The following is a 144,179-nucleotide window of genomic DNA, read 5'->3' as shown; positions in this document are numbered from 1 at the left end:
GGCTGATTATAGAAGAAAGCAACTTGCAATTTGTTTAAAATCTGATTTAAGGACAAGTATGCATGTTTGGGAAATAAAGCAGAATATTTACTTTCTAGCAACTGTTTGTGTAAATAAGGCAGACTATTTACTTTCTAGCAACTGTTTGTGAAAATCAATATTGAAACTGTCCTTGATTTCATAGAATGTCCCTAACTTTGCTTCATGTTGCCTAATGTTTTTAGTCTGTGCCTCATAAAAATATGTTTGATGGCAAGTCATTGAGGACTGGAGACACTAAATAAAAGGAATGGGGACTGGTTGCGGATAAAAGCAACTTATTGTATTGTGTTTGCTCATTTTAAAGTCTGGACTTACAGGACTAATCTATATTTGTATGAAAGAAGTCAGACTACTTATCAGAATGCTTACCATTTGTGTGAAACAAAATTGAACATGCCCTTGATTTCACAAACTGTGTTAGACTTTACCTCTCATTTTTGGTCTATGTCTCATAAAAATGTGCTTTCTTATTACATCTTAGAGAAATGCAGTCAGCCAATAGGGGAGGGGGCTGGCAGTGGATGAAGCCAACATATGATCTTGCAGTTTGCTCAGTTAAAAAAAAATGGCTTTATAGTACTAATGTGCATTTGTAGCAAATAAGTTGGATATTTATTGTCCAGCTAATGTTTATTCAAAACAAAGTTGACCTTGCCCTGATTTCACAAAATGTCATTTATTTTGTCACATATTTTTAGTCTGCGCCTCATAAGATTTGTATTATTAAAAAAAAAAATATTGACCATTGCAATCCAGTAATGATAGACATTTGAGTTTATAGACTTAATGTCCTTTATAAAATGCATGCCATTGAGATTCTATCAACTTAATATATTAAGAGCAATATTTAAAATATTTTCCTGATTTTGGGCTTATTTCCATATTATTGTTTAGCTTTGTTCCTGATTCTTGTGCTAATTGGTTGAAAGTATTTTTTAATCACATCAAGATGCGGAGTATATCATAAAGTGGCTATAACTTCTGAGTGGGATTACGGGCTATTTGTGGATGAACGTAATTTACCCTATGGTCGTTTATTCAGTTAATAATTTGGTTTTGCAGGTCTAATATACATCTGTATGAATTAAGATAGAAAGATATGGCTACCTTTTTATGTGAAAAACTTTCCCTGATTTTGTAGAATGCCTCTGATTTGCATAATACTTTTGCTCTATTTCTCTTAGAAATGTTGGTTTCTTGGAAATCACTGAAGATCATTGTCACTAAACAATGACAGATTTTTGAAGTTCAGACTTTGCATCCTTCAGAAAATGCACATTGATGCAAAACTTGTTTTTATAGCAACTTTCTAAGTATTTAAGATAAATCTGTTTCTCAATATGGGTCTTTGTTCGTCATTATTTATTTATGTTTTTGATTTGTTTCCAATTCTTGCACTAAGAAGTTGAGAGGTATGTGTTATCATAATCAGATAAGATGCACACAGCAATGTGCTGGGTGGGATGAGGTTCTTCTGTCTGTGGATGAAAGTAACTACTAACTTATTTGCTCAGTTTAAATAGTTTGATTTTGTAGTACTAGTGTGGATTTGTGTAAAATTACTGCGTTTAAGCTAATGAGTGCTTGTAGGACAGAAACTTAAAATATAGTATTGTGTCTATAAATATTTATTTATTTTTACTGTAATCAGATACATGAGGTAGAAATAGTCAAAATGGGGTAAAAATGCTGAGCATGGTAGCTATCTGTGGATAAGAATGCCTTACTCTGGGTGTCATTATCATGTTAAACAGTAAATAGTCTGAACTAGTCTGTATGTGTGTAAAGCAAGCATAAAGCAAGTTGCAATTCTTTACTGTGGACATTTATTTATCAGAACTGAGCAGTTAATGGAGGGGTACACTATCAAGTGGCTGTAATTGATTAATTGATTAATACTGACAGTAGTGCACTGTAATAACAGTTGTTTGCATGGTTTCAAATCAGAAAGGTGAATTCAAAAGAAAATGAAGAACATGAGCAATGTGTGTGTGTGTGTGTGTGTGTGTGTGTGTGTGTGTGTGTGTGTGTGTGTGTGTGTGTGTGTGTGTGTGTGTGCGTGTGTGTGTGTGTGTGTGTGTGTGTGTGTGTGTATGTGTGTGGTGGGGGATAGGGGTTATGGTTTGAAAACTGCCCAGTGACTAAGGTACAATTAATCTGTTCCTTAGCTTTATAGTTTTGTAAATACGTATATGTCATTTGTGACTATTAATATGATTTATATAGAAATGCAACAAAAGAAGAAAGTGCAAGCCCAGCTATCTGGAATTTTGTAAGTGGTTGTGTGGCATTTGTGAATATTAATATGATTCATATGCCTGCATTATAAATGTATTAGCATTGTATATCATATTGTATAGACTAGTGCTGAATAGATATTTTTATACACTACTGTAACTGTTTAACAGGGGAGACTGAAACATAGGATATTAACTTCAGAAGAATGGTTGAGGTTAAGTTACTTTATAGCTGGGTAATAAACAAAAGATGTTATCTCTCAGTTTCAGTGCAGTAACAGACACAATCCCTGGGATTCAATAAAGCCTACAAACCATGAAGGCAGAGTGGCATTGCTCGAACATGGAGTTTGCAGGTTGTGCGATCCAGTAAACAAGGTTGGGGGCATGCACAAGCATCCCATTACTATTCCAGCATGGACGTAATGGAAAAATGCAAATCACCTCATTTGCTGGTGAAAACCATGCAAATGAGGTAAATTTGTGATCCAGGAAGCAGACAGGCATCCGAGTTGGAGCCGTGTCCACAGCAGAAATGTAAGCTGTTAGTAACTGCATACATTACTGCAAAAATAAAAATGGTGCCATGACAACTTATAGTAAAGCATGTATTATGTTTATTAGGCATGCCAATGGCCAAAGCTATGACCATTGGCATGCCAAAGTGTTGAGAAATTGTAAAAATCAGAATTTTTTTGGCAGATTTTTGCAGTTTAAGCAGAGCGCAGCAGTGCACAAATGTGATCATGCAGAAAATAAGAAAAAGCAGTAAAAAGACAATTAAATGGTGAAACATTAATTTTGCTATTATACTGGGCAGCATGCAGACTCATAACAATGACAGATAACAGTGGTTGCTAAGGACATAGGCTCTGGTATAGCGGTGTAAATAGGGTATAAGCCAGTAGGGGTATGTAAATGAGCACATTTTATTGAATAGCAAAATGGGAGACCATGTCCATGGGTACCTAACCATGTAGGAGCTATAATGCGGTGGTGTAAGCAGAAGAAGCAGCTGAAATGAAACGGGGATGTGTCAAGCGCATTGAAGCTCCGCAGCTTCTATTTGCACTCAGCTAAGCACAGCTAAGCAAGGGGGTGTGTCTGAGGCTGCTTAGCTGTGTTAGCTGGTTCAAGAAATGCTGAGCGTGTTCATGTCCAGTGGAAGGACCTTTTTGCTCAGCAATGTTTACACTAGCCGAAACAGTTTGTGTGGCATGTCGCAGGGCTTAAAAGGGGTGGAAATGTGAAAAAAAAGGGGAAATAACAGAATAAAGGCAATCAACTACAAATACGTAATAAGGCTTCTGTCACTCACAGTGGCCCATTTAAACCCTTTAATAATAGGGTCTTTATTAGATCAGCAAATGCTTAAACAAGCGAACACTGATTGATCGACCTTATTTTAGCAAACGTTAAAAATATTGAAGCAACAGAAACTCAAATTTTTTCCTAGGGAAAGAATTCAGTTGTCCATTTCTGTTGCTTCAGTATTTTCAGTGCTGTGGTGGAAAGTTACAGGTCAGATTCAGGTAAGTGTACGATTGTGTGGATGTGAGTGTTAGGGTGGGTTAGGTGAGTTAGGGTTAGGGCTCGGGTTAGGTATGTGTGCGATTGTGTGGACATGAGGGATAGGGTGGATTTAGGTGAGTTAGGGTTAGGGAGAGGGTGAGGTGAGTGTGCGATAGTGACGGACCTTAGGGTTAGGGTTTGGGTTAAGGTAAGTGGATAGTTAGTGGTGTGTGCATAGTTTAGTGTAGGGTTAGGTGTCAGATTTTAGGTGTATGTGTGTGGATTTCTGTTTGTTTGGTGTGCTTGTGTTGTGTGTATGTGTTTTGGATCAGCGATTTTTTTCCCTAGGATAGAAATTGCTGATCTGATAGTTCGAGATTGTAAGCTTTTGCTTACATAAGGTTGATCAATCAGCGTTCACTTTTTTAAGCATTCGCTGATCTAATATAGACCCTAATAATATAACTGGCAGGTGGAATGTATCATAGTCAGCCAATCACACAGACAGCATCTGCAGCACGCCACTATAAACTATGAAAACACCCTTCAGTCTGTTTTTTCCCAAAAACTATGGACCATTGGAGTATGTACTTGGGAATTTTAAGTGACAAAATAATAGGGGTTGCTGCTGCTTTGCTACATTTCTATGTGCTGCAGACTGAGGGCGGTGATGACGATGATGCTGATGACCAGCCCAGATTGAGGAGGAGGAGAATGTTCAGACCCAGGGTAACCTTTCAGAGGCTACATGAGCTGGAGATACTAGAGCACTACAGGGTAGACAAGGACATACTACAGCAACTCACCAAGCTCTGCTGGCCTCACCTCAGACACAGAGCCAACAGAGGGGAACCCATCCCAGTCGAAACCAAGGTATGCATAACCTTATGAATACTAGATACAGGTACTTTCCAAACACCTACTGGGGACATCATGGGGGTCTCACAGGCATCTGCATCCAGGGTACTCCACCAGTTCCTGGATGTCATGCTAAGACATGCCAGAGAGCACATTTATTTCCCCAGCACCTCTTAGGAGAGGACCAGCAATATTCATTTTATCCACTGTGTAGCACACTACCCAGAGGTACTGGGTGCCATAGACTTCACTCATGTCCACATCAAGGCACCACCCAGTGAAGACAGTAGACTGTACATCAACCACAAGGGCTATCACTCCATCAACTGCCAGGTCGTGTGCAATGCTCAGGGTATTATCATAAATATGTGTGCTGGCAGCCCTGGCAGTTATCATGACTCCCACATCTGGCATGCCTCACAGCTGTACCAGGCATTTGCCAGGAGAGGCATCCTATATGGCCATCTTGTGGGAGATGCTGGCTATGCACTGGAAACGTGGATGATGACACCCATCAGAAATGCACACAGACCCATTGTAGAACATCCTAATGAGGCACATGCACAAACTAGGAACATTTTAAAGTGTGTGTTTTGGCTGCTCAAGTCATGGTTCTGCTGCCTTGACATATCTGGTGGAGCACTGCAGTACTCACCAGCCACATGTACACACATGGTCATAGTATGTGCCACGCTACACAATATGATCCTGTGGAAACAGCTGCAGCAGGAACACCACAGGGAAGGGGTACATAGCCCACCACCATTGCAAGGTCCCTACAGCACAGGGAGACTTAGAGTAGGAACCCCATGAGCTTGCCCCTGTAGGAAGATGTAGGCATGCCTAGTATGTCTTGCCCTTGGTAAAGAGGCAATGCATAGCACATACACTGACATCCTAGGGACCAGGGATTGACACCTCTCTCTGACTCACACACACAGTAAAATGGATGCCACACACATCACACTACCTGTACCTTACCCTGTATAGGCTGTGTACTGAGTGCATCTGATAGAGTTAGCCCTCAAGCACCGTCCTCACAACTGGCGCAGGCACAAGGTAAGTCACTCTTCTTAACAATAAATGAATGGAGTAGTACATTTTGGTAGCATATCTAAGGTATCACTGCATGTATGCAAGGGAATGGGATGGCCTACTGGGATAGCAGCAGACAACTGACAGCTATGTGGGACAACAGGAAATGTCCACCCAATACTGGTTTCCCAAGAATATGCAGTAGTCCCCTAGGTGACAAAACTCACTGCAGTGTATGTGGGGGATTAACAAACTGAGGGAGTCATAGGTCACATGCATGGATGTCAATGTTGAGGTCCCATACTCACCCCTCAGCCTCTCCCAACATGTCAGCCATAGAAAACCATAAAGAAATGTCTGGAAAAGGCTCATAAATAGGGACAATGATGAAATATTCCTCTTACAGACTTACACAGTGATATCACAGCAGGTCTTGCAGTTGCATTAAGTCTCCGAAGGGTAAGAAGTCTGAAACTCAAATGTCTGCCATTACATTCTAACCTTTGGTCTTTTGCGATATGCCAGTATTCTCCAAGACAGGCGCAACACTATGCTAAATGGAACTAAAATGTAAAGCCAACATCTGCACAGTCTGTGCAAAGGTGTACAGTTGACAGATATGCCCCCCAACACACCCATGTTCCCATAGAAATGCAGTAATGTTTATGTTCATAGGGTAATAGCAGCAGAGCACACATTCCCAGGGCTGTCCCAATCAACTTGATAACTTGTCGCATGTCCACAATATTCAGGGGTCAATGAGCTATGTATATGCGTGGTTAATACTGTCAGGAAGTTGGCAGCACTTACTTCTTAGCTGTTGTGACTTAGTGGCCTAGGTACAGTACTGTGGTTCCAAAAAAACTGCTGTGAGGCAGTTAACCAGTTCTCAGTCACAAAATCAAATCCAAAAAGAAAATGAAAACTGGAAACACTCTAAAACAACTAATGTTTAATCCAGGTTCAGGTTTGCAAGTAAACACTTTCACCTTCAAGGCTTCTTCGGGTGAAATAAATACTATACATTAAACAACATAACTTAAATACATTTTAAAAAGTCACATGACTCTAATTACACTTTCTGATGCAGCATATTTAAATAAGGCTTTAAAGTAAAATTGTCATTAAAACCAGGTGATACAAATGCTCTAATTCTTAAAATCCATCTCATCTCTTCATTTTCAGTTAAAAGTTTTATATTCCCACCCCGCAATGGTCTATAAATTACTTTTAAAATCATAAACTTAAAACTGTGTTGATCACCTTTCTCTATAATGTGTTTACTAAGAGTATTTGTAACTACTCTATGTCTAATATCACTGAGATGACAGGCTATATGCTCTTTAAATTTCCTGTTTGTCATGCCCACATAAAAAGCATCACAGATTTCACACTTAACTAAGTATATTAAATTGCTTGTGTTGCAATTCCCATATGCATGTAAAACAAACTCTCTACTTGTCATGGGATGTGCAATGGATTTCTATGTGAACATATGCTTGCAGTAAGCACGATTCCCACATTTAAATGTACCTTGTTTCATATTTCCTACCTGAAAAAAATCCTTGGGTTGCTCCTTATAACATAACATCTGTTTCAAAGTGTTCTTCCTTTTGTACCCAAAAGTTGGTGGATCCCCTACTATTTCCTTTAATGCTGGGACGTCCTTTAAAATTGACCTTATTGTGTCTGCTCATGGGTGGGTTACAGAACCCCTGATTAAGTTTCTAGAGAAAAATTTAAGACCTGTATTAGAGAAAAGAGAAACTATTTTAAAAGACACTAACACCTTTTTAAAGCAGTTGTACGAATGGTCAAGTGGACAACTTCTTATTAGTTCCCATATGGTGACAATAGACGATTCATTGTTTACATCAATACCTCAAATATATGGTGTTGAATGTGTCAGAATATTTTTGGAGAGGTTTTCAGACTATGATACTGAGAAGATCAGATTATTGTGTGACCTATTAAAAATGGTTTTAACATCAAATATTTTTATTTTTGACACTCGTCTGTATTATCAAGAAAGAGGAGTAGCAATGGGAATAGCAGTTGTGAATACCTACGCGAATACTGTCATGTACATGTGGGAAGAGACATATGTGTCGTCTTTGACCAATCCTTTTAAGAAGTGTATTAATTTTTATAAAAGATTTGTCGATGATCTTTTTGTTGTGTGGGAAGGTAATTGAGATGAATTTGAACAGTTTATATGTTAATGGAACTATTACTTTTCTAAGATTCAGACGTGATGTATCTAAGGAACAGATTACGTTCCTTATTGTAAAATTAAAGAAGGATGAGCAGGGTACAGTATATACAGAATTATACAGAAAGATGGCTAAGTGTAACCGTTACTTGCATCGTAATAGCATGCATCCTCCATTTATGTTTGGAAATATAATAAAAAAAATCAGATGCAACGAGTAGTTAGACTAACTACTGTACATGATAGGATGTCCGAACAATTAGATGTTGTGGTCTCTGACTTTTTAAATAGGGGTTACCCAGAGTCTGAAGTCTGTGTTGTTAATAGGAGGGTCAACAGCAAAGACTAAGCAGAGGGCTTCAGCCCTATTTTGGTAGTGTGAGTCAGGACAGAGCTAGAGCAGGACCGCAAGTAAATACAATGAGGTGTATGCTTACCTATAACAGGAATACTGAAGCAGTAAAAAATATTATTAGACAACATTGGTCAATTTTAAGGGACATCCCAGCATTAAAGGAAATAGTAGGGGATCCTCCAGCTTCCGGGTACAAAAGGAAGAACACTTTGAAACAGATGTTATGTTATAAGGAGCAACCCAAGGAATTCTTTAAGGTAGGAAATGTGAAACAAGGTACATTTAAATGTGGGAATTGTGATTACTGCAAGCATATGTACACTGAGAAATCCATTGCACATCCCATGACAGGTAGAGAGTTTGTTTTACATGCATATGGGAATTGCAACACAAGCAATTTAATATACTTAGTTAAGTGTGAAATCTGTGATGCTTTTTATGTGGGCATGACAAACAGGAAATTTAAAGAGTGTATAGCCTGTCATATCAGTGATATTAGACATAGAGTAGTTACAAATGCTCTTAGTAAACACATTATAGAGAAAGGTGATCAACATAGTTTTAAGTTTATGATTTTTAAAGTAATTTATAGACCATTGCGGGATGGGAATATAAAACTTTTAACTGAAAATGAAGAGATGAGATGGATTTTAAAAATGAGAGCGTTTGTATCACCTGGTCTTAATGACAATTTTACTTTTAAGTCTTATATAAATATGCTGCATCAAAAGGTGTAATTAAAGTCATATGACTTTTTAAAATGTATTTAAGTTATGTTGTTTAATTGATAGCATTTATTTCGCCTGAAGAAGCCTTGAAGGTGAAAGTGTTTACTTGTGAACTTGAACCTGGATTAAACATTTGTTGTTTTAGAGTGTTTCCAGTTTTCTTTTTCTTTTTGGATACAGTACTGTGGTTGACAGGGTCCAGGTTCCAAGACGTTCTGTGTCAACTATTTTGTATGTCAGCTACAACTACAGTAGGAGTTGTACACACTGTCCAGAAGTCAATATCCATTACTGCAGGAAAGTTGGACAAGTCAGAGATAGGGGGCCACACATATGGACGGTACACAGCTCAGAGTAATCTACACAGTGCCTACCATACCTCTCAACTGCAGAGATTTTTGCAGAATGTTCAGATTTCTGCATCGCATTTTTCATCTGTTTTTTATTGAAATTGTGGTTTTCTGGCAAATCATTGGCAAATCATTAAAGACTAAAGTCAGAAAACATTGACATATTTTAGTTTCAGACTTCATACCCCTTAGAAAAAAGCATGATAATGCAAAACCTGTTATTGTATCAACTTTCTACGTTTGTAAGGGCAAGATTTAAAAATTGGCCCTGTTTTGGCGATTTTGACCCCCAATTATTTATGCCTTTGTCCAGATTTCTGTCTTGAAGAGGTTGAGAGATATGGTGCCTATTAGGACAGCAGGTACCTGAACGTCAGTGTACTGCCAGGATATAAATGGCTGCCACCTTACTGTATCAGAACTGACAACAAGTCAATGGCCACCATCCATACCCCTGGAATGACAGGCTGTCACAGAAGGACCACAAGTATGCCTCATATATCTGTTCTCCTTGTCCTAACATTGCATGTGACTACCAAATTATTTGCAAAACAAGAAAGGTTCATGTAAAAACGTCAATGGCAGACAGTGAAGAAGCAAAAGTCAAACCCATAAGAAAAAGGAAGCAAATACCAAACCAGTCTCCCAACTGTCTATGTTTGGCAATGCATTATTAACACCCTGTCCCCATGTGTGGGCCTGTGTCTGACTGTCATATATGCGCATGTCCAGATGTAAGTCTGTGACAGTTTGACAGCTAGGGCCAGCATGTAGCCTCATAATAACATAGCAACACAAACCACCTGAGGACCACAGCAGATGCAGTGGTAGAATGATGGACAACCTGCTAAATAGGTACACTCAGAGGTGTGAAGTCCATAACCCTGTGTGTGATGTTACAGCATCTGCCCTGCTCACACCAGAAATACAAATATATAACAGCAGCCACTTTGGGCAAAGCCAGTGACTGAAAATGTGTCCTATGCAGGTATGTCCCTAGCCTTAAGCAGCATTCTACCATCACCCAGAATGATGGCCCAGGGCAGATAGCCTAGTATGAACCTATGAACCTATGAACAAAGAGACACATATAAGGGGAAGAGGAACCACTGGCCAGACAAATGGAGAATGTGCACACCAGAACAAATTGTGCAGTAACACAGGTGCCCTGCAGTGTATGGAGTGAGTAAACATCACCCACAACTACACAGCACACACCAACTTAAGTGGAGGTCCTCAACAAAACAAAAACCAAAACAAAGGACACCTCAGAGGCAAAAACACAAGAGAACTCCAAAAACTTACACACCACAGACCATGCATATTCCACACACCTGTGTCACACAACCACTAAGGCCTTACCATAAACCCAAAATATTACTCATAAGATACTCCATTATGAGACACACAGATGTGGCTCTCACCAGGCTGGATAAGGAGAAGGTCATGCTTACTCATTTGTCAGGTGCCAGAATCTGCCATATCACACATGCACTAAAGTCACACCACGACAGGTACTGTTATGACTCTGTCCTAGTCCATGGCGGTCTGAACGACATCAGATGTACCTCCCTGGACTATAGGAAGACAGACCTGATTCAACTTGCTGAAAATGTGTCCTATGCAGGTATGTCCCTAGCCTTAAGCAGCATTCTACCATCACCCAGAATGATGGCTCAATACAAACAGAAAATGATTGTAAGTAACAATTGCCTTACTTACTGCTGTCAACCCAGGGAGATCCCTGCCTGGCAGCCTGTGAGCGTATGATCGACAGATCACTGTGTTTTGCTAGAGATGGCATCTGGCTCACATAGCCTTCAGGCCTCTGGAAAAGACCCTTGCCTCCACCATAGTGCCTTTCTAGGGAAAATCATGGGAGTCCATGCTTCCAACATACAACAGTCAACAAATGCAAATTAAAGGTCATGCTGCTAACCACTAGGAGCCTAAACAGGAAAATGCACTCATTGCAAGCATTCGTAACCCTGGAAGATGGTGACATTTGTGCGCTCACAGAAAACTGGGCCACAGCTGCATTGAGCAACCCATTCTTACCTGATCACTCACCCTGTCACACAGCCAGACCCCAAAATGTGGGCAGCAAAGCCAAAGGAGGTGGAGTATAAAGATATATTAGACAGACATACACCTCCAGGCTGGTCAAACAGTCTGACACACACGAGATACTCCAAGTGCAGTTATCTGTTGACAAGGCCTCTATGCAAATTATAGGTAGCTACAGGCCAACATATCTGACTCAGGATACCCACCCCACATATCTGGCCCTCTACAAATCTATCAAGATTCAACCCTTTACCCTGATCCTGGCTGACTTATATTACCCACCCATTGATTGGAAAACCAACCATGCCAGAACAGACATGCACAGAAATTTCTCCATCTTATCAATGCTAAATCCTTAAGACAGATACTTGATACCCCCACAGGATGTGATACATATGTCAGACTTGGCAGTACCCAACATGATTAACCAATGCAGCACCCCTATGGTATAATCCTCCCTGTCAAGATCCTACAAAAAAGTGGTCACGTTCGATATCACCATCTCTCTTGACCCCCCCCCCCTAGCCATGATAAAATGAAAATGTCTCCCAAGCTGATGACAACCACCGGAGGGATGGTAAAAAGAGATGAACAGCCCCCTACCCCACTGGAGGAACAGGCACCAACATCCAAATGTACACAAAAGTACTATACCAGCATATATATAGAGATGCATGGAATCATGAATACCTGCCAGGACAACATCATCATCTGCAAGGGAGAGTAAACTTATCTGGAAACATCTGCAATAAAGGAACTATATAACAAAAGGATAATATTGCTGTCCAGGACTTAGAAGGAGCAGGTGCACAATTGGAAGTAATCACCCCATAGCCTGAACAAACAAATAAGAGCAGCAGTGAAACCCTCTAAAGGAAACTCTGGGTCCAAATTGCTCACATCTAAGACAGACAATCATAAGTCCTTCGTCACACATCATCTGCAATAAAGGGACAGTATAACAAAAGGATAATATTGCTGTCCAGGACTTAGAAGGAGCAGGTGCACAATTGGAAGTCATCACCCCATAGCCTGAACAAGCAAGAGCACCAGTGAAACCCTCTAAAGGCAACTCTGGGTCCAAATTGCTCACATCTGAGACAGATAATCATAAGTCCTTCATCACATATGTCTGCATTCCCAAAGGAAACTCCCAGATCTGTGCAGAACTGGTGGTCAAGGACACCGCATACACAAATGCTGTAGATATAGCCAATCTACTGACTGACAGATTCAGCTGAAATGTCTCCCCTCTGCCCTCCCATCAGTAAAGCAGGGCATCCCAAGTACCTGATGACCCAACCCTTCTCATTAGGAAACAGGGCATCATTGCCCTCTCAAAGCTAAGAAGACAGCCTCCATGGGACCTGAATACATCACAGGCTGCAACCTACATGAACTCAGGCATGAACTGGCAGCACCATTAAGCACAATACTCAACTAAAGCATAAGTACTGCCTTTGTCACAGCCGAGTGGCAGACAGCCACTGTCATCCCTTTACACAAAGGTGGAGTGTTCACCAGTCCAGGAAATTAAAGCCCCATCAGCCTAACTAACCTGATCTGCAAGGCCATGCAATGGATTATCATGGACCTCATAACAGGGACATTGACAAACAACAAATAATGCAATGGATTATCATGGACCTCCTAACAGGGACATTGACAAACAACAAATACCCTAACCCACACTGTCTGCCTTTCTCAAAGGAAGGTTTGTCGGTGAAATCTGGTTGACTTTCCTGAGACAGCCAACAAAGGCATGGATAAGGGAAAGATGGTGCACACTGGTCACTTTAACTTGGTCAAAGCCTTACACACTATTCCCCTCCTGGCCATAGTACATGAACTCTGTCAATTAGGCATCAATCCATATGTTACCAGAAGTGTAGCAAACTGGTTCATTGATAGAACCCACATAATCATAACAGGGATAGCCAACTCAGGCAATACACCTGTAATGAGTGGCATACCCCAGGGATAGGTCCTGGGGCCACTGGTATATGGGATATACTTCCCGCAAGTGCAGTCCAAAAACACTGGCCTATGGCTGACTAAGTTGGCAGATGACTGCAAGCTGGAAACTGTCCTCAATACCCAAAGTGATGTGGACGTCCTACAACAGGGTCTCACCAAAACAAATGACTGCTGCCAGAAACTTGGCCTCCAGCTGAATGGCTGCAGATGCATCATCATCCCCTTTAGGGAGGCTGATGTCTCCACTTATTATCACATTAACAGCAATGTCCTACATACACAATCAGTAGTGAGGCATGTGGTCGCCCAGGTTGATAGCAACCTGAATTCTGAGCACCATGAAGCTTCTGTTGTACAGAGAGCTTCATAAATGGGCCAACTCAAAAGTAAGGATATCTCACCCAGGGACAAAGAGGTCATAAGATCCATGTATTCTAACCTTATAAGGACAATTATTTTGTACAACGCCCCCTTCGGCATGTACCTCACAAAACACATAGAGCAGCTGGAGAGACCACAGAGGTTCCTTACCAGGAGAATCCAGGACCTCAAACACATATCCTGCACAGATAGACTGAAAGCACTGTCCCTCTACTCAGTTTCATACAGACTCCTCAAAGGTGACCTCTGTCTGGCATACAATGCAATCCAGACCCTGCCTTGATAGGAGTGTTGCACATCTGGAAGTCAAGTTCCACTTGATCAACCTGTAGGCACAACATCAATCTGGTCTGTGATATCAATAGGGCTTGCTGGTGTGACAGATATATGTCCCACAGACTCCCCCATCTGTGGAATACACTCCCCATCCACATCAAGCTGAGTATGGCGATACCCCTTGTGGTGTGCCCCCTGTATAAGTTCCAGGGAAACAGAAAATGCAGTCCTGTATTTCCACCTGTGTCCCTGCTGGACAGGGGCTCTGGGTGCTGACATGTCTTAACATGGGCTACACTCTCATCTGTGAGGTTATAAGGGCTTCAGGGCCAATAGCCTAGTAACCTCATATAAACCTATCAACCTATCAACAATCTCTGTCAGTGGTTCACCACATTACTCTATACTGCTCTGCCACTGACATACTTGAAAATCACAGTGCTATGTGGAATATACCACATATATAATGGACATCTCTGCTCAGTAGAATGCACTCTGAACTCCCACCAGGATATGACTTTTCAGTTAAGAAGAATACCACAGAAACAGGAGATCCCAGCCAGTATATCACTGAGGTGCTGGACTGTTTACACAACTTCATCAGACAATTGGCTGGAGCCACACCTCTCAACTGGCTGGATTGGGCGAGAATGTCTATGGTTTGTCTCATAATTTTGGTCTGTGCATCATACAGCTTGTATTTGTCAGGTAAATCACTGTGATGATCTGAGGATTTCTGTCAGTAAGTAATGACACAATACATTTCAGTGTTAGATGTCATATATGTCAAAAAATGTCTGCTAAAACAAACCCTGTTACTCTAGCAACTTTTTACATTTATAAGAGCAATATTTACAGTATCTCCTTATGTTTGGGCCATTGTCCCCACATTTTGGCAGGCTATCTCCAGAATTCTTGCACTAACAGATTGAGAGGTATGGCTATAGCACACAACACCCCAGACCAGAGTACAACTATCTCTGGAATGGAGTCCTACTCTTACTATAGAAGGTCATAATGGGCATGCTCCTACACTTAAAAAATTACAGCCCATGTCTAAACCCACATCGGACTATATAACTGCATTGTGCTTATATGTCTTTGCATACAGACAGCTTATGTATACCTTAACTGTCTCTACCCACACCCATAAAACAGAATTACCCTCAACTAGCTGTAGGTGATCCATAGGTGATATATCTGCATCTGTTGCATGTGATATGCAGACAAATATATGGGCATCATATAACAATATTTCAAGCATACACACACATAGGCATGGGGAAGAGAGAGACAGAGTGATATATATATATATATATATATATATATATATATATATATATATATATATATATATATATATATAGGGAGAGAGAGACACACACACATAGAGAATGAGTCATAGACAGGGATACCCTGAGAGGTATAGAGTGATGTCCTGCTGTGGACAATTGCATACCAGTTGCAACCAGTCACATGTGCCATCATGAAGGTGAGCTCCATTGTATAATAGTACTGAGGTAGGGGTTGTAATATCACATCACCCACCTTTGTGTGTGTGTGTGTGTGTGTGTGTGTGTGTGTGTGTGTGTGTGTGTGTGTGTGTGTGTGTGTGTGTGTGTGTGTGTGTGTGTGTGTGTGTGTGTGTGTGTGTGTGTGTGTGTGTGCATTTATAGAATAAAGTATTGTGAGGTCTTTCCCACTCAGTACACTTCTCATTGCCCTACTTTACAAGATCTGCTGTCATTCAGCTTAGAGGTATGTTTGGACACATGTCACCCCTACAATCTCTGTGGCATGCGGGATAACTATAGAAAAAAATAAACTCCACAAAAACAAACTTGTAACTCTCAGAACAATACCACGACCAACCTGGAAACGAACCTTTTATTGACAGAATAGTTGAAGCACTTTTCGGCTTACAATAGTTAGCCTTCTTCAGAACAATCACACAACAGGTTCCACATACTTTTTATGATAAAAAAGGTGCAAAAAACTAAACAATTAATGCCTCATTAAACAATTAAGTTTAAAAGTATTTTGCATTTAAAGTGCACATACATAGATTCTTCAGGTAAACTCAAAAGACATCCACTTCTACACTATAAAAAATTAATTCTTTAAATTTAAAAACTACTTAATAATAATATCTATAAATTTAAACATAACATAACTTTACATATATAATTGAAAATAATAATAAACTACACTATGTGCTAAAAACCTATCTCACCAGACTTTTTAATTTCAAAAGGACACTAATTGAGAGGGCATCATTGAGCCCAGGGAACCTACCTGCATCTAATTTAATTTGCCATTTCAATTCTAGTTCTAATAATTTTAGAGAGTGTGGACCACCCCTAAAATTACATTCTAACTTATCAATAACCATGAATTTAAATGAATGGTCAGTATAAGAGATGATGTGTTTCGCTAGTGCGTCAGCCTTCTTGTGGGAAATAGCATACATGTGTTCATAAATTCTATCTCTGAGTCTCCGCTCAGTTTTTCCCACATAGAAGGCAGGACAACAATTGCACTTAGCTAGATAGACAATGTCTCTAGAATTACAGTTGTATCTGTTATGTAGTTTAAATTTGACTTCATCTAACATGAAGTAGTTGTTTACAAAGATGTGCTTACACATATTGCATGCCTCACATTTAACCATCCCAATCGACTTCCTCAATGAATTGGCCTGAAATTTTAGAATATCTTTTAAGTTACGGCCACGTTTATAGGTGACATTGGGTGTGTGTCCTATTTTTTCCATTAGATTCAAATTATTTTTAAACAAGTTCCAATTCTTTTTTAAAATATTGATACATGAGAAACTTGATTTTACATATGTTGTAGAAAAATTATTAGTTCTATTAAGGTTATTATTCATATATTGTGAAACGTTAGTCTCATCACTAATCAAGTTGATGTTGGTCACGTTGTCCGTACTTGGGACTTTAATAGCCAATAAAGGTTTAAAAATGTTATTTTCTCTCTTTGTTTTAACCTCGGCTATTATCTCTTCTAAGAGCTCCAACGGGTACTCCCTTTTAATGAATGCCTCTTTTAAAAATAAACATTGTTCATCGAATTCAGAATCAAGAGTAACTATCCAGGCCGCTCTTACTAATTGCCCTTTTATGACCACCTTCTTTTGATAAAAAGGATGGCAACTTGAGAAGTGGAGAAGTGTGTTCGAATATGTAACTTTACGATGAATTTTAGCTAAATAACTGTTCATTTCAACATTTTTGGATAAACATATATCCAAGTATGAAATAGAGTGAGTATCAAAAGAATACGTGAATTTCAAAAATTCAGTTGAAGTATTGAAAGAGTCGACCAAGAGTGAGGCTATGTTGTCATTACCCTTCATTAAGATAAAAATATCGTCAAGGTATCTAGTATAAAAAACTACTGTATCCATATACAACTTTAATTTGAAAACAAAATCAGATTCCTTATGTAAGCCAGATAAAGGTGGTGGCATCGTAGTATTCGATATCGATGACTACAACTGTAGGATGAGAGCTTTGTTGGATAATGAATCTTATTCATTGAGCTCTAGATCTGAGGTGAATAAAGCTTACAACTTAGTGAAAACATGTCTTAATGATTTATTTATAGAAGGGCGTATGGATCAGAACCTTCTGAATTATTTGACCACTTCTTTTCCTATCTACCCGAGTTTCTTTGGGATTCCTAAAATCCATAAAGATTTCGTTAATCCCCCTATGAGACCATTGGTAGACGGAAGCAGATATACGTTTGTGCCAAAGTTATTGATTCTTTTTTACAAAAGGTAGTAGCAAGTGAAAAACAAATCTGTAAAGACTCTTGGTCTTTTCTGAAACAGATTAATACTCTTGAATTTGACGTAAATTATAACTTTCTAACTATTGACGTCAAAGATTTGTACACTTGTATCCCACACACCATAGCTACAGAATGGGTAACACTTATGATGTATAAGCATAATGTTCCAAAAAACTGACATCTCTTTGGTTTCTGAACTTTTAGATCTAGTTCTTTCATATATTTTTTTTATTTTTGATACATCATTTTTTGTCCAGAAAATAGGTATTGCTATGGGTTCTCCTTGTGGGCAAGTGTGGCAAATTTATTGATGGCCTTTTTGGGAATCTGATTTTGTTTTCAAATTAAAGTTGTATCTGGATACAGTAGTTTTTTATACTAGATACCTTGACGATATTTTTATCTTAATGAAGGGTAATGACAACATAGCCTCACTCCTGTTCGACTCTTTCAATACTTCAACTGAATTTTTGAAATTCACGTATTCTTTTGATACTCACTCTATTTCATACTTGGATATATGCTTATCCAAAAATGTTGAAATGAACAGTTATTTAGCTAAAATTCATCATAAAGTTACATATTCAAACACACTTCTTCACTTCTCAAGTTGCCATCCTTTTTATCAAAAGAAGGCGGTCATAAAAGGGCAATTAGTAAGAGCGGCCCGGATAGTTACTCTCGATTCTGAATTTGATGAAGAATGTTTATTTTTGAAAGAGGCATTCATTAAAAGAGAGTACCCGTTGGAGCTCTTAAGAGATAATAGCCGAGGTTAAAACAAAGAGAGAAAATAACATTTTTAAACCTTTATTGGCTATTAAAGTCCCTAGTACAGACAACGTGACCAACATCAACTTGATTAGTGATGAGACTAACGTTTCACAATATATGAATAATAACCTTGATAGAACTAATATTTTTTCTACAACATATGTAAAAACAAGTTTCTCATGTATCAATATTTTAAAAAAGAATTGGAACTTGTTTAAAAATAATTTGAATCTAATGGAAAAAATAGGACACACACCCAAGGTCACCTTTAAACGTGGCCGTAACTTAAAAGATATTCTAAAATTTCAGGCCAATTCATTGAGGAAGTTGACTGGGATGGTTAAATGTGAGGCATGCAATATGTGTAAGCACATCTTTGTAAACAACTACTTCATGTTAGATGAAGTCAAATTTAAACTACATAACAGATACAACTGTAATTCTAGAGACATTGTCTATCTAGCTAAGTGCAATTGTTGTCCTGCCTTCTATGTGGGAAAAACTGAGCGGAGACTCAGAGATAGAATTTATGAACACGTGTATGCTATTTCCCACAAGAAGGCTGACAACACACTAGCGAAACACATCATCTCTTATACTGACCATTCATTTAAATTCATGGTTATTGATAAGTTAGAATGTAATTTTAGGGGTGGTCCACACTCTAAAATTATTAGAACTAGAATTGAAATGGCAAATTAAATTAGATGCAGGTAGGTTCCCTGGGCTCAATGATGCCCTCTCAATTGGTGTCCTTTTGAAATTAAAAAGTCTGGTGAGATAGGTTTTTAGCACATAGTGTAGTTTATTATTATTTTCAATTATATATGTAAAGTTATGTTATGTTTAAATTTATAGATATTATTATTAAGTAGTTTTTAAATTTAAAGAATTAATTTTTTATAGTGTAGAAGTGGATGTCTTTTGAGTTTACCTGAAGAATCTATGTATGTGCACTTTAAATGCAAAATACTTTTAAACTTAATTGTTTAATGAGGCATTAATTGTTTAGTTTTTTGTGCCTTTTTTATCATAAAAAGTATGTGGAACCTGTTGTGTGATTGTTCTGAAGAAGGCTAACTATTGTAAGCCGAAAAGCGCTTCAACTATTCTGTCAATAAAAGGTTCGTTTCCAGGTTGGTCGTGGTATTGTTCTGAGAGTTACATGTGGGATAACTATGCAATAATATAGTACAAATAACTAGATAGGTAGGGGTTCTAGCCTCAGTCCTTGCAAGTGTATGCATGCTTGTAGGTGTACGTATCTTGAAGCCTTTCCTATCCAGTACATTTCCCATTGCCCTACTTTAGAAGACCTGCTGATGTCATTCACCTTAGATGTACCTTTGGACACTGCTCAGGCATATAAGCTCAGTGGAATGTGCAATAACTGCGTAACACTATAGTACAAATAACTAGATAGGTAGGGGTACTAATCTCAGTCCTGGCAAATATGTGTATTTGTGTTTGGAGGTGAAAATATTTTGAAGCCTTTCCCACTCAGTACACTTCCCATTGTCCTACTTTAGAAGACCTGCTGAAGTCATTCACCTTAGATGTACCTTTCGACACTGCTCTGCCCTATAAGCTTTGTGGCACATCCAATAACTGTGCAACACTGTCGTACAAGTCATTAGATATGTAGGGTTTCTAATCTCAATACTAACAACTGTAATACTGCGTGTGTGGGGGTGAGAACCATATCCTATATGGGTGTGTGTTGGTTGTACCATTTTGAGGCCTGTTCCACCCAATACACTTCCCATTGCCCTACTTTAGAAGACCTCCTGATGTCATTCACCCTAGATGTACCTTTGGACACTCTTCAGCCCTTTAAGCTCTATGACATATGCAATTACTGCATAACACTGTACTACAAATAACTAGAGAGGTAGGGATTCTAATCTCAATACTGAATACTGTGATACTGCATGTGTTGGTTATACCATTTTGAGGCCTGTTCCACCAAGTGCACTTCCCATTGCCTTACTTTACAAGGGCTGCTGAAGTAATTTGCCTTAGATGTACCTTTGGACACTTATCGGCCCATAAGCATTGTGGTATGTGTGATAAATAGGTAACACTATAGTACATACATGTAGATAGGTAGGTGTTTGAATCTCAGTGCAGCCTACTGTGCTAGCTTGTGTGTGAAGCATTTTCCCTCTGGCAGTTGTGTGTGTTGGTTATACCATTTTAAGGCCTGTTGACCCCCTCCCCATGGCATTTCTTTAAAGAGCCAGTTGATGGCATCTGCATTACAAGCACAGTCACACATTTTCTAACACAAAGGCACTGTGATGCATGCAATAGTCATATCAGTCTGCACTGTACATAACTACAGAGGTAGGTCATATAGTAGGAAAAGTATCAACACTGTGTGCATGTGTGTTTCAGTGCATGTCCCCATGCAGCTATGTGTCTGTGTTTCAGATGGCTATACCATGTTAAGGACCTGTGAACCCACCACTGGCAATCCTAGCAGCCCTTGCAATTTCCACCCACTTGAATTGTAATGGCAGACACTGCAACACTATAGTAGCTCTGTGGTGTTTGTGTTATGTAAACAGCAGTATTGTTTGTACAACTTGCCAGGTTCAGGTTCTGCTATCAGCAAGGGCAGGTCATGAGTGTGTGTGTGTGCATGCGTGTGTGTGTGTGTGTGTGTGTGTGTGTGTGTGTGTGTGTGTGTGTGTGTGTGTGTGTGTGTGTGCGTGTGTGCGTGTGTGCGTGTGTGCGTGTGTGTGTGTGTGTGTGTGTGTGTATGTACATGCCCTTGTAGCAGTCTACCTGTGTAATGGCCACCAGAATACCTCTCAACACTGCACAGAAAGACATCTGGTTTAATCCATTTGGAAAAATGGGGCAAACATTAAACACTGAGCACAACCCTCACATATTGCTGTGACATACATGGAAAGTAGATACCAGAACAGGTTGTGCATGTGAACACACTTTCCAAAGTGTATGTGTCATTACATGACAATAGCTGTCATCAATCAGCAATTTTAGTTTGCCATGCTTTTCCCACAGTTCACCAGAAAACCACACTTTATGACAGATGGAAAGAAAGTATGTGTCAGACATCAGGCTATTCTGCAGACATATGCAGAGGTCACAGGTGTGGCCACCATCTGTAGCACCCTGCAGGTTGCAGTCCATGTTTGGCAAGATGTGACCTGTGAAAACAACTGAAACAATAAAGAGCTCCCAAAACTGTAGGACAACAAAAATGTCATATTGTCTATTACTGATTGCATAGAGCAGTTATTGCTAAGCAGAAGCACCTCAATGCTATGACAGATAGTGTAAGCTAAGGTAATGTCACACATTGAAGGTGTCATAGTAGCAAACTAGTTGAAGTAATGTGTGTTGCACTTGCTGTGGCCATGGTATGTCTTACTAACTATCAAATTACTACAGGTTGTGTCCCACACTCTACATTTGATAATGTCATAAAGCCATTCATTGTCACTTATGTGCATGCAATATGTATACATGTGAAGGCCCTGTGACTACCTGGTGCCCCCAATAAACCACAAGTATATAGACATGAATGCTAACTGGCTCCACCAACATATACAGCCTAAGGCTGTGTGAACTGTAAGCATTTTGCACTCTGTCATTGAACCGCAAACTGCTGTTAACATACTGTGATGAGCCATACAGTGGGTATGGAATGCTCTCAAGGTCCAAGCCTCAAGCTGTAGGCAAACAACAGTGTCAGCATGCCATAAAGCAAGTACATGTCCCCACTATGTCCCACATCAGCACCAACCCCATAAGCACACAGACTGCAATGACAGGCCTGGATACCCAGAATGGCAACATAGTAGCATTCAGGCACAAAGTGTTGGCAGTCATCAGGAATTGCTTGTATGTGGTTCACCACATAGGTAAAGGGACCACATCCAGCCAAAAGATGGACATTACCTCTAAATCGTCCTCAGTCAGTAAAACAATACATTAGCAGCATGACCAGTCTGCTATGCACCTATGCAGACATCTGCTGAATCTGTAAAGTCTATGTTAACTCCTACACAGGTCAGCCATGTCCCTCAACACACACACACATGTGGCATTGGTACAGGATAATATCTGCATTTATAAACATGTACTGTACAAACTGTGATACTACCCAAATCACTGACATTCACAGTAGGTGTGCACTTGTGTGCATTACAAAACACCACCCACAAATGCAGTCTCACCTGACATATGCATCCAGGTATGCAAAGACTGCCACTATGTATGCTACAGTAGCCCTTGCTTTGATGTCCAATGTTGTTGACGGTCCCCACCAGTTCTGCCCATGGGGAAGTTCACATGTGCTGCTGGCTTCTCCCCAGCAGTACCCTGTGATGTAGTCTCAGGGATTCTAAGATCGCTGCAGTCTCAGCCTCTGTGTATGGCGGGTGACATCTACGATAAATCCCACCTGGAAGACATGAACAGTGGAGCACATCACAGGACCACATACACTGCCTACCATCATGTACAGTCCATACATATCCACATTTGCTAGCACTATCCACTGCTAACACCCACATTATACCCCTGCTATCTGTTAGAGTAGTATGTGTATGAGTATTGTGAACATACTACCATTGCAGCATGTGCTGCCCCCCCATTTCCTGATGTGTCATGTTCCCCCCACTGAGAACTATTAATGTGCATAATCCTCCATTCATCAGTTACATCACACAGCATATGCAGCAGCTGGGGACATCATGGAGGTTCCCCACCAGGGAATACCAGGCCATCAAACATCTGCCATGCACCTATAGGCTATAAGGCCAACCCTTTACCCAGTGTCATACATAGTCTTCAGGGGTGACCTCATTGTAGCGTGTGAGGAAATCATGGTTTCCACATTGCTGGGACTGCTGGCTACATGACTGCAGGTCATGTTCCACTGTATCACACACACACACACACACACACACACACACACACACACACACACACACACACACAACCTGGTAAGTGACCTGGACTGGGCTTGTTGGCAGCTCACATGTTGGCACCATGCCCACATCAGGCAGGGTAGCTACCAACACCTTTGCTGGTATAACCTGGTGAAATGGATGGTTAACAACACATGCACCCTTGGGATGCAACCTGTGTCCCTGTTGGATGGGGACATCAGCTGCTGCCTTGCATACACATGGGCTAACTTGTGGCCTAGGCATATGGTTGCTCATGGCTCATAGCCTAGTAACCTAAGATCATAGCAGGACTACCAGAAATTTTGTGACTGCTGTGACAGACTGTGTTGTTATTCCACACACATCACTGTCATTGACTGTTGGGTGCCCTCTATGGGCAACATTACAATACCAGGTCATCCAGCCTACATCTGGCAAATAGGTGAGTGGTACTACAGGTGCATGTGGACATTCCAGGAACATCTGAGGTACACAATAAAAGAGAGTGGTGCATATGTTGTGTAGGGTGACCTACTCACAGGTGTCTGACATCTGCAGTACCAGACGTCATTATTTTCTGACTGCAGTCCTTCATGATTTTCCATTAATTTGCCAGAAAAACAAACTTTTATGGAAAACATGGGAAAAATTGTGAGGCAAATGTCAGGACATTTCAGAGGTATGCTGGAGACATAGCCATCAGGGATGGCTGTAGGTGCTGGGCAGAAGAATAACCTGCAACATGACAGTCCCAGAAGTGTTGTTGAGAGCTACTGTTTAAATTTCTATTTCCCATGACTGCATCCCCCCATCTGCATTACATTACATACTTAATTGTTTGACATACCTGATATAGTGCTGTACCCCTTTTTTAGAATAAATCCACAAAAAGTGTTGTGAACAGTCTCAGTTTGTCTTCTTGATGAAAATATCAGACCTGTTTAGCATAGGCATCAGCTTGCCTTTTGTAGGTAATGCTCATAAAGAGGTGATGGCCTGTGCACCCGTCTGTTGCTCCCATTTGCTAATTGCAACTAGAACAGCTGGGTTGCCTTCTTATTGGCCAATGTCATGGTAACACAGTGCTATAATTAAGGCCTTTGTGTGGCCCTTGCCCCTTTTCCTGGCCTGTGAGGAGGACATTATTGAGGTGTGAGAGCTACAGCATCACAGAGGGTAGGTGGAAATAGTGTCCACTGTTTGGAGTGATGTGTTGTGTCCACAGTTGTCCATGCTATGTCTGCATACCTGTCAACCTGTTAGCACAGGAAATGTGGACACAGCAAAATGTGTGGACAAAGGTTCACAGATAGGGAGGGATTAGAAATATTGGTGTCATAACCTTAGAAAATTGCTAGAGTAACAATGTTTGTTTTGACATTCAGTTTCTGAAGGATTTGAAGTCTGACACTCAGATGTATATTACTATTCAGTGACCTTCATCCTGCTATCATCCCAGTGATTTAGCAGAATACCAAAGCTGTTATGAGGAACAGGCCATAAATATGAGCCATAACTCTGGACATTCTGTGGAAATCTGTACAATCACGTGACACTTGCAGCATTTATTGTTCTGTGTACTTGTTCTCTGTATGTGTCAGATGCCCCAGTACACTGTGAGTTTGGCTACCATATGTCAGAGTACTGTGTAACTGGCTATCAGGATGTGTTCATATAACTCATTTGCTGTACTCAAGAGGTCAGTTGGCCTACTGGTATGTTGCCCTGACAGCAGTTCAAATGGTTCTGTGTTCATAATTTGGCAGTGATGTTTTTCACCCTAAAGGTATATCCCTGTATTGCCTGATAACTTTATAAATGCATCAGCATACGAAAAACTTTACATATTTTCACAGAATGTCCTGAGTTTGTGCTCATATATTTAGTCGGTTTCTCAGAATATTAATTTATTTCTGGCAGATAACTGGGATAATCTGAGATCTGATGGCACAAAATAATGACAGAGGTTTGAGTTACAGACTTTGAATACTTCAAAAAATGTATGTTACAACAAACCATGTCACTCTAGCACTTTCTGAAATGTATAACTGCACTGTGTAAAACATGTGCCTATTGTTGGGCCTCTGTCCCCCATTTTGTCGGTGTTCATCCAGTTTCTTGCACTAAGAGGATGACAGGTATGTGCATGAATAGATTCCCAGAGATGATTTAGTGTCGTGGTACATTGCTCTGACTTTAGTGTAGAAGGTTCTGGATTCAAGAGTTTGCAGTGATATATGTTTTCCCTACTGCTAAATGACTATAATGCATGATATGTTTGAAAAAGCATCACAGATTCCCACAGCTCATATGGCATAGTGGTATGTTGCTCTGACCCTAGTGCACAGTGTCCTGGGTTTCAGACTTGGTAGTACTGATTTTTCTCTAATATTACATGACTGTATTGCATGATATGTTTGAAAAAGCATTACAAATTCCCATAGCACATATGGTGTAGTAATAGATTCCTCTGACTGTAGGGCATGGGGTCATGGCTTTGAGGCATGCTAGGGCTGGTTATTTTGTTGCTGGGCAGAACAGAGGCTGAATGAGTTAAAGTGGTGAAAGCAGTTTTAAGTGGGTTGCTAAGCAGTGCCAAAAGGCACTTAGTCCAGCTTGGCTCTGCTTAGCACTGCTTATTCCCACTTAAATCCATGCTATTTTAAAAAAGAAAATAGGGTGATAGGAAAGTGGTGAAATGGGGGTAAGCAGAGGGGAAAAACAATGTGAAAGGCATCTAGAGATGTGCAGGACATGTGTAGGAAAGGACCATAGCACTCCATTTCTTCTGCAGCAACATATGTAAATGATGTGGACAATTTGGAATTTAGTGCCTCACACCACATAGGGAGGGGTGTGGGTGACATACATTGCTTGAGTAATTCAGGGGTAAATTGACTGATGTCAGTGTACTTGGGGTGAAATGGAGAGCTATGTATGGGACAAGTTTTTTGGGGGGGCAGATGCCCCCCTTTTCTTCCTTTTTTTTAAGATGAGAGTGAGATCTTGAGGAAAGGTTGTAGGTACATTTGAAGAGGTAAGATGGGTAGGAGAGGTTGCTTTTGCGGACAGACAAGACAGGCAAGACAGCAGACAGGGGCGATGTCTGACACATGAGGGGATTAAACACCTTGGATGGGGAGGGTGGTTAGGAATCCAAGGCCCATGAGCCCCCAGATGGAAACAGTGGGACTGTGGTCCTCACCCATTGGCAGTCACCACTGCCCCTTCATGGCCCTGAAGGTGGCTGTGCTGAGGGCTGGACAACAGGGGCAGCCTGCCTCTTGAGGTGCACCAGTCTACCCTTGATCTGGCACAGGCATCCATCCAAGTCTGTCTGGATGATCCTGCGCACCATACCTCAGAACTTCTTGTGGGTAACAGGTTCCTCTCCACTTCTGTGCCCAGAGGGTGAGGCGGTTCCACCCAAGAGTGGTGCAGAACCAGTGGATGAGGCAGTTCCGAGTTAAGTCCCAGATGTGCTGAGGCCAGTTGCCATGGCTAGATGAGGTGGGACTGGTGTATCCACAGGGATCTGCCTTCCCAAACATGTTATGGTATTGAGGTTTTGTCAAAATGCTTTGATTAGTCATGAAAAAAACATTTCAAGATTAGTTATTACAGCATGTGTGGGTATCCCAATTAACCCAGAACAATAAAAGTGAAACAATTGCATAGCAAACAGAACACATGCATAAATAGAATAACAGTCAGCATTGTAACAGCATGCCAGTTACATTTGCGGCAACGAGTCACCAACAATGGTATTTGAACAAGGTGTGTTAACATGCACCCAATTAAATAATCAAACACAAGTTGCAACATTAGGTTTTGAGGACAACGTACCCGTAGTATATGAATAATAATTATTAATGCAGATAAGGTGTGGGGGTAGAGAAAAAAGACCATTAACAGCTGTATTGGCTTCTATTTTTCAACACAGTACTGCTCAGTACTCTACAGGTCTGCCTTCACTGTATATCTATCTATGGCCCATAGCTTCTGTAGCACATATATAACTGTTAAGCAGGAATGGTATGGGGCAAACTGTGACAACTCTGGGTATATGATTAAAGGGACTAGTACATGTCAGGGTTACATATATGAGGAAGAAGGTGTACCCTACACTGATGCTGTGTGAGTATGCTACCTGCATACTTCACCTGGATTCATATCTGTGTCCAAGGTTATTGGCAGCAGTGACCACTAGCCATGAAAGCATGACACTTGAGAGACATGTACCGGGAAGAGTCCATGGTGTATGCACCTCTCCTGCTGTCATTTGCAGGCAGGGGGTTGTACAGTGGAACAGTTGTACACAGTTTGATAGTATGACCTTCATACAGCTGCTACAAACATTTTTTTACCTGTAAGACCTATGGAGAACATATCTGTTAACACTACCTGACTGCTTCTACAAATATTTAAGATTACGTGAGTGTGAATATTCATACATCTTAGTACTACTCCCTGGATTCAAACCGTGGTCTGGGTGTGCAAAAATGAAAGGCAGAGCTATTTCTCATCACACTGTACTATTTGGGGAACTGCTGTCTTTTGCTTGACTGAATTCTGCCTAATATTCTCTTGAGTAGACAGTCTGACCTTGTTATCTAAGTGTAGTGTCACCAAAGACTGAGGTGAAAGTTGAACATACATGGCTGAGATCCATGCATGACAGATAGTTGGTGTACTGTGTATTAATCCTTTGAAATAAGCTTTGGAATGCAAAGGTTAACACAAGACAATGCTGCAGGGGACACACAATAATACATTACACATTACTATTCAAGATTCAGATCTTAGTGCAGGACATATTTATACCTTGTTTTACAGCTCCACAATCTACAGTTTTGCATAACAGCTGGTTATCAGAACAACCTCAGTCAATGCATGCTGTCAAAGCCATATTTGCTGTGAAGCACCTGTACACATTCTAGTTCTTCAACAACATACCAGATCAAACACACCAGTTTGTGGTATAAATCTTTATTTGAGTAACATGATACAGTGCTTTATTACAGTTCAGATTCTACATTCAGTAGTACTGCATATCCTGTATATCAATAACTGGTCTGACAAACTTTATTTATTCAGTACACTCAGAACACACTACACCTACTGACAGTAAACAATGTACTCCTTCTTATTTATTGCACTATATACTGCAAGATAGATCTGTACTCACTACACTCTCAGTGGAGCCTCACCAGTCTGTCCGCATGGGCTTCCACATTGCCAGCTTTCACTTCTGCTGCTGTAGGGGAAGAAAACAACCATTATGCATACCTGTCTATCACATACTCAGGCTAGAATTTGGTACAGCTATAGGAGAAATACTTACAAACTACTGGGGCATTGCTGTCTTGGGTATCTTGGATCCATTGGGCCAAGAGCTCCCCCTTCCTCCAGTTTAGGTAGGCATAGTTATGTCATACCTGCTCGTCAGTTTGAGGGATTCCAGTGGCACTGGTGAGGATACATGGTCCCAGGCTTCACATTTGTATTGGGAGCCCTGGTACTGGCCCTGCAGCAGTCTGTCATCATTGCACAAGGAGCCCAGCCATCACCCTGGACTCCAGAATGCCTCAGCACTGCATCCAAAATCCCACTCCCTCTCCAACTACAGATAAAGCTCCTGCAGTGATCAAACTACAACAGCTTATGGCTGTATTCCCATCTTTGTGATTTAAATAAGGCTATATTCCCGCCCTTTGCCATCATTGGACTATTTTGAAAATGCTGAGCTCAGTGGTGCACAAACCTGCTAAGTTGAGTTGAGCAGTGCTTAAAGGGGCAAATGCTGAGCAATGCTCAGCGTTGCACAAAATCACTTAGCTGGGCTGAATGCCACATACAATTATACTTCTTAGCACTGTTCAAACCAGCTAAGCACTGCTAAGCATTGCTCAGTTTTCATTTAAAAAAATATTTACAGATTGGACATTAATTATTCATTAGTGACATATTATTAGGTGTATATACTTTACTTTACATGACATACCCATATGTGTTATGATTACATTACCTTGGGATGTGACAGCACTGTATGGGACACGTATTTACATGGGGAATTTCACATCATATATCCACTGCAATTTTTGACCAGCTACACTACCCTGGTTAACAAATATCAATTACTACATCATTTAAAAAAATAATTTTAACAATGCTTTCCCATGTAAAAATTAAGGGCCAGTGTTGGTACTTGTATTGCATGCAAGGCTGGAACTCTAACCACTATGCTAACTCACCATTGAAGATTGCAGCTGTACATTGGTATTTAGCTCCTACAAGATGTTTTATTCAATGCTGAGCAAAGCACTGTGACACTCAAACCTGCTCAGCTACACCTAAACTTCACTTATAATGGGAAAAAAAATAATACAACCACTATAATTAGATATATTATTACTACTAATAATTAATATTTGGTAATGCACAACCTGTCATTCTATCAACTTTCTAAGTCTGTCTGAGCAATATTTTAGTAATTTCCCCTATTTTAGGACCTTTGTCCCATGTTTATTTCATGGCGTTATCCAGATTTCTTTCTGGAAGAAGTTGAGGAGTGTGTGTCCAAGGACACAATTTTACTGTAAAGTGCCATACAGCACTTTGAAAATGCAGGGGATGTGTTAGTTTCTATCATACACTCCCTGCATTGCATTCCATTTAGAGATCCTGCTTTCAGTGCCCACAGACACGGACAGTATTGTAAAGTGCCATACGGCACTTTGACAATGCAGGGGGTGTGTTACAGTTTCTTTCACACACCACCTGTATTGCATTCCATTGTATTCATTTGCTTTTAGTGCCCACAGACACTGAAAGCATTTTAAAAGTGTTATATGGCACTTTGGCAGTGCAGGGGACATGTTACAGATCTACGAGCACTACTGCAAAATGCCCCCTGCACTCATTCAGCGTTCGTGTCCGCAGAGTTGTCTCAGTACCACGCCTTCATTAATATGAAAGGTGCACTGCTGAGAGGAGGATGCGGACGTGAACAATGTTCCCCTCCATGTAGGAATACCACTATTCCTACACAGAGTTTATTGAATTCTGGAAATGTCTTGAATGAGAAGTTTTTTGTATTGTCTTTACATGTGGAGGAATGTAAATGATTTTACGACTTCCACCATTTGCCAAAAGATCTAAGAAGGGTCCTTGTCTATGTGTTTTCACAGGGAGATGCAAAATGCTGGTAGTTTCTAGCAACTGGGTTTTTCACCTGGGGCAGTCAGATGACAAGAAGTGATGTCATGCTGCAAGTATACCAGCAGCAATATTTGAGATATTAATTTAAGAACTTTCTGAGAGAGAGTCAGAGCATTTTGTATTTTGTCTTTGACCTGATATCAGCTGGAAAACACACTCACCACATCTGTCTTACCTTGTTATAAGTAAGTAAGTCTAGAGTACAGTAATTTCTCTTAGATACAGTTAGGAATGTAATGAAGTATAGCTTAGATGTTTTCTTTATTTATTTGCGACTGTCCTACAATGTTGTTTTAAATATTTATTGCGGTTTTGAACTCTGAAATTGCTGTGATTATTCACTGAGTATTTTCATGTTCTTTTATTATTTATTATTAAATATATTTAAACCTATCAATTGTGGCTGGTCTGTCTAGAGATATTTAAGCTCTTAGAGTACTTGCATAACTATTTGGTGTCACTGTGCAGCCCACTCCTACTACCCTTTGAATTTATAGCATTACACAGTAAGATTAGACTGCCTTTTCTAAGGACCTTATAGTAGCTGATAAGTAGTGGCTGGTGGCAGTTAAAGCTACCTTATAGTCTGGGCGGAAAGGAGCATAGCTAGTAAACCTGTGCCAGCCTTTCCCAGTGTGTGTGTGTGTGTGTGTGTGTGTGTGTGTGTGTGTGTGTGTGTGTGTGTGTGTGTGTGTGTGTGTGTGTGTGTGTGTGTGCATAAATCAAATCTCAAAAAGTATGTGTGTCAGTTACTTGGGCAGGGACACAAAGCACTAGTTGGACAGAGAGGGTGCTGGAGGTCTTGGTTTGGCCACTCAGCTGTGATCTCAACTGTATAGCTGTGCCACTGGGGAGTCTTACTGGGGATCTGGAGAAAGAGGGAGAAACCAGCCCTAGGCTGACTGTGTATTCTCTGTGTGCTCTTAAGAGAAATTAGACTTTATTGTGTGTGTACTTGTCATCCTCCCAGTGTGTATGTCCCCCACGCTTGTCATTGGTGAGGACTGAGACTCCTTGATTATTGGGCCAATGGTGGGACGTCACAATAGTTGCAAAATTAATGGCTTGAGCTCAGCAGAATATTCACTTGAAGAAGACTTCCACTATTTACAATTATTTTAAAAGAGAACTCTTGCATTGAAAAGCTTATCTTACATTGCCAAAATATCACTTTCTTTTTTAAACTTTTTCCTCATCATTGTTGGTGACACTCCATTTTGGCTTATGAAGTTAGATTCACTGTTTCTATTTAACTTTTTTGACTGGCAGCTGTAGTACAGGAAAACAAAAGTGTATGAATCAGGTGGGAGAACAAACGTCACACCTTACATTGCAGAGTAAAATACAAAAATATCCTTCAAGTTTAGTGAAAACAGTAGGAGTGGCAAAGTATGTTTTATGAGATGTTCACTTGATCACTTTCAGACACCAGTGGTCACTTCTTTTCAGATTAAACTTAATATTCTAAATATACAATTTTTCTACTGAAGTCTATGAAAGCACAGCCAGTTACTACATAATTTTCCATAGTATCACACCAACTAGAGAAATACCTTGAAAGACTCCATGCACACCTATGAGTTACTGCACCATAATCAATTATAGTACTTTGGGGGATCTATCAGAAAAACTCAAGCTGTAGTCCATGGACCAGTCTACTTCTCATCTGAGCATACTAGCCCTAATGAAACTATTAGAGATTTACTGACAGTGCTAGGCCAAATTACAGTGTTCAGACTGAGACAAATAAGGTAGCACAGAGTTGGACAGTCATTGAACATTTGCATGTGCAACATCAGCATATTACAAGATCAAAATACATTCCAAGTTGTGACTGACCTGAAAACTCTGCACCCCCTCCATGTACTTAACTACTGCATCACTAAAAATACTCGAATAACACATATTACTCATTCCACCAAGGAATCTGTGCATTGTGCTAAGCGCTTAACAAAAAAAAATACTCAAAACACTGTTAGGTGCTACTGCAAATTATGTACATGCATTAAACCACCTCTGCTACCTGCAGGCAAGAGTCGTTCTTTAAAATAGTCCACTTACTCCAACATTGCATGCAGTGTCAGTTGCACACAACAATTCTCAAAAATATAAAGAAAAGTGACAGCATTTCATCTTGTATCAACATTTTGAAAAAAAAAACAAACAAATATTAAGTTACTCCTATAATATATTGTTCTCTTACAGTCAAAGTAGGGCATATTTTAAATCATGTCCTCTCAGAAACCTTTGTTTGTCAGATCTAATATCACTAGTTGACATATAGATGGAGCCCATATGATTGTTCTTCCCTAGGAAATACTAACACAAAGCCTTCCATGCTCCCACTGGGTTTTTGCATTGTTGTTGTCTGGGTCAATACTGACAATAGCTAGCTACATCTTGCGAAAAGATACACTGTAGACTGTTCGGTATTATAAGAATATGGGATCATACCATTGACATCTAACAAAAATGCATTTTGTCCCTGTTTCTTTTTTCATAGTTTTTCTAATATTGTCCACTGATACTAAAATTGTCCTGCTAGACATAATATTCTTTCATGACAGTTGTTAATCAGGTAAGGAATTATATGTTGCTGGCCACATCTGAGCCCTCTACATCTAAAGAAATGGCACCTTATCATATGACAAATCTAACATATAGAGCTTAATGCCACAACTCATAACCTTTCATGAAAGTTTTTCCTGATATAAATGCCACTGATTGGCTGGAGAAGTTAATCATTTCAAACAAGGTCCTGCATCTGTATTGTACAACCAAGGACATATTAATATAGTTCACTTTACAGCAGATAATGACATACGGTTATTGATGCTTGTGAACTGCATAATTACTAGCACTGTAGCTGATTCCTCATTAAGTAAACAGACAGTTGATTTAATTAATAAGTGATTTTTAGCATATGAAATTATAAGCACAAATTTTCCTATTAGTTTTAGTCGTCTGTCTCTTAATGTATAATTGATACATAGTTTTAACTCTCTCTACCACGTTTCTCAAGTGTACCTTATTAAAAGGAACATAACTCATTTTATGTCTTAAAAAGCCCATGTTCTTTAGAGTTATACAGTGGAACAGTCTGTCACACATTCAGCATCAATAAATGTTTAACTTATTGCCATAGTGAATAATGCTGAAGCATTTCAATTCCTCAAAAGAACTTTCTGTAAATATAAACCAACATGTTTTAACATCATGGTTCCTGGTTGAAACTGATCAGCATAAGTGTTCAACATTTTCACTATTTGTTCCATGTTACAGGAGGTAGAGTTCCACATTTTGCCCATTTGTTTCACTTTTTAGGAGGTAGTGTTCCACTTTTTGGATAAGGATGGTTGAGAGTTATGCTCACTGCATATATTACTGTTAATCTTCATCTTTTCTAAGTTTGTATGTCTTTTATGTGTGAAATGGTATCAGACTATAGTAAGAGTAAATAAGTTAGTGTTATACACCCACACCTGCACACACACACACACACACACACACACACACACACACACACACACACATACACACACACACACACACACACACACACACACACACACACACACACACACACACACACGCACACACATACACACACACACCACACACATATAGTTCATTTATTTATTTACTTTGCTTTTTTTACGTGTGTTAACCAGATAAGTGGGAAGATCAAATAGCCCTTTCTAGTTATGACCAGATTACAAGGTAGAAACTGTTTATCATATACTTATAACAAACAAAAGTATGTTGTGGTTCAAAAAAGAAAAAAAGAAAGAAAAGAAAAATCAGTAGCTGAAAAATATTATTAGGCAGAAGCTGCAATAGTGTATCTGAATGAGCACCAGACCTTGGAGAGTTAAGATATATGATTACTAAGTTTAACAGAGACAATATGTAGAGTCAGTCAGGAGACATTTATAAACAATAATAAGTAGTTCCATTACAGGCATAGCTGAGACAAACTAGAGATTGTAGTAAGAGAGATAAAGAAGTTAGGCACAAGAAAAGTAGTGAGCAAAGAGAAGAGAAGGGTTCTGGGAATAACATTTGCAATGGAAAGAATAATTTAGTGAGTAAAAAGTGACCTTTGAAATAATTGAAAACTTGGGAGGTTAGTGATTTCAGGAATAGCTGGCTTGCATCTCTTTACAGTAGGAATGAACTTTGACAATGAACGCACTTTAGATGAAACTGCAAAAGGGGATCACTGGAATATTATAGTGCTTGGGAATACCTCTCAATCTCTTAGTACAAAAAATCTGGACAAAGCCTGACAGAATAGGGTCTATAAAAACAAAATAAAACACTGTATCAGTATAGAGTCAGTAGCTTTATTGAATCCAAAGCCAATAGTAAGCACTTTCGTCTCTTCCCGTAGAGACTTCTTCAGACTATGGCTTTGTAAATACAAAACATACATTTATACTTAAATGGCTCATTAGCCAATTAACATTTTAAGAACACAGTATCAGAAAAACATTTCACTATATTACATAAATATATCTAAAACTATCTAAAACTAACTAAGTTAATGTTTTAGCCCCTTCCTTTTTAAATACATAATAAATTATTTCCTATTATTTAGTCCAGGAGGGAAACAAGCATTTAGTTTAACTTGCCAACAGTATTCCAACCATCCCAGTTCTTCCTCAACATTTACTATGTTAACATTAGGGTATAGAGCTTCTAAAACCATACATTTAAAATTTATTTTACATTTTTTCTCAACATAATGTTTACTCATGGCATTTTTGCAAGAGTGATAGCATAATTATGTTCATATATTCTTCTGTATAGTTCTCTCTTTGTTCTCCCCACATAAAATTAGTGACATTCTAAACAAATTAATAAATAAACTACAACTTTTAATTTGCATGTAAACCTCCCTGGAACCTATACTAATGTTTTGCCCACTAGTAGATCATTGCTGTCAGTATATAAATATTGACAATAATTACGATTGTAACAATTTACCATCCCTTTTCTTACCTCAACTTCTTTAACTTTATTCAATTTACCTTGGAAATAATCTTTAAAGTTTTTAGCCCTTTTTTGTACAAACTTGGGTTAATTTCCTATTTTCTCAATAATTTCTCTATTTCCTTTCAAAAATTCCCCAATTTCTCCTTACAGTATTTTTTTATTGCATTTGCATCTGTACTATTTTGTACTGCTAGTGCTGTCATGTAGCTTTTAAATCTATTATCCCCTTCGTTATTAACAGTACTTACTAATTTTTTTCTTTTTCTCATTTCTTCAACTTGAACTTCTTGAACAACCTTTCTACTTCTACTTGCGGGTATCCTCTTATTTCCGTTCTTTTGCAGAAGTTAGAAGCTTCGTATTCAAACACCTCATCTTCTTTTGTTAAATTGCTTATCCTTTTAAGTTGTCCCTTTATTATGTTAATCTTAGTTTTTTTGGGATGTAAACTAGAATAATGTAAATACATATTATTTTGAAAATCCTTCTTATATATCTTAGAAATAAGTATATCCTCATCTTTATATATTGGCAAGTCTAGAAAATTAATTTTATCTAAATTATAACTATGACTAAATTTTATATATGAACAGACATTAATATAATTTAAAAATGTTATTAACTCATTCATAGTACCATCCCATATTAAAAGGACATCATCAATAAACCTTAACATCTTAACTATATTTGCAATATATTCACTTTCTAATATATTAGCAGTTTCCCAACCCTGCATACATTAACATAACTTGGGGCTAAAGCTAAACCCATTGTAATACCATTTGTTTGTACAAATGTTTGATCATAAAAATCTAAATAATTATGACTCAAAACTAAATCAGTAATTTCCATTAATAATCCAACTGTATTTGGGGAGAACTCCTTGGATTTTAATAACTCCACTCTGACTGTTTCCATCCCTTCTTTGTTGGGAATCATAGTATATAAAGAATTGATAACCAGAGTGACCAATATATATGACTTAGACACCCAAATTCCTTCCAATTTTTTCATAAAATCATAACTGTCCTTAACATATGTAGTACATTTTGATACTATTCTCTGTAAATGTTTATCAACAAACACTGACATTCTTTCTGTTTTGCTATTTCTACTGACCACTATTGGTCTTAGTGGTGGTGAATCTACATTTTTGTGGATCTTTGGAATTCCAAAGATCCTACTTATTTTTGGATTAGTGTTGGATAGATTTCTTTTCATCTTTTCATCTATTCTTCCTGTATAGAACCATTCTTCTATACAGGAATCAATCAGTGAATATCCCTTCTTTACTTCTACCATGAAGAAATTCTTTATGGATGTTTAGCCCCTCCAGTTAATTATTTTAATGTGCAAGGAAGTGCTATATGTGAAGAAATGAGGAGTACCACCCTCAATATCCAGGAATTCTTTCATGTTTTAGAGAAAGATTTTTTGACACTAGAAAGACTCCAATGGGATAATCTATTTTTCGAGAACAGTGTAAAAGTAAACAAGTCCCAAAGGGACTAAGAATTAAAAATTTGCCAGCTGGTAAAGATTTACCAAAAGACTTCATGGAGAAATTGCTCGAGATAAATCAGAAGGCGGGGCTTCAGTATATGGAACTGCTCCATGAAGTGAATAATGTTAAAATTGGAGAACTAACTGCCAAGGTAAAAGATAATTATGCTGTTTTAAAAGATAATACCTATTTTGAGAATTTTAACAGCAAAATGGGCATTATTCAACAAAATCTTCATAAACTTAATGAAGAATTGTGTCAAAGAAAAACAAAAAGGTTTTTCAGAGATCGTAATGAATATGCTGGGGGGTGTGGCAGCAGCCTATGGATTAAGGCTGCAAAGCACTTTAATGAGCAATGAAATGACAGGAGATTCTTTGGTGATGGAAGAGAATGTATTGAGAAGGTCTGAAAGACTAAACAGTTAAACCAATGGACAAGCAACTAGGGCTGAAAGCCTAAAGCCGAATATGACAACTACGAATGACAAGATGGAATGTAAACAGGGGCAAGGAATGAAAACATTCGAGCAAGTGCTGAGACCAAAAAATAAAGATTTATTTATTTATTTTATTTTTTATTTTACATTTGTTTACCGGGCTAGTCTAACTGGATATATTTCCATTTTCAGTAGAGGCCCGGGCAGAAAAGCTCCGGCAGTTATACAACTTAGAAAATCATCCACAGGGATTAAAATAAAAATAAAAATACAACAAGTAATAATGTTTAAAATTAAAAAGTATGCCTTGTAGGAAGTAGTAATAATATAGAGTAGGAATTACTCTTTAGGCAAGATGCCAATAAAAATAAATCTACCACCATGGAATCTCAGCCAAAGGGAAACATGATGACTGAAAACAGACAAGTAGTGGATGTATATCAAAGAACTGATAACCAAGAGAGATCATGGGCCCAGGTAACAGCAGATGGGAATAAAGAGAATTATTCTGACTGAATAAGGTCTAAATTAGAACATCGAAGTTTCAAAACTTCGAATGTTCTAAAATTGAGCCCTATTCAGTGAAAGCTGAAAATATTGAAGCAACAGAAAACCACATTTTTTCCTAGGGAAAGAATTTGGTTGTCTATTCCTGTTGCTTCGGTATTTTTAGCACTGTGATGGAAAGTTACGGGTTGGGTTCAGGTAAGTGTGCAATTGAGTGCATGTTAGGTTAGTTAGGGTTAGGGTGCAGGTTAGGTGTGTGTGCAATTGTGTGGACATGAGGGTTAGGGCAGGTTAGGTGAGTTAGGATTAGGGCTTGGATCAGGTAAGTGTGCAATTGTGTGGATGTGAGGGTTAGGGCGGGGTAGGTGAGTTAGGGTTAGGGCGCAGGTGAGGTGAGTATGTGATAGTGACAGACCTTAGGGTTAGGGTTTGGGTTAAGGTAAGTGGATAGTTAGTGGTGTGTATATAGTTTAGTGTAGGGTTAGATGTAAGATTTTAGGTTTATGTCTGTGGATTGCTGTTTGTTTGGTGTGCTTGTGTTGTGTGTATGTGTTTTGGAACAGCAAATTTTTTCCTAGGAAAAAATTTGCTGTTCTGTATGTTCAATGTTTTCAGCTTTCTCTGAATAGGGGTCGATATTAGAACATTCGAAGTTTTGAAACTTCGATGTTCTAATATAGACCCACAGAATAGGTGGCAAAGGCCCAAAAATAAGGACAGATTTTAAATAATGCACTTATAAACTTAGAACATTATTAGAATAACAGGATTTGGCTTAACATGCATTTTTCTGATGTATATGAAGTCTGAAATACAAATGTATATCATTAGTTAGTGACTTCAATCCTCAGATCATCCACACAATTTACAAGAAAAATCACAAATTTTATGAGGAACAGTCCAAAAATATGAGGCAAAAATCTGGACATTCTGCGAAAATCTGGACAGTTGAGAGTTATGATTAAGGTGTTAATGACTGGAATGAATTGCCAGTTTTGAGGCTAGAGCTGAATATTCAAGTTGAAGACATTTGCAGAGAGCTGTGACTAAAAGAAAGGTTGCCATTTAAGTAACAGGAAGTATGACAGTTGAGGCCAGGAGCTGGTAGTGAAAGATGCATAAATTAAAACCATGTGAAAACCTGCATATTTTGTTTTTGTTTGTTAAGGAAATAAGCAAATGATGCAATGGAAAGAGAGCTAAGGGAACCCTACAATTAATCACAAGCATGAACAGAGATATAACTCTGATTTACCTGGTTTATTCATACCAGTGAATAAGTATTAAAAGGATCTTAGCATTTCTATTGCCTAAATGTAATTTAAAGGTAGGGAAAGTGGTGTAGAGGAGGGAGGAACTTACATGCCACTTTTATGTGACAGTTAAGTAGTCTGCAGAGAAGATGAATGAATGAATGAATTAATGAATCTACTACTGAAATTCTCATTGCTAGAGAAAGAGGTGAAGTATTAAAGAAATTAAATGAGAAAAAGACCTAAGTGTGTACTGGAGTTTTGAAATATTACTTATTAAATAAATAATACCCTTTGCTTGGTTAAAAGACTGAAACTAATACTTCAAGCTCTCAATTGTAATTCCAAGAGCCATAAGTATGAATCCAGGAGTTATAAAATAATAATAATAATAATTCTTTAATACATAATAATAATACTAATAATAATAACAATACTAATACTACTACTACTAATAATAATGGAGGACAGTGAAGGTTGACAATTATTGTTCCCTTCTAGCACTGTTTTGTGTAGTCTGCTCCCCACAATATGGGGAATTGTACCATCTATATCTCTGCTTCTTATATATACTAACTTCAATACTAACATACTTTGGAGAGAAGGTAATGCTCCAAGACTCAGTCATCTCATACTTAGTATATAAAAGTCCCTAATTTTGCATATTCTGTATTGCTGCTCTGGATGTCAGACTTGTCACAGAATATAAAACTGCTACTGATGATGCCACTAACAGCTCCAGTGAGAAGGTACTTCAGTATAAAAGTGAAAAAGAAGAATGAAATAGAAAAGTGTGTAGTGGGTTATTGAAGGATAGATGGGGAGAAATGTATGTAATGTTTAAGGACAGTGTGGAAGACTGAAGACCATGGTGAACTTAGATGCAAACCAATCTATAATTTATTATGAGTAGTAATTCAATTCTGTGGGGTGGCCACAGTGGTGCAGGGGTTAGCATTGTTGCCTCACCACAAGAGGTTCTCTGGTTCGATCCTCAGCTGGGTTGCCTTCTGTGTGGAGTCTGCATGTCCTCTCTGTGGTCTTGTGGATTTCTTCCTGGTGCTCTGGTTTCCTCCCACATCCCAAAGACATGTTGTAGGTGGAATGGACACTCTAAATTGGCCCTAGGTGTGAGTGTTTGTGTGTGTGCCTTCTGTCAAAGGTTGGGTGCTGGGCTGGCAACTTGACACTGTAAAACTCCTCTGTCAATCATGAGCAGAGAGATGATCTGCTGTGGTGACCCTTGTCTGGGAAAAGCCTGAAGAATAATTCAGATCTGTTCCTGTTTTTGAGCCTTTGTTCTCCCTTTATTTTGGGCTTTATCCAGACTTCTCTGACTGAAAGGTCCAAAGGTATGCAAACCTCTTTACTGCTGCAGCTGTCAGTTGTAGATCTTACTCACTCTCTCTCTCACACACACACACACACACACACACACACACACACACACACACACACACACACACACACACACACACACAAGCACACAGTCCCTTCTGCTTTCATGCATGCAATCACTCACACAAGGAGGCAAAAATATAAACACATACACATGTACACTATTTCTGTTTAATTTATTTTTTTACACTGGCTAAACAGCAAAAGTGCTGCTTTGTGAATGTGATACTAGCTTGATCAATCGCTCTCACTCACTCTCATACATGCATACATTTTCACACACAGAATTTTTTTATTTTAATTTTCTTTCTTTTTTATTTTACATTTGCTAAACAGCAAAGGTGCTGCTTAGCAAGTATAAAATAATGGTAGCTGTTAGTTTTTTTCAGTCCGAGCTCCACCGCAGCTGGATATGTTGCTGTGAAGAGGTGGACTCATTTTTTCAGAGGGCTTTTGTTCTCCAATCAGGGTAGGATCTACAGGTTGTCCATTCTCCAACGAGCAGTAAAACTGGAACATTTAGAAATTATTTTGGCATGAACTTAAGGAGGAGCTACACATGTGAGTACTGCAGTCAAATGTTGTTAGATAACACACGTTAAGTTCAACTTGGTTGACTACACTTAAACATTCCCTGCATTCATTGTTAAATCTTCCTGACAGAAGCTCATTCAAATTAAGATCCTGCATAGGAGAATCCTCCACTTGCTTAGCTGACTGCCTAAGTCACTGGTCAGTTGTGCCCTATGTGGCTATCAGAACTTACGGTTGCAGAAATGTATTGACAGTATCCTGTGCAAGCCTAAGTGTTGCTTACTTTTCAATTTTGATAGAAGGTGAGAATCAAAACTACATTCTGCAAAACAGCAGACTTTTGCAAGTAATGCAGACCTCATATGTTAGTCTTCCATCTAGTGGCCTATAATTTCATTGGCACTGATAGTCTTCTTCCATATTAGATTTTCTTCCCTGCAGATATAAAGTGACTTAAAGTGATGTTTTCAGTCTAGTTTGCATTTATCCCTTTCTTCCAATTATTCCACATTCTGCTTTCTGTATTTTATTTATCATAATAGATTTATTGGTGATCATTGGTGTCTCTATATTAGCTCGCCGAAAGATATTTTAAGCGAACACCTATTCATTGACACATAATCAGCGAATATCACTTCTGCAATTCACAGAATTTTCCCAGGGCAATGAAGCAATTTCCCCACAGAACAACGGAGCCCATAACTAACTAAATCAAACCCACCCCCAGTGGGGGGCTTCACCACCACATTCCCCAATGTGGGAGGCTGCTCCCCCCGCACCACCCCTAAGTATATATACCAACTCCAAGATCACACTGCAATATGGAAAATGGTAAAGTTGTGTAGTTGGCCAACTACTTCATTTGTGTAGTTGGCCAACTACTTCATTGCCCTGGGAAAATACCTTGCATCACAGAAGCGATGTTCACTGATTATGTGCCGATGAATAGGTGTTTACAGAAAATATCTTTTGGAAGACTAATATAGACCCACATCAGCAGTCTATCTGTCAGTTATCAAATATAATACTATTAGGTTGAATATATTAAAAGAAAAGAGAACCCAGTGTTTCCATTATTATTTGCAGTCACTTATCCAAATGCAGCTTGTATTTATGGAGATATTCTAGTCATGTAACAAAACCTGCATTTAGTTGTTATCCTAAATGTGACGACCCTTAAGAAAAATGCATTGTAACACATCATGATATACTTTCCCTGGATTCCCAAATACATCCTTGCCCAGAATGAATAATCTTTTATAATCACAAAAGGACTGTTAAAATGTTTGTCCACTCCTACAACCCAACCAGAAAGCCATATCAGTACTCACTCTGTTTTCCACACTTTGTATACCAAAGGAAAAGCCTCAGAAGGTATTCCACTTTGGTTTTTGTCTTTTTAATAGAGCAAGTACATTCTCGCAGTGTCATGGTTTATATCTAAAGTATTGTTTTACAGGTAATAGGACATCAGCACTGAGGGAAATTTAGGGCTATGACTATCTATATTTAGCTCTAAGAACCAAACATAGAAGGGCAATAGAATCGCTTTAGTATAAGAAAAACAGGGACCCTCTTTGAATGTACATTGAAGGGCTACAGTTCTCATTGTTTCCCCCTTTATTGCAGATACATGCCTCCTCATGCACATGTGCAGAGATGCATACACACAAACACACATACATACTGCTGTCACACTATGCATAAATGTCAGCTAGAGAAAACAAGATTTTTCAAATGTAAACAAAGTACCTTAGTCATTTAGGCACTTATCAAAAGTTTCAGAAAATACTGTAGCAGATATGGAAGCTATACAGAATGTCATACCCATTAATTTTTCAGAAATTTGCATTAAACTATAGAGGTGTGGATGGTTTGCCATTCCACCAACAACGTCCCTCCCAGAACAAAATATTCTAAAATATTAATAAAATGAATAAAGCTAAAACCACTGTTGTAAAGCTATGGAACTAAAATTTTATTAGACAATATAAAAGGTTAGCACATTCTGTTCTATTGTTACAGGACTTCATCAAAATGATGATTTCTTAATAATAAAATGAAACATTTGTATTGTTTAACAAACTTCCATGGTTTTATAACAGGCTTTAGCTTAATTTTTCTGTTCAGTTTTCCTGTAATAATCCTTTTGGCTATGTTTTGTCATACTTATGTTTTCTCTTCTAGGCTGTCACACCTAGTAACAATGATGATATCACATGTTGCAACTGGGCAAAAAAAAAACTCTCCATATCCAGTTGTCCTCTGTTATGTACTCCACATAAAAGAGTGAGCTATTAGCTGTCAATATACCGTTTACATATACAGTCCCCGAATCTGCACAGTACCAGCATCTATTGCATATGCTATTCTCATCAGTTCTTGACCCACTCAGATGATAAACTGTTAGATCACATGATATTTCTTGTGATGTTTAAATTGTTATTATATGTCCGACAGTTTCAGTATCTGCTGCTGTTGTTGAACACATCAACTTAGCTTACAACATAGGCATTTATTTCTGTGAGGTGATATACATATAAATGTTGGACCACATTTGTTCAGTCTTTTAATAATATTCCTCAAAATCTTGCTTTACAGTGATCAATCACTTACTCAGAAACCCTGGAGATCCCAAGTGAAATAAGGTATGTGGACCAGAAATGTTCCACATCAATCCACACAGTTATGTATTGAAGTTGATTCAGTTCATTGGTAAATATTAATAAGGCAGAGATAATAGATATATGAGTGTGACTTAATCCACATCATAATTTGTGACTACTAGGGATGGCATAAACAGAAAAGACACCATATACATAGACTGATATTGTACCTTTATGAGATCATAAAATACCTCCATCTGCACAATGATGACATATCTTGTTTATCAAGGAATACCAAAAATACTAGGTGATCTATACTATGATACAACTGGTTTGCTGGAATATTTTGATCCCCATCTATTCAACTCTTTGACTTACCGCATGTGATGATATAGGCTAGTGCCAACATAGCTAGCTGGAGTTCTGTAAAGAATGATATGTACTTTGAATATCAAACTGATTTATACAAGATGCTTGTGTTACAAATGCATTAGAACTATATGGTATTTGAATACCAAACTGATTTATACAGATGTTTATGTTACAAATGTATTAGGTCTGTATGTTATTTGAAAATCAAAATGTGAAGTTGCTGGTGTTAAAAAAATGTATCAACATTGGGTCCTGCTGGACAAAGAAGGAATATACATGTTAGACTGTATGTATATATGTTAGCAAAGGACACTGGAAGAGAAGGGGTTAAATAGTTAGCTTACTTCTTACTTTAAGAAAGATATTGTTAATTTGACCACCTGTTTGGCCATGGAAGTGCTTTTCTCACAGCTCTGAATAGGACCGGAGCTGGCATATCTGGAAGAAACCTTTGTTCATTAACTCAGTAAAAAGAGATGAAGCCCCAGGCATTGACATAAACATTAGCAAAACTTTAGATATGCACCATATCATATCTATGTTAACATCCTGTCTCAATCTTCAAAGGGGAATAGTGTGGGAACCTAGAGCCAGGTGACCATATGAGGTCATTCTGCCAGCCATCTTAGAAATTGTAGATATTACAAAGAGAAATCTCTCAGTATTGAGTATTCTGCCTTGGGCCTGACAACCAGAAGGGCCAATCATCACATCATCTCCCTTGCTCTATTAAGTAAGTAGGGAATAATAATTCCCCTAAAATTAGTCAGGAAAATATAGTGAAGCTTTTTTCTTTATTTGTCTGAGGCTGTCCATCAGTATTATTTTCAATATTTCCTTTGATTTGAACTCTGTGGTTTAGTGTAAATATATATTAAGTATTTTTATGTTAATTTATTATTTATTATTAAATATATTTAAAACTTTTATTGTAGCTGGTCCTTTTAGAAAGTAATTAATCATTGACAGTGGTTATATTTATTTGGTGACACTGTGTGGGACACTACTGAAGGCCTAGCTGTCTTGGTCAACTACTACCATTTGTATTAGTATTAATATTACACAGTATAATTGGACATCCTTTGTTAAGGGCCTTAGAGTAGTTGATTGCTGAGTGTCTGGTGGCAGTGATAACTACCTTACACTCTGGGCCCAAAAAGGCAAGGCACAAAAGATAAATCTGTACCAACCTTTCTCAGGTATGTGTGTGTGTGTGTGTGTGTGTGTGTGTGTGTGTGTGTGTGTGTGTGTGTGTGTGTGTGTGTGTGTGTGTGTGTGTGTGTGTGAGAAAAATCAAATCTCACAGTGTGTGTGTGTGTGTGTGTGTGTGTGTGTGTGTGTGTGTGTGTGTGTGTGCGCGCGCGTGCATCAGCTACTTCCAACAGGGACACAAAGCGCTGGTTTCACAGAAAGGGTGCTGGAGGACTTGGCTTGGACAATGTGCTGAGGACTTAACTCTGTAGCTGTGCTAGTGGGGGGCCTTACTGGGGCCCTGGAGGGAGACAGATATTAAGAAATCCCGACCTTGGGCTGACCGTGTTCCCTGTGTGCTATTAAGTGAAATTGCACTTGGTGCAGAGAGCTGCATCTGGAAATAATGACTGTATCCATTTGTATTCTAATCGAATGTTCCTCTTCAGTGCAAGTGTTGAGGATTCTGGCTCCTTGATTACTTTCTCAATGTTGGGATGTCACACCTAAACCCATATATTCTACTCTTTGAACTGATAGATTAACCAAATGAAAATAATTTTAGAGTAGGCTATTGTACCGTTTCCTTGCAGTAGTCTGTCATGACAAACTGCATAACAGGCTGCCATTGTATAGTTGCCATTGCATCTATCCCAAAACCAAAAGGTAGTATTGTTATATGGCTTGAGAAATGTTCAGCAATACTTAAGCAGATAAACTGAGTAGCACTTAGACATATTAGTCTTGGCAACATAGTAGGTTTTTTAATATTTCCTTTGGAAGTTCCTAAATAAGCAACAACCTAACCATTAAAAAAAACACAGCAGATATAAAAATCTTAAGTCAAAAAGAAAATTACAGGAAAATATAACTGAGACACAATGTAAAGACTCAGCTCTTGGCAAAAAAAGAATAACTTTCATACCCAAAAGTTCTAACATAAATCAACACATTATGGCAGATACACAGGCCATGATACTAAGGATGGTCTTCTTTACTTCACATACTATCTCAGCTCAAGACTTAATAAGGAAAGTATTATGTGATCTGCCTTTCTTGACTTGTTGAAATTTTAAGGCTGTTGACCACATTATAATTGTAACTCAATGGAACAATTGTGGATTGTCTAAAGAGATCATGGCTTAGTCTACAAGTTACCAAGGTGGTCAGGCACAATGAATTTAGTGGAAAAGTACCTAATGCACTAAACTCCTTCTACATTCTAAAAAATGTTCATTTTCCACTCAGAATTGTCAGTTCTATTTCATTTGTTATGACCTTTGACTGAGAAATTAAATTTGTTTAATGTATAAATAAGATAATATTCAAAAGGAATCAGATAACCAGTATGCTCCACATGGCAAAACCAATTTTACATTCATTCATTCAAACATTGCTCTGGTTCAGTTCTATTTTTTATGAGGATTGCTTTGTGTGTCCAGGGTTTTCACTAACCTAAGCTCTTCACAACTGACAAAGCTGAAACAATCATATAACCGATTGCTAAATTAGTAATGAACTTTCCAAGCACGTCCATTCATAGCACTGTCCCACTGCCTTGCAATAACTTAAGACTACTGAGTACCTTGCATGGCTTTAACTGAAACTGATCCGTTTTGCTTGGTGTAAATCAGACAGATGTCTTGCCACATAGTATCCTTATCAATTGGCATACCCTTGCTCATAAGGGCTGAATCATAACATCTTATTCAAGTACCTGGAAAACAAATATATATGTATACATAGTTATTCCATTTTCTCCAGTATTGCATCTACAGCTAACTTACAGTTACATTTAGGTGAATCCCTAAAATGGAAAAAAATCAAATTAGCGATTATGTGTTTTTTTTTTCAATTAAAATGGGAGTATAACTGCATGTCTAATTACCAGCCAAATCTTCCTCAGCCTCTCACCCTCTCTTACTGTCACATATTCCTTTTTCACTCTGTCTATCATTTCTTTATAATGGCTATGGTTGTTTCAGATTTGTAACCAAGTATTATATTTTTACAGCTGCCTCTTTCATCTAATAACAGATTGCTATACATAAACTGATGACTTGAGTATCTGACTGTCATGTAACTGACTAATAACTCTCTTAAATGGCATGACTATTAACTACATGGAATATATTCTATGATCAATATCAAACTTGCTTGCATTTTCAGTTATGTACTGTGATATGTTTCTATTACACCGCAATGCAACGCACCTTCTGAAACTCTTACTTTCTTAATTTTTTAGTCATTCAACACTTTTTGTTTACATGTCAGGATCTGTTAGTACTGCTATTGAATGGACTGAAATTATATTGAATTACACACTCTTTTAATATCCAGTGCTTATTTGATTGAGATTCACTCAGCCAGATATTCCCAGTTAACAAATAAAGAAAGAAGAAATTAGAACCCTTCTTACATATTTTTTTCATGCTATATATGACAGTACTTGCTCATATCTCGTAGCCTTGCCAGTAGCATAAAAGGATAAAGGACTGCCATTCAGGTGTCCCAGATTGGATTAATAGGTTCACAGGTTCATAGATTAGTACTAAGCTAACTGCCCTTGCGAGCCATTTTAAGCCTAGCCAATTATCCCTTGTCAGACTCAAACCCTGCACCTTGTGTTTGTAAGGCAAACACCTTAACCCTTAGGCCACCCTCCCAACCCTAAAACAATTTCCCCTTACTAAGTCTGACTTTCAACTAGGTACAGGGCAATCCCAGTCCTCAGTCAGACAAGCCTAAACCGAGAAAACCATATGAACACCCTGACATAATAGTGTGGATGCTTGGCATAACAGGCAGGATTGTTGGGTGTGCCAGTCATGGAGGGAGGGGTAGGTCCTAATGAAGCTGTGCAGCTTCCTCACTTATACAGTCTCTGCCAGGAGGACTTAGAGGAGCTGCTACAGGATGACATGGGCTCACAGGTCTGCACTAGGGGGCATGACACATACTAATAGAGGGCATAGGCAATCCCTACAGTAATGTAGTTGACTGTGTTACTACTCAGAAGGAGGGATTAGGCCAGTTGTAAAAACTGCTTTCATTGCGGATGCTGGTGAGAGCAAAAAACACCCAATGTCTGTCTGGATGAAGGCTCCTCCAGGTAGCTCTTACTCTACTGGAGCTGAAGAAAGATTCCCCATTACAAAGGGTAAAAACTGGCTTAAGTCCTCCATAGGGGGTTTGATACTTAGCCCTGCAGAGGGTCAAAGAGAACATAGAAAAAGTATTTACGTGCATCTCATCTTTCTCACTCATTTTGTCTTTCTTTTTAAAATGCCATTTTCAAAGTCAACATTTCTCCCCATTTTGATCTTCCCATCTTCCTCTTTTTCTGTCATTCTGAACTCCTTCTTCAGCCACTTGTCCCTTCCAGCATTCCCTCAACAATTATAAATCCTTAACATATTTCTTTTCTCTTAACCATTCCACACCAATAATGTTCTTTTTTCATTTCATTTGACTGACTACTTCCCTCTGATCTCTGTTCTGTAGTCTGGACTTCCATGACTCTATGTTTTTGAGATGCATGCAACATTATTTGTTATTTCTAATGTTTTTTGAGATGTATACAAAGTAATGTGTCATTTCTGAATAGATACTTTATTTCTTATTTATACTGCATTCCTGCCCACAAAGTTAATTTTAGGTCACAGAGTATCTTTGTTATTATTCGTGCATAACCACTGCTGCCCACTTGCAAAAATGGGAGAGTATAAACTCATTAAATGTTAATTTAGATTTCTATAAGTGGAAAATTACAGTGGTGCAGCCCTCAGCAGCACTACAAGCCAAGTCTTTGGTCTGTAGTTCATTCAACGGCTGTGGCGTTTTCTGTATATTGTCTGCATGTCTTCACTAAATGGGTTCTCTCTGAATTTCCAGGTTTCTTTATCCCAAGGACATCCCAGGTAAGTTGGCAATCCCCTAAATTGTCTATACACCTATACATTGTGAGAAAATATATGTGTGTGTGTGTGTGTGTGTGTGTGTGGGCTGGATTCACAAAGGTTACTACTTAGTGTTGTGTTACCTTTATGTCCGAACAGAAAGCACAAGCATTGTTGTAGGGCTGTTTTTGAATTCAGAAAAAAGTACACAAAGTGTATACATTGTGGTAACCTTTATGAATTCTCCATATGTGTCTCTGTGTGCCTTTCAATGAAATGCCTTGAAAAACAGGACTTTGCTTCACATATTATGTGCAGGAGCTCCAAATTAGCCATGAATTATATAAATCAGGGTACTGAGACTGTATAGACAATATGGTGAAGACATTTCCATGTAATCTGTTCTTTTATACTGGCTCCTTGACGATTATTTAGCAAGTAAGATACTTTAATATTAAAATATATTTAATATCCTGAAGTTATTTTGACCATGAAATGACAACAGAGTGTGTTGATCTTGCATCTAGAAGTAGGGGTTTAACATGCTGTTACACATAAACAGTAATCAAAGCCGTCTTTAAATATGCTTTCTCTGACACTAGTCCCTGCATGATGATTTCCTTGATGTGCACTGACATTCAGCATGGAAAACTTGCTTTAATGTGCTATCTTGAAAAACAGCATATTTCAGTAAAAGAGATTTAAATGCTTATGTCACTCCATTATGATTATTTTTATTCCTAGGCTTGCATTACACAGATAATCTTTAGTGCACTGGACTACAGTATCCATCTTGTCAGTAAAAATCACATGTAAAATATGGCGTCTCTCTGATTCCACTATGTAGGAAACAAAAGAAGCATTAACACTCCACAAATATTTTGAGTCACACCTTCACAGAATGGCAGATGTCTTCGTTAAACTACTACATTGTTTTGTTCAATCTTCCTTCCCGGAAACAACTTTACTACTGTACTGATTTCTTTTTTTATTTTCCCTCTGCTGACTGCAGTGTTACAAACCCCTTATTACTAATCCACTGATTTTCCCTACAGGCAGAATAAGAAAACATATTGCACTGCATCACAGAATACACATCAAATAAAGAACTTATGAGCATAGCCGTGGATATTTAATTCCATAGTAAGCTACTGTAGTCTCTGACCATGACTTTCATATGACACCTTAAATCCCAGGATGGTCATTTTTATAGAATAAAAGATTTTCTTTTCTTTTGTCTATCTAACAGTCTTCCTGTCTCACTTACTGAAATTGCATTCATTTATTCCCAAACCTTCTGTTTCTAAAAGTGTCTATTTGAATTTTGCTATTCAGACTTCTTCCAGAACATAGCTCAACTACATATTATTGACATTTTTTATTACTGGCATTGATTACAGTCAAAAGAATATACTTCCTTCTGAAAGTTCATTCTGTAATATCAGATTGAGATTTTTTTCCTAGAGAGTTTTGAGTCAGATCAGATCAGTGTTTCCACACTCTTCCTCCAAACAGTGCCCGATCTTGAGACTCATATGGGTTCCTGTTGAAAAGCTCCATGAAATCCCTTATTCTCATTTTCTGGCCACTAAATATGCTCTTATCTCAGCTAATCGTACTTAGCTTGTGGTGATCTGAATGGTGAAGAGGCCACATTGATTTCAAGTCCCTAAAAGACCAATGTTCTGACTGGGATTTCGACCATCTCATCAGCAAGGGGCACCTTAACTTCTTGACAAATCTCTAGAAACTGTATTATACCTTCCTGTATCCCCTGAGTACCATTACCAAAATGACATTTTGAGTGTGTTTTGCATATTTAGTTGAAGTAGTGTGCATTTTCCAATTTACAGCTGGGTAGCTGCCACCCTAAAAGAAAAAGAATAATGTTAGGACTGGAGAAAGATTCTTTCTTTAAGTATTTCTTGTGGACTGTGGATGTCATAGAGGGGGCATTCTAGCATTGGCTAGGATATGTTAAAATAGCTTATTGAGTGCAACTAGGATGTGCAGGAGTTTTAGATCACTGTCTTGTCATAAAATTTTGAAGTGATGAGATTTCATGCAAAAATGGATGCTCAGACGTGAGCAGAAATAGCAGTCACCAATCAGAACCTGCTTGGAAGCAACACAGATCCCTTTTTCAGTATGGGTATTTAACTCATTGGTAGGACAGAATGCATAAATAAAATAATTAAAGATTCCCCAGGCTAGGACTGAAATAGGTCCAATGTTATCAGTGCTCTACACTGTTTAACAAATTCAAAATAAAATAAAAGTAAAATAAAGATTTATTTGTTACTGAAATTAAACATGCCTGAATTTATAAGAAAATGTTATATTGCATTTACTGTAGTTGTTTGAGATTTTTTATTTGGTATTTTATTCAGTTTATTTGTCTTTGTCAGTAAGAATTCCAAATAACTTACTAAGAAATTAGGCATGATGTGTTTCTTTTCTGAAGAAAGTTAAAAAAACAGCAAAGAAAACATCACTTCTAAGGCTGAACAATTCAGCTTAAATAGAATGTCTAACAACAGTGCAGTAAGAACATTTTAGTAAACCATATTACCATCAATTCAGAGAATGGAGATGAATGTGGCTATTTTGTACTGTATAATTTTTATATTAATTTGAAATGTTGATGTGCTTGATGATTTGATTCAAAGCAGTGGATAATTGTTTCTGTAAAAGTTACAGCTCTATATTTATGTACTCAGAAAGCTAGACTGGAAATAGAGAGCACGGGGGGACTTCTACATTGAGGAAACACACCGTCTCAGTTCAGTAAGACACACCTAATCAATGCATGCATCTCTGTCTGTAAGGGATGGGAGTGTCTCAGATAAAGTCATAATAGGATTACAAAAAGGACAGATGACCCTCTGGCCAGGAGATGAACCAGACAGCAGTTAGCTTATGTCATAAACATATTTGACTTGTTATGAGTTAGTCTGATTTACTAGACAATGGCTTAAATATCATGACTGATGGTTTGCATACTTTCTTATGTGGAATGTTTTGAAAGTGTCATAAAGTAGTTAGCCATAACATAAGAATTTAAACAAGTATATAATAGATGAATTCTTCCTGAGACTTTAAAATTCCCAAGACTTTAAAAGCACATAGGTACATATTAACTCAATGTTAATACTGACTTCCACATACAAAAAATACATCTTAAAATGAAACTATGCTAAATGTTTTTTTTTCATAGCTCAAAAAATGCACCTGGAATTTTTTTTCACAAAGTGGATATGTAATGGTATGAGGTATGTGGCTTGCAAACAGCCCATGACTAAATATTTGACATTTCTTCTAGATATACTTTTAACTGTGTAAAAACAATCTAAGGTACATGTTGCAGTTACATGAATAAAATGTAGTTATAGTTGGAATAGTTCAAAAGTAGTTGCTAGGCATGCAGTCAAGAAGACCATTATTGAGACTGACCAAAATTCTGAATTACCCCAAAATACCTTCTCGTTAAGTGATTAGCTCCAGTTCACACAATAGGCAAATGAAGGCTGAGGGAATCAAACCCTGTATCACAGGAAATAGACTGTTAAAAGCTCATAGCCTTAATAAACTTCCAGACAAAAAGGCACACATCAAAGCCTTCAAAACCATCCCTTTAATAAGGGTTATTGTAAATAATTCAGAGATCTAAATGTGATCTTTATGTTGTGAGATGGAGAGCAAATTGGCACCATGAAGAATCTCCTGTAGTTAGAAAAGTGATAGTCAATTCAGAAAGTTAAAATGTGACTAGACATATACCTCGTGGCTCCATTTTGAGAGCCCTTTTGTTTAGCATCTGTTTCTCTTATCATCAAGCTACAAACCTGGACATTTAGCTAATTATGTTTACTAATGACTATAAACTGGATGGTATAACTCACTTATCTTCTGTTACTGCTACACAAAGAAAAGGACTACACCATATTAATAACTTTTGTGAAGATGATGGTTTCAATATAAATGCAAAATAGTGCAGTATTGTCAGATTTGGCAAACAATTTTTTTTAGGTACCTAGAGTAGAAATGCCCTTTCAGATTGATACAGTCATCAGAGATATTGCTATCTCAATAGGCAACTCTTTATCCATTGACCTCCATATTAAAACTGTGGTGATGAAATCATTTTGTCTGATCCAAATAAGGCACAAAGGTATTTAATTTTGGTTTTAAGTAATTATCATTCCTCCATACTCAGTCTTCATCAGACAAATTATAAAGTACAGTTCTCCCTTTGCCATGTATCTGTTTAAGCAAATCACACAACTAGAAAGACCCCAAATGTTCATGAAGAAAAAAACATTGCTGGTCTAATGAACATAACTTAAGACAGGCTCAGACCTCGATCCCTATATACTACCTCTTACAAATAAATAAATAAATGTTCAGGTTATGATGTAATAAACAGGCTAAGCAAAGAGATACAAATAGTATTAGTGCAGCAGACATATCCTGCGGCCTGCTGCCTAGAGTGTCTGGCCTACATCTGGAAGGCTATCCTTTTTTGACCCTATTTCTTCCCTCTCTGTAAAACAGACAAAATATATTGAGCCCATATTCCCCATTACAGCAGAAAGCATGTATAGTTAGTACTTTTAATGCCTAATTTTTGAATGACTCAACAAAAACAGAATGTGAAATGGAGGTTATCTCTCTGTAATCCTTTCGACCCACTAGTGAAATAGCCCAGAGTGACACCTCCGCAGATCCCTACATTTATACTAGCACTGTTCAACAAAGATAGTGATGCCTGTGTCATAATTTACTACACAGGCAAGTTCATGCCCAGCATCTACTTTGTAGAGGGAACCTTCATAATTCCCTAGCAGGTGTAAATAGATTTTGTACCTCCTGTTGCACAAACAGAGAGCTATGCTGAGGCCATATACAGTCACCAGGTCAAGCCATGACTGAAATTATAGCTGGTGTACATCACCACACATTGCAGAGATCACATCATGCACACTGATAGCAAAATAGTGTGATGCTCATCTGTAGCAGCATGATATGAATAGTCATTTGCAAAGGGAAGGGTAACAGCTGTGTGGCCAGGCACATCCCTAGTGAAATACTTTCCTGACCACAGCCACCATATGCTGGTGTCACTGTCCAAAGCCACTATACCCCACACTTCTTGTGAAATAATGATGACTGTACCTTTACCCTGCCCACCCCTCCTGATAATGAGAGTAAAGTAATGACTGATGCATAGTTTGTGAGTGTAACTGCAAACATCACTTTTGTCACAGCCCAAAACTGTGGACCAGATGCCACCTATTTGCTAATGGCACAATGTCTTTCACCCTCATCTGCAACACATGAAGACCTGGTGCTGCCTCGACCTCTGATGTGTACTTATCTATCTTCTCTTCTACTGATGGCATAAGTATTTCAGCCAGTCCTATGCGCCCCCCCCCCCCCCATGCTGTAACAATTTAAAAAGCAATAGGTTGTGTATTTATTTTATTTTATTTAAGTTTGTTTACTGGGATAGTGCACTAATCACAACAGATAATTTGCAGACACAGCAAGGGCAAAGAAATTCTCAAAAAAAATGCAAGCACTAATAATTACAGAAGGTACAAAGTCCAGCAGACAGTTGAAAAAATGAGCAAAAATTACTAAAAAGAGAAAAACAAATGTGTCTTTATTTTAACAGTAAGTATGGAGGGCAAGCATCAGGTAAGAGGAGAGTGTAGAATTACATGTAATGCAGGTGAGGCAGGAGTTAGGCAATGTGTCAAGTGGAAGAGCACTTACAGACACATTTTTACTAAAAGTGTCTTTTGTGTTGTGCTCTGAGAAATGAAGAGATTTCTTTTAGGTGACAGAGAGGTATTGCATGAGTTTGGTTGCAAGAATGGAGAAGACGTGTTAGGTACAGAAAAGTTTGGTTTGGGGGTCTGGTATTAGGGAGTCATTTGGTAGAAATTGCAGAGGTTGTAGGGGAGTAGTTTTGCTATATAATTTTGCAGCAAGAGGCAGAATGGTACCTGGTTTGAGTAGTTTGAAAAGAACAGACCTTAAGGAGTAGCTTAATTCTATAGGTGACTAGGAGCCATCTGGCTTTGGAGTGGTTTGTGTAATGCTGTTCCTGTTGGGGGGGATGAAAGTGGAGTAGCAGATTTTGTTTCCAATGGATTGCATAGTGACTGAGTTTTTTTTTTTTTTGAAGCTGTGGTTATGATAATGAGCCTCTGTTTGTGTTGAGCTATGGACTGAGCTGCCTATTGCAGCACTTGCTGGACTGGGGGAAAGGGAGATAATTTCCAAGACCAGAATAAATGAGTGTCAATGTTTTTCCTGTTATTTTCAGTGAGGTTATGTGAGTTCAGTGACTGATCCAGGCATAAACCTAGGTATTTAAAGGATGTGGTTGTTTCTATTGAGCTACTATTAAGATTTGTGATGTTGACATTTCTAAGAGTTTTTTTTTTTATTTTTTTTGAGGTTCTAAATATCATACACTTTGTTTCTGAGGGCTTTAGGTGTGGCCGCGGTGGTGCAGTGGTTAAAGTTGTCGCCTCACAGCAAGAGGTTCTGCAGTTTGATTCACAACTGGAGCACCTTCTGTGAGGAGTCTGCATACCCTCCCTATAGTCAAGTGAGTTTTAAAGACATGCAGGTAGGTGTGTGTGTGTGTGCCTTCTGTGAAGGTTGGGCACTGGGCTGGCAACTCAACATCATAAAAACTTCACTGCCAATCAATATGTAGACCAGTGATCCACTGTGGTGACCCCTAACTGGGAAAAATCAAAAGACATTGCTTTTAGGAGTAGCTTATGGTTGTTTTGCCAAGAATCAATGGAGAGGTGGCCAGATTGGAGCTGGGTTTGAAAAGATGAATGTAAGAGACTGGACTGAAGATTAACCCGTCTCATCAGCATTATGATAGGAAGGTTAGTGAGGCTGGAGGGTAGTTTGTTAATAAATATTGAAGACGACAGTGGATTGATTATGGAGCACTGAGACACTCCTTTGTTAAGGGGTGCTGGACATGATAAGGATGAACCAGTTTTGACTCTGAAATACCTGTTTGTTAAATAATCCTGGAACCTAGTGACAGTGTTGGAACTAACTCCAATATCTAGGAGAGAGTGAAGGAGGAGGAGGTAGTCAACAAGATCATGATGTACATGCCAGATATCTCACTTCATCTCCCTGGAGCATACTGCATGCACCATCAGATATATCCAGACAGCAGAGGTGGGACTTCAGCACTCAGAACCCAAGTTTGATGATATCGTACACCATCTCTGCCACTGCCTAGACATGCTGAACCTCATTTGCATGCCATTATGCAGACATTTGCACACACTGCATCTCTCTCATTTCACTCTATTTTTCTGGCTATGATGCACTTTGTATATATCTGAATTATTCCCTCTCTGCATGTCACCACTCATCAAGTTATTTCACCAAATGGAGTGTGCAGTTAGTTTCTGAATGCATCTCTACATCCGAGAACTACAATATTTAAATTGTGTAGCTCTTAGTCTGCTAGTATGAATTCAAAGCATAAATAAATACTAAGAAATCCAAAAACTATCATATTGGGCTAGGCTTACTTAAGCCCTTGGGCCAGTAGCCTAGTACCTACCTACCTACCTACCTTTTCCTGTAAAAAATCTTCAGTTAAGTCTTGTAAGTATTCATGACTTACAGGTGTTATACTGCTAAATATGCTTTCATGCACATCAAAATATAACTATGCAACTGTTTTTTTTTTGTATTCAATTGCTAAAAAAAGATAAGTTTTCCAATTCAGTAGTAAGAAGGATTGCAAGAAAACAACACATCTGCTTAGGATCAGGACCTAAATTATTATTTTATATTATGCATTTCTAAGCTAAATTGCAAATTATTAAATATGATTTTGATTACGTGTTTTGAACACTGTTATGCAAAGTACAATATTTTCATGAATGTTTATGCATGAAGATCTGACATCAATTGTCTTGCATTGCAAAGATTTAAACAATTCATGAAGCCATTAATTAAGTAACATGTAAGGTAATGTTTAAGTATTCAGAGCAGAGTTTCTTAGTCAGATGGATAGTTTTTGTGTGGAGATAAAATGTTAATAGGGAATTCAATAAAGCCTACACAGACTTATTTTCCTGTAGGCATAGTGGCACAGAGCTTACATGGAATTAAGCAGCCGTACAATTAAGTAAACAGAGATGAGGGGTGTGTACAAGCATGCCAACACAGAAGTGTCCGAGGCATGCAAATCACTTCATAAGCAGTTGAATTGCATGCAAATTATGATGTTAGTGCAATCCAGCAAGCGGATAGGCAGCCCTGCAGACCCCGTGTTGGTGTCTGAAGTGTATGTGTAAAAATTATGCAAAACTATGCCCTGCATGTCCCAAATATAATGGAAATTAATGACAAATAAATAAATTTTTTTAATACCCAGGTGTTGTTTGTGCAGCATGTTGCAGTATGCAAAGATGCCGTTATGCAAAAAAAAATAAATAAATAAAAAAATGAAGAAAATTAAATATGAGATAATGCATTATAGGTCCTTGCATGGAGTATGAACAATGGTAGACTGCTGTGGTTGCTAAGGAAGCAGGGCCTGGAATAGTGCAGTTTCTGGGTTTTGTGCACTGATCTCTATGCAACTGAGCTGGGTTTACTGACTAGCAAAAATGTGTATCCGTGCCCGCAGTTCCCATCCATGTTGGCCCAGAACCACGTTGGTATCCACAGAAGAGGTAGCTGATATCAAAAGGGGGTGTGTTTCCATCCCTTTAAGCTCATTGGAGCTCAGTGGTGCCTATTTCTGCTGCGAGCCGCTGAGCTGATCAGGGGAGGTGTCCTGCCTGCTAAGCTTTGTTTACCTTCAGGGTGAGTGTTTCAGTGAGTTAGAGCATGTTTGCGCAGTGCACTGCTGTGCTGAGCATGACTGTCCATGGGGTTGTGTCCATTGATTGCTGAGCATTGTTTATACCTGAGGCATGGGTTTGCATGCTGCACCGCAGTGCTTAGCAGGGATGGCTGTTAAAAAAAAACATTGTCTGGGAAAGCCAATCACATATAAATTACTGATGACACCTGTACTACTTAAACTGGGCCATTAAAATGGTTAATTATGTACTTGACAGGTGGAATGCATCATAGGTAGCCAATCACATAGGCTGCACCTACAGCAGAACAGTATAAAAGTTGCATACACTCTGCAATCTGATTTCACCACCAGACTCTGTACCAGTGGAGTAAAAACATGGGATTTTTAACTAAAGCAATGCTAGAGGCTGCTGCAGCTTTACTACATCTGTATGTGCTAGATGCTGACATCAGCGATGCTGCTGCTGATAATAGGCCTAGACTGAGAAGAAGAAGAGTGTTCAGGCTCAGGGTAACCTTCCAGGAGCTACATTAGCTGGAGATTGTAGAGTGCTACAGGGTGGACAGGGACATATTACAAGAACTCACCGAGTTCTGCTGCCCTCAACTCAGACCCAGAGCCAATAGAGGGGAACCCATCCCAGTGGAAATAAAGGTATGTGTAGCCCTTAGCATACTAGCTACAGGTACTTTCCAAAGACCAACTGGGGATATGATGGGGGGGTTTCACAGGCATCAGCATCCATGGTACTCCACTAGTTCCTGGATGCCATGCTAACACATGCCAGTGAGCACATTTATTTACCCCGCACCCATGAGAAGAGGCCTAGCAGTATGCAACTCTTCTACCATGTAGCACACTACCCTGAGGTACTGGGTGCCATAGACTGAACTTATGTACATATCAAAACACAACACGGTGAGGAGGATAGTCTACATCAACCGCAAGGGGTATCACTCCATCAACTGCCAGGTGGTGTGCAATGCCCAAGGCATTCTCACGAATGTGTGTGCTGGCAGCCCTGGCAGTTATCACAACTCCCATATCTGGCATGCATCACAGCTGTACCAGATGTATGCTAGGGGGGACATCCCATATGGCCATCTACTGGGGGATGCAAGCTACACACTGTAACCGTGGATGATGACACCCATCAAAAATGCACACACACCTACCGAAGAACACCATAATGAGGCACACGCACAAACTAGGAACATCATAGATGTGTTTAGGCTGCTCAAGTCATGGTTCCGGTACCTTGATATATCAGTGAAGCCCTGAAGTACTCTCCAGCCACATGTGCACAGATGTTCACAGTGTGTGCCATGCTACACAATATGATCCTGTGGAAACAGCTGCAGCTGGATCAGCAAAGGGGAAGGAAACACAGCCCCCCACCAGTGCCTAGTTCCCCACAGTGACACCCACAGTGGGATTTAGAGAAGGAACCCCATGAGGTTCTCCCTATAGGCAGATGTAAGCATGCCCAGTATGCCCTGGCCTTGACCAAGAGACCATGCATAGCACACGTACTGACAACCTAGGGCCCTAGTCACTGACACTTCACTCCAACTCACATACACATATTAAAATTGATGCCAGGCAATCCACACAACTTGTACTAACCATGTATTGTCTGTGTGCTGAGTGCATCAGACAGAGTCAGCCCTGAAACACAGGTCTCTCAATTGCTGTATTTGCAAGGTAAGTCATGCTCCTATACAACACATGTAAAGTGTACTAGACTATGGTAGCATATGTATGGACCTGCTGGATGTATGCAAGGGAAGAGAGTGGTCTACTGTGCAACTTGCAGAGATCTAACAGCCATTTGGGACAACAAGTACTCTGTCCTATACTGAGTCACCCATAATATTCATTAGGCCACATGGCTGGAAACCCCACTGCATTATGCAAGGGAAATTCCAAACAGTGGGGTCTTAGGACAGACGCATGACTGTCAATGCTAGAGTCCCCTATCCCCAACACATCAGTGTTCCCATACAACTGTAGTAACAGTATGTTTGCAAGGATATATCAGCAGACCACACATTTCCAGGCTGTGAGATACAACCTGGCCAGATGTTGTATTTCTCACAAAACACAGGGGTGAGTGTATGTCTGTATGTTGTTGATAGTATGAGGAATTAAACCTCTCTTTCTGGCAGCTGGTGTGGCTCACTGGGCTAAGGACTTTAGCATGGATGATGGTGTTGATGGTTCAAAGTTGGCAGCATCTGCAACTTTTGCATGGGAGTTACTTGTATGATAGGAGTCCCACAGACTTTCATAACACCGCAATCTGTTACTGCAAGAAAGCTGGACAAAGCCAGAGAAAATGGGGGGACAGAGGACCAAACCTGCAAGCAGACATTATACATGCTCTGAGTAACCCAGAAGGTGGCTAGTATAAAAGCAGGTTGCAGCAGGTCAAATTAGCTGCAGGATGTAAAGGCCATAACTTAACTGTGTCAGTGCTTACAACAATTCAGTGGACTGCATTTTATACTATATTACCAGAAAACCAAAACTGTATGAGGAACAGAGCAGACATATAATGAGGGAATGCTGGGCATTCTTCAAAAACATGTACAGTGAGAGGTATATAGATTGTCACCCTGTGTTGGGTGTTACATCATGTACCACAGTCATATCATACTTCTCAACCTCTTAGAGCAGGAAATCTAGACAGAGTAATGAATACTAGTGGGACAAAGGCCCAAATATAAGCACAAGTATTAACAATAACAAATTAAGAAATCCGCATTGACAAGAAGTTGTACTACACTCTAATCCAACAAAAACATAAAAATAATCCTCAGAAATTGTGGCATGCCATTAAGCAACTCTTATCCCCAGGCCAAACCACCACTCCCTCCCCTTCAATCCCAGATAACAACACAACAATGGCAGCCCAATTCAATTCACATTTCATCAACTCCATCAAAAACTTATTAAATAACAGCAACAACTCTACTCTAACAATACCCACTACTTCCAACCTCCATCTTCTCATTCCAACCCATCTAGACTAGCTACATAAAAAAGCTCATTCTTAAACTTAAACAGACTACCCTTGCTGCCAATCACCTCCCAAATGAATTTCTAAAACCTGGAGCTGAATCCATTTCGTACCCATCCTGCTCATCAATTTCTCCATCATTGAACAATACTTACCAGTACTATGGAAAGTCTCCCTCATCATTCCCCTGCATAAAGGCGGTCCTTCCACAGAAACAACCAACTACAGGCCCATTGCCGTACTCTCTCCCCTTAGCAAAATATTGGAGAAATGTATTCATTCCCAACTTCTGACCTACCTACTACAAAAAAAAAACTGCTCTCCAAATCTCAGCATGGCTTTAGACCTAAACACAGTACTACCACTGCTCTCTTAAGCTTCACAGATACCATCCACAGCCACAAAAACAGCAATTACCTGGTCTCTTCCATATTCTTAGACATTTCTAAAGCTTTCGACACTGTTTCCCACCATATACTACTGCAAGAACTAGCCTACATGCACATTTCTCTTTCAGCACTTACTTGTTTCCACAGCTACCTGTCTAACTGACAGCAAGCTGTCAAGTGGGCTGAGGACTTATCACCTCCACTACCTATTGCTATTGGCGTCCCTCAAGGCTAAATACTTGGCCCCTTACTCTTCTCCATCTTTACAAATAAAGTCAACACCACTACCCCATATGCTACCGTAGTACAATATGCAGATGACTCCAGAGTCATTTGCACAGCCCCCTCCTACCCAGAACTACAACTCAAAACCCAACAAGCCTTTTCAGATATAGAACTATATCTCAAGGAGAACCAGCTCATATTAAACTGCAACAAAATAAAGCTTATGATGCTTACACATAATAGATCCACAGAACCCAACTCCCCTCTCGATATCCTCTCTTCCAACACTACCAAAATCGAACCAGTAGATAACACTAAGCTTCTAGGGGTCACAATAGACAGCTCATTAAGATACGACAAACACATTGCCCATACTGTCAAGAAGGTACACATTAAACTCGGCTGCCTATATAGGTCCAGAACATTCCTCACCCCTCACACCAAACTGGCCCTAGCTAGAATCCACCTTCTGTCCACACTTCTGTACACCTCTTCCATCTTTACTAACTTTAGAAAATCAGAACTCTCCAAACTAGAGACTTGCTACCAGAAAATTGCTCATTTTGATGCCAACCTCCTCAATAGAGCCCACCACTGCAATGCACTAAAACAACTGCACTGGGTAGAACTACATCTTCTATCACATAGCCAAATGACAATTGCCCATAATATCATTCATCAACCAGAAGCCTGTCCAGCACTAAAACACCTAGTCCAGCCCTACTCCATCACTCACACACTTCGCTCATCCAATAAACTACTTCTAAAAAGTCACAAATCTAATAACTCTTTTGGTGAATTTCTATTTGCTAATCACATTGTTATCTGGAACTGTATTCTCAAAACATATTCACCACCCCCACCAATATTAGATTTAAGCAGCTACTCAAAGAACACCTCTTCAATAACTGGCTCTGCATCCGTATTACCCCGGGATAATCTCCTTCTTTCTTCATTCACTACCTCCTCTACTATCAGTTCCTACAGTAGTGCTTATACAGTCACTCAAATATTTTTACCTTTTCTCTTCTTACTTGTTTTAGTTGCCAATTTAATGAAGGAATGTACCTGCTGTTATCTGTAATGTGTGTGTTATATTTAATAGCAATGTTTAGCTTTACACTACCAATGTTCTGCTATCTCCCTGCTGTTATTTTAATAATGTGTGTGCAATATTTGTTATTAATGTATTAGTTTTTTTTACTGCCAATCTTCTACTATTTTTGTAAAACTAATTACTACTTATGTTACTATCTCTGGAGCTTTTCTCCCCGGGCATCTGCTGAAAATGGGCTACTAGCCCAGTCGGACTATCCTGGAAAACAAATGTAAAATAAAAATAAATAAATAAACTATTGCCCAGACAAATGTAGAAGGTTGATAGAATAACAGGTCGTGCAGTAGCATGAATCTCCTGATGTGTATGGAGTTAGACACTCAAATGTCTGTTATCATTTCCTTTCGTCAATCGTGAATGATCTGCCACTAATGTTCAAGGAAGTCAGAATGCAATGTAAAATGTACCAAAAATATGATGCAAAACTCTGGACAGTCTATTACAGTCTGTTCAGTCGATATGTATGAGTCATATATTATGTTCAGCAAACAGCCGGGGAATGCATTGGACAAAATATCAGGGAGGCACTGGACTGTGGAAACGGGTGCACCAAACAATGGTCTGCAGCACACAAAATCCTGGACTGAGTACATGTAGGTCTAGCCTGGCGTCACCCTGTAAGTACTGACAGTTACATAGAGCATGCTCCTTCACTGACCTAACTTGAGCCCATGTCTGTTGACTCTTCCGCCCAAAGAAAAGCTATGTGGAAATATGTCTGTGCATACAGACAGCTATGTATGTCTCCCCCTATCCCCTCACACATGCTTACCCTATCTATCAGTATGTGGCACACAAATATATGTTAACAATACATATAAATATATAGCTAAATAATGTGTAGACTGATATAGACTTTCCACATATATCTACGTAACACATTTACATAACATACACACACAGCAACAGTTAGGGTGACATCCCTGCTTTTCAACTGTGTGTGTGTGTGTGTGTGTGTGTGTGTGTGTGTGTGTGTGTGTGTGTGTGTGTGTGTGTGTGTGTGTGTGTGTATAAATTCAGAGATGAAGATGACAAAAAGGAATGGCCCCAGCACTGAGCCCTGGGGAATCTGTTTGTGACTGGCCTTTTTATGGAGGTAGAGCCACCAATCCAGACTGCTTGTGTCTTATATGAGAGACAGTTGGCTATCCAGCAGGTGACATATGGGTTTATACCTAATTTCATGAGTTTGTTTGCAATGTCTGAGTGCAGTATTCTGTTAAATGCATTGGCCAGGTTGATTTATGCAGTATGTGCCCTTTTACCCATGTCCATTGCTTTGGTGATCTTTTTGAAGAAGTCCACAAGGTTGACTTGGCTTACCCTGCCACTGACAAAATCAAACTAGGTTAAAGTCAATGCCTGAAGGTTTCCTATAACCTATTTATCATGTCCATGATTGTTCTTTCTATGGTCTTACGGGTCCCCTTCAGATGATCAAACTTTTAAAAGTTTGAATTTCATATGGCTGAGATCATATGATTGAACTTTTAAAAGTTCAAACGGTCTGAATGAAGATCTCCGTACAGCACAGAACAGGAAGATTTTCCTTTTCTGCAATGTAGTGCGATCTCAGAATTCGTATATTTAAGTAGCAGTGGGTGTAGATGGGGGGCTTGTCCCCCTGCTAGAAATGTTTAGGGGTTTTTTTGGTTGTTTTTTTTTTTTATTTTTTTACCATGTTCAAACTTTTGAATGTTCAGTGTTGTGGTCTCGGCAATATGCAATTTGAACATTTAAAAGTTTGATCATGTGAAGTAGATCCAGTCTTACATATGAGACTAGTCAGACTTATAGGCCAGTAGTTTCTTGGGTCCATGAAAGGCACACCTTTGCACACAGGGAAACCATTGCAGTCCTCTATTCGCTTAGTATGAAGCCAGTTTAGAGGCTACAATGGAAATAGTGCTTTTAGTCCCCAATAGGTCATGTTTCATGCTTTTAAGGATGCATCTTGAAATAATTTAAGTTCCTATTAATGCATTCTTTTTCAGAGTGTAATGAGGCCTTGTTCCTTAGTGATAGTTGGGAGAGCAATGATTGGTGGCATTTCTTGACAGGTGTTTGGGGACAAAGCAGGATAAGATTGGAAATGAATTTATTGGCCATTAGATTTGCAATACCATTCAGCTCAGTACAGGTGTCTTCATTTGCAATGAGTTTGGCACATTGCTGTGTATTGTCTTTGATATTTCAGACATAGCTGAAGAATGCCATGTGGTTGTTTTAGTCTAGGAGGATACATTTACCTTAAAGTTGGCTTTGGTAGACATAATTATTTCTTTGGGCTGTTTATTTAGTCTGATGAGGGAGTTCTTACCTTGCTAGGTATTGCATGCATTGCCTATTGTTGACCATGATTTCCTTTCATTTGTTATACAACCTGTTGATGCTTAGATTCCACCAGGGTGGAGTGTTTTTTTAGTTTGTCCTGCGCTTACTTCTGGTAACTTCTACTAGTCTGACCCCACATTTCTAAACAACCCTTCTAACACTTAATCCTATAAACTGCATTGCCCTACCTGAACCTAAACCTTAAACCTAAAACTCCTGCCCAGTTTCCAACTCAACTGCTCAATCCCTTACTTTAAACTTGCACTCCCACTCCCTATCCTTAAATTTACCGACTGCTCCTTTAACATAAAACCCCCACCCTACTTCCTCAAACCTAAATTTCCAGATTAATCTCTAATCCTAAAACTCCTTTTCCACTCTCTAAACTTAAAACTTCAACTCCCCATAAACCTAAATTGGCAATCACTCCCTAACCATAAAACTCCCTTCCTGTTCCCCTAAGCCAAAAACTCTAAGCCCCTGTCTTCAAACCTAAATTCTCTGATCACACCATAAACCTAAAACTCCCTTCCCACTTCCTAACTCTAATCTTAAAACTATCTTCCTTCTCCCTGAAGTTAAAATTCCCGTTGCTCCCTAATTCTAAACCCCACTCTCTTTCCTTTGTCCTAAAATCCCCATCATTCTTCCTCCCTGCAGCTGCTTGCTCAAACTCATATTGGAATTCCAAAATGAGCAGTAGACTAGCCAAGCTACAAGGCACTCAAGTTCCTGGTTCCCAGACAGTGATTTTTGAGTGCTTGGAACTCAAGTACCTGAGTAAACTCACTTAACTGTATGCTGCACTCTGCTATACCTGTTATTTCTTTCTTCTTATTTTGATTATGACTGGCAAAGGCGGAATATTGTTTTAAGCATTTTTGTTTCCATTATGAATGAATGAATGAATTAGTTAAATAATTATATTTATTTATTAAACTGCTTATCTTTTGTTATGTGGAGTTTCCTTGATTCATATGTGAGAATACATATTTTACTAAATAGCTAAGGCAAAAAAGGAGGTTTTACATGGTTAACTTAAACTTTTTTCTCATATTTAAAGTTACTGAAACGCAAAGCTACATGAAGTTGCAATCTATCTGGAAACAAACAAAAATGTGAAACCTCATGAGTTTGATTGCATGTCAGTGCTTTACAAACATGTGTACTATTGTCCAGGTTACCCCGGCTTAACAAGATTCAGAAGAGGAATGAGCTTGGCGGCTACTCCAAGAGATGAAAGACGTGTACACATTAGCAGTAAACCAACTTTACATTAGTTTAGCTGACAGAATGATTTCTGCCTTTCATTAATAGGGTTTCAACCAAAATATTGCTGCCTGTTTTATTACCATTTTATTATGTATTCACATTTAAACAGTGTTTTACTTTTGAATGCTTTATCTTTAAATTACATCTTAGAGCAGTACGTCTAACTTCTGTTTTGCATTGCTTTTGCTACGGGAGTGCTGCTCTATTATTTATTTATTTTTTTGTATATTTCATTCTTTTCTTTTCCCATATTACAATGCTTCTTTCCCTTTTACTTAAGCAAAAGGAGAAGAAAGAAACATCAAGTCCTGCAGTTTAGTACAGAAGATTAAGCTGATATCTATAGTCCAGGGTTGGATTCATTCAGTCTCCATGCATTCATTGTGTGACTCTCTGTAAGTCACTTAACTAGACAATCCTAATTGGCTACAAATGATAATTGGTTTGTACTTACTAGGTTTATGTTTTATGAAATTAATAAAAAATAGCAAATGAATAAATGTCTGTTAAAAAGTTGTGGCAGTGCAGCAATATGTCACAAGACTATTATTTATGTTTAAAAATAAAATATACAGGCTTTTACCTGAAATTATTCTCAATGTATGAATGTCTTGCAATTAACTGCTATACCATTAATAAAGCTATATTTAAAGAAATGGTGGAATAACTGGAATAACAAAACATTCATCACAATAGATAAGAGTGCTTACTTTTTATGAAAACAGGCAATATCCACAGTTACACACACACGCGCACACACACACACACACACACACGTGCACAGACACCCAGAGATAAACTATACAACAACATATTATACACACATATACAAATTTCATTTTGAAAGTATCATAATAGCATCCAGGGTAGACATTATATGTTAATAATAGACCTTCCAGGCATGGGAATTCCATCCGTCGGTGTATTCATGCCTCAAAACACCCTGCTCTGTTCCTTTATTTCACTATAATGTCCAGAAACATCGTTGCTTACCTAAATGCTATATGCGCACACATTAATTTCTGAAAAATGCATATTTTGAGGATTTGAATTGAATTTCTAGCTTATATGCATTGAGGCATTTAACTGTTGCAATACATTCACATGCTGTTTAATAGAATATGTGTGATAAGTTATCCGGTCGCTAATTTGAGAGAAACTAGACCCACTGGGGACTCTGTGCTATTGTATTATTTTGTCTAAAATGTTATGACATTATCTGATTGGTTTCTGTTTTATAGCACTGTTTGTTATTGTACGGAACTTGTTTTTGTATAGACAATTCTTATCTCTTCAGCTTGTCCCTATTTTCACTATTACTCATACCGGCCCTCTCTTGTTACCTAACCTTATTTCTTCTATAGCTAACACGTTTCCCTAAACTGCAGTGTCTATACCCTATCTATTTAATTCTTCTTTTCAGTAAGTATGGTCTTTTCACCTAACCCTCCCCTCATTTCACCTTTCCTGCATTCCTAGATCTTAATTCTTTATAAGAACAAACATCAAGCTCAGCACCAGACTGGCAAGGAAGCATCTTTTCAGAGGCACAGAAGATACTGCAAAATGTAGCTCTATGTGGTTCAGATAGCTCCCACATATAACTAATGTACATTTATACCTACCCATTTATTTGCATCATATCAATGCACAGCTCCCTTACACATCACTGAGACCCTTTCCATTAATTTTTCTTCTTTCCCGTAATTAATTTATACTAAACAGGTTTCTCATGTTGCAGGTGAATGAACTATTCTTTGGCACTTCCATCTTTACTCCACTTATAATAGTAAGCAGTCTAGTAACGTTTCTGACCTTTGCAGTTCGCTTACATTTGTCAGTCGTGGAAACTTTAAATACTTATATTAAAACTTTTAGTCCAACTAAGTTGTTTCAGCGATTCTGACCTCTAACTTTCCATATTTTATTTAACCTATCTCATACAAGCTGTTTTTTAATTGTTTCAGCAAAAGCAAACATTCAGCTATGCTGCACTACTTACTGATTGCTTTCTTGCAGTAAGTCGGTCAGCTGCCCCCAGTTCCCACCCACCCCCACTACTCCTAAACTTATAACACTTAACTCCTCTCACTCTTCCAAAACTGATCAATCACTTTAGGACAATTATCTTTTGGCCCCACTTTATCAATTCCTTTCTCCCTGTTTGTATACTGCATTTTTAAGTCCCTCTCTCCACTCTCTCTCTCTCTGTCTCTTACCACCACTCAAATCTTATTGCAAACTATCCTGCCTTACTAATACCTCACCATACATAGTTCAACTCTTTATCTGATATCTTACATTTTCCCTACCTAGTGTCCCCACCCTATCTATATCTTTCTATTTGACATCACTGTGTGAAACATCCCTGCCCTCCATATATTATTAATTGAACTCTTCCTATATCATCTATTACCTTATATTATACTCTAATGCCTTTGTTTCCCTCTAACTCTCAACTAAATATCTAACTAGAGCCACTTCTTACTTTCTAACTTAATGTCTCTCACAAGTATAAATATACTGCTTCTTTCTCATTTAGCCCTACTTTTTCTCCTATTATCAAATTACACAGCACTCAACTCTATTTCTCATCTTTCTAAATCTACATCTGTCACATCCTTCAAATCTATTCCATTGCAGAGCTACTCTAATATATCCCCCACCTTTATTCAAATAAGTCCACTACTTTTCCCAAAGCTAAACATTCTTCCACTACAATGCACTAACCTATAGGGCAAGAATCTCCTCAGCAGACCAAAAAGAGACCAATTTCCATACATTTACTACTCCATATTTTCAAACTTACACTTATGTGGTGATATCTATCCTAATCCAGGACCCACTACCTCCCTATTCAACCCCCTAGCTCCTATAAATCCTTAAATATTGTTACACTAAGCTTTCAAAGCATCCAAAACAAAATTACTTATGTTCATGCCTGGGTATCCCATATTCAGCCAGATGTCATAGCTGCTACCAAGATCTGACTCAAACCCACTATAAATGACTCTGAATTTCTCCCTCCAGGCTTCAATGTCCTAAGATTAAATAGTCTTCACAAAAAAGGAGGTGGTATAGCAGTTCTCTTCCCTAACACCTACAAAATAACTTCATACTCACTATTCCACATTTTTTTAACACCAAAATTATAATTTATTTTCTAAAAATAAACAATTTCAAAAGAATGTGTATCACAGTTGTATACATTACCCCCAGCAATAACATACATACATATTCTGGAAAAGATCCTTTCCTGGATTTCTAATACAATCAACAATGAGATCATCATTCTGGGAGATGTCAATATTAACTGGCTAAATTTCTGCCTTAAATTCCCTTCCTCTAACATTAGCCTATTTCAGTTCACCCAACTTATTACAACTCCAACAAGGTTTAATAAGAGTAATAAGGAAGGTTCCATACTAGACTGGATACTGGTCAATCCAAGCAAAATCTCTGCAGCCGGTACTCTGCTGAATGCTCTTAGTGACCATCTCCCTGTCTTTATTCACAGAACTGTCCCCTACTCACAAAAGGAACATCACTACAAACAAATATGGATTATGACCAATTTCATACTTCAGACATTTACCAATATATTAAAAAGTCTGAACTGAAACATCTTAAAAACACTACCTCTAGATTCTGCAGTTGATCATTTTAATACAGAATGTCTAGAAACACTAAACAATCTAATTCCTCCTCAAATAAAAAGAATAAAAAACAACCATGCTCTGTGGTTAACAAAGCCAACTAAAGAACTAATGCTAGCTAGGGATAAAACATGGAAACAATGGCAAAAAACAAACAAACAAACAACAATCCCTCAGATCTGTTGAATTTTAAACAGCTCCATAACTAGGTTAAAAAAACAAGTAACAAAAGATATAAAAGAGTACTGTCTACAACTTCAAACCAATCATAAGCAGAATCCCAGAAAATTCTGGAAATCCATTACCTCTTTCCTAAGCCCTGATACTAAAAGCAATCCATGCCCATACCCTAATAAAAATCCACCACAAATCACCAGTCTTTTCAACTCTCACTTTATCAGCAGTATATAAAGCATTACTGCCAACTTTCCCCAACCTCACTGTGGCCTGATTTTAAACACTTCTAACTATGATAGAATGTTAAGTTGTGTTGGTTACATCTCTGGTAATCATTTTAAGTAGAGTTGCTGCTACTGAGATTTGTCTGCATACATCAACTGGACATAAGCTGATTTAAGTATATTTCCTTCATTTTATTGTGGTTGTTATAACTTGGGGACTGATTTCTCAGATCTAGCTCTGTTGAAACTGTCTTGTGTGTGTGTCTGAAGCTCTGCACTAGTTGTTAAACTGCTCTGAAATTCCTTTAAGTGTTAATTAGCTTGGGGGGTTTTCTGATAACTTTAAAACCTGTGTTGGTTACATCTCTGGTAATCATTTTAAGTAGAGTTGCTGCTACTGAGATTTGTCTGCATACATCAACTGGACATAAGCTGATTTAAGTATATTTCCTTCATTTTATTGTGGTTGTTATAACTTGGGGACTGATTTCTCAGATCTAGCTCTGTTGAAACTGTCTTGTGTGTGTGTCTGAAGCTCTGCACTAGTTGTTAAACTGCTCTGAAATTCCTTTAAGTGTTAATTAGCTTGGGGGTTTTCTGATAACTTTAAAACCTGTGTTGGTTACATCTCTGGTAATCATTTTAAGTAGAGTTGCTGCTACTGAGATTTGTCTGCATACATCAACTGGACATAAGCTGATTTAAGTATATTTCCTTCATTTTATTGTGGTTGTTATAACTTGGGGACTGATTTCTCAGATCTAGCTCTGTTGAAACTGTCTTGTGTGTGTGTCTGAAGCTCTGCACTAGTTGTTAAACTGCTCTGAAATTCCTTTAAGTGTTAATTAGCTTGGGGGTTTTCTGATAACTTTAAAACCTGTGTTGGTTACATCTCTGGTAATCATTTTAAGTAGAGTTGCTGCTACTGAGATTTGTCTGCATACATCAACTGGACATAAGCTGATTTAAGTATATTTCCTTCATTTTATTGTGGTTGTTATAACTTGGGGACTGATTTCTCAGATCTAGCTCTGTTGAAACTGTCTTGTGTGTGTGTCTGAAGCTCTGCACTAGTTGTTAAACTGCTCTGAAATTCCTTTAAGTGTTAATTAGCTTGGGGGTTTTCTGATAACTTTAAAACCTGTGTTGGTTACATCTCTGGTAATCATTTTAAGTAGAGTTGCTGCTACTGAGATTTGTCTGCATACATCAACTGGACATAAGCTGATTTAAGTATATTTCCTTCATTTTATTGTGGTTGTTATAACTTGGGGACTGATTTCTCAGATCTAGCTCTGTTGAAACTGTCTTGTGTGTGTGTCTGAAGCTCTGCACTAGTTGTTAAACTGCTCTGAAATTCCTTTAAGTGTTAATTAGCTTGGGGGTTTTCTGATAACTTTAAAACCTGTGTTGGTTACATCTCTGGTAATCATTTTAAGTAGAGTTGCTGCTACTGAGATTTGTCTGCATACATCAACTGGACATAAGCTGATTTAAGTATATTTCCTTCATTTTATTGTGGTTGTTATAACTTGGGGACTGATTTCTCAGATCTAGCTCTGTTGAAACTGTCTTGTGTGTGTGTCTGAAGCTCTGCACTAGTTGTTAAACTGCTCTGAAATTCCTTTAAGTGTTAATTAGCTTGGGGGTTTTCTGATAACTTTAAAACCTGTGTTGGTTACATCTCTGGTAATCATTTTAAGTAGAGTTGCTGCTACTGAGATTTGTCTGCATACATCAACTGGACATAAGCTGATTTAAGTATATTTCCTTCATTTTATTGTGGTTGTTATAACTTGGGGACTGATTTCTCAGATCTAGCTCTGTTGAAACTGTCTTCCCCCCTCCCTGTTCTTGGATGTAGTTTAAATTTGGTGGCTTTTGCAGTGCCGCCCCACTGTAGATTTGATCTAGGACACTCCCCAGTCCCTTCTCTTTACGCATTCTCTCTAATAAACCCTTTCTGCACTTGCTTTTAGTCCTTTTTAATTTAATTACATTTTTTTCATACTGTGTGTGGACTAATATTGCTACATACTCAAGTGTGCCAGCTTGCACTGCATGTGAATTGCTTTTATAGCATTTACTGTCTGTTTTTTTCCTTGTCGCTGTAAAAAAAAAAAAAAAAAAAAAAAAATTCTCTTGTTTTCCTGCCTTACTGAACTAGAGTAGTCCAGTTTCAGAGTTGCTGATCCCTGGGCTTTGTTTTTAGTTCCTGTTACTGATCCATTGCCTTATTAGGAAGGAGGGAAGTTTCTTTGCTTACCAGTGGGAGTGGGAAGCACTGAGCGGCCTTTTTGTCCGATTTGGTGAAGTTTCAGCCAGAAACTAGTAGTCCATTGGTCGTTTTGGGCCAGTTCCTAGCTCCTTTCAGCCCCCTGCTATAAAACACGCTAAACACGCATTTTCCAGCTTGTACCAACTCAGCACAGATCCTCGTGGTGGCCTGCAGAGTGATCCAAGCAGCAGAGAGCTAAAAGAGTGACTTACTACCAGATATAAGTATTTTTGTGGCTTTCCCACTGTTATTAAGCTAGCGACTGCATTTCGCCTGTTTTACTGCTACTTTAAGTGATTTCTGCATTTTACACTGTTTATTGCACTTTAAGTTACTAATTGTTGCAAATTGTTTCTGTAGGCTACACACTAAAGTGCGCTAGCCGATTTACAGCATGTTGTTTTATAGCATTTACTGTCTGTTTTTTTCCTTGTCTCTGTAATAAAACAAAAAATCTCTTGTTTTCCCACCTTACTGAACTAGAGTAGTCCAGTTTCAGAGTTGCTGATCCCTGGGCTTTGTTTTTAGTTCCTGTTACTGATCCATTGCCTTATTAGGGAGGAGGGAAGTTTCTTTGCTTACCAGTGGGAGTGGGAAGCACTGAGCAGCCTTTCTGTCCGATTTGGTGAAGCTTCAGCCGAAACTAGTAGTCCATTGGTCGTTTTGGGCCAATTCCTAGCTCCTTTCAGCTCCCTGCTATAAAACACGCTAAACACGCGTTTTCAAGCTTGTACCAACTCAGCACAGATCCTCGTGGTGGCCTGCAGAGTGATCCAAGCAGCAGAGAGCTAAAGAGTGACTTTCTACCAGATATAAGTATTTTTGTGGCTTTCCCACTGTTATTAAGCTAGCGACTGCATTTCGCCTGTTTTACTGCTACTTTAAGTGATTTCTGCATTTTACACTTTTATTGCACTTTAAGTTACTAATTGTTGCAAATTGTTTCTGTAGGCTACACACTAAAGTCGCTAGCCGATTTACAGCATTTATAGCATTTACTGTCTGTTTTTTTCCTTGTCTCTGTAATAAAACAAAAAAACTCTTGTTTTCCGCCTCACTGAACTAGAGTAGTCCAGTTCCAGAGTTGCTGATCCCTGGGCTTTGTTTTTAGTTCCTGTTACTGATCCATTGCCTTATTAGGGAGGAGGGAAGTTTCTTTGCTTACCAGTGGGAGTGGGAAGCACTGAGCAGCCTTTCTGTCCGATTTGGTGAAGTTTCAGCCAGAAACTAGTAGTCCATTGGTCGTTTTGGGCCAATTCCTAGCTCCTTTCAGCCCCTGCTATAAAACACGCTAAACACGCATTTTCCAGCTTGTACCAACTCAGCACAGATCCTCGTGGTGGCCTGCAGAGTGATCCAAGCAGCAGAGAGCTAAAAGAGTGACTTTCTACCAGATATAAGTATTTTTGTGGCTTTCCCACTGTTATTTAAGCTAGCGGCTGCATTTCGCCTGTTTTACTGCTACTTTAAGTGATTTCTGCATTTTACACTGTTTATTGCACTTTAAGTTACTAATTGTTGCAAATTGTTTCTGTAGGCTACACACTAAAGGGCGCTAGCCGATTTACAGCATTTATAGCATTTACTGTCTGTTTTTTTCCTTGTCTCTGTTATAAAACAAAAAAAATCTCTTGTTTTCCTGCCTTACTGAACTAGAGTAGTCCAGTTTCAGAGTTGCTGATCCCTGGGCTTTGTTTTTAGTTCCTGTTACTGATTCATTGCCTTATTGGGGAGGAGGGAAGTTTCTTTGCTTACCAGTGGGAGTGGGAAGCACTGAGCAGCCTTTCTGTCCGATTTGGTGAAGTTTCAGCCAGAAACTAGTAGTCCATTGGTTGTTTTGGGCCAATTCCTAGCTCCTTTCAGCCCCTGCTATAAAACACGCTAAACAGCGTTTTCCAGCTTGTACCAACTCAGCACAGATCCTCGTGGTGGCCTGCAGAGTGATCCAAGCAGCAGAGAGCTAAAGAGTGACTTTCTACCAGATATAAGTATTTTTGTGGCTTTCCCACTGTTATTTAAGCTAGCAACTGCATTTCGCCTGTTTTATTGCTACTTTAAGTGATTTCTGCATTTTACACTGTTTATTGCACTTTAAGTTACTAATTGTTGCAAATTGTTTCTGTAGGCTACACACTAAAGTGCGCTAGCCGATTTACAGCAATTACTGTCTGTTTACTTCCTTGGCTCTGTAATAAAACAAAAAATCTCTTGTTTTCCCGCCTTACTGAACTAGAGTAGTCCAGTTTCAGAGTTGCTGATCCCTGGGCTTTGTTTTTAGTTCCTGTTACTGATCCATTGCCTTATTAGGAAGGAGGGAAGTTTCTTTGCTTACCAGTGGGAGTGGGAAGCACTGAGCGGCCTTTTTGTCTGATTTGGTGAAGTTTCAGCCAGAAACTAGTAGTCCATTGGTCGTTTTGGGCCAATTCCTAGCTCCCTTCAGCCCCCTGCTATAAAACACGCTAAACGCGTAAGCGCGATTTAGCGCGGAGTTACCACTGTTGCACACAAGAGCAGTGGCGGTTAAACAAGGTTAAACTATTTGGGCCATCTAAATTCCACTCTTCCAATTTTCCCTTAAAACTACCTTCCTCGAGCTGTACTGCTGATCTAACCAGCATATCCTATAACTGAAAAGTTCATCTCTACTTGATTCCCAAGTAGACTATTCTCTATCTGTAAAGCCTAGCACTTACTCCTACAGTACTTGCACCTTGATAAAGCACTCTTATTATAGATAGTACCCCACCAGCCTAAAACCCACTTCCCCCGGAGTCCTTTGAAAGTCTCTTTATCTACTACTTCTAGTATGTCGAGGGATCAGTTGCTAGTGTCCTCTCCAGCTCAACTGGTGAACCTGGGAATATTGAGGCAATGTTACAACTGCCTCATGTACACAGACAATCCTCTCCTTCTCCCACAAAACACAAATACATGCGAGAGATGCAACTATACGGCCAAACTGGAGGCTGAGCTCTCTCAACATAGGACTGGCAAGACCAGACAGGAGGAGAAGGTAACCACACACAATACATACCCAGTCACACATGGTACCATCACAACTTCAAATCATACACATACTCACACAAAGACATACTCGGAGGCTCTGATCAAAATTTACCAAAACAGCAGAGGCCACCAAAGCAGACACCCAAACAACTACCACCTCACGACCCAACACATGCAACACATAGACCACACAGTCAGAGTGTCAAACAGTCACAGCCCTTAAGGCCAAACAAAATGCCAGACACACTTGTCATTGGTGATTCCATAGTCAGACACACTGGCGTCCGCTCACCAGACTGAGTAAAGAGAAGGTCACAGTAAGCTGCCTGTCAGGCGCTAGAATCCGCCACATAACGCAAGCACTCAGGTCTCTCAACAGCAGGTACAAGTACGACTCAGTCATTGTCCACGCTGGTGTCAGCGACCTGAGACGTACCTCCTTGGACTACATGAAAGGGACATCGAGGAGCTCTCTGATTATGTAGCCCAGGCAGGTATGACCCTGACCTTGAGCAGTATCCTACCTTCACCTAGAATGATGCCACAATACAGTGATAAGATGATCAGCTTTAATAATTGGCTTAAATTCTGGTGTCATTCAAAGGGATCAATGTCTGTCTGCCTGGGATGACATGCTGGACAAGCCACGCTGCTTCGCAAGGGACGGCTTGCACCTGTCACCCTGGGCTTCCGGATATTGGCAAAGGCTCTTGCCACCCCCATAGTGCCTTTTTTAGGCAAGGCTCAAATTCTAAACCTACCACCCTAGAACACCAAAAAGAAAAAAAACTAAGGGTAATGCTGCTCAACGCCAGAAGTCTCAATCTCAAGATGCATGCACTCGAGGCCCTTCTCAATATGGAGAACATCGATGTCTGTGCTGTGACAGAAACCTGGTTCAAGGCTCCTGAGAGCACCCCAGCACTAACAGGTTTCACCTCATATCATGCGTTCCGGCCCCAAAATCTGGACAACACCAAGAAAGGAGGGGGGGTGTCCATATTCATAAAGGACACCCACACCTCAAGGTTGGTGGCAACGCATGATGCATCGGAGACCATCCAGGTGCAATTAACCATAGGCAAGACTGCTCTGCAATTTGTAGCATGTTACAGGCCACCCTCTCAAACTCAGGAACCTCACATGGCCTTCCTGAAAACATTGGAGGGATAAATGTATCTCCAAACACCATCATACTAGGTGACTTTAACTACCCTAATATAGACTGGGAACACTACTCAAGCCCGAACACTCTAACCCAAAGATTCCTGGAGTTCATAAACTCAAATGCCATGGAACAACTAGTCACCATCCCCACAAGAGGAGAAAACATACTTGATCTCATCATCACGAACATGGGATCAAAATGTTCAACACCGGAAGTATACCCCTCACTGGTGAGATCAGATCATAAACTAATCTCGCTGGAGGTCCTCATCCGCCCCCACCTGAAACAAAAAAGACCACAGTGAAAAACTTCTCAAAAGCCGATTTCACACTTCTAAAAACTAGTGTGGTCTCCTTTAAGGCCCCTGAGCCAGTGGTAAACATTACTCAAACCGCTGAATCACTTACAAATGCCTTCTACCAGCACCTACAGGACTGCATGGATCAGGCAATCCCAAACAAAACTAAGACTCTCTGTACCAAAGGCAAGCGTCCAGTCTGGTGGACCCCAGCCATAAACAAGCTCTACAACAAAAGGAGGAAGCTACTACAAGATAGAGCAAAATCCTTGAAAGGTAAGACACCTTTGATCATTATAAGTAAAAACTAAGAGCTCTCATAAAATCATCCAAGGCAAATTTTGAGAGAAAAATCGCCAAGGACTCTAAAGAGAATCATAAGGCCTTCTTTAGCTATGTTAGAAACCTAGGAGGAAACTCCCAGATATGCTCAGAATTAGTTCAAAATGATGTGAAAATTACTGAACCTACACACATTGCCAACATACTGGCTGACAGGTTCAGTGCAAACTTCTCCCCTCCCCCAAAAGGAGAGATATCTATTCCAGAGGATTGTAGCCCCCAAACATCTCCAACGCCCAGGTGAGAACTGCCCTCACTAAGGCAAAAACACAGCATCCATGGGACGGATGGTGTCCCCGGCTGTGTGCTTCATGAACTCAATGAGGAATTAAACCCACAGTTAGGACAGCTGTTTAATCTTAGCCTCACCTCAGGATACGTACCCAAGGAGTGGCGCACGCGACTGTGGTCCCACTTCATAAGGGCGGTGCCTCCACAGACCCTGGAAATTACCGCCCCATTAGCTTGACAAGCCTTATCTGCAAAGCCATGGAGAGGATCATAATGGAACTCATAAATAAAGACATAGGGAACTTGCAGACTTTGGATCCAACTCAGTTTGGCTTTGTCAAAGGCAGATCCTGCCTCTTAAACTTGGTTGACTTTTGAGACAGTCACCAAGGCCATTGATGAGGGAAAGGCAGTCCATACAGCCTACCTCGACCTGGCAAAGGCCTTCGACACAATACCCCACTCAGGTATCATCGAAAAACTCATCAGCTTGAATGTAAACCCATACATCACAAGATGGGTTGCAAACTGGCTAAGTGACAGAACCCACAGGGTCAGAGTTGCTGGAGCCATGTCAGACTCAAAGCCTGTCACAAGTGGTGTCCCACAGGGCTCAGTCCTGGGTCCACTCTTGTTCGGCATCTACTTTTCTGAAGTACAAGCAAACACAGGAGGGTTATGGCTGACAAAGTTTGCAGATGACTGCAAACTGGGCCATAGTCGAAAACACATCTGACACAGATATCCTCCAGAAGGGCCTCACAGAAATGGATAACTGGTGCCAGAGCCATGGCCTGAAGTTAAACGCCAAAAATGCATAGTCATACCCTTTGGGAAAAACAAGGCTACCCCTAGCTACCATATAGGTGGCAATCCACTGAGCACAGAAAAAGTCATCAGAGATCTGGGGACCCAGGTTGACAGTAGCCTTCGTTTGACACTCATGTTGCTAAAGTAGTTAGGAAAACCTTCTATATCACCCACCTGATCATGAAGGGATTCACATCTAGATCAAGGAGGTCATCGTCCCCCTGTACTCATCACTTATTAGACCTATGATTGAGTACAATGCCCGTTCGGAATGTATCTGACCAGACACCTGCTGCAGCTTGAAAGGCCCCAAAAGTTCCTCACCAAAAGGATAAAGGGTCTCAAAATATGTCTTATGCTGCCCGACTGAAAGAACTCCAGCTCTATTCAGTCTCATACCGCTTGCTCAGAGGTGACCTGTGCCTGACATATAAGGCCATGTCAAACCCAGATTTGATGAATATGCTTCACCTCAAAAAATCTAGATCCCTCAGAACCACAAGGGCGGAGACTTAAACCTTGACACGGTTATAAATAGAACGTGCTGGAGGGACAGATTCATCACCCAGAGACTCCTATGCTGTGGAACAAAATCCGGTACATGTGAGGCAGAGCACCTCTCTGGTCTTGTTCAAGAGGAATCTTGACCAATGGATGGGAGATTGCAGATATACCCCAGGGATTACTTCAGCGTCACTGCTTGACAGAGGCACAGCAAAATGATAGGCATAGTTTTTATTCAAACTAAAGGGGTGGCGAAAGCCACATAACTATGGGCTAGGCTTATAAATGCCCTTGGGCATATAGCCTAGTATGAACCTATGAACCTATGAACCTATAAGTCAATCCTCTCCCATTCACCTTCCTTTCTCTGACACCCCTGTCAATTCTGGTGATGCAACTACCCTCCCCATACCCACCTTCACCCTTAAACCCATTTCAAGAAATACAATAAAAAGATTAGTTCTCAAACTCCAATCTTTCTCTACATCAGCTGATAATCTGCCCACTAAATATCCAAGATTAGCATCCAAAGCAATATTTTACCCCATCAGCATACTCATTAACAGATTTATCTTAGAATCCTATGTTTCAATACTTTGGAAAAAAGCTTTCATTTTACCTCTTCACAAAGGTGACAGCTCTACTGATATCTCTAACTTTTGTCTCATAGCCATCCTCTTTCCTATCTCTAAGCTCCTGGAAAGATCCATTCATATACAACTTCTAAACTTTCTCCTTAACAACCACATTCTATCACCTACACAACATGGTTTCAGACCAGGTCACAGTACAATGACTGCCTTGATATCTTTACTGGACACTATAAATTAAGCCCACAACTCTGGCAAAATTATCTCTGCTCTATTTCTTGATTTATCAAACACTTATTATACAGTCTGTCACCCACTTCTTCTAAACCAGCTCTCAAAAACTGGTCTCTCCTCTCCTTTCTCAACTGGTTTTCAAGTTACTTATCAGACAGACAACAAGCAGTCACATGGCAAAACTCCCCTCTTCCATATCTTCACAACTTTTCTGGTGTTCACCAGTGCTCTATATGAGGTCCCCTCCTATTTAACATTTTTAATAACCTTCATTCTTCATTTAGTCAATGCTCTCATTCAATACACATATGACTCTACTATTATCTGTTCTGCTGATCCCATGTCTCACCTGCAACAAATCGCTCAGCTGGCCTTACTTAAACTTGAAACTTGGCTCCATAACATTTAACTGGTACTTAATCCCCACAAAATTAAATTACTCCTTTTCACCCCAATGTAAAATACCCTTCTAAACAAAACCCAGTTCACCATAGAGTCTCAAAATAACACAGTAATCAAAGTTATTAGTCACACAAAATTACGGGAAGTAATAATAGAGGAACATCTAAAATTTGAATTACACATACAATGTAACATTAACAAAGCACACCAGAAACTAAGCATCCTATAGTGGCACAAATACTTTCTTAACTCATCCACTAGACAAACCCTTGCTACCACTTATTTGCTACCCTCTCTCATCTATGGTGCACCATTACTTACTAACATTCAATCTTCTCTAAAACCTAAGCTTGAAACATGCTTGAAACATGCTACAATAAAATTGCCAAGTTTGCTATAAATGCTAGATATTCTGCCCACCACTGTGCATTCCTACACTCCCTTATCTGACTTGTACTGCCTCACTATCGTACTTACCTCCAACTGACAATTGTGCATAAAATAGTCCATAAACCTTTACATTATCCTGCCCTCAGTTCATTATTTAGCAACTATCATCCCAAAAGATCTCTCAGATCTGAAAAATCAACAACTTTTGCTGGTCTACAAATCTAAGCAACTCGATGGTCAGCTACTATACTCCTGTACTATTGCCAGTGCATGGAATGCCCTTCCATTAACAATTAGAGCTAATCAGGTCTTAACATCCTTCAAAACTTCTTTACATATGTTCCTCTCTTCATCCTGGAACTGCACATGCACCATGCCTCTTCCTCAAATCTTGACTTCCTCTCCTTCTGACTAATACTCTAATTACCCATCCACCTATCCTTTATACTGTTTTTCTTCATTTCTCAGTAATTAATATTAATTTCCCACAAAAGTTCTTTTATAATAATAGTCCTACTTTGGCAGCAGTATATTATATGTCAGCTTTTTATTACCTTTCTTGTATCAAACTATAACTTAAGACTGTATTAATTTGTAACAATCTAACATTCTCTTTACTTGCATTTTATATTGTTAAATACTTGTATATGTATATGTATATGTATATGCTTATTGTGGAGCTTTTCTCCCTGGTCCTCCACTAAAAATATGGATAAAATGGCAATATGTTCCATAATTCAGTGCATAGTGTTTCTGATGTACCTTTTTGATATTTGGTAAATGAAATGTTAGGAACTACTGCAAGGTCTGCATACTAGTAGCGTGCAACACACTTAACTGCTGCCACATGCACATAGTAGCAAGTGCTCTAACTCCCAGTATCCTGATTATACTTTATTATCCAGTCTAGTCTTAATTCATTACCATGTCCTCCCACAATCAAGCCTTTCTAAATTTCATAACCCTTCCAGAGCATTAAAATTCCCACCCAGTCTCTTATTCTAACTTGAATCCTTGCCCTCTATCCCTAAATGAAAAACTCCTCTCCTGCTCTCTAAGCATAAAGTCATCACTCAGATATTTCCCCAAAACACTGCTTCCCTCAGTCCTAAAAACCCTGATCACTGCCTAAACCTAAATCTCTATTTTCCTACCTTAAACCTAAGGTATCTAATCACTCCCTAAACATAAAACTCTAGTACCCTCCTTAAATCTAAAGTCTCCAATTACTCCCTAAACTGAAAACTTTCCCTCCCTAAACCTAAAGTCCTTGACTACTCATTAATTCTAAATCTACACTCTCATTCCCTAAACCTAAACCTGAAGGTCCCTCACCACTCCCTAAAGCTAAACTCCCCTTCCGTTCCCTAACTCTAAATTACCTCCTTACTGACTAAACCTAAATCTCTCTCCTGATTGGTGCTTGAAAACAAAAGCTACACTTTTACACCCTACCCCTTCCTGCCCATGACTGCCACATTTATCTTGTTCAGATTTGTATATGTGCTTGGAAATGTGTGACATCTCTACTCTTCCACATAGCTGCTGTTCCTTGCCTGAATACATAGCTGAATTTGAGTGAGAACAGTAGCCTATGTGAGCAGTACGATGCTTGATTCCCTGGTTGTGAGATGGTGGTCTTTGAGTACCTGGGACTTCGGCACTTGCAGAAGACCTGAAATATAATTTAGGATCATATTCATTAAGCAGATCTCACAGGCCATTAGAATCAGTATTTTCTGAGATCAGTTTTTGCAGAAAATACAATAAATTGCTCATTAAGTATCAGTAATAATAGGTGGCATTCTTCTGTTGCAGTATGGAAATCTGCAATGAAAAACTGGAAGTTTTGTTTCTGTCAGAAATTATACTGCACATATTTTGGGAAAATTCTGTTAATTGTTCTCTTAGTAATTCTTCGGAACTTGTATAAATTCAATATGAAATATCACTATTTTAGCATAATGGATCATGTTAAGTCTATTGATAGCTATTGTAACAGATGTTGATAGACTTGAAAAAACTGCCAAAGCAACTGTAGTTGAAACTCAGAGGTAAGTTTTTTGCAGAGGGATAAACCTACCTGCACTTGCCAAGATGCAGGAGATACCCTGTACCCCCACACATATATACACTTACCTGGATGTTGTACAATAGTGGAAAAAAATGAAAACACCAGTGCCAATCAAAGTTGTTTTGTCAGTTTTTATTTTGTCTACTGGCAATCACTGGAAAGGTCGTCAATCATCTTGCATGTCCCATATCATAACACTACAGTGTTTGTACATTTGTGACATTACGGAACATGGTACATGGATAAATGCTGTTCTAAAACTAGCACAATACCACAGATAGTAAATGTTATCTAGTCAGTAATAAACCGCGCTTGTCATAACTCTCACGTGCTCTACATTTAGCTTTGAAAACTGATGTCTCTGATTTTCATTCTATTATTGGCTCACAAACATAAACGAGAGGCTAACATTAGAAGTCATCAGAGAAAAAGACCCAAACAATTCTGATGTCATGATATACTCAAAAAAGGGTACTGCAGTACTCTGGGCATGGGACAATTAAATCACTGATCAGTAAAGATTTATTGTTCTCCAAATGAACTAGAGGATTAGAGAGCAGGGCTTCAAAGTGCCAGAAGTGAAAAAGTGTTCTGAGTCAGGATATGAGCTCTTGGCATATCCTGCAGTTGATCAGTGAGTGGCGCCCTGCTGCCTCTTAAGTGATGGCTAGACATGACACATTGACTGAGAACTGCTGAGCCAAAGCAAAATCAAACAGTTAAAAAATGTGAAACTGAACTTAATAACAGTTTCTTTTTCCCGGGCTTCTGGTGTTGCTGCCATTTTTGTTTACTGAATCAAGATTATTTTTGTCCATGTCTGATTGTTGCTGCTGCTTAATATCACTATCAGAGCAAATGTGTGAGTTTAACATCACTGTGATTAAGAAGAGGTAAAGAATCTATCTACTCCACTGCTGAGACAGAGTACATGCACCAAATGTCCTTAGTATATATACAAATTCAGCCAACTGATGGAAAAAGGCAGCTATAGTGTATGAATGTTCAGGTGCATATAGTTGTAAAGTAAGGTAGACTTGATATGAAGAGGTACTGTGTTATCTTTTAAAAAAGCTTCTGTGCATTCAGAGTATAATTTGTCAGATGTAAAAAAATGCTTTCTTATGGGAATAGAAAAGGAAAAGTGAAGGAAAAAAAGAGGTGGTCTTACTTTTCTGGTCAAAATAATGACTGCTGCTAACCATTCCAGAATCATTGTATAGCATAACACAAGACACTCCAAGGAGTATACAATTCACTAATACAAACTTTTCTTTCCAGTCTCTGATATGTGCAGTCAAAAACGGAAGTATTTTTTTATTGGGCATTAATCTTTACTGTAGAGGTTTAGTTGTTTTAGCATATGGAGTTCATATCTATGGGTTGATACATACTTTGCAAAAAACTGCATTTGCTCCAGAGAAAGCATTTCTTCAACTCATGCTCCGTGAAAATGGAATGCTTTTGCACACTGCAAAAATAAGCTGTTCCACAGTTTGACTATCTTACATTTCAGTAGTCTGTGTTCCACACTGTATATTTAACCTATGCTTCCTGGCTGAATATTCGGAATGTCTAGCAAAGCAGAGCTCCATCTGCCAGTGCTGAAGTTGATATCCACTCATACTTTTTTTTTTTCTCAGTCATAGTTCTTATGTATACACTATTATTAGTGCACACTTTTGACTTTAGTTGGGGTATTTCTTAGTGCAATAGCCCTTAGTATGGGGGTTAAGCATAACTATGTACTGCATTCCTAAGCTGCACCTGCAGTCATAGCAGGATATGAAGTAAGAATGCAATGTGTGAATAAGTCCTAGAAATAGTATAGATGCAGGCATCCTTTGATCCCAAAGGATCATGGGTTTGCACCTCGATTGGGCTGATTTGTGCAGCATCTTCTGTGGCTGTGCTATCCAATCTGTGTGTGGCAGTCCTTTTCACACTCTGAGCAGCAGTAGGCAGATGTCGGTCTGGTATCATGGGCATGGATCTTCCTGAGGGGTCTCTTATTCTCTGCTCTCCTTGCTAAGGTGGTTTCATCCATACTCAGAGCTTCCCTCACTTCCCGTTTCAAGGCGATGTTGTCTGAGGTAAATCAATACCAGTTGTTCACACTGATGAAAAGAGTGCTGTGGTCATGCTTGCATAAGTCCTTGTAGCACAATTTGGGTCATCCTTTTGGCCTTTCCAGACCACAGCTCACCAAAAATGAGGTATTTTGGTGTTTGGCCATCAGTCATGCATGAGACATAACCCAACCAATGCATATGTCTCTGTTTCATGAGAGAGAACATGGCGGTAGTGCCTGTCCTCTAATGCACTGTGCTGTGGGGGATCTTGTCCAGCCATGAGTTACCAAGTATGCACCTGAGGCAGCGCATATGGAATACATTGAGCCACTGCTCCAGTTCTGAGTGCAGAGTCCATGTTTTACTGACATAAATAATGTGCTCAAAATACAGGCTGTGTAAACCTGAACCTTGATGTGCATAGTGAGCTTATTATTAGCCTATACTCTCTTTGTCAGCCTGGAAAATGTTGTGACGGCTTTTCCAATGCACTCGTTGATCTCGCTATTAAGTTGTCAGAGATTGTAGAGCCTAGGAACATGAACTCATTGACAACCTTCATTTAATGGTTGCTCACCATGATTGATGGATCATTGTCCCCATTTTGCCCCAACACCTGTGTCTTCTATAAACTAATCATGGGGCCAAATTCCATAATACATCAAAAAAGTGAGTCGTGAGTGACTGAAGTTCTTGCTGAGTGTGAAGAGGTTGCTATCCATTCTGGTTTGGAGAAAGATACCCTCTGTATCAGTTCTAAAAGAAATTTCAACAGAACTGAAAAAAGATGCCAAGCAATGTTGAAGCCAGTACACAACCCTGCTGTACTCCACTGAGAATTTTAAAAGGTTCAGATAAGGATCCATCATAAATGATGGTCCCCTTCTTGCCTTCATGGAAGACCCTGATAATGCTAAGCAGTATTGAAAGACAGCCAATCTTTGCCAGAATCGCCAACTGACCTTTTCTACTGATGAATTAAAATGCCTTGATCAGATCAATGAATGCACTATACAGAGGTTTGTTTTGTTCCCTGCACTTTTCTTGTAGTTGCTTAACAGAGAAAATAATGTCTATAATAGACCTTCCAGCCCTAAAACCCCACTGAGACTCGTGGTAAACTCTCTCTGCAAGAATGAGAAGCATCTTCAGGACAACACATACACACAGCTTTGCCGTGGTACAGAGAAGGAGATGGCATAATAGCTGTTACAATCACTTTTGTCACCCTTATTCTTATAGACAGTAACTATGTTAGTATCCCTCATATCTTGCAGTACACTACCTTATCTGCAGCATTGACAAAGTATTGCATGCAGCTCTGAGATTAGTGTATGGCTGGCACATTTAAGGATTTCTGAGGGAATACCATCTTTCCTGGGGGAATTTCCTGAAGAGAGTGCTTTTAATACGGTGTTGAGTTCCTCCAAGGTGGACTCAGCATCGAGTTCAGTCATAGTTGGCAGAAGCTTGATGGAATTCAGGGCTCTCTCCTTAACTATGGTCTCTCTGGCATACAGAAGTGAGTAGTGTTCCATCCACCATTCCACCTGCTTAGTTTTGTCCTTCAAGACCTCGCCTCTGGCTGACTTAAGTGTGCGATCTTCCTTTGTGATGTGCTAATATTCTGCTTGATCCCATCCTACATTCTTTGCATGTTACCAATGTTAAAAGCCTGCTGAATCCTGAAGTCAGAGCCAAAAATAATTTGCAGACCGCCAAGCTACCTGCTGCACTTGACTCCCAGAGCGCCTGCAAGTCCTCCTCATTGGGAGTGGACATATGCAGCCAGTGCCTGTCTCTTCTTCTCAATCAGGGGTGTCAGCACTTCAGTCTTGGCTTCAAACCAATCAGCACACTTGACTATCTTCTTCCTAAAGGAAGATTTTTCAGTATTATAGATACCATCTTGTAGGTTTTCCCATCTCTTGTTGGTATCAGTGTCATCTAGGCATGGCTTGACCAAACTTGCGTACTTTTGAAGGATAACAAGTCATGCCTATGTCAATGAGTGGCCTCTCTTCCTTTGTAGAGAAAAAGAACCTTCACATCTGGATGTTCACCTTACTACACACGAGCAAGTGGTCAGTATCACAGTCTGTTCTGCAGCAACTGTTTGTTACCCTGACATTATCTAAAATGCTGTGTTTGGTGAGGACAAGGTCAAGTTGATGCCAATGTTTCGATCTTGGGTGCTGCCGTGAAATTTGTACTGGGGTTTGACATTGAAGAAGGTGTTGGTTATGCTGAGGTCATATCAGGAACAAAGTTCAAGGAGATAATCAGTTTCATTTATCTTTCCAGCTCCAAACTGTACCAGACAAGATGGCCAGCTGTGATGGTCATTGCTAACTCTGCCATTAAAATCACCAGGAATTAATAATGGCTTATGGGAAGGGACCAAACTGATGGCAGCATTAAGTTTATTTAGAAATTGTCCTTGACTTCCTTGGTAGAAGTTAAAGTAGGAGTGTAGACACTGAAGATGTTGACCATGGCCACTGATGTTTGTAGCTGAATTTTCAGCAGTCTCTCATTTCCATATTTAGTGATATGACTGAGCCAACAAGGTTCTTTGTGATTGCAAAATCAATATCATGTTCCCTGGTCTCTTCTGGAAGCTTCCCATGTCAGAAAAAAGTAGTCTTTCTCATTGAGACATTCAATAGATGGCAGCCTTGTTTCCTGGAGAGCCACAATGTCCATCTGCAATCTGCTCAACTCGTTGTTAATTAGTGATGTTTTCTGAGCACCACTTATGTTCTGTTGATCTTCTGCAAGGCCTGGAGTCATTGTCATAAGGGTCCATGTGCCTAGTATAAATGATAGTTTATTTTGTTGTTTTTTTGTTTTTTCAGGTGTATGGTTAATGATCTACCTGTTGCGGGTTCCCTAAGCTCCACACACTCAGTGTAGCAAGTGGTCTATGGTTAGGCAGCACCTATTTGGCTGGGGGATTCCCAGCAGCTTAAGGCAGGTGGTAGCTTCCCAATGAGATGAAAGGATCTCTCCACCTGTAGGAAGCAGCCCCTGGCACCTCACTCTGTGCCAGATAAGTGTATTGGTTTATTACCGGTAACTGCTACTTCCACTATTGCATCACCACTCAAAGAGTGAAGTTAGAATGTCCTTTCTAGGGTGGAGGCCTGGGCAATTGAATTAGAGGAAACAATCGATGCCCAGTCCAGGTTCCCCCTCTCCACACCACTAATGTAATCCAAGGAGAATGGCAAGGGCAGTAGAACTTGGCATCAGTGTCACTGCAGGAGATGCCAGAGTGAGGTCAAGTAAAACCTCAGGCTGCCTTGGAGGCTCCATCTCCAGATTTTTCTTTGGGGTTTACTCCTGAAGTCTTCACCATGGCTAGGTATTGTCGCAAGGCAGCAGGTGTTTTAAACCAGAGTTTACCATCTCCTAAGTGGGTTGCCTTCTCAGGCTAGCAAGTCTCACTTGCCCAAAGCAACTGGTTTTAATGTGCCAGTCACCCACCTTCACCCCTTCTGTTCAGTACAAACAGTTTTGCCAGATTTAGAAACTAAGCCATAAATGAAGGCCAGGAGCTGGGCTTGGGTTGTCAGAGGTTATTATTGAGACATGCCATGGGTGCATTTTATAGATAGTCAAAGCTTATCCCCACTATCATGCCCAGCTATGACAATCTTTGAAACCAGAAATACTATAATGTAATCAGTAACAGTAACAATGAATGTAAGTAACGGCAATAGCAAATCAAATATAAATTGAGCATCCACTGGGTCTAGAAGTTACAGGTGTTAATATTTTGTAATGAAGCCATGGAAAGCAAAAAAGCATAGATGAAGCTTAAACCCAATGCTCTACATGAGTTGTTCATATAAGAGCTGAGGGTAAATGCGCTCACAATTAATGGACTTCCATCAGCTTTATAATGGTTATTTCATAAGTCTAATATGCAACATTTGTATAAATAATGCAATGACTATGTAGTGCATACATTTCAGTTCTGAGTCTGCATTTTAGTTTTAGCATGCAGATAGAAGCTTTGGAAAATGCTGCTTGGATCAGCTGTAAAGAAAGTAATGGTATGACAATAAAAACATACCTGAAGGAAGGTCCATGGTCCAGTGCACATGAAAAAATAAATGGTTAAGAGTTTTAGTCAACATAGCTCATTATAATACTGAAATCTGAGTCAAGACTCTGAGCAAGAACTTCAGCAAATGGTAGGGGAATGGAAAGCAAAACTGGAGGCTCATGGGATAAAACCATGTATAGATAAGACCGTTGTAATGGCAGCAAACTGAGGAAATCAGAAGAAGATGAGACTTGAGACAGAAGGGAAGATAGTGGAAGAGATTAGTAGCTTCAAGTATCTGGGAGGTGTATGATGAGAAGGCAAGTCTGAATGAAGAGGTCAAAGCTATAATCAGAAGGGCCACAGCAAACTGGCACAGAGTATCAGTATCAGGTGTAGTCTATGGCAGAAGAATCCCAAAGAAGCTGAAAAGTAAGGTGTACAAGACAGTGGTGTGACCAGTACTACTGTATGGTGAAGAAAACTGGGGAGTAAAGGCAGAACAGTTGAGGAAGCTAGAGATGATGAAGATGAAGTGCCTGAGACACGTGCTAGGATGTACACTGTGGGAGAGATGAAGAAATGAGGACATTAGAACAGAAGCCAGAGTACCTCCAATTGCTGAAAAGATGAAAGAGAACAGATTATCATGGTTCGAGCACGTGTGGAAAAGCAGAAGACACTCTGGTAAAGCCGATTTGTGACAGACAGGGAGAAGGCAAGAGGAAATGAGGATATCCTGGAAGAGCTGGATGGATTGTGTGAGAGAAGATCTGCAACAGTCAGGCATGAGTGTTGAAGAAGGCAAGAGTGTGGCACTGAATAGAGAGAGATGATGACAGTTAACATGATACCCCGACCTCATGTAGAAAATGGGAAAAAGGAGTTTGATGATGATGATGATGATGATGATGATGATTTGAGTCAAGTACTGCCATATCTTTGATATATTGTGTGTTTGTGAGAATGGAGTGAGGGGGATAACCTCTGTGAGTTCTTCTGTTTTTCATATCAATCAGTGATTCCCTAAGTAAAATAATTTCACATAGTTGCTGATGCATTTTTTTTAACTTTCATTATGCATTACTAGCTACAACACAGCAGTGGAGTGTAAGATGCTAACAAATAGCTGTTTGGTATATTGCATCGGTTTGGGATATTGCTATAGCTAATTTAAACTTTTCGTGCTTGTTTTCATAGTTTGGCTGAATAGTTTAATTCAGTCAGATACTACTACAATGCTACTTTCTTCAACAAAATTATTTACCGCTGCAGAAGTTTTATAAATACAGTTTGAGGCTTGGTTTTGGGAACAATTTCTGTAATGTGCTGTTTATACTATTCCATGAATTCATCAGCCATTGAAACAAGGAGTTCATGCTATATCCCTTTGAGGTTTCTATTTAAAACTACCAGCTTTGTTTTGCTATGAATTTGCATCATTTTTGGTCTGCATCTGTGCAAGCTACTGCTTGCAGTATTAGCATTTCACTGGGGTAAGCTTAATTGTTCCTTCCTTCTTTATTTTTATTATTATTTTTTTTTTTTTGCCAGAGAAATGATTATACTTTTGATCTATTCCTGGTTCTGAAGTGGTGTACTTCTTGTTTTATCTTGAAGAGATTGTGAAATTTGATTTTAAGTAAAGATTGTTTGTCCTACCGTTTTCTTGAGGTTTCACGAGATTGCAGCACTGGAAACTTTGCACCTGGGGGATAGGTTATTATGTCATATTTATGTTTCTATGTAGGTATGTGGATATTCTTGTTACTTACCAACCTAATATAATGACAGTCTTCAATTTTTCCATTTTATTTTTCATTACCATTTGTTGTTCATATTTCTGTGTTTGAGTCTCTTTGTACTGTGCTTGAAAAATAAGGCCTTGAATAAATACAGTGTTGAGATTGAATACTCTGTGCACATTGGGCATCTTCTTTGAAGTGCAGAAACTGGGAAAGTTTAAACCAAACTAGTAAAACCCTAGTGTCTATTTAAGACTCTTTTAAGTAAATATTATACAAAGAAATTTATGCTTCCAGTATGACTAGACAAAAGCAAATCACTGAAAATCTGAATCTCTAAACTGCATTCACAAAAAAAAAAAAAACAGCCAAAAACACTTTTTTGCAAGCCTACCTGTACCCCCAAACTTATATATACCAAAACCAAATCCATGTTCACAGCAATCCAAAGAAGGAGGGAATTCCCCCCAAAAGGGCATTACTGCTGTCAAAACTCCCTGGCAGTGCTTTCCTAGAGAAGAACTCCGCTCTAACAGGTTGAACCTTAGGTAGTTGAAGCTTGAGAGTTCAGTCTTCATCCACTGTTAGGTTAATTGAAAATTATGATGTATATTTTTAATAATCTAGAAAGCAATGTGTGGACTATTTCACAGTTAATAATTATGCTAACAACAGTGCTGAAGAAGCAGTAAATGATATGATAAATGCAATATATGGGCAAGTGCATGAACATGCTGCAAAAGTTAAAAGATGTCTGTTATATTGTTTCGACTATTAGTATGTTTGATGGAACAGTTACACTAGAAAAGCATGGAGATCTAATATCATATTTAGGAAATGAAAGGATGAAGAATGTATAATATTATTGCATTGTTTTCTGCAATCGGTTAATTTACTGACTCCAGGTTTTATTCATATCTATTTCATTATTTATACTGAAGACAAAAAAAACGTGCATTTTATCAAAGAGAGCATAAAGTTAACTAGAGGACAGATCCATTCTTTTTTATAAAGCAGAAAGCTGAGATATTTTATTGTTTCACTCTCTGGTAATGGTCACATTTTACATTACATGGGGTGTCAAATAAAACAAAGAAAATACTATTCTAACAAAATAATTTAAATGCATACAGGAAATCTAAGTGAAACAGTAAACATTTTGGGAAATATACATCAGAAATACGTTAGATCTTAGAATTAATCTAAATACTTGAGAAGTATTCACTAAAACTGAATTTCCTGTCAGAGACCTGGATTTCTGGATTTCCTGACAGAGTTCCTGATTTCCTGACTGTCAGGAAAAATTCCTGACAGGTGGCAGTCTTAGTGGACTATAAAATGGTATTCCCCTTGTGATGCCTTCAGAACGCGTAGGCTTCACTTTCAATTACCAGCTACAGCATTATTGGGTAAGTACTACATAACTCATACCATCTCAACATTGATTATTGTTTAATTCTGACAGTAGATCATCTAGAATGTAGGTAAGGATGTCTTATTCTGGGATAACATATAAAATGTTTTCACTACAAAATTGTCAGTAATTGTTAAAGTAATTAAAATGAAAGCTTCACTGAATTAATCTGCAAAACTAAGACAAAAAATTGATCCTTGATCCATGGAAGCAAAATCAAATCTATCCTTTTCTAGGTTTATCTTGCTGATCAATATAATAGGGCCCGTATTTATAGACAGCACATGGGGCTTGATAAAGCAATGTGGAAAGAGGTGACACACAGGGAGGAGGAGATTCAGAGACATTACCAACATGGCCATTCTAGGGTAAATATAATATACTAGACAGCATATGCAAGTGATTATGTAATGATATACAAATGGTGTTCCTGATGCAAATGAGTGACAAATATTATGAACGAATTTTATTGTTATTTACTTTTCCACCTTTGCACTATGCTTACTATTATCAAAATGTATATTTTTGCATACTGTTCATACCGTCTTCTGCTATTTCCTGTCCATTTGTACCTATTATGCTTATTATTATCAAACTGTATATTTTTGCTTACTGTTCAGACCACTTTATGTCATTTACTGTGCATTTTTACCTTTTTATTACACCTCTGTTTCTGGATCACCACCTGACCAGTGCCTGAAGTTGGTCATATGTAATCAGTGTCTTATCTCTGTAAACAAAGTAAAATAAATAAATAAATAAATAAATAAATAAGTGATACCATCAGGCATGAGGGAACAATTCAAAGATGTATAAAATAAGCTTCCAGTGCTATGGTATTTAGCCATGTAAAATGTCAGGAATTGCTGGTGTACAAGATACTGCAGTATTTGCAATAGCAGCCGCTTTAGCAGAGCAACATATATGTTTTTTTAATCAATGCTCATGATGTTACATGCCATGGTCCTCTATACCAATACATATCTTAGTGTCACTTAACCCACTGGCACTTGGCTTACTAGCAATCTATAGAATACACTAATGTAGATGGGAACACCAGACATTAGACTGACAAATTGTTTTGCATACAGGCAGAACCAAGAGAGGAGACTAAAGTGTACATAACCTTAATCATCATAGGTAAAGGGAACTCTCAGATACCTACAGTGGGCACATAAGGAAAATTACAGGTCTCACATGTCCAGCATGGTTCCTTGACATCAGGTTGAAGCATGTGGAAGAACATCTATGTTTTCCAAGGACTGCAGAGGAGAAGCATGGGAAACATGGATATATGACTGTTTTACACCATTGCCCATTTGTCTGAGGTGTTTGGAGCCAATTAATCCACATGCATTACCATTAAGACTCCATATAGTCCAAAGTGTGCCAACTACATCAGCTATCTAGTGGTGTGCAATGCTTAGGGTATCACATATTTATAGATTTATATTTATTTCCAGTTGTGAATGGGAAAATCCCACTGAACAAAATACCCTTTTTAGTAGAGGCCTGGGGAGAAAAGGTCCACAAAAAGTATAAAATGTCATATATTAATACAAAGAATAAATCACATAGGATAACAATTGAAGTATATAGATACGATCTTAAGCAAAAACTTTTAAAAGTACATGAACATTATTGAAATCCTTCAATATTGTGATAAACCTACTGTGACATATATTGCATAGTCATAAATTGCATACAAAACAGTAATAGATATTTGTGAGTAAAACTGGGTTCTTTCATTTGATGCCAAAGATCAAGCTCAGGTAGAAGGAGAGAAAGTGCTGCAGATAGACATGGTTAAATGTGAGAGAGGTGTATCTGTTGATTACTCCCCACTCCACACAACCCTTATCTACCTCCTTACTAACATACCCCACCATGTAGGTATCCAAGGACATTGAGAATAAAAGTGAGTTGAGTTGCATGGCTAAGCTTGTAAAAACCATGGTGGCCATTAGTCTAGTATAAACCTATGAACCTATCAGCACTTAAATAATCTTTCAAGCATGATAAGTGATATAAGATAGATTTGATTCTGAAACAATTAAGATTAGTTGGCAGAAAACTGCATATGGTAAAATTAGGATATGGTAAAATATTAAGAAGTATAAACAATGAAAAAGCACAGGAATCTGTCTAGTTCCAACATCACCATCACAAGTGTTGAGGGAAAAAAAAGCAATGAAACCAGTGCTCTTAAAACTGTGTTGATGAGCTCAGTCACATTAATTTCCAAAAAATCATGAAACCCAAGCGGTGTTCCAAAGCAATAAGCCTTTATTCGTCACAGGCAAGTGATCCTCAGTAATAAAAAATAAGACTTATTTTAACAAAGTTAAACATATCAGCATAAAAAAATTAAAAGTAGGTGTGGAAAATGTACACATTGTTTAATTTTAAAACAGCCTATTCAAGGCAAACAGGATAAACAGGGCCATAAAAGAGCATTTTAGAACAACTACACATCCTCACACGATGCTACTGATTAGATCAAACTAAATCTTAGTTAAGGAAAACACTACCTATCTATTTACAACTCACATTCCAAAATCAGGTATTAAGAAAAGCAGAAAATACACATAAAAAGACTTTTAATTAAAATTGCTTTTTGCTACCTAGTGCAATACAGCCTTCATCACGTCTGTGACAAGAACAAAAATCAAGAAAAAACACATAGCTATCTAACTATAAACATACTCTAACTAGAACATTCTGAATATAAAAACACATAGCTATCTAACTATAAACATATTCTAACTAGAACATTATGAATATAAAAACACATAGCTATCTAACTATAAACATACTCTAACTAGAACATTCTGAATATAAAAACACATAGCTATCTAACTATAAACATACTCTAACTAGAACATTCTGAATATAAAACACATAGCTATCTAACTATAAACATACTCTAACTAGAACATTCTGAATATAAAAACACATAGCTATCTAACTATAAACATACTCTAACTAGAACATTCTGAATATAAAAACACATAGCTATCTAACTATAAACATACTCTAACTAGAACATTCTGAATATAAAAACACATAGCTATCTAACTATAAACATACTCTAACTAGAACATTATGAATATAAAAACACATAGCTATCTAACTATAAACATACTCTAACTAGAACATTATGAATATAAAAACACATAGCTATCTAACTATAAACATACTCTAACTAGAACATTATGAATATAAAAACACATAGCTATCTAACTATAAACATACTCTAACTAGAACATTATGAATATAAAAACACATAGCTATCTAACTATAAACATACTCTAACTAGAACATTCTGAATATAAAAACACATCTGTCTAACAATATTAGCTAGTTTTCTAGTAAATAATTATCCATATGTATTAGTTTGCGTAAAAATCTAAGTAATTAACAGCTCAGAAAAATGTCAGTGCTTTGCAAAAAAAAAAAAAAAAAAAGTCATGACAGTTTTCATGTTTACAGCCCCAAAACATGTTTATACAATAAAAACAAGTGCTTTTATTGCATAAACATGTATTTGGGGCTATAAACATGAAAACTATCATGATAGTTTTTTTTTAACTAGGATTTAGTTTGATCTAATCAGTAGTAGTGTGTGGGGGAGTGCACTTGTTCTCATATGCACTTTTATGGCCCTGTTTATACTGTTTGCCTTGAATAGGCTTGTTTAAAATTAATCAATACGTACATTTTCCACACCTACTTTTAAGCATATAAAAGCTGATATGTTTGACATTGTTAAAATATTTCTGAATTTTTGTTAGTGAGGATCGCTTGTTTGTTATGAGTAAAGGCTTGTTACTTTGTAACACTACCTGGGTTTCATGACTTTCTGAACAAGTCCTACATATTGCTATGTAATTCACTGTGCAATACATCAGTGTAAAAGCTAATTCTATCCTGAAGCAGGAACTTATGATGTCATCATCAACATCATCATCATTCATTATCATCAACCCCCTCTCTTCCATTTTCTACATGGGGTCAGAGTGTCACTTCAACTGTCTCCATCTCTCTCTCTCTCTCTCTCTCTCTCTGTTCAGTGCTGCTCTCTTGCCTTCTTCAACCCTCATGTGACAGGTCTTCCCTCAAACAATCCTTCTGCCTCTTTGCTGGGTACCCTCATTTCTTCTTGCCTTCTCCCTGTCTGTCCCAAATTTTCTTCACCAGAGTGTCTTATACATTTCTTCACATATACCTATACCACCGTAATTTGTTCTCTTTGACCTTTTTTGCAATTGGAGCTACTGTGGCATCTGCTCTTTTCCTCCACATTTCTTCATCTGTCCCACATGTTGCATCCTACCACGCATTGCAGGCACTTCATCTCCATCACCTGTAGCTTCTGCAGCTGCTCTTCCTTTACTGCCCAGGTTTCTGTACCATATAGTAGGACTGGTCAAACCACTGTTTTGCACACCAGCCCACCTCCCAAATCCAAGCCATAGTCAGATATGATAGTTCATTGTGCATCCCCAAATAGGTACACCAGGAACACCTCTACCTCTACGAGCCACTTCTTTGTTGGTGGTCTGTTTTCATTGATGTACTTGCCCTTGGCTAAGCTCTCCTCTCATCTTTTCTTTTCTTCTCTTTTTTCTCTTCTCTCATTTCAAATGTGTAGCAAGCCTTGATTAATCAACACACACTGAGCAATGTCTGCAAATGCAGTATCAGGATCAGCATCCATTTATAAAATCATGGTATCCTTTCAGCTTCATAAGACAATGCTGGTACTGTATTTCTGCACCAACAGCACCTATAGATTGCCACCCCCATCACTTTGCTCCTGGAGCATATGCTCCCTTCATCCTGTCCTAGTTACATCTCTGTGGTAAAGAAGTGAAAGTGATAAGCTCAGCTTGTGCCAGCCAAAACCTGTGACTTTGATTTGCCAGTGGTCAATAGGCTCACATATCATCAATGAAAGTCATCTTGCTGAAAGTGGCCTTGGGAGGCTCATTGGTTTTCTATGTAGCCACTGAGTAAGAAGAGACTACAATTCTGAAAGTCATCCAGAGGGGGCCCTATGGCCAAACAGCAATGGTTGCTTTAGCTGGTTTAGTCTTAGGGACACACTGGCAGCTGGACACCTGTTTCACCATGGTGCAGCACTTCCTGGCATGGCTGGTTTAGTCACATGACTGACAGACACCCAGAGTCTGCCCAAAAGGATCATGTTGTCAGACATGGAGCAACTGTGGCTTGGCCTTTAGTCTAATCTGGCATCAGACATATACACTGTCCTGTTCCTCATCCATATTTTCCCTGCCTTATTCATCATTTCCTATAACTTCTATAATCCCCATCAAAAATATCTACTCTTAGTCTACTCTTAGTCTGTCCGCTTTCATCCATCTACTGTTGTCCCACCCTTTTGTGTTACCAGCACCCCATATATCTGTGGTTGCATTTTATGTTTGACTGCACTTGAAACTTTCCCTTCTCCATCCCTCCATGCCTCCCTCCCTCCCTGCCACCACCATTCATCAGTATCTCCCCAGTTACATTTCATCATCATTTTTGGAAAATTGTAGCCCTCATAAAAAAGCAGCCTTCTTCTCCCTTCTAACATTCCTTATGTTTATTCTTGTTTGTTTTCCTTCTTTTGCTGTTCCTGCTTTTGTAACTGTCCTATATTCCTCTTTCCTATATATTTACATGATGAATTGGCTCTTTGTCATACTGGTTCTCTGGTACAATGTATGTAGCAGCAATATGGTGCATTGCTTCACACAATTCTTAGTACTTAAATTAATATGCACCTATCCAGGCATGTTCATGGGTCAGCTCCCAGTGTTTTCTCCTGTTCACCTGATGAATCTGGGCATCTTGGGGCAATATAGCAATTGCCTCATGTACACTGACAACCCACTCCTTCTACCACCCAACACTACAACCTGTGAGAGATGCACTTATATAGACAAACTGGAAGCCAAGCTCTCTCCTGCCAAGACTGGACTAGACAGTCAAGAGGAGAAGGTTAACACCTGCACCACACTACACTCAACACATAGTCCTTCAAAACCCACACCACCAAAACCCGCACGTAGAAACACAAAGCACACACCCACATTCATGGTGGCTCTCAATAAAAATCTGCCCAAGCAGCAGAGACCTCCCAAGCTGAAACGAAGACAACCACCACCCCCCAACACTACCCAAATGACACATAGCCCATAAAATTAGTTTGCCACTCAACCTCAGCCCAGAAGGCAAAACAAATTACCCAACACACTAGTTATAGGTGACTCTGATGTGCCACTCACCAGGCTAAACAAGGAGAAAGTTCCTGTCAGCTGCCTATCGACTGCCAGGATCCGCCACATAATGCACGCACTCAAGTCACTCCACAACAAGTACAAATACGACTCTGTCATTGTCCACGTTGGTGTGAATGACCTGAGACGTACCTCCCTTGACTACATGAAAAGAGACATGGAATAGCTCTCGGATTTTGTAGCCCAGGGAGGTATGACCCTAGCCCTGAGTAGCATTCTGCCATTGCCCAGAATAATACCGCAGTACAAGGACAAAATGATTAACTTCAACAATTGGCTAAGCTTCTGGTGTCATTATAAGAGGATCTAGTATATGTCTGTGTGGGACGACATGGTCGACAGACCACAATGCTTTGCCAAAGATGTCCTGCACCTGTCTTCCCTGGGATTCCGGATACTGGCTAAGGCTCTTGCCATCCCTATAGTGCCTTTTTTAGGCAAGGTTAAAATGCTAAATTCACTACCATAACAGGTACAAGCAAGCAAACTCTGAGGGTAATGCTACTTAATGCTAGAAGTCTAAACCTCAAAATGCACCCTTTTGAGGCACTCATTAAAATGGAGAACATCGACATCTGCACAGTGACAGAGACCTGATTCAAGGCTCCAGAGAGCACCCCTGCATTACCAGGCTATAATTCATACTACACCTTTCGGCACCTAACCTGGACCGAAACACTAAAGGTGGTGGCATGTCCATATTCATTAAGGATATCCACATCTCCAGGCTAGTTGCTCAACATAATGCATTCAAAATTATCCAGGTGCAACTAACACTGGGCAAGACGGCAATCCAGGTTGTAGCTTGTTACAGATCCCCAACCATGCCCCAGGATTCCCACTATTCATTTCTTAATATACTGGAAAATATTAAGGTTAATTATGGGTGATTTTAACTACCCCACCATCAACTGGGAAAACTACTCATGTACCAACTCATTTGCTCAACGTTTTCTGGAATTCATAAATTCCAATGACTTGGATCAGCTTGTCCACACCACCACCACCAGGGGCAGGAATATCCTGGACCTGTTCATTACCAATATGGGTAACCGGTGTTCCACATCAGAGGTCAACTCCTCACTGGTCAGATCCGACCACAAGCTAATCAGCCCAGACATCCATATCCCACCCTCACACCCCATTAAGGAAACCACCATCAAAAACTACTCCAAAGCCACCTTCATGCTTCTTAAGACAGAAGTGGCAAACTTCATGACACCCATGCAGATGGAAAAAATAGGTATGACTGCTGAATCTTGCAAAATGCACTATATAAGCACATACACGAGTGCTTGGATCATGCCATCCCCAACAGAACTAAGACACTATCCTCCAAAAAAAGGAAGCCAATCTGGTGGTCCCCTGCCATAAACAAACTCTACAACAGAAGGAAGAATCTGTTGCAAAAAAGAGTAAAATCCCAAGATTGGAGGAACTCCCTGGTCAGCCTCAGCAAGAAGCTGAGATCCCTCATAAAATCCTTCAAAGCCAGTTATGAAAATAAAATCATTACTGATTCCAACACAATGCATTCTACAGCTATGTCAAGAATCTCAATGGCAATTCTCAGATCTGCTCTGAGCTACAGCACAATGGCACTAAATTTACAGAACCAACGTATATTGCCAACATCCTGGCAGATAGGTTCAGTGCTAACTTTACCCCCCCACCCTCCAAAGGGGCCATCTTAATAATGGAAGAATGCAAAGCCCCTGTAATCACGGATGAATAAGTAAAGACCGCACTCTCCAAAGCCAAGAACACAGCATCCATGGGATCAGACAGCATCCCAGGCTGCGTGCTACATGAACTGCAGAACGAACTTGCACCCCACCTAAGTACCATGTTCAGTCATAGCCTCACCTCAGGCTATGTGCCTACTGAATGGCTCACAGTGATGGTTATCCCACTTCACAAAGGGGGTGCCACCAGGACCCCGGAAACTACCACACCATTAGCCTGACGAGCCTGGTCTGCAAGACCATGGAATGTATCATCTTGGAGCTTATAAACAAAGACATAGAAAACCTCCAAACCTTGGACCCCACTCAGTTTGAGTTTGTAAAATGTAGATCATGTCTACTAAACCTGACTGACTTCTTTGAAGCAGTCACTAGAGCTGTAGATGAGGGCAAGGTAGTGCACACAGCCTATCTTGACCTCACCAAGGCTTTTGATACCATCCCCCACTCTGGAATTATAGATAACCTCACTAAACTGGGCATAAATCCCTATGTCAAAAGATGGGTGGCCAACTGGCTCACTGATAAAACCCACACAGTAAAATTAGTGGGTCTATATTAGAACACCGAACATTCAAAATGTCGAGTGTTCTAATATCGAACCCTAGCAATCGAAAAAAAAAAAACATCGAACATTCGGAACAACAAATTTTTTCCTAGGGAAAAAATTTGCTGTTCCAAAACACATACACACAACACAAGCACACCAAACAAACAGCAATCCACACACATACACCTAAACTCGTACACCTAACCCTACACTAAACTATACATACACCACTAACTATCCTTTTACCTTAATCCAAACCCTAACCCTAATATCTGTCACTATTGCACAGTCACCTCACCTGCGCCCTAACCCTAACTCACCTAACCTGTCCTAACCCACACGTCCACACAATCATGCACTTATCTGACCCGCGCCCTAACCCTAACTCACCTAACCCACCCTAACCCACATGTCCACACAATCGCACACTTTCCTGAACCCAACCAATAACTTTCCACCAGAGCGCTGAAACTACCGAAGCAACAGAAATGGACAACCAAATTCTTTCCCTAGGAATGAATTTGGTTTCCTGTTACTTCGATGTTTTCAGCATTCGCTGAAAACGGGTCAGTATTAGATCACCCAACATTTCAAATGTTCGGTGTTCAAATATAGACCTAAAGTAGCCGACTCCAAGTCTGACTTCAGACCAGTGATGAGTGGAGTACCACAGGTTTCGGTCCTGGGTCCTCTCCTGTTTGGTATCTACTTCTCTGAAGTGCAGGCCAACACAGAAGGTCTTTGGCTAACAAAGTTCGAAGATGACTGCAAACTGGGAGCCATAATAGAATCACCTAATGATGTAGACATTCTACAAAAGGGCCTCACAGAGACAGATGCTTCATGCCAAAGTCATGGCCTCAAGCTCAATGCCAAGAAGTGCATTGTCATCCCCTTTGGGAAAAACTCAGTACACATGAACTTCCACATAGGCGGTAGCTCAGTAAACACTGAAAGTGTGATAACAGACCTTGGGACACAGGTGGACAGTAGTCTCTCCTTTGATAACTACATTGCCACAGTAGTCAGGAAATTCTTCTACTTGGCACACCTCATCACAAAAGGGTTCTCCTCTACAAAAAAAGGAAGTCATTGTTCCTCTCTACCCATCCCTCATTAGACCCATTATAGAGTACAATGTCCCATTTGGCATGTATCTCAGAAGACACCTACAACTGGAAAGGCCAAGACTACAACTGAAAAGGCCACATGAATACCTCACTAAGAGGATTACCGGCCTCAAACAGATGCCATATGCAGGCCATCTCAAAAAACTCCAGCTCTACTCCGTTGCATGTTGCCTACTCAGAGGCGATCTCTGCCTAACATACAAAGCTATGTCAAACCCAGAGTTGTTGGATATGCTACACTTAAAGAAATCCCAATCTCTCTGAATTACACGCTCCAGGGACCTAAACTTTGTCACCACAATAAACAGATCCTGCTGAAGGGATAGATTCCTGTCCCAGAGACTTCCCATACTCTGGAACAAACTACCCATTCATGTCAAGCAAAGCTCCTCATTGGCCCTCTTTTAGAAAAATCTTGATGACTGGATGGGAAATAGAAAATTCACCCCAGGATCACTTCTGTGGCACTGCTTGACAGGGGCACAGGAAAATAATTTTCTTGGGTGGCAAAAGCCTGTGAACCTTTTTAGATAGACTCATATAGACTCCAGGGCCGATAGCCTAGTATCTACCTATGAACCTGTGACCCTATGAGCATGCATATCTTCACTCATAGGTAAGTACTAGGCAAGCTACCTTGTGGGACATCTTAAGCCTAGCCAATTTCTGCCAATGAGAATCAAATGCTGTATCTCTTGTTTGTGAGGTAAATACCTTACCATTATGCCAGTTTCCAAGCTTGAATGCCCAGGCCGGTTCATAGGTTCATAGGTAGATACTAGGCTATCTGCCCTAGGGCATTTATAAGCCTAGCCAGAGTGTATTTGGCTTCTGCCTCCCTATTAGATTAGCCTACTGTTCCTCTGTAAAGTAGGTCACAGAAGGTACCCTTTTAAGATTAGTTTACTGTGTCTCTGTCTAGCAGGGACACAGAAGAGATCCCAGGGGTGAATTTGCGATTTTCCATCCACGCGCCCAGATTTCGCTTGAAGAGGGTCAGCGAGGGGCTATGTCCAACATGAATTTTGATTCTGTTCCAGAGTGAGGGGAGCCTCTGGGAAATTAATCTGTCCCTCCAGCATGTCCTATTTATTTTTGTGCTGAGGTTTAGGTCCCTGGAGCGTGTAGCTCTAAGGGACTTGGATTTTTTGAGGTGGAGCATGTCCATTAATTCTGGGTTCGACATGGCTTTGTACGTCAGGCATAGATCGCCTCTGAGTAGGCGGTAAGCAACTGAGTAGAGCTGGAGTTTCTTTAGTCGGGCTGCATAGGACATCTGTTTGTAGCCCATGATCCTCTTGGTGAGGTACTTTTGGGGTCTCTCCAGTTGCTGCAGGTGTCAGGTAAGGTACATCCCAAAAGGGGCATTGTATTCAATTATGGGCCTGATGAGTGATGAGTAGAGGGGCACAATGACCTCTCTTGATCTAGATGTGAACCCTTTCGGGATAAGGTGGGCTATATAGAAGGTCTTTCTAACCACTTTGGCAACGTGATTATCAAAGGAGAGATTACTATATACGTTGGTCCCCAAATCTCTAATTACTTCTTCCATACTTAATGGATTACCACCTATGTGGTAATTTGTGGGCACCTTGTTTTTCCCAAAGGGGATGACCATGCACTTTTTAGCATTTAACTTGAGGCCGTGGCTCTGGCACCAAGCATCTATCTCTGTGAGACCCTTTTGGAGGATGCTTGTGTCAGCTGGAGATTCGATTATGGCCCCCAGTTTGCAGTCATCTGCGAACTTTGTTAGCCATAATCCCCCCGTGTTAGCCTGAACCTCAGAGAAGTGTATACTGAACAAGAGAGGTCACAGAACTGAGCCCTGTGGGATGCCACTTGTAACTGGTTTGGATTTGGACATGGCACCTGCGATTCTGACCATGTGGGTTCTATCTCTGAGCCAGTTTGCAACCCATCTTGTGATATAGGGGTTGATATTTAAGCTGGTAAGCTTATTTATGATGCCTGAGTGGGGTATTGTGTTGAAGGCTTTTGCAAGGTCCAGGTAGGCTGTGTGGACTACTTTGCCCTCATCTATGGCTTTGGTAACTGTTTCAAAAAAAATCAACTAGGTTTAAGAGGCAAGATCTGCCATTAACAAAGCCGAATTGGGTAGGGTCCAATGTCTGGAGGCTCCCAATGTCATTGTTTATGAGTTTCATGATAATACGCTCCATAGCTTTACAGACCAGACTAGTCAGGCTTATGGGGAGATAGTTTCCGGGGTCCATTGTGGCACCACCTTTGTGGAGTGGGACCAATGTAGCTGTACGCCATTCTTTGGGTACATATCCTCTAGTAAGGCTAAGTTTGAACAGTGACTTAATGTGAGGGTTCAGTTCTTCTTGGAGCTCGTGTAAGACACATCCTGGGACACTGAATGTAAAAACACACCATACACCACACATGCACGGTGTCCGTGTTAGTCTGCCTTTGCCACGACTTAAGATTTCCAGATCACATGCATTTTGCTAACATGACTATTCCATGACCCAGTAATGCAGCTCTACTAATTTGCTATACAAGCCTTTTCTCAAAATACTGTCACTATGTACACATTGATATACAACTGAACAGCTACGGGCTCTGTCATGCTCAGGATGCTTTGTATTTAGTGCTGAGCAGCTGTGAAGCTGCTGCTTGCAAATTCAAGACTAAAACTTGCGTTTAGCTTAAGATGAACTACTGATGGCTAAATACTTTAAAAAAAATTGACTCCAAATTTCATACTTTTAACAGTGGAATGAACTGTTAAGTAGTTCCAACAAGATCAAATATGCAGTTCCTTTGAGATAAATGGGATGAAGTCTAATGTTTAAGAAAACCACTTCTGATGAGCAGTTTAATAACAGATTTGCAGATCTAATCAGACCATACAGAATTTATTAGAATATTATTTTAAATCCAGCTAACATAAAGTAAATAAATGTCTTTGTTACCACACAGAAACACTAACCATTACTGAGCTACTAAACTCTCTCTTTTATAGTCAATATCCTTATAAATAAGCTCTCAGTTAAAATGTGTCCATATACAGCCTGGGAATCTTAGACTAGCTCTGCATGGAAATGATAGTATGATATGACCTAGAGCTAATTTTATATATATATATATATATATATATATATATATATATATATATATATATGTATATATAAATATATATATATATATATATATATATATATATATATATATCTATAAAAATATATATATAAATATATATATATATATATATATATATATATATATATATATATATTCACTTTATAATCTTGAAATACCTAAATATTGAATTTCAGTATCTTGGGACTATAAAGCAGTAAAATCATAACACCGAAACCCCAAAAGCACGAAATCCAAAATAGCGAACGTAAAAACACACCATACACCACACAACATATACACCGTCCTCCCCACATTACAACAAACAAAACACACATAAATCTACCCTACATAAAGGTAGGGGGGACAAGCTCCCGTGCACCCTCTCTGTGCATGCGTGTGTATGTATATATGTATATATATATATATATATATATATATATATATATATATATATATATATACATATACACACACACACACACACACACACACACACACACACACACACACACACACACACACACACACACACACATACAGTGGATATAAAAAAGTTTACACAGCTCTGTTAAAATGCCAGGTTTTTGTCTATAAAAAATGAGGCCACAATAAAGCATTTCAAAACATTTCCCACCTTTAATGTGACCTATAACCTGTACAATTCAATTGAAAAACAAATAAATCTGTTAGGGGAAAAATATAAAAAATAAAAAACATCTCCAACACCCAAGTGAGAACTGCTCTCTCCAAAGCAAAAAACACAGCATCCATGGGACCTGATGGTGTCCCCGGCTGTGTGCTCCACGAACTCAACGAGGAATTAAACCCACAGCTAGGACAGCTGTTTAATCATAGTCTTACCTCTGGATATGTACCCAGGGAGTGGCGCACTGCAACTGTGGTCCCACTTCACAAAGGCGGTGCCTCCACCGACCCTGGAAATTACCGGCCCATTAGCTTGACAAGCCTTATCTGCAAAGCTATGGAGAGGATCATAATGGACCTCATAAATAAAGGCATAGGAAATTTGCAGACTTTGGATCCATCCCAGTTTGGCTTTGTCAAAGGCAGATCATGCCTTCTAAACTTGGTTGACTATTTCGAAACAGTCACCAAAGCCATTGATGAGGGAAAGGCAGTCCATACAGCCTACCTCGATCTGGCGACGGCCTTCGATACAATACCCCACTCGGGTATCATTGAAATATATATATATGATGGTGCAGTGTTTAGTGTTGGTGCCTTACAGCAAGACTTTTGCCAATTCGATTCACAGCTGGGGTGTATTTTGTGTGGAGTCTGTATGTCCTCCCTGCACTTGCAAAGGCTTCCTCTGCGTGCTCCAGTTTCCTCTCACATTCCCAAGATATGCATCTGAAGCATTTCTCCCTTGGTCTCCACTGAAAGTGGACTCTGTCCCAGTTGGACTTTCCTGGTAAACAAATGTTAAATAAATAGATGTTATGGAGATGAGTGGTATGAAGCTGTCACCAAGGAAAACCAGTGCAATAGACACTTGCATAACCAGTGTGTCTGATGTCACTGCCAAGGCATGCTAGCATGACACAGTTTATGCATGGTGACATGCACAATGAAACATTACACTGTTGCCACTTCAGCTGGCTTGCAGAGGACCAGCATATTAATGTACTAGCCCAGTTCACTACTGAAATGGGGAAGAGATGGAGGGGAGGGATAACAAAGTAGGAATGTAATCATATGGTTTGACAGGTAGTGGGGGCAGTATTTTTTGTGGAGTGGAGAATCAGTTTTGCAACATATAAAGAAAGAGTTGATGTGGAGGTATAGAGCAATGATGGGGAAGTGCTAGTAGGATAAGGAAAAAAACGGAGCAGAGAGACATGCATACAATCTAGACAGATAGACAGAGGTGGTATTTATACACAGAAGAGAGGGGGCGAGAGTGGATGGATACCAACTGATAGAGGAAAGACAACTCTTGTTGGGATGATTAGACAACAAATAAGGTATGAAGAATGATACAATAGGGAAAGCATTGCCTGGATGGGAATACGGAAGGGGCCATGGCCAGATACCAGGCCAGCCCTGACTCACCAATCATTCACCTACATGACTGACGGCATGTGTGGGCTGTGCTTCTGGTAGACCAATGGTTGCATCTTCTAGTATTGCAACTTGTCAGGCCATGCCAGGAGACATTCCACAATACTGAGATGAATATCCTGTTATTAGTGCATCTCAGATAACATCTGCAACCACAACTGATAATGGGTGATGACCCTTTCATATAACTCTTGACCTGCAGACATTGAAAATGTAACAAAGACCTTTGAAAATAGGGATATCCATTTCAAAATCTGGACATCTAATTTGCATAAACATTGAATTTCAAATTGACAAAACTTTTCCCACTTCCAGTAGGAATGTGAGATACTACTCAGAAATCCATTTAAAAATCAGTGACACCAAATATGGAGCAGAATAAGCACATTATCAGACAGTGCAAAACTTGCCGACGTAAATGAACTGTATTGCAAAATTCTAACACACAAGGTAATTTATTTTTGCTTCAGAAAAATGAAGTCGTAAGATGTATATCCTCTTTCTTTAATTTTATGTTATTGCTGCCACTGCTATATTGTTCATGTAGACAGCTTCAAAATTCACATGTAATGAGAAGGATTCAAAAAATTGTGTGAAGCGATAAATTAAGCCTAGAAATAGGGACACAGTTCAAAAAATAAGGACATCCTGTGTGCAGTGATAAATCAGGCCTGAAAATAGGAGCATTCCTTGAAGACAGGGACAGCTAAGGAGGTTTACCCTTAATAACCACTGTCAGAAGATAAGCCATTGCCGTCCTCCTGAGAAGTTTTCACATAAGCCACCAATTCCTCTAGATCAGATTCAGTAGGGTGCCCTCTTTCCACTGCTTAAAAGAAAATATGGTGACCACTGGTGATCCAGTGTCTAAGGTATCAAGTCACTAATATTAAGGTGAACCCTACCAATCCACTGTCTGCACCATAATTAGAGTTGCATAAATTTATTTATTTATTTTTATTTTACATTTGTTGACCGGGCTAGCTTAACTGGATATATGTCCATTTTCAGTAGAGGCCCGGGGAGATAAAATATAAAGATAAAAAAAAGACAATGCATCAGTACATATGCATGACACTCACACACTGATAGATATGCACTTTGGTGCCACTCATGGTATGTGCATCTTGCTGCTGGAAGAGACAGTACTGCCTCCTACAGCATGCTGCTATGCTGAATTCATGCTCATTGGTCAATGTAAAATAAAGAGTGCACACCTCACTATATAACAATAGCAATAAATATACTGATTATAATACATGTCTGCCACTATCTTCCGCATGTCTGCTTCTCACTGATGAAAAAATTGCTATATCAGTATCTCACTGCCCAACAGAACAGGTGATTTCAGTGGCATCACTCACCATCCTGGCAAAGTTGCACCAGTCATCTGCCTTGTATAATGGGATCATCATAATTAACCAGTAAGTTATTAGAAAAAAATGTCTGTGAAGGTAGAACAAAAAAAAAACTCTCCTTTCTACATCAAGTAGCATTTCTGCAGGACTGATCATCCTGGGACTCCATGATAATTACACAGGTACACACTGAAGAAGCAAAATGGTTTACAACTGTACAGGGCAACATGTGATACACACCCTAATGCAACTTTGGGGTGTTGCCAATCCTCTGTAGCAAACAGACACAGTGGTAAACCAATATACAGGAATAAAATATGTAAGTGCAGTATATTCTAAAACCTACAGAAAATACATTTTTAGTTTCATTTACAAAAAAAGCATTGCTTGTAAAACTTTAGTTAAATCCTTCTGAAACAGAGAACTAACAAATTACAATGGGCTTCTCTTAGATTTTAATTTGGGACTGCACATAGGATTTTATTTAGTTTTACAAGCAATCGCTTTTTTGTATATATGTTTATCTTGATGAAATTTTGTTGGTGTATCTTTAAACATTTGTATTTTTAGCTATTGTGTTTGTTTGATTAATTAATCAATTATGATGTAAGCAAAACTTTAGTACTTAGAATGTGTTCAAAAGTGCTCTGATTCTTTCTGATGAAGTTCTGCATTGAGTTGATTTGGGAAGTAAAGCACGCAGAATTTGAACTTTTTGTGCTTAAAAGTGCTGTTCAACTGAATATTAAAGTGACTAAATCCTGTGGTTTTAACTGATCTTTGTGGTATAGACTTCCTTTCTGGAGTCAAGGCCAAGGGTCCTTTTGGTGGAGTACGAGTTTTTCTAGAGATTGTTTGCCTCTGTTTCTCTAGCTTTTTTGGTTTACTGGTGACAAGGTTTAACTAGATCCCACATGGTATCCCTGTCCATACAGTATTGAACCACCATATGCTAGTCTATTAGGTACTGGCCTGCAAGGTGCTGATGCTACTTTCTGATGGTGGCCACTAGGACATTTTGCTCATCTGTAGCCACATCTACTCTTATGATAACCATATCAAAGTTCATAAACAGGTTGCACCATAGAGCAGGGTACCCGCTTTATTTTTCTAACTTACCATTCAATGTTGTGTGTCACTTACAGACCATATGCTGCAGTTGCTTTAAGTACTTATGTCTATCTTATTATGCAGTTATTGTATATTCTGTATACAGCATTATTTTTCATGTAGTGATGACATACTATGCCTCTGAATCATCTTCACCCTGTACACTGTGACTGCTTTTGTTAATTAGCACTTCACATTTTGTGAAACACATATGAATCCTGGCCACAATTTCATACATACCCAGGTCATGGTGATATGAGGGCTGAGGTAACATAATGGACCAAAGCTCTCCAGACCATACTAAAACCATTTTTTACTATTTCTTCCAAACTGACATAAAATAATGGTAGAACACCTTAATGTTATACTATTTTTCTTTATATTTGTAATGATCATAGAGATTTGAACATAGTTTAAAATGTATTACACAGTTTAACTGTAAAAAAGCCAATTGCATTTCATAAACAAAATAAAAGAGCCTTTACAAAGAAAAGAGACTTAGTAGAAGCAGTATTAACCCCTGAAACTCACATTAATTTAAAGGGTACCTGACAAGCCATTAAACTTAAACAGAAGGCTATTTTTTATTTACATGTTTGCTTGCCTGGATCATGAAAATAATGTGTATCTGCAGATGCCAGAGGCATCATGCAATTGCAAATTATGAGTTGACAAAATCTCCCAGATCTATAGTGGTCTCTGCCAGAAAATAAATAAATCAATAAATCAATAAAAAAGAAGTGAATGGTGCATTCTAGTCATTTATAGCATACTAGAACTGTCTTATTGAAGGCAGTAAATTTATGTAATTTTCTTTTGCTTTTAAAAAACTGAAAATTGTTTGTTTATTACATTGACCTCCCACTGACAACACTAAAGCCAACATCTTATCAACAAATGGCATGCAGTGCCACCACCTCCACAACTGGACCAGACTTTTTCAGCATACAGCACCATGACTGAATGCAGGACACTGCAGAGAAAATACACACACACATACACACAACGTCACTTATGCACATGTGCACACACACACACACACACACACACACACACACACACACACACACACACACACACACACACACACAAATGTCTACACACAGACACATGCACACACACATAGATACATGAGCGTGTGCACATATATATGCATATACAAGGGCACACACATATATGTACAAACACACACACGCACATACTCGTGCACATGTGCACACACAAGTGCAAACACATGAGCACGCACACATATCTGTCTACACACACAAACACACATGCACACACATACGTGCATACACACACACACACACACACACGCACACATCGCACACACACACGCACACACACACACACACACACACACACACACACACACACACACACACACACACACACACGTTATTATATTGCATTGTGCAAATTAGTCCTCTACATGGGTTACACACAAAGTCCCATCCTATGAGCTACCACATTCGCATGCAGTGCTACAAATTGTGTTAACTTGGATACACAGTCATAATCCTAAGCAGCAAGTTGGGGATCTATGAATCAAAATAGTCTTAAAAAGTATGTAGGAAAATTTGCATTCACCAAGCTTACTTCATAAATGTCTAACCAGGAGATTCATTAACATGCATGCACATGTTGACCTATGCTTACGTGTTCCATTTCAGTTAGCGTGATGAGCAGTAGTGCTTATCAAGTCTGAAAGCCAGTAAGCAAGCCTTCATATTAAGCAGCACCTATATGGCCAGAATGCCTGCTAGCAGTCATGTTGAAGTACAGAAAGGCTCAAACACACAACACTAATGACATGTTGCAAATATACTGAACACCATTAAGAGAGCACTCACAGCATAAGAGAAAACAAGGGCAACTACATAATTAAGAGGCAGGAGAAGCTTAATGAGTGATGTGTATTTTTATATAAGTAGATTAATGTACAAGCAACACTAATTAATGATAATTTATATAAGTAAGCTTGTCCACTTAGAGACACACTGACATAATAAAAAGTAAATGTCGACAAATGGATGTGAGAGAGGCACAGCTAGAGTGCAATGTGATACATGTACAATTCATTTATATTGCAGAGGTGAGATAATAGTTGGCATGGAAAGTACATGCGCACACACTATAAACAACAGGTTGTAAATACACTCAGCCTCATTAAGTGAGCATGCAAGGACAGCACATTATAAGACATGGGCAACTTCAGTACATAGTTAAAAGGCAGGGGTGTCTAACTAGTAATGTGTATTTTTATATAAGTAGACTAATGCACAAACACCACTAATTAAACATTAATGACAACATATATAAGTAATCCTGTTTACATAAGGACAAATCTACATAAAAAAGTAAATGTTTATTTATTTATTTATTCATTTATTTAACATTTGTTGACCAGGAAAGTCCAACTAGGACAGAGCCTATTTTCAGTGGAGGCCCGGGAAGAAACTCTCCAGACGCATGTCTTTTAAATGTGGGAGGAAACCAGACTACCCTGAGGAAACCCACACAAATGCAGGGAGGATGTGCATACTCCACACAGAAGGCACCCAGGCTGAGAATCGAACAGAAGAACCTCTTGCTGTGAGGTGACAATGTTAACTGCTGCACCACTGTTTACAAAAATATGTGAGAGGGATACAGCTAGAGTATTAAAAAGGGACTAAATGTGATACATGTATTTTTTTAATGCAGAGGCGACATAATGGCAAGAAAACAAGATACATTAGGAGGTACTGCATATACTACAAGTGGTGCATATCAAATGTGTATCCCACAAGCTATACATTATAACAAATGTTATGTTGTTGGCACCATCATCCATCATGTCAGTCAATAGTTCTCAACTCTTAAATTATTGCCCTATACACTTCAGAAAGGGAATTTCTATTGCCAGTTGTTGACACTTCTAACCAGACCTCAAAACCATACCGAATTCCTCAGTATTTACCAGTTTTGAGGGCAAAAAAAATGGGGTGCCACGAATTTCCGAGTGGCCCCTTTAATTCACTATTTTTTTACTTTATTTTCAAGTTTTAACATTATTGCTGATGTCATCATGCATCGCCAGCATGTCCCACAACATCATTAATGTGTAGTGGTGACATGCATGAAGACATCAGAAGCTTCTTGAGGCAGACTGCCTGTTGAAGACTCGGACAGTACTGTTTGTTTTAGATTACGGATCTACATACTGAATAAACCCCAGAACTCTCACTCACTCAACACTGAAAGGAAATGCTAGGTATTACTACAAAAGAAAACACTAGACTTTGTTTCCTTTTTGAGCTGCAAACTCAGTAATCACTAATCAGCGAGCCTCTCACCAATCAAGTCTCAAATAAAAATAGTCCTGTCTGCCAGAATAAATAAAGTAGAGTCATAAACAGTTTTCTTCTGAGTACAGTCTTTAGAACTTATTTGCATTTTATCAAATTCTACTGGTGTGCCAATTTGACGCAAAACAAGCTACAGATTTCCCTTTCCTTAAATGTCTGCAACAGATGGCAGCAAAACGCATCATTTGTTAATAGTATAATACATAACGTAAACTACACTATCAAAGCCAACTGAAACTTGCCACTCACATATAAAAGAGAATTAGACCAGCAATAACTAAAGTCCAGGTTTCCCAAAAAAAAAATCTCGTTGTTTGAAAATGTCTGTATGTTTCAACTCAGTAACTGCCTGTAACCTGAACACTGACTATCGTTTTTGTTTACGAAACATTTGTAGAGACTGGGTAAAGACAAATAAAACCTGGAACACCCACAAGAGATTGTAAGGAAGCAGCAAGATGAATAAAACATAAACTCCAATAGTTAGCCCTTTCATTCACTTTACTTATGGAGCTCCTTCAGAATAAACGTTTATGTTTATTCAGAAGTGCCATAAGTAAAGTGAATGAAAATGCTACATATTGGAGTTTGTGTTTTATTCATCTTGTTGCGTCCTTACGACCTCTTGTGGGTGTTCTAGGTTTTATTGTTTTTGTTTACTTTGCCACATAATCCTGTACAAAGCTGTTCTGTAGATAGTATTCTTAGCTGAGGTGGGTGGGGTCATGCTGAAGCTTACTTTTGCTCTTGAAGTCATTAGAAATTTCCAAGAGAAAGTAAGCTGTGAGTATATGGAGAATAGAAGCAGAACGACTGTGAGACAGGCTCATTTTCTGCAAACCCAAGTGTGTGTGGTTGTGATCTGTGCTACAGTGCAGTAATTTTCTAAGAGATAAAAAGCCTCCATATAAGAAGATTTTTATTATTACATGGAGCAAACCATTGTCCTCTCTAGCTGGACACGAGAGGAGCTAGCCTGCCCTGTGCATGCATTTTAAGTTCTTCTTTCGCGCCCAGCCCCTAAAGGAATCAGAAGGGTGCCCTCTTCCAGGTATGTAAAAGTAAAAAAGAACAAAATCACCTGACAATTCTGTTTTTGTTCTTAAAAGTAAAAAAGGAAAGATTCTGCTGCATCTGCACACTTCTCCTGAGTCGTGTTTGTTAAAATTAGCCTGATGATTATTATCTATTTATTAGAAACTGTGGTCCCAACTCCCGAGTTTACATGACCTTTCTTTAGAGTTAAAAATATACAAAAAAATATTTATTTTACATTCCTTTCCCACTTGTCTTCTGTTAACTTCAGAATGCTTTATGTGGGTTAGTAGAATTTAGTTACAACTGTTACACTTGTTTTCAAATGTCCTTTACATGTCTAGAGAATTTTAAGTTGTTCAGATGAAATGAAGGAAAGCAATCCTTTCATTTGTTTACTTTACGTGACGTGAGCTTTGTTTGTGCAAAAATAGACTGAAATAGAAGTGAAACTAATTTTAGTTGGCAGGCATTCTTTGGTAGCCTTCCATTTATTACTAATTTATGTGCAGTATATATTATCCGTGTATATTTTAATGGTTGTGTGCATATGCACCTTGCTTTTTTAAATTACTCTTCTGTGTATCACAGTACACACAAAACCAGTTAGTGGTGTATTCACAACAGCTCATTTTCTCTTTAGAAGATTCCTTGAATCCTGTTTTGTCAACATAGCCTTTTTTCCAGAGGTAGTGACTAACTGACTACTGAATGCCTTTTTTTCTTGAAGTGTAGTGATTAAATGTAGACTTGTAGTTTGTACTGGAGATATGTGTTCTTCCTATTGTTATGTATTTTTCATCATGTTGGTTCATAACAGCTACTCTTGACATATTTTATTTATTTATTTGTAGTTTCTTAAACAGGTAGATGGGCTACTCATTCAACCCTTTTCAGCCAAAAAACTGGGCTTTGTAAGGACACAAGAGAAATGCTGATTATATTTTGTTTAATATTTTGTCTGTTCTTCAATCTGCATTTAAAAGATGACATCCCACAATTCCAGCAGAATGGGCAGGGTTACATAATTATGTATGCAAATGGTATGTTAACTAGCGTACAGATTTGTACCTGTTTTTCTTGGCCTTTGTCCAGATTGTTGATGTTTCCAGGTTGAGAGGTATGCTTCTAACCATAAAAATGCCATTTTAAAGTTAAAGTTGTCTTAGGAAAGCATATGCTGTATATAAATGTTCATTACACAATAGTTTAGAGAGGTATAAACAATTTTGTTTTGTTACTACTATACAGTTTCTGAGACATGCTTAGAAAACTCATAAGAGTACATTGAGAGTGCCTAGCTACATCCATGTTGCAGATGTATGGACCTGTTCTGTCATTGTGATGTATACTTTTAAAGTAATCAAAGGAAACAGTTTGCAATCACATGATTGATGTTAGAACATGCATACAGGTTAAACAACCAACCCTTTCATGGCATTATGTGTCTGAAGGACATAATAATGAAAGAATCATGGACACCAGTGAAATCAATCCAATACTTCATAATTATAATTCAGGAAAGAAGTGTTGGTGGCAGCAGCTTGCATGAATGGTGGAAAATGTGACTGTTCATGCATGCTGTGTATGTATGTAGTAGAATCCAGGAAGACATGCCACACATAACTGTCACTTTGACCAGCATATCAAGAGAATAATGTTCTGCTATCCATACTTACAGTTTTCATTTTGTAGCTACTGTAAGATGTATGTACTTACAAAATGAGGGGTACAGTCAAGTGATGTATACAAACCTGCACATAAATCAAGGTGAAGATCATGTTTACTCAGTCTCTTGACAACTAGGTTGTGTGTATAGGAATGTCAGTATATCACTATTCATAGGATGTATATATGTGCATAATACAAATGGATAGGTAGCCAGGCAAGACTTAAGCCAAATAAACAAACAAGCTTGCATAATGGCATCAGCTACAGAGGAAAGGTATCAGCTGTCAGGTTATGGTTAATTGAGTATGGTGCATTTGTGAGAATGTAAACCATCATATAACAACTGCAACTGCCACACCATTCATGCTGAAATACAAAAAAGTCTATCAAATGCACACAAATGCAGCATAGCATCATGTATGCAAGGTTTCAATATCTTCCACACTTTTAGACCACTAGCTGCACAGATGAGGGCTAAAAGAGGAGGTGTCTCAGTACACATCAATAACAAGCATACTTCTGGGGTGGTCAAACAGGATGATGTGCTGGAGTTCCTCCATGTGCCGATCACTATAGACAAATTCCTCTACCATATCCTAGCCAACTATAGGTCAATCTTCATGTCACAAAAAGCTTGCAATGCATACTTGGACCTGCTGGACACAATTACCATCCAGCCTAACACCCTACTCATGGAGACTTTAATTACTCCTCTAAAGATTGGGAATTCTACTCAGCCTCAAATCTACAGATACACAGATTCCTGGACTTCATAAATACAAACACCCTTGACCAAATAGTGAATAAACACACTAGAACCTCCAACATACTGGACCTTGTGCTTACAAATATTGGAGAATGCTATATCCCCCAATGTATCATCCTCTCTGGTAAGACCAACCATAAAGTTGTCTCCTTCTAAATTAAAATCAACTCTGCAATCTCATCAAAACCAGTAACTTTAAGGAACCATTCTAATTCAAATTACCTTTAATTAAGTGATGGATTGTCAAAAATGAAAGCCTCTCCAAACCCAAAGAACACAGTAGTCTGCACTGAATTGCTCTCAGAAACACTGCAAAACCATGCCATTGGCTGCATAAACACTGCTCTACCTACCAGAAGTAAGCCTAGGACTAGCCCTAGAACAACCCCCCCCCCCACAACATACCAAATTAAACAAGATATGGATAAAAAGGAAAACAAATATGGCAACACTCAGGAAGGGTAATTCCCATAAAGATAGAAACTCTCTCATCAAAGTAAATAGGCAACTTAGAGGGCTAATTAAGTCAATCAAAGCTAAAGTGAAGGTTAAGATAGCCCTCCATGTGAAAGACAACCATAAGGCCTTCTATGTCAGAAACCTCAAGGGCAGCACATAACAATGTGCTGAACTGAAGGTTAATGGTGTCACAGTCACTGAGCCTGGCAATATAGCAAAGCCAGTTAGTGGAGAAATTAATTTCCAGCTTTGCCTGCCACCCTAACTATCATCTCAGAAATATCCTCAAACATAACCTCTTCAGCTATAACTAAGGAGCATGTACTGGCTACACTCAATAAGCCAAGAACATGGCATCTATGGCCCTGATAACATCCCAGGATTCCTCCTGAATAGTCTAAAATATGACTTATCAGGACACCTGGCATCATTATTTAACTATAGTCTTAAAACAGGCTATGTGCCACATGAATGGAGGACTGCAACAGTCATCACCATTCTTAAGGGAGGACCTTCAACAGATCTTGGAAAATACAGACCCATTTGCAAAGCCATGGAAAGAATTATCATGGAAATTATCAACAAGGACATAACACACAGGAGATTTCCAGACACTGGATCCATCTTAGTTTGGCTTTTTCAAAGGAAGTTCATAATTATTAAATCTGGTTGACATCATTGAAAAGGCCACTGAGCAATGGATGAGAGGAAAATGATGCATACTTCCTACCTAAATTGGGCTAAATAATTTGATACAATACCTCACTCAAACACTGTCAAAAATTATGGAACTAGGTACAGAGACCTTTATAACATGCTATAACATGCTGATTAGCTAGCTGGCTCACTGGCATGATGGAGGAGGTTAGAATTGGTGAGGCCACCTGCCCAAAGAGGACTGTTACAAGTGGAGTCACCCAGGGCTCTGTGCTGAGCCCACTCCTGTTTGGTCCAGGCCTTTGTCTAACCAAGTTTGCAGATGATTGCAAACTGGGAGCAGTCATTGAATCCCCTCAAAGATGAGAACACCCTTCTGTAAGTTCTAATACAGATGCACATGAAAGCCATGGCTTAAAACTCAATACCAAGAAATGCAATATAGTCCCTTTTGGGAAGTCTACCACCCCAGATAACTACATCATCAATAAAACAGCCTTAAAAATTGATTCAGTACTCAGGGATTTGGGAACTTATGTAGACAGTAACCTAAACTTCAACCATCATGTGTTCAAGGAAGTAAGAAAATCATTCTGTGTTGCCCAACTTATAAGCAAGGAGATGGCATCTGGGTCTAGAGAGGACATTATGGCACTATACTCTGTGCTCATCAGACCCATCCTAGATTATAATGCCCCCGTTGGTATGTACCTGACCAGACACATGAAGCAAACTGGAAAGTTCACAAAGGTTCCTTACAAAATGAATACGAGGAGTAAACATAGTGTCTGTGCTGACAACCTCAATGCTCTGTCTCTTTACTTAGTATCACACAGACTTCTATTAGGTGATCTTTGCTTGCGTACAGGCCATCCCTGGATTGAACCTTTTGCACATCTGCAAAACAAGCAGCATCAGAATTACTAAGGTTAAAGACCTACATTTTGCTTGTGACATCAGTAGGACATGTTGGAGTGACAGATATGCTTCTCAGACAATTCCCTTTCTCTGGAACTGGCTCCCCGTTTATGTGAATTATTAGAGTTCCTCCCTATCCCTTTTTAAGCGCAACTTGGTCCAATGAAATGATAATGGGAAATTCACCCCTGGTCACCTATGGGTTGCATGTCTAGGATTATAAGAGCCCTAGTGGTTGTTAGCCTAGCATGAATCTATGAACTTATTAACTTATGACATTTAGTCCCTAAGTGTGCCTTATTAATCACATTAGTAATACCCGTATGACAGTACAGTAACATAAGTCACACTCAGGTGAAATAGTAATGTGAATTAATAAGTGACCTGTTGAAAATTAACATTGTACTCTACACTGGCCTGTGACAAATCTGATTATAAGAGGGAAATAATGCACATTTAAAAGGATGACCTCATCAGTGTGATGCCTTGGCTAAAACTGGAATAAATAGATGAGAGAGCACTTTCTCATTGTAAATGTTTCTTCTGAGTGGTAGTGTACACATTGGAAGCTGTATTAAAGCCATATCTACCAAGCACTAGAGAGAGACACGCACACACACACACACACACACACACACACACACACACACACACACACACACACACACACACACACACACACACACACACACACACACACACACACACACACACACACACACACACACAAGCACTACAATGTTAGATTTGAACAACCTACATATCTAGATACACCATTTAGAGTACACAGTATCAACAGCAAGAGCCACATTAATAGTCTGATTACATAATTGAGTTTTGAAAGGATGACCACATGAGATAAGTGTGTCACAGAGATGAAGTCATGGCTAAAACTAGAATAAATTGTTGGGTGAGCCCTCTGCCAGTGTAAATGCTTCTCTTGAGTAGGAAAGTCCACGTCAGATGTGTGGGTGAAACCAGTCCTGTCTAGCACTACAGACACACACTTGTGATAGTCATGATAGTCAGCCATTGCTGTACTTGAACACCTACCTATCTAGATACACAACATAGAGTACATTGTATCAAACACAAGTCCCACAGTTGAACTAACTTTAAGTGAAGATAATTCTCTTTTGTAAGGATTAACACATTAGTGTATTGCAGAGAAGATTGTGTGCATCGCAGGTTTGGGTGAAAAGAATGTGCCTTGACAAGCACAACAAACAGCAATGTGTTGATCATTTACACACTGCTCAGATAAATAATATATCTTGCATTTCATGCACATTGTGATACTGTGAGTGACATGTAGCTGTTTCACAGTATGGTGCATTGATGCTAATCACACTTGTGAAACAGTGGAATGACTACCAATCATTCCTAGCCGTTCTTCTAAATGATAAATATATGCAAATAGTAATTATTTGGTTTGTCATTTTCACTATTTCCTTATGCTGGGACAATGTGCAGTGTAAATCAATAATGTACAGGTCAAACATATGAAAGCACACTACTTAACACCACTCAGCAAGTATGTGTGCGAAGGTCCCACACCACTATATAGCATTTGCCAGTCTAACATGTTGGAATGCAGACATATATTTACATGATGTAGTATTTAGAGAGCATTACAATTATCTCATCATATTGTGAATACAACAGCCTATTAAAACATGCCCATGTAATGCAAGCTAGTGAAATTACTTTCTTTTTATGAGTATAGTTCTTGAAGCACACAGTTAACAAGATCATTTTCATGACAGATGGTAAAATATTTGCACATGTTTAATTATTTTTTGAGGTTTTGAACCTAGAAAGGGAATTAGCAGTGGTCTATTGTAGTCCAGGTCAACCTTTGCACAAATAAGGAGTATAGACAAATAAATGGTTATGGTTCTGATCCAATTCAGAACACATGTTATGGTAATGCTTTCTATGTCATCTGCAGACTGTACATAGATTTGAGCCATTTGTACTACAGCTTCTTCAATTTTATGTGTTTGTATGGACAATATAACAAAACAAGGTAAATTTATGAAGAAATTTGTGAAAATATTTGATATAGAAGATGTGAATTCAGTAGTAGGAGCTCAGAGCGAATTTACATGTTATTCCCGGAGGTCTAAAAACTGGGCTAGGCTACTAAATTATATTTCTCAGGAACATGTGCACTTAAATTAAAGTTTTGATATGCATCCGATAACTATTTCAAATCATGCATTAATAATAACTAAAATAAAAATACATGGTAATGCAATAAAAATGAGAGACTGGCACTTCCCCACCTATCTGTTAAATAGAGAGAATTTAAGGAATGGGTAGTTGAAATTATTTGGGACTTATTAGGGAAGATAGAAATTTCTTCAGAAAATATAGCTAAGGAGTGGGATAAAATGAAAATGGAGTTTATAAACTGGCAAGAATTAAAAGAAAAAGAGATATGATTAAGAAATAAGAATTATTTAGAGAGACTGCAAAAGTTACAGTATTGCAAAATAAAGGGAGCCTCACAGAACAAGATGAGCAATTGCAGAGTGCTAAAGACAAAATAAAGGACTACCTCGATAATATGCCACAAAAGCATTTAGCAAGCAGGCTTAGGCAACAAAAGGTAAAAAGCGTTGTTCCCAAGCTTAGGGAGCCTATAACAAGAAAAATAACCAGAGATTCTGAAGACGTATTAGCAATATTTTGGATTTCTTTTGGAAAATCTGCATAAAGCAGAGAAATGTGGAAATCAAGATTGTCTTTTGGCTTTTCTCGGTTAAGGGTCACCACAGCAGAACTTCAGTCCATTCATGATTAGTAGTGGATTTTATGGTACCGAGTTGCCAGCCCAACACCCAACCTTCAAAGAAGGCATGCCCATTCACGCTTGCACTTACCTGCATGTCTTTAGCGTCACTCGACCACGGGGAGGACATGCAGACTCCACACAGAAGGCGCTCCAGCCGAGAATCGAAAGGGAGAACCTCTTGCTGTGAGGCGACTGTGGAAATCAAGAAAAAGTACAAACAGAAATATTTATGGAAGAATTAAATATGCCAAGGTTAGAGGTCGATGAGGCTCAGTTTTTAACAGTTAGTAAAAGAGGAGATGAGATACAAATTCTGGAGCGAAAGTCTTCAGAAATAGATGCTATTTCAGTGGAAGTCTGGAAGCTAGAAGTGGAGAAAGTGATAAAGCAAGGTTTTGTTTAACAGTATTTTAAAAAGAGGAGAAGCAACAACATCCTGGAAGAAAGCTGTGGTGGCTGTAATAATTAAAGATAGCAAACATGCATCAGGTTCAGCTTCATATAGTCCCATTTCACTTCTAATCCATGATTATAAAGTGTTTATGTCTGTAATGGCTAAAAGAATGGCGAATGTGCTGCCAAACTTTATACATATATATATATATATATATATATGTATATATATATATATATATATATATATATATATATATATATATATATATATATAGATTGATGAGGTTTTGTGAAATGGTAACAAACATTTGACAACATTAACAAAACAATGGTGATCTGGGGAAAGCACAGTATCAGAAAATACCATTATTGCTCGTGATTTTCATGGAGAGAAAACATTCAACAGAATAAGGTAGTATTTTATGAGAAGGGCAATAGAAGCATTTGCATTCCCTGACAAAATAATATGGTTAATTTGAAGGATATATATAAGGGATCAAAGGCAAAAATTAAAGTGGGGGAGTGGGTTCTCTCTGATATGTTCTGTTTGAACTGAAGAACCAGGCAGGCATGTCCTCTTTCTCATTTGTTATGTGTGATATATTTACAACCATTGGCAAAGAAAAAAAGGTACTCAGAAATTCAAGGATATAATATGTAGAGTAATCAAGTAGAGTTGACTTTATTTGCAGATGATATCATTTTGTACTTGACATTCAGCCACGGTGGTGCGGTGGTTAGCATTGTCACCTCACAGCAAGAGGTTCACCGGTTCGGTTCTCGGCTGGAGTGCTTTCTGTGCAGCATCTGTATGTCCTTCTTGCAGTTGAATGAGTTTTAAAGACATGCAGTCGGGGTGTGTGTGTGTGCTTTCTGTGAAGGTTTGGCGCTGGGCTGGCAACTCAATACCGTAAAACTCCACTGCCAATCTGCAAACCAGTGACCCCTAACGGGAGAAGCCAAAAGGTATTTTTATTATTTTGTACTTGATAAAACCAGAATAGGGCATTTCAGTATTGTGAAACATTCTGAGACAATTTTATGTCTTTTTTAGGATGCAAAATTAACAAAGATAAAACAAAAGCAATAGCTGTAAACTATGTACCTACATGTGAATTGATTCATCAAAACCCATATTTATGGGAACATAATAAAATGAAATACTTAGGAGTATGGCTTAAAAATACCAGGTTTTTGTGATATAAAAAATGAGGACACAATAAATCTTTTCAAAGCTTTTCTCACCTTTAATGTGACCTATAACCTGTACAATTCAATTGAAAAACAAATAAATCTGTTAGGAGAAACATAAACAATAAAAAAACATACAATAAGCTGGTTGCATAAGTGTGCACACCCTTAAACTAATACTTTGTTGAAGCACCCTTTGATGTAATTTCAGCATTCACTCTTCTTGGGTAGGAGTCTATCAGCATGGTACATCTTGACTTGGCAATATTTTCCCACTTTTCCTTGCAAAATTGCCCCATATCTGTCAGATTGCGAGGGCATTTCCTGTTTACAGGCCTCTTCAGGTCATCCCACAGATTTTCTATTGGATTTTAGGTCTGGACTCTGGCCGGGCCATTCCAAAACTTTAATTTTCTTCAGGTGAAGTCATTCTTTTGTTGATTTGAATGTATGCTTGGGGTCATTTTCATGTTGAAAGGTGAAATTCCTCCTCATCTTCAGCTTTCTAGCAGACGTCTGAAGGTTTTGGGCCAAAAGTGACTGGTATTTGGAACTGTTCATAATTCCTTCCACCTTGACTAAAGCCCCAGTTCCAGCTGAAGAAAGGCAACCCCAAAGCATGATACTGCCACCACCATGCTTCACTGTGGGAATGGTGTTCTTTTGTTAATTCAAAGTGTTGTTTTTGCACCAAGCGTACCTTTCGGAATTGTGGCCAAAAAGTACAGCCTTGGTCTCATCAGACCATAACACATTTTCCCACATGCTTTTGGGAGACTTGATGTATTGTTTTGCAAATTTTAGCTGGGCCTGGATGTTTTTCTGTGTAAGAAAAGGCTTCTGTCTTGCAATCCTACCCCATAGTCCAGACATATGGACAATATGGGAGATTATCACATCTAGTACACAGCCAGTACTTGCCAAAAATTCCTGTAGCTCCTTCAGTGTTGCTGCAGGTGTCTAGGCAGCCTCCCTGACCAGTTTCTGTATTGTCTTTTCATCAGTTTTGGGGGACATTCAGTGCTTTGCAATGTCACTGTTGTCCCATATTTTCTCCACTTTTTGATGACTGTCTTCACTGTGTTCCATGATATAGCCAATGCTGTGGAAAATTTTTGTACCCTTCTTCTGACTGACACCTTTCAACAATGAGATCTCTCTGATGCTTTGTAAGCTCTCTGTGAGCTTTTGCTGTAGCAGGCAACTGAGTAAATGTCAGGAAAATCCACTATAACAGCTAAATTTTATTTGGGGTTAATCAGAGTCTCTTTAATTGATGGCAGGTGTGTACCCAAGAAGACTGAGTGCTGTAATTAAAGTAAAAGGTACTTCAACAAAGTATTAGTTTAAGGGTGTGCACACTTATGCAACCACCATATTGTACATTTTTTATTGTTTATATTTTTCCCCTAATAGATTTGTTTTTCAGTTGAATTGTACAGGTTACAGGTCACATTAAAAGTGAGAAGTTTTGAAATTATTTTCGTGTGGTCTCATTTTTTTATATCACAAAAAACTGGCATTTTAACAGGGGTGTGTACACTTTTTTTATATTCACTGTATGTAGGAAGAGACTAAACAAAAAATAATATAAAAACTAAGAAACTGGAAGCTCTGTTTTATGAATATGGATAGCAAGATATAAGCAGTGAACATGTTTTTAGTCCCTTTAGTTTTATACACAGGTCAGACATATTTTTATTAAACAGAGAAAAAGCTGTGGATAGCAATTAATAAAGAGTTGAAGGATTTTATCTGGGAGAGATGAGGGCAAGGGTTGAGTTGATCCTTTCAATAGAACAAGGTACTTTGCATTACCTGATTTAAGGGATATTTCAGAGCTACACAGTTAAGACTCCTGTCCATTGCTCAGGTAGAAAGCTATAATTCAAATTGGAAAGGGGTGATGGTGAAATAGGGAGAAGCTCATGAAAAAAGGACAGACAGGGATTTTAGATGCAGATCCTTAAAGAGAATGGCAATAATCATACAGAACATTATATTCATAAAGTAGCAGAAAGTATTTTAAGAATTAAGCCAAGACAGGGATGGAAAAAGGAGATTGTACTGATAGGTATGACTGCAATTATGTATACAGAAAGTAGGCAAAAGAGAACTGGAATTTACTGGAGAAAACTACCAAAGGATTAGAAACATATAATTGGAGAGGGAAAGGTAACGGAATGGGAAGAGGTCAAGAATACATGTGGGCTAGAGACTGTCTTCCTTGTCAATGAATGATATCAGAGTTTAGGTAAAGAGGGGGCGTGGCCAACATGCTGAGGAGACAGAAGCAGAATTCTTCAGCTCTGTTGTATTTGTCACATTTCTGACAAGAACATTTATTTTTATGTTGTCATGTTACTTTTATTTTTGAAAAAAGTAATAATTTAAACTATTCTCTAAGACAGCATATAAAAAGTTATCAAATATTCTTATATTTTCCAGTCAAACAATTATCTGAAAGAGATTTCTTCTGACAAGATAAGCTATTATAAAACAAACTCTCAAGACACTTCACTCAAAAAGGAGCTTCGAATGATTCTGGCTAATATACAAGAATTGTCACCAAAGATAGACAAAATGGATATTAAAATAGACAACTTCAAGGACAACTGTACAAAACAGATGCTGCAAACACAGGAAACTCTCAATCATCAGAATCTACAAATAACAGGTATAAAAGACATTTTGCATCACATGGAAAAAAGGTTGTCAGAGGAAGAAAGTAATACTGATTTTCTATTAAAAAAGAACACACTACTGTCCAACAAAATTGATGATCTGGAAAACAAATCTCCAAGAAATAATACCACATTTTTGGTTTGCCGGAAAATATTGATGGTAATGATCTTACAAGTTTTTTGACAACCTGGCTCTCTAGTACACTTGAAGTACCAGAAGCTATGTAATATGGGATAGAGAGGGAGCATAGGTCACTTGCTATGGCTCCATTTGTAAAAACACAGCTCTGAGATCTGTCATAGTTACATTTCTTTTTCACAGGACAAGGAATTAAGGGTCTATATTACAATATAGAACACTTAAAACAGCAAATGATGTTTAATTGACCCTATTTTTGCAAAAGCTGAAAATGTCGACAACTCAGAACAGCGATTTCATTCCTAGGGAAAGAAATCACTGTTCCAACCAAAAAAAAAAAACAAAAAAACAGTAAGCAGTTCCAAACATATACACACTTACCTTAACCCTAATTCTATCCCCCCAAACAAAAAGTAAACAGCTGAAAATCTATATGCACTTAACTCAACCATACATCTTACGCAAAAAAAAAAGTAAACAGTTTAAAACATATGCACTTACCTTAACCCGCACCCTAACCCTAAGGTCAATAACTGTTGCACATTTATATTTGGGAGCTATACCGGATAAGGGAATCTCTGAGACCACACTACAGTGCAGAACACAGTAAAGTAATGAAGCGGTCAAGCGACTTCTTTCCCAGGGAAAGAATTCGCTGAACAGCCACTTCGCTGTTTTGTCTGTTTGCTGTTTAGAGGCCGATGAAAACACATTTGACAAAATGCATTTTTGTCATTCTAATAGGAACCTGGAATTAATACTTAAAACTGCATGGACAAAATCTCCAATCAAACTAAATGAAAAGATAGTAAGGTTTGACAATGACTATTCTTCAACAGTAATCTCAAAAAGAACATGTTTTTGCCACTAATTATAGAACGGAAAAAGAAGCAGATTAAAGTCCATTTACTATTTCCTGCAAGCCTAAATATATTCCTTTCTGATGAGATAAAAATATTTGAGGACCTAGATTCTGCAATAACATTCATAAAAAACAAACAAAAAAATAAATTGAACATCCTGAAGATATGGAATGGAATACCAGCTTTTTGAAAAAAATAGCAGAAAGAAATGGATGGATAAGTGTTGAGAAGAAGAAACTTAAAGGAAAATGACTTTTTGATTATATAATGTATTTATGTTAACATGCAAGCTCAATCCCAATTATTTATAACAGCAGTCTTTGCATTATAAAAGAAAGAGATCTCATCAAACATCTATACATTAAAAGGAAAACTAAGTTATACGTTAAAGGTAAACTCATATAATAAACTTTTTTTGTATTATTACATGTCTGCTCTTTAAATGACTCAATTACTATTAATAGCTTAATGTCTGCTTATATTTGACATGGAGGATTAATTTGGGAAATCTATTGTTGATGTTTATCTTATAGAAGTGATATAAATGGTGTCTCAGTAGTGGTCACTATGAATATTAATGTAAACAGCATTTGGAATTGTTCATTAAGTGGATTATGTGGAAAGGTTCATTTTCTGCACTGCACATAGCTTCTCTGCTCTGTAGCATTTATAACTGTAGCTGCTCTCACACACAGAGTATGACAGCAAAGGACACTGAATGCAGAGAATCAATTATTGTAGTTCTTTTCATTCAACTCATCCATCTCTGCTCTGTGTGGTCTTTATACTCATTTAAATGAAACAACTCAAGTTGTGTCATCAGTACTTCAGGGGAAAATATATATATTATAGTAGAGCAGCCTTGATAGTGAACCTTTAACAGGAAATGAATAGTGGAGTTTGTTAATAGCTTTATTTCCTGATGTGGGCAATTCTTTCACTCCGTTTGGCCAGATGACTATTTATAAGGTAACAATGGCATCTAGTGGCAGGAAACAGTATTATGGGAAGTGATCGCAAAGAAATGTGTGTGTGTGGAAGTTTTAAACAACTGAAGTCTCACATCGATGCTTTATTTGACAATACTGAATTTTTAAAGAAGTAAGTCAACTTTCATCCACATATAATGCCCAAGCTCACCTAATATATGGAATAAGAGGGCAAGTGATGAAGTTTTAGCTTGCTGAAGCTACATATAAGCATAAAGTGAGTGAAGGAAGTACAGCTGAGTGATAATTCTTTAAAAGCAATATGAGCTGTGTCGCTGGGCCTTTCTTTTTCTTCTTGGGTAAAAAGTTTTGGGACATGATTATTTTGACTGTTGGTGGCTTGTATGATGCACTCTATATTACAATGTGCTCATCAAGGGCTAGATGGGTAGTTGTTTTTGATCTGCTTGGTATTTGATATGTTGAACTGCGAATGTGAAGATTCATATGAATGGCAGTTGATAGAATGGTTTGGCAATGGGAAATAGGGATTGTATAGAAAAGAAGGAACAAGGAAATATTTGTTGCACTATTTTTTGGAATGATTTGTTGTTATATGAGACAGAGTGCCGGTAACATGAGATGTTAGGGATGACAGTGCTTAGATAAGCACATAAAGATATAGTTCTCTGGAGAAGATTTTTACATGACTCATGATGGCTTTATCTAAACTTTCCCACTCTGGACAAAGCTGTAATGAAATGGAAGTTTAGATTTATATTAACTGTCATATGGAGTTTCTATCAAAACAAGGAGGGTGTCCTACTTAAACTAATCCCACTTTACACATATAAAAGAATTTTGAAAGCATACTACTCTTGAATGAAAACAGACTTTATAAATTTAATGATCATAGAGCAAATAAATAATCATTTGAACTACAGTTAACAATAATGCCGGACTGAATATAAAGAGGTTATAATGAAACAGCGCCATTCAAAGAAATTTTATAAAAGTAATATGGAAGCTTTTTAATGTTTAAATGCCCTTTATGTTTTTTATACCTTGGCAGACAAAACAATGTTCTGAATGAATATAGCGCATTACATACTGACTAGTATCTCAAATACACATTAAATGCAAATAACTTTAAAGATATGTACAGAGGTAAAGTTTAAGTTCAGATGGCATAATTACTATATTGTTTGTTTGTATTGTTAAAGATGCTGTCGTGAGAGGGATGATACTCCCTCAGTTTTTTAAGCTTTAATCCAACCTATCAACCTACACATCATTCTTAGATATTTCTGATCCATTTGCTCACACTATAGTTAAAGAAAGAAAAAAAAACTTATTCCACAATTCCATAACATAGATTCAAGTTTCTAATACCTAGCTTTCTTTCATAAATATCTAACTCTCAAAACAAAGGAAAGATCTAATGTGGAACACGTTAAGATTTTGTTTTTTAGTTACTTTAAGATTTGTGGAAATTCTGATTTACTTATATTGATAGATGTAACTAATTTGAAAAAATATATTTGATATAACATGGCGATCCCTTTGCTGGAGCACAGTAGGAGAATATAAGTAACTCTTTATCGAAGGTGTAAATGTTATGTATAATGCCAATATTTTCTGACTGGATTCACTAGTATAACTTTGGTATATTTCTTTATCACTTTCGCTGTAACTATCTTTAACATCAAAATAGTTAAATATCACAAAATTTTAAGGCGTGAAAGTAGATATAAGGGCTTAATAAAATTAATCTGTTTGAAAATGATAGTTTGAAATATATAATCAATCTTAATTGTGTAACTGATAAATAAGTTATATTAAAACACTTTTTCGGGATATCTTACCTAATTCTGTCATAAGCAACTCATATATGTACCTACAGATGAAGATTATCCTTAAAATGCTTACAGATAGGGAAAGTACTTCACTGTCATACACAGAAGGTAAATCTTGCTTTTCTAGAATGTTTATACAAAAGTTCTATTCTGCTGATAAATGATTTATGGCAATGTTTGCAGTTAAAATGTTTAATTTATGATTATAAGACATTGAAATACTATTTTAATTGGTTCCTGATGCTGAAGATATTGTTCTATTCTGGATACAGTTTATCCTTCAGCTGTTTATAGTTTAATATTTATTTGCTGATGAAGGTCAACATTAATATTTATAGACACAAAAACCCAGAATCTGGCAATACACAAAATGTAAATTCTGCTTCTTGTAAAGTACTTTTACAGTAATACTATGTTTATTGTTAAAATAATTTTTGACATTGCTTGCAGTTAAAATGTCTACCCATAAATACAGACATTGAATTAATATTCTAATTGAGTTCTGATACAGATGAGCATGCCCTATTCTAGATATAATTTTCTTTCTCTTCATTTGTTCATAGTTTAATTCTGAGAATAGAGAGACAATATTTGGACTCCTGAAATGAAGAAGTGATGGCATATACCATTGCAATAATACAATCACTGTCATTCCATCAAGCAGCTAAAATGGCTTGACTTACCCCATCTACTTCTTACTACACAGCTCTCCATAGCCCACTAACTGTACTACCTCCCTGACAAAACCCCCATACTACAAAATCTAGTACAACCCTACACAACCACCTGAGTCCTAAGATCAACAGACCAAAATCTCATAAATGTCATCAAGCATAGGAATGAAGCTGGTAAAACTCTCTTTGCCTGTACAATAGCAAAAACATGGAATTCACTTCCTACTCACATAACTTCAACAGCTTCTGCCCCCAATTTAAGAAACTACTCAAGACCCACTATTTTAGCAACTGGCTGTGCTCATGTGACTCCCCAGGCTAATTCGCCTCATAGCAGTAATACTAGGATACTGCTAAGGATGACCCAGTTCTGTCTAGCCTCTACATTTCTTATTCCTTCCTAAAATTGTTTTATTCCAATGGTATTAACTTGTGTGTCTATAAATATTAAACACACTCCTATATGCCATTTGTTTGCATTTAAAAACACAACTATGCACTGTACATGAGTTTGTGCTGCAATGTTAGATGATATTTTATATGTGTGTATTAAGAATGCAAGGCTGTTTCTTATAATTGTATCTGTTTAGCAATTGTTTAAATGGAGCTTTTCTCCCCGGGCCTCCGCTGAAAATGGACCTGTGTCTAGTCAGACTTTCCCAGTCATCAAATGTAAAATAAATAATAAATAAATAAATAAATAAATATGTTAATTTCACTTATTTTTTATTATTTTACTAAATTGAAAACAATAGCTGATTAATACCAAGTAGATAGATTATATCTAAACTGTTGATTCACATGTAGTTGCATTTAGTTTGTTTACAGATTATGATTACTACAGTTCAGAACTGATTGCAACAAATTACCTGAAGGCAGAAATACTTATGACTGAAAGGCAAAAATTAACACTGGATAACCCTGAGGAGTACATTATACTTTGGAAACTCCAGTTACCGTATGTATTTCTGGTATATAAAATGTTATAGGTTTACATGAGATTTCTTATACATGCGAATGATTCTATGCTTATTTGTACATACACTAGTAGATATATGTTTATAAGTTATAAAGCTTGTATGCATGTTGATATGTATAGAGAAATATTATAACCTACATGCATAGCAAAAGTGATCTCATTTAGAGTTAATTAAGAAGAGAGTTGATATAAATCTTATGGCAATCAAAATTCTGTAACAGATGTACTAGAGCAATTCAATTGTAATATGGCTTGGTTGAACTAATTTTGCTTCTACAGTTGAATAGAATAACTTGGATATATCTACTATTCAAGTCTGGAGTTTTATACTCCATAGAGGGAAGGGTACTTAGATTTATTCTATGTTAATAATGTTTTGGATTATACAAACACATTCAGGTATCTACAAAATCATACAAACTGAACATCAATATTTTCATAAATTTGTTAATTAAATTCAAAAGGATCATCACTTTTTTTGTCATTAACTGTCACGCATTACTTCTCCTTCAAAATAAAGGATGACAAAATTTAAATGCATTTCATAAATGAAATGAGCAGTGGTAGCAAAAGGAATAACATTTATAAATATATAAAAACATTCTCACTACAGGTAATATTTATTCAAGAAACACATTTATTAACAGATGATATAGTAAGATTTAACAATAAGCAGTATACAGGTATAGCAAGTTCTCAATTTGGACAGAAAAGAAGAGGGGTAGCTATTGTTTGGAAAAAAAACCTTTACCATTACCAAATATAATAAACACATACAGTGATGACAAAGGCATGTTATGTTTAGTAAATTTACAAATCAACTCATAGATATATTCACTTGTTAACATATATTGGATACCAGTAATGGGTGTTAAAACAGCTAAGCTTCAATTAGACAAAATATTACAGAACTCAAAGGGAAGCTTTATAGTAGTAGGAGATTTTAATTGTATCCTTAATGAAAACAATACTAATGCTATAAGAAAACACAGAATGACAGCTACAGCAAAAGCTTTAATAGTGTTTAGTAACATTATCAACTTAAAGGATACTAATGAATCTCTCTTTTTTTTACTCACTTTTTGAATAGACATAGCACACATTCCAAAATAGATAATTTGTCTCCAATGACTTAATCACTAACTTAAACAAAGTTAAAATAGTTTCTTGTCCAATGTCAGATCATAATGCCATAATCTTTGATTTTACTTTGAATGACAATGACAATGTTCTAATTAAAAGAATCCCAGCTTATACTACTACCTTAAAAGAGTCCAAACAATTATTTAACAAATAAATTGAAACCTATATAGAATTTAACAATACAACAGATGTAACTGAAGTATCTTAAATCTTATCTAAATGAAGAATTATTTTAAGCTGGTATTCTTTTAAGAAAAAACTGTGGGATAAAGATTTAATAGATCCACAACAAAAACATTGATAAACTAAAATTAGAAAAACAGATGGGCAACAACAACCTGACAAGTGAAATAAATGATCTACAAAATAAATATTTGAAATCTTAAATCACAAAACCAAAATAAATTTAGAAAAATTAAAACTAGTAAATCATACGACAAATCCAAAAAATTTACATAAGAAAGTTATCAGGACAAAAATAATAATCAAAACATGACATATCAAAGAGATATGGAGTGAAGGTAATGGGGAAAGTGTCACTGCAATTAAAGAAATTCTAAATGAATTTAGAAAACATTTCATTAAACTTAACCAAATAATCCAACAATGAACCAACAAGAAACAATAAAGGCATTTATTAGGAAATATACTAAAATAAGATAACAGATCAACAACTGAAAACAGAACAGGTGAAGAACACACAAGCTAATAAGCAAGATGGTACTACAAAATGTGGATCCTGTTCACAATGCTGTCATATAGTAGATTGTAAAATGGTTGTTTTGGAAAATACCGTGAAATCAAAAGTTGCATTTGTTAAGGGTAATTCTCAATCTTCAGGTGTTATTAACCTCATATTATGTAAAGGGTGCCCAGCATATTATGTTGGCAAAACCGAAAGGCAATTACAAAACAGGATATATGAACAGAATTATCAGATATCCACAATCAACAATAACAATGCACTGTATAGGCATTCTTTGGTTTGTGGGAACTTTCAGGGTTCTACTTTGGCATTTTAGAGAAAGTTTTAGTTAATCCTAGGGGGGGATTACAGAAATTTAGTTGAAGAAAAAGAAGTAAAGTTGCAGATCAAGCTGCAGGCGGGGCAGGGTTTTGGACTAAATTAAGTTATTTATGAAAAACCCCTGTTGTGGTTATTTTAAATGGTATTAAACATAGATCACATGTTTATAAATGATTTTTAAGTATGCATTTTCTTACATGGTGATGGTGTCTTTAAATGTCTTCATGAGGTTGTGATGTCACTAGTACATTGGGCTATATATGCAAGATTTTACAAAAGGCATGTATTCTGATGAAGTGCCTGTTTTGAGGGGATGAACATGCTTAATGAATATCTTTTAACATTTTAATGTTCAAATAAAACGTTTGATACTTGTGGAGAGTTGTTGTGAGTTCTGGCTGCAAAACAGTGATTTTATTACCTTTATTTTGTTTTGGCTGTCACTGGGGTCATTGTTTAAACAGTTTTAGTGCTTTTACTAGAGCAACCTTGCAGCATGGACTCTCTAGATGAAATACCAGCACTATTTTCACCAGTAAACAGAGATGAGCTGAATAGAGTCTATTTAGAACTGGCAATCATGAAAGGCAAACTGATCCACCTCATTGACATGTTTAACCAATCCCAAGGGTCTATTGATGGGTCCTCAGTAAAGAGGAAGTGAAATCAGTCATCAGGAGGTGGGATTTCTACTGGGGAAGATAAGGAGACATGGTGGAATGGGTCAAAAGCCGAGTGAAGGCAAGATTTGGCATCCTGTTTGATTTTAAATTCTACAGTTGGAGAAAAAGGCATGAACGAACAGAGAAATGCTGTTGTGACAACTGAGAGTGGTGGAAATTGAACTCCTGGTGTTTCCACAATGTATAGAACTGCTGCAAGGCCAAAAACTGCAGGTACTGTTTTACATAATGAGAGGGAGAGGAGTTTTGGCTCTAACAATGCAGTTACAAGTAGATTTAATGTGGATGTGACTGATAAAGTTGATATTGACAATTTTTTCAAAAAGCCTTTTGTTTTTAATGACCAACAGAATATGGGAAACAGTTTAAAGGTTGTGAAACATGTAACAAAGACTGGGACTTTGAAAGAAAACATATTCCTTTTAGAGAAAAAAATGTTTGATGTTAGAAATCTCCAAATGGAGAATGTTTATTTGAATGAATGTTTTCAGAAGAAAATTATGCCAAAAGGTTTAAGGGTTTATAAGTTTCCTTTTGGGATTGAATATGATGAAAAACTGATTACTGAATTTACTGAAATGATCAATAAAGCATGGATTAAAACTTATGGAAAAGATTATTTTATGTAATGATTCTAAACTGTGTCATTTGATTAGTGAAGTTGAAACTTTAAACAATGATATCAAAAATGACCTATTGTTCCCACAATATGAAAACTTGTATTTCAAACAATTTAGGATGGTGGAAAACAAGTGTAACAACATTTTTGATAAAAAATGTAAAACGTTACAGAGGGATTTAAAACAGTACAAAGAGAACAGAGCATATATTTTAAAACAGAAAGAACATAAAATGGTTGGGGAGGGGTACACCTACTCTCATAATGAAGAATATATGTATAGGAAGGAAATGAGAAGTTGCCAGTATAACTCTAATGATTATGATAATTTTCAGTATAATAATTATAGAAATAATCAACATTTTTTTCAAGCACAAGAAAAATGGGATGTGGGAGAGAGAAGAGTTATGGAAAGGACACCAAATCAGTGGTCCAACAGAACAAAGTGGAGAAGGGAATAACAACCAATACTGATAATGACATTTTAAGGAATGGGATAGTCAGTACATATAGGGGTTATCACAATTATAATTACTCAGGAATAACCCTAACTAAGGAGCATTTTTTGTTATTTATGAAGGGGTTTCAATATGTGTCAGCTAGAGGCTTTGACTACACAGATACAATTTTGGAGTGGAAACTATATATGAGAAAATTGAACTTAGCTTTTTTGCACAGGGACCAAGGTGAACATTTCAATTATAATAGGAATAAAAAGATTAAAAGTAAGAGTGTGTATAACCAACTACTAGATTCCACCCTTAATGTTTTTGAGAAGGCTGTGACTGAGGATTTATATGCATTAAAAGCAAAAGAAAAAAATAGTTTTTTATATAGAAATCTCAGTCGGGAAGAAATAAGACTACTAGAACAGCTCAGAAACAACAGGACAATTAGAATTTTGTGGCCTGATAAAGGAGGTGGGATGGCCATTTTTGATGCTTTACATTATTCCCAAAAATCTTAGAGATGTTATATGGTACTAATGTATATACCCATGTTTTACTCAATAAAGTAAATATTAGTTATCAGAGAATAGATTACTACTTGGAAGAATACCTCTTGAATGAGTGTATTACACCTGAAATCTACATCTTTTTGAAAGTTAAGAATCTGACGGTGGCCACCATTTTCAGAATTCTGAAAACCCACAAGGGGTTAAATGATTTAACATTTCAGCCAATAGTCGCAGGACAGGGGTCAAAAACTTACCCATTTGGTGTCACCATAGACTTATGGTTAAAACAAGTTGTGAATAAAGTAGAGCATGTAGTAAAAGATTCATGGGATTTTCTTGGTAGAATAAGGGAAGAACTTTGGAAAATAATTTGATTTTTTTTGACCATCGATGTAGTGGATTTATGCACTTGTATTCCTAGAGATGATGGGTTAGACATGTTTGCTAATTGTTTATACAAAATGTCATGTTTCTCAAATGAGAAAGTGAATTTAATAGTAGACTTTATGGGGGTAGTTTTAGACTACAATTATATATATCTTGAAGGAGAATACTTCAAACAAAATAAAGGTTTTGCTATGGGAGCCTCATGTGCTCCCATATTTGCAAACTAGGTCCTTCTAGACAGGGAGTTAAAGAAAGTTTTTAAATGTGATTATTTTCAAGATGTCAAATTATACGTAAGATTTTTGGATGACATTTTCATTCTGTGGAATAGTTCCATAGATAGAATGAAGGAATTTATTATATACTTGAATTCCATTACTAGTTTTCTAAAATTTACTCACGAGTAACCCCTTGACAATTAGTTATCTTGATACTCAGATATTCAAAACTCCATGTGGTTTTACATCTAAAATATACAGAAAACCCACATTCAGCAACTCTTATCTTGAATATATAAGTAGTCACCCCCCTTACCAAAAGGCCAGTATTGTGAAAGGCCAGATGGTAAGGGTTGCTAGAATGACATTATCGGCTTGTGATTTAGAGGGTGAACTACAGAAAGTTTCCAAAATGTTTTATGAAAGAGGATACCCACAGGGGATGGTCTAGGAGAATGTAAATTATGCTAGAATGGAATGGAGTAAAAGATTTAAACCACTGTTAGGAAATTTTAACATGGTAAGAGATTCAATTCAGGGACAAAAAAAACAATTTTGAAAGGGCTATAATTCTCCCCTACTGGGTAAAGGTAGTGAAAGTGAAGGATATTATGGAAAAGAACTGGGCCGATCTCAGGGGGAACTCAGATTTGAGAGGGGTGGTAGGAGAGAGACCTACCTCTGTATACAAAACTGGGGTAAACATTAAAAAAGTTTTGAACAGATGAAGAACACACAAGCTAATAAGCAAGATGGTACTACAAAATGTGGATCCTCTTCACAATGCTATCATATAGTAGATTGCAAAATGGTTGTTTTGGAAAATACCCTGAAATCAAAAGTTGCATTTGTTAAGGGTAATTGTCAAACTTCAGGTGTTATTTACCTTGCATTATGTAAAGGGTGTCCAGCATATTATGTTGGCAAAACCGAAAGGCAATTACAAAACAGGATATATAGACACAATTATCAGATACCCACAAGGAACAATAACAATGCATTGTATAGGCATTCTTTAGTTTGTGAGAACTTTCAGGGGTTCCACTTTGGCATTTTAGAGAAAGTTTTAGTTAATTCTAGAAGGGGGGATTACAGAAATTTAATTGAAGAAAAAGACGTAAAGTGGCTGATCAAGCTGCAGGCAGGGCAGGGTTTTGGGTTAAATGAAGCTATTTCTGTAAAACCCCTGTTAATTAAGAGAGCTAGGGACAAAAGGTTATGTTAGAATTTTTATTAAGCAGGACAGATTATCTTAAATGTATTAAACATGGAACACATGTTTATAAACATTTTTAAGTATGTATTTTCTTACATGGTGATGGTGTCTTTAAATGTATTCATGTGGTTGTGATGTCACTAGTACATTGGACTATATATGTAGGATTTTACAAAAGGCATGTATTCTGATGAAGTCCCTGTTTTGAGGAGATGAAAGCTCTTAATGAATACCTTTTAACATTTTAGTGTTCTAATAAAACATTTGATACTTATGGACAGTTGTGGCTGCAACATCATGATTTTATTACCTTTATTTAATTTTGGCAGTCACTGGGGTCATTTTTTAAACAGTTTTGGTGATAATATTTGAACTATATTAACTACTACCAAAAATCACACTAAATATATTAATTCATACTTTTCTAACATTAAAAAATTTAGAAAAAGTCCTGCCATCTTTGAAATACACACTTATCTCACCAATATTGAAATCAGACAAGGATCCTACAAAATGTACTTCCTACAGACCAATTTCACTATTAAACGTGGACTACAAAATATTCATGTCTATAATTGCAGATAGAATTCAACAATTTTTGCCAGGATTAATTCATAATTATCAAATGGGTTTTATAAGAAACAGAAACATGACAATATTAAAAGAATTTTAGCTACAACAGACTATGCCAACAATATGAATGACAATTTAACCTTAGTAAATTTAGATATTAATGGTGCTTTTGACACTAATTGGAACTATCTTCTGTTAATATGGCAAGAATATAACTTTTCTAAAGATTTTCATCAACTCATAAAGAATCTTTATGTTAATTCATTAGCTTATATAAAAATAGGATCCTATGTATCAAAATCAATTTAGATAACTAAAGAAACAAAACAAGGGTGACCACTGTCCCCTTTATTATTCACACTGGTCATGGAACCATTAGCAAATTATATTAGATCAAACAAAGAAATAGTAGGTATACAGTCTGATCATAACATAAATTCAAAAATACTTCTATTTGCTGACATTCTAATAACCTTGAAAGATAATAAGAATTTGCTTAATTGCCTATTCAAAATTATCAAACAATTTCAATCTAAATTACGCCTTTCATTTAACGAAAACAAAAAAATCTTATGTATAAACACTAATATTTTGACATGCCAAAAACATTTCTATATAGTCAAAGATAATAAAATAAGCTATCTCAGAATTATATTAACTAAAAACATAAACTATATTATTAATATAAATTATATATCCTGTTTAAACAAAATAAAAACTATAATTAACAGTTGGAATAAACTTATATTTATGATGGAGGAAAGATATTTAATAATAAAAATGATATTCTTACCAAAAATGCTATATGTTATACAGCCATTAGCTCTACCCACTCCAAAGCAGTATATAAAATAATTAAATGTATTAATGCTCAGATTTCTTTGGCATCCCAACAAACCTAGACTGGCACTTAATCATCATTTAAGATCTTGGTCATATGGGGGAATAGATGTATCTAACATAGAATTATATTCAAACTCAAGTATTATAAAGACTATTATTCAGTGGACAAATAAGAACTGTTTTACTAAATGGAAGGATATACATAAACTTATCTATCTAAATGGCAACAGTGCAAAGTATGAATGTCATAACAAATTAATCAACAACAACTTTCTTTGGATTCTAAAAGACATTATATTACAACATCAAAATATAGAGATAAAGTCAAACTTCATTCTTATAACAATGAGTAATTTCAGAAACATTGTTTACAAAGATCCAGGATATAAAGCATGGCTATTTTTGATATTCCCTATTGGGTACATGCAAAATAATATTGATCTATTTAATACACCTATAATGAATGTTTTTAAAGGCAAACAGTTGATCTATGGGTATTAACTTATGAACAAAGAAAAAATAAATACCTTAGATTATATTTTGAATAAATTTAACATACATAATGAAATGTGGTTAGATGCATAAAACTGCAGGCTACACATAGAGAAGAAATAAGCCTGATGCATACATCAATTAAAGAAGTGATACCTACATTTATAGATATTTTAATATTAGTAATGCATCAGGATGTCATAGATAAATGATTACTATCTAAAATATACAAAATCAATAAATTAAAAATTAACAATTGTAAAGATACATATTGGGATTATTTTAGGACTGTTAACATCATAATTGCTACATTTTCAGCATAAACCACAATGTCTTTTAAATGGAAATTATTTCCATGGAAAATTTTACATAAAACATTCATCACTCCACACAAAATTGAACTCATGCTTAACAAGAAAACCAAATGCTGGAGGTGTGGTTTAGATATTAAAGCTGATTGGCAACATATGATCTATGATTGTGGTATAATTAAACCATTTTGGAAGGATGTTAATTTTTTTCTACAAGCATTATTCACTGATAATTTCATATTAAGCAATTCTGTAATTCTTTTTAATGCACCAATTCCTTCATGTGTCAAAGATAATGATTACTCCCTTCTCTGGAGTCTTCTGACTTTTGCAAGAAAAGTAGTCACAATGAATCAGAAGAATGTCGCATCACCATCAATAAAGGAATTTCTGAATATTGCAGCTGAAACTTGTCAACTAGAGAGATTATCAGTCAAAAGAAGAACACCCAAAGCAACTTCTATGCTTAAGTCATGGATCAAACGTAAGAATTTATTAAACAAACAAACAAATAACAAGCAATCACTAAGGAATTATAAAAATGAAAATAATACAAAGTTCATTTTTGGCACTTTTCTTATTCATGTAGACATCTTATAAATAGTTAATGTTACTGTTTTGTGTTGTTAATGAAACATTTTCTTTATATTTAAACATGTAAAGTTCATTCTTATGGTTATCACTACTGTGTTACTGAATGCATATTTTTCAATAAAACATTTTTTGAGAAAAAAAAAGAGTTTAGGCAAAAAGAAAGAAAAGGAGTATCCTAATTGAAAGACCAGAACTGATAGAGTTTTTAGTTAAATTTAGAACAAAAGTCTCTCTTAACAAAGGGGTAATTACTAGGGCATATAAAATATTGCATGATAATTATAACAATCAATCAGACAAGGTTAGAAAGGGTTGGGAAGTGACACTGGATAAGCAATTCACAAGGAAACAATGGGAGGATATACATATAACCCCCAAATATGCAACAAAGTCTTGAAGATTTAGGATTTTTGCTTGGAAGTATTTGCATAATTATTTTTATACCTCCTGCAGACTTCAAAGAATTTTTCCTTAGATGGACTGCAACTGTCACAGGTGTGATGGAGAAGGAAGAGGTAACTGGGAACATATTTATTGGCAGTGTAATGAGCTGGAAGACTTTAAAAATTTCCTGCAGACTTCTCTGTCAGAAATAATGTCTGGGCAAATTGGTATAAATAAGGAAATAATTTTTAAGCTGTTATACAGCTGAGTTTAATTCTGGTGGCTACCAAAAAGCAAATATTAGAAAATGGAAATCTAGCAGCATTTTACCATCACCTAGAATGATACCACAATGTAAACAAAAAAAAAATAATTGACTTCAGCAATTGGTTTAGTTTCTGGTGCCATTCTAAGGGGATCCAGTTCCTGTCAGCCTGGGAAGACATGGTTGATAGACCATGCTGCTTTGACAAAGATGGTCTTCACCTGTTACCTCTAGGCTTTTGGTTACTGGCTAAGGTACTTTCCTCTCCCATAGTGCCTTTTTGAGGCAAGGTCTCAAGAAGAAAATTTCTGATGTGAAAATATCACACACAAATTAAATGTTATGCTGCTAAACACTAGGAGTTTAAATCAGAAACTGATCTCTCTGAAAGCACTCCTCTCCCTGGAAGATATTGACATCTGTGCAGTAACAGAAACCTGGTTCAAAGGCTGCAGAGAGTAGCAAGGCCTTGCAAGGCTACAATGCCTTCCACACTTTCAGACCACAAAATGAACTTGTGAGAACCAAAGGAGGCATATCCATGTTCATCAAAGATGAAAACACATCTAGATTGGTTAGACAGGAAAACTCTATGCGATTACTCCAAGTCCACCTAACTGTGGGTAAGACCCCCCCCCCTTCAAGTCATCATTAGTTATAGGCCCCATTGGGTGTATATCACATAATCAAAATCCCAAAATATTGAACACCATAAGCTCGAACTTGGAATGTTGAAATGTGCTATAATCGAAAGCTCAGAACCGCATTTTTTTTCCCAGGGAAAAAATTTGCTGTTCTGAGAAACACACACACAACACAAGCACACCAAAAAAAGCAATCCGCACATATACACTTAAAATCCTACTTCTAACCCTACACTAAACCGTACATACACTAATATCTATCCACTTACCTTAACCCGCTCCCTAACCCTAAGGTCCGTAACTATTGCACACTCACCTTACCCGCTCCTTAACCCTAAGGTCCGTAACTATCACACACTCACCTTACCTGCTCCCTAACCCTAAGGTCCCTAACTATCACATACTCACCTTACCCGCTCCCTAACCCTAAGGTCCCTAACTATCGCACACTCACCTTACCCACTCCCTAACCCTAAGGTCCCTAACTATCGCATACTCACCTTACCCACTCCTTAACCCTAAGGTCCCTAACTATCCCATTCCCACACTCACCTAAACCTGGTCCATTCGCACAGTTACCTTAACCCAGTCCATAACCTTCGCATCACAGTGGAGAAAATAGTGAAGCGGCAGAAACAGCCCACCAAATTCTTTCCCTAGGAAAGAATTCGATATTTTGCGGCTTCACTATTTTCTGCATTCGCTGTTTTGGGTTCGATATTATAACATTCAATGTTTTACTACTTCAATGTTATGATATAAACCCTGCCCCATTCAATGAACCAAGATATCTACGAGGTTTATTTAGACCTACTTGAGTCAATCAAATTACAACCAAGCACTCTAGTCATGGGCGATTTTAACTATCCCTCCATTGACTGGAAACTTATGCACTGGACTTTGCTAACACTAATGCCCTGGAACAAATGGTATGCAACCCCACATGGGGCTCAAATATTCTCAATCTGGTCCTCATCAACATGGGTGACCATTGCACCATCAAAATTATAGGACCCTAACTGGTTAAATCTGATCACAAATCAGTCAGATTTGAAATAGCTTTCACACCTGAACCCCTCTTCAGTGAAACAGGCTAGAAAATTTCACCAAAGCTAATTATATCCTCCTAAGGGATGACATAATTAATTTCCAAGCTCCTGTTCTGATAAATGGCATTGACAACTATACTAAGGTATACACAAATGCTCTGTACAAACACTTATACAAATGTATTGTCACAGCTGTACCTGATAGGTTCAAAACAAGATCCTCAAAAAAAAAGCAAGCCTCCCTGTTTGACATCTAGCATTATTAAGTTATACAACAAGAGGAAGAAGTTGCTGTCTAAGAATAAACAAGAGAAGACCCAGCACTGAAAGAACACCCGCCTCTGCTTGAACAAACAAATAAGATAACTTGCAAAATCCTCTTAGGGCAACTTCAAAAAAAGATTTAGCAACAATAGTGAAGGATAACCATAAAGCATTCTTTAGCTATATCCATAACCTATATGTTAGGACCCAGATGTGTGCTGAATTAGCTGGGATGGCATCACACACACTGATCCTGTAAAAATAGCTAACATATTAGCTGACGGCTTAGATGAAAATTTCACCCCCCCGTCCCCTCCAAACATTCGACAAAGCATTCCCTATACATCTCCACCACCTTGCATTACCAAAGAGCAAGTCATCAATACTCTCTCCAAGGCCAAAAACACAGCCTCTATGGGACTGAATCTCATACCAGGTTGAGTTTTAAATGGTCTAAAACATGAGTTAGCAACTCCATTAGGTAGTCTGTTCAACCACAGCCTGAGTACTAGTTTTATCCCTATGAAATGGAAAACAGCAGCCATCATCCACCTCCATAAAGGGGGTAGAGTAACAGACCCTGGGAAGTACAAACCCATAAGCTTAACCAGCTTTATCTATAAGGCCATGGAATGAATCATCATGGACCTTATAAATAAGGATATAGGTGATCTCCAAACCCATGATCCAGCACAGTTTGTTTTTGTCAAAGGCAGGTCATGCCTGGTAAACCTGGTCAGTTTCTTCAAAAATGTCACTAGAGCCATATACAAAGGCAAATCTGTGCATACAGCCTACTTTGGCTTAGCCAAGGTCTTCAACACAATCCCACATTTGGGCATCATTGATAAACTCCCACTTGAATATCAACCCTTATTTCATCAGGTGGATTGCTAACTGGCTCACCGACAGATCACACTCAGTCAGAGTTGAAGACTTTATCTCAACCAGCAGACCTGTCACCAGTGGAATTCCATAGTGGTCAGTGCTGGGCCCCCTGTTGTTTGGACTATACTTCTTAAACGTTCAGGCTAAAACAGAGGGGCAGTGGCTGCCTAAGTTTGCTGACAACTGCAAATTAGGTGCAATCATTGAATCCCCAAATTATATCAATATACTTCAAGGGGGACTTTCACAAACAAATGACTGGTGCCAAACCCATAGACTCAAACTCAATGCAAAAAATGCATTATCATCCCCTTTGTTAAAAATGATATCCCTGCAGACTATCATATAAATAATAATACCCTAAGTAACAACTCAATAGTGAGAGACTTGGGAATGCAAGTTGACTGTAGCCTAAACTTTGACCACCATGTATCTACTGTGGTAAGGAAGGCATTCTACGTCACACACCTCATTA

The sequence above is a fragment of the Protopterus annectens genome, chromosome 5.part0 (assembly GCF_019279795.1).
Source record: "Protopterus annectens isolate FY-2018-M chromosome 5.part0, PAN1.0, whole genome shotgun sequence".
NCBI lineage: Eukaryota > Metazoa > Chordata > Ceratodontiformes > Protopteridae > Protopterus > Protopterus annectens.
The sequence above is the reverse complement of the archived record's forward strand: the minus strand, read 5'-3'. Positions refer to the sequence as shown.